A 105,400-nucleotide genomic window follows, 5' to 3' on the forward strand; every position below is an offset into this window, starting at 1 on the left:
GTGAATGACAGAAGAATGTCCTTCCCAGTCCCCCCAGGTCTCCAAGGGCTTGCTGCGTCCCTGACACAGAGTAAGGTGCTCAGTAGGAATTTGTGAAGTGGCTGTCCCCGGGGCTGGATTTGGGCTCAGAAATTGTTTTCTGTTCACTCTTCACTGTGGCTAAGCTGGACGCTGAGTTAGGGAATGTGTCTATACAGACCCCAGGGCTGCCATCCTGTCCTTGGTCCCCACCCCAGTAGACAGGTCTGATGCCAGACCCCAGCGGTCCTCCTCCCCCTTTCCCCCATCCCTGGTGTCTTTGTAGGAACATGGTATTTAGTGCCTTGGGTGCTAGAATGAGAAATGTGTGCTTTGGTTCTACATCCACTGTGACCACTGTCTTTGTCAGCCAGGGCTGCCATAACAAAATGCCACAGACTTGGTAGGATTTAACCAAAATCTATTTTCTCACAGTTCTGGAGACTGGGGGTTCAAGGTCAAGGTGCCACCAGGGTCAGTGTCTGGTGAGGCTCTCTCCCTGGGTTGCAGACGGCCACCTTCTCACTACATCCTCATGTGACCTTTCTTCATGCTCCCATGGAGAGAGAGACCTCTGGTGTCTCTTCCTCTTGTTATCAGGGCACTAATCCCATCTTGAGGGCCCTACCCTCATGACTTCACCTAAACCTAATCACCCCCAAAAGCCCCACTCCAAATACCATCACATTGGGGGTTAGGGCTTCAATGTATAAATTTTGGAGAGACACAGTTAAGTCCATAGCCACCATCTATGGTGTTGGTGCAGGGCATAAAGGGCGAATGAGGTGTAAAAAGTCCCTGCCCTCATGCAGCTTAAATTCTAGAGGGAAGGGGGGAAATGGGGGAAAGTTATGAGGTATAATGCGATATAATGAGTGGTTAGAAGAAAACAAACAGGCTGTGACAGAGGCAAAGTAGAATCTACTTTGAGAGGAAGATCAGGGAAGGCTCCTCTGAGGAGGTGGCCCTTCAGCTGAGATTTAAATGGCAAGGAGAAGGCAGTCATGAGAGGGTAAGGGGAGCATGTTCTAGGCCCAGAAGAGAGGAACAAGCTGAGCCAGTTGGAGGCACTAAATGAGGACTCTGGCTGCTGCAAGATTTAGAGGAAAGGAGGCCATGGTCGGAAATGAGGTTGAGAAAAATGGCAAAGCCTTATCCCAAGGGCTCTGTGGTCCCGTAAGGAGTTTGGATTTCACTCTCAGGGCAACAGGAAGCCATGTAGGGTTTCTGATAGGGAAAGACATGGTCAGATTCACGTTGCCAGAAGTTCCTTTGGGATTCTTTTGGAAGTTCCTTTGGGATGGCGTGCAAAGGTCCATTCTGCAAAGGAATGGACTTCAAGAGGGGATGAAAGAGGGGTGGTCATCAGAGGCTGGGGAAAAAACTGAGCTAATTGGTGGTCTGGGGCAAAGCAGGGGGACGCAGAAAAGGTGGTAGAAGCTACACCACCTGGTCCTAACTCTTTACCTCGTGAGGCCTTACCCTTTTGCACTTTAACTTTGCAGCACCTGTTCCTTCGTGGTGGACTTGGCACGTGAGTTGCTCCAATCAATGGGATGTCAGCAGATGTGACCGCAGCAGAGCCTAAAATAGGCCCATGCACTTGGGGGATGTTCACCCTGAGCCTCTGCCAACACTATGCACTGGGCTGGCCTGGCGGAGGATGGGAGATGTGTGCAGTTGCCCCAGGCCAAGGCCAGCCTAGATCCATGGCCAGCCAGCAACCCCCAGACACATGAGAGTCCATCCAAGATTAGAGAACTGCCCAGCCCACCCCCAGCTGATCCTGGGCACATGAACAGATGCTATCATTGGATTCCCTGAGGTCTGGAGTTGTTTGTTACGCAGCGGTAGAGGAGCCCCACTCTGATCCTTGGGGGATACATTCCAAGACCCCCAGTGGAAGCCAACCACAAGCAGTACCAAAATCTATATAGACTATGCTTCTTTTATGATAAAATTTAACTTAGAAATTAGGCACAGTCAGAGAAAATATCTGAGATGCTGACATCACTACTCTTGCACTTTGGGACCATTGTTAAGTAAAAGAAGGGCTACTTGAACACAAACACTGTGATACCAGGACAGCCGATCTGAAACCAAGACGGCTGCTAAGTGACTAACTCCGGAAGCGAATCTAGTGTGGATGTGCTGGACAAAGGGATGATTCACGTCCCAGGTGGGAGGGAGCAGGACGGCGCGAGATTTCATCACACTACTCAGAACAGTGAGCGATTTAAAACTTCTGAAGTGTTTATTTCTGGAATTTTCCACTTAAAATTTCAGACCACAGTTGACCCCAGGTAACTGAAACCAAGGAAAATGAAACCGCGGCTGGGTTGTGGGGCGGACTACGGTATTGTCTTTCTAGATAGCAGATACAGGAGGAGATAGAACCAGACCACCTTGCTGAGGTTTGTATGTGAGAGTGAGGGGTGGGGGGAGTCTGGAGGACCCCAGTTTTCTGGGTAGATGGCGTCCCCTAAATAAAGACAAGGAAGAGGGGTTTTGGAGGCTAACAAGGAAGCAGGTCTGTGGAGAGGATCAGAAGTCCCGTTCTCTTCGCTCTGAAGGACAACAGCGAGTCACTGAGGGCTCTCGAAGCAGGACAGTGACCTGGGACGGGAAGGAAGGGGGTATCCTGAACTGAATTCTCCCGTCCCCAGTGCGTTCCCCTCCACCGCCCCCCCCCCCGTGGGTCTTTCCCAGAGGTTGAACTTAAACAAATGTCTTTTGTCCATTCTGTTCCCAGAGAGAAACAGACCTTTTCTCCCCTTTTCCAGTTGCTAGGACACTAATCTGTTTGAGAAAGGCGTGGGAACATCTGGTTGGCAGGAATAGAGCTTCCGGGAATTTCCTTTGTATCTGTGATTCTGTCATCTCTCCTGGTGCTCCTGAGGGCCGGGGCTCTCCAGCCCTCCGGCTGGTCGCCTGGGCAGCAGCGAGGAGGGCGGGGCACCTTTCAGTGAGCACTGCCTGGGTGCTAGTAAGTCCAGGTGCATGGGTGCTGCTGCCCACACCAGAGGGGCCAGCACTCAGAGTAAAGGGCCCACCTTGGCTTTTTCCTGCTTTATCTTTCTTCCAAACACAGACATTAGTTTTGTGTCTGTTACTACCTGTCTCCCTCACTAAGCTCCGTGAGGCCAATGCTTTGATTTGTCACCACTGTACCCCTGGTTCATAGAAAAAGGTCTGACACGTAGTAATAATAGTACTAAACGTTTGTGGAGGGCTTACCAGCTGCATGGTGTTTTTGTGATTTCTTTAGATATACGAATCCTTTTAGACTTCAAAATGACCCTTCAAAACTTGGGTAGTGGGCTTCCCTGGTGGAGCAGTGGTTGAGAGACCGCCTGCCGAGGTAGGGGACACGGGTTCGTGCCCCGGTCCGGGAAGATCCCACATGCCGCGGAGTGGGTGGGCCCGTGAGCCATGGCCGCTGAGCCTGCGCAGCCAGAGCCTGTGCTCCACAGCGGGAGAGGCCGCAACAGTGAGAGGCCCGCATACCGCAAAAAAACCCACAGAAAACAAAAAAAAACTTGGGTAGTATTTTTTGTCTCCATTTTATAGGTGAGGAAACTGAAGCACAAAGAGATGAAACAACTTGCTCAAGGAAGTAGCAAAACTGGGAATCCCAGGCAGTCTGACCCCCAAACCTGTGTTCAGAGAGGAAAGACAATTTGTTGAATGAATCAATGACCTTTTCCCAGCTCACACAGGGGAACTGGGGTCAAGAGTCCCATCCCCTCCCTCACACACACAATAGCAGCAGGGCTCATTGCTCTCATCTTCGTGGGATGTGGGCTTCCAGGAGGGTGGGGCTGGGTTTCCCCTGCTGCTTCACCTGGCTGGGAGACCACAGGTGGGCTCTGCTCAGAACCATCAAAGGGCTAGGTCACAGGTTTCCCTCCAGGCCACCAGAACCTTGCCAAGCTCCAGGCACCTTAACCATCTCCAATGGAGTGATGAGCAGGGGCTGTGCACACGGGGTAAGTCAGATGGAACCAGACAGGTCCTTCCTGCTGCCCTCTCAGCAGTGGTCCTTACTGGTTGCCCAAGAGGACAGGCAGACCCCCTCAGCCCTGGGCCCCTTGTCTGCAGCCCCTCATGCCTCATCTTCTGCTCCTTTTCTCAATCTAGAAAACCGTTCAAAATTCTGAGGCCCAGGTCACCTGGCTTTTCATCTGTTCTTCCCAAATCTATCGATTAGAACACCAACCAGCCTGTGCACTGACTCACCCAAAAGGCCAAACTCAGGAAAATCAAAATGGCGTTTGAAACTTATCAGTCTTGGCCTTGGATTTCAAAGTTCCCAGCATTTGAAACTCAAAAGTCTTAACTTTCAAACTAGAAAGTGTTTGCTTTTGAAATTCTTGGCATTTGAATCCAAAAAGTCTAGGCTTTTAAAACTCAAAGCTTCTCCCCACTCCCCCCACCACCACCCGCCCTGCCCTCCCGCCCCTGCCGTGTTTCTGTTTATCATTCTTTTTCTGAAACAATGTCAGATGGGAGAGAGCAAAGGACTGGGGAAAGGGCGGCTCTGTGTGTGTGTGTGTGTGTGTGTGTGTGTGTGTGTTCATATGTGTGCGGAGGAACATCAGTAAATACCTGTGCATGAAGGGTTAACCAAACCCTTTCTCCTTCTCTTAAGAACAAATCCGACCTTGGGTTCACTTACTATCTCTGCTAACCCTAGAAACTGGAGAAAGGTGGCATGTCAGCTGTGTTGCCAGGCAACATTGCTTATGTTAAAAATGACTCTTGATTGGTAAATTGCATCTGGACTGGAAGGACCATGAATGAATTATAAATGCCCGATGGGGACGCCAAAACGTTAAGCTTCCCCGTGTACAAAGAGACTTATAACTGGGCATGTCCCTTGCAGGCTCCCTGGAAACTTTGCATATGGAGTTTTTGTTAAAAAAGACATTGACTCCTGAGGCATGAGTCTTTGAGATCCACACTTCTTGCCTAGTGTGGACTTCATCTCCTGGACCTAAGTTGTTACCTGAGGACCAGACACTCCTGAGCTGCTGAGCTGCTGTGGGAAGTCGCAGGGATGGGAAAGCCCTGGTGCTGCCCTCAGGCAGGCTGTTTCTTGGACTGTGTCTTGAGCAACCTATGGTCAGATATGAATTTCATTGTCTAGTTGAACCCAGAGAAGACCCCCCCTGGTGGCTTCCCCCCATTGGCTCACATCTTTATTTCAGGTCCAGCTAGGGAGGCACCTGGGATACACAACTTAGCTGGAGAAATGTCTAAGGGAGGGGAACACAATGCCCACTATGTGCCCAGGACTTCTGCATATTGTATAAGAGTTCATCTCATCTCACAACACCCCTTTCAGGTGAGGATAACCACACCCATTTTACAGATGAGCACACTGAGGCTCCCAGAGGTAAAGAGACTTGCTGAAGGTGACGCAAAAAGCTAATGGCAGAGCTGATGTCAGGAAGACACCAAGTACTGACAAATATTGGTTCAAGTACAGGTTCTGTTGGGTATGAGCCCGCAGACCTTGTGGGCTATTCTGAACCTCAGTCTCTTGCTCAAAATAAATGGATGTAATCATATTACCATACAGGAAGCCTGTAAGGCTTGAGATAGTCTACTTTGAGATGTCAGGTGCTACAGTGCAACAGAATTCAAAATCTTACCCCAGTCTCCCCACTCTGTCTGCTGCCAACCCACCCCAGGGTCTGTACTATCTGACAACAGTCTCTAGCTGCCATTGGCTGCATGGCAGATGTCCCCAGTTCTGCAGGGCAGCATTTCTGTGTCACAGATTGTCCTAGGGCACAGGTAGAACAGAGGTTCTGGCTGTGTTTACCATGCATTCCAGAATTGCCTCTGGCAAATGTGAGTAAACATAGCTGTTGTTAAAGCAGCTGGAAAGAATCCACCCATTCAATAAATATTTGATGAACACCTACTATGTGTGGGGCATTGTGAATACTATTATCTCTGAGCACACATAATCCTTGCCCTTACAGTTTCAGTCTAGTTAGGGAGACAGACATGAATCAAGTAACCCCTCAAATTAATATATAGGTTTTAAAACCCAGCAAACGTTACAAAGGCAATTGCAGGGTGCCATGAAAACTTGTAACAGGTGGTCTGTTGTAAACTACTGGAGTTAATGCCCACCCAGCCTCATGCCCTCATTTTCTCAATTTTCCTTTGGGGACCCACTTTTACTTTCTACCAGTCCATATGATTCAGGTGGTGATGGTGAGTTTAGGGTAGGCACATGACCCTGGCCAATCAGAGCATTCCATTCCCTGACCACTTCAATGGTTGGTCAGAGATATACCTGTGACCTAAATCTGGCCAATGACGTTCAACTCTGGGACTTTTGTAGGGACAGTTGGGAAAAGACAGTTCTCTTTCTGCTGGGGTTTCTAAATTGGAGGATCAAAAATCTGGCTTTTCCATAGGCGCCCCAGGCACAGCCTGCCTAAACCTGGAGTTCTCTAGAGGAAGCCTGAGAGATTTGATATCGGGCAGCTTCCTGGTGATGTCATTTGAGACTCTAAATCCAGCTATACCTGAAGCCATTACCCCCCAGGCTTTATCTGAACCAAAAATCACCCTTTTTGGCTTAAGTTAGTTTAAGTTTGTTTTTCCACCACTTGCAATTGAGAGTTTGGCCTAATACAGGACTAATGGGTCTTGGAAGACTTCCCTGAGGAGTGACATTCACTCTGATTGCTGAAGAATGGGTAAGAGTGAACTAGACAAAGAGGCCAAGTGTGAAGTCAGCAGCTTTGGCTTGAAACCCTTGAGAATTCAGGAAAGGGGAGAAGCCTTCATGCTGTGCAGGCAGAAAAAGGACAAATGAGGGGAGATCATCATGGGGAAAAGGTTAAGTCCCGAATCACACTTATACTTAAATCATTTGTTGTCTTTCATTTCAACAAACATGGAAATGCTTTTTGCTAAGACCTATATTATAATGAGTTCCCTTTGCAGACAAAAAGATACCCTTCCCTACACAGACATTCCCAGAGGACAAGGTCCATGCCTGCCTTCAAAAGCACTTCTGCTTCTGGCTTTGGAGGCAGAAAAAAAAATTTTTAAGGGAGGGGACAATTAAAACAAAAAAAGTAATAACAGACCGAAAATGAGTCCTATTTTTAAATGCAAATAACCATTTATTAATTTACAGTTTATAACCTTGTGTAATTTTGTGTTTTAGATTATCTTAAATTTTAAGTGTTTTTTTTTTCGTTATGAAAGTAATATAACCACATTTTGGGATGTGCAGAAGAGAAAAAAGATAACCCTTTATAATTCCCTCATTTCAACCCCAAATTGAAAAAGTTAGTTTTGGGTATTATTTTTCTTCTGTCTTTTTCCTTGGCTAGTTTCGTTCAGCATATAGCGCAGCGCTTTTCACCCAGGGATTTGTTAAAATGCAGATTCTGACTTAGTAGGCCTGGGGTGGGGACTTGGATTCTGCCTTACTAATAAGCTTGCGGGAGATGCACTGCCGTTCCAGACCATGCACTGAACCATGCAGAGTTGAGGTCAACTGCAGGCTGTGTGGCCTTAGGCAACCCACTCAGCATTTTTGCCCCAGTCCATGAGTCCGGGTTCTCAAGGGTCTTCTGTTGACCCCCAGACTGGATTAAAGAGCCAGACAATAGGAGGTGCCCAAGGCACCAACATGTAAGTGCTGCTAAAATGTCACTAGGAAATTGGGTGGGTTTGCATAGCCTCTGAGGTGGGGGTGAGATTCTTGAAGAGGCTGCCCTAGTGGGAGGCTCCAAGGAGTTTGGGCCCTCGTGCCTTTTAAGAAGGGTGGCCCCATAATTGCAGGGCTCTGTTTTACTGAGGCAGGGGGATGCAAGTTTGGGGCCAGAGTGGAATTGCTCAGGGTGGGGAACAGAGGTTGAACCTGCCACCCACATCTTCCTCTCCCCTTCCCATACAACATCTGCCCCTCTGCCACATGAATGCCAAACACCTATTTCATTAACCTTGGCTACTGAGGTGGGAGATAGGTAGCTTGTCCAGGGTCCCTCAGACTTTAGCCTTGACCCATGTTCACTGGGTGTGACCCAAACTGAAATCTTAGCATATTAAGCCCTTAAGATATCTGCTTGTGAGGAGGGTACTTTCTACAAGAGATGTTCAGTAAGTCTCTACAGCTCTGGTGAGGCCTGATCCACCCTCCCTTGTGCTTACCACACACAGGCATTTACCCTCTGCTCCCCTGGACTCCCACAGGAGAAAAGACCAGCCTGGTAGCCTGGCATTTGACTGTCCATGATCTGGCCCCTTCTAACATCCCTGCCTCATCTTCTTATGTCCCATACTCCAGCCATACTGAAGGACTCCCAAGTCCCACCTCCATGCCTTTGCCATGTTACTTCCTCTGCCTCAAATGCCCTTCCCTGCCTTGATCATCGAAGAACAAACTTCTATTCATCCCTCAGAACCTAGATCAGAGGCCCTCTTCTTCAGAAGCTTTCCAGACCCTTCATGCAGTGGCTGACCTCTTGCCCTGTGCCTCCTTTGTGTCTTGCACACTCCTTAGCATGACTCTTGGTAGTAGATGGCTTAAGATAAAAGATTTTTTCCTTTTACATCATTGGTTTATTTAATGGAAATGACCGTGTGGTAGAACTGCTTTGAACACAGCTGAGACAAAGGGTTAAACTGAGCCACTGAGACTCTGCTTCTAGCATCGACTGGCTCTGAGTTCCTTTTTTTTTTTTTTTGCGGTATGCGGGCCCCTCACTGTTGTGGCCTCTCCCGTTGCGGAGCACAGCCTCCGGACGCGCAGGCTCAGCAGCCATGGCTCACAGGCCCAGCCGCTCCACAGCATGTGGGATCTTCCCGGACCAGGGCATGAACCCGTGTTCCCTGCATCAGCAGGCAGACTCTCAACCATTGCACCACCAGGGAAGCTCTCTGAGTTCCTTTGTGTGGGAAGTTCAGCCCAGGGCTTGAAGTTCAGCCCAAGGCTCCTATCTCCCAGCAGCCTTGCAAAAGTCCCAGAATTGAGTCTCATTGGTCTGGCTTGGGTCATGTGCTGGTCCTTGAACCAGTCACTGTGGCCAGGGGATCGACAACTCTGATTGGCCTAGCCTGAGTCGCATGACACCCCTGGAGTCCAGGAACTAGAATGGGGAGGGGCAGCTTCTGGAGGGAAAAATCATGGTTCTGGAACCTGAGGCCAAGTGGGTACCCAGCAGCCAGAACCCACAAGTGCCTACCACAGACGCCTCTTAGAGCCCTTTTCACACTGTACAATTATTTGTTCATATGTCTGTCCGCCAGCTGGTAGGGAACAAGGGTCCTTCTCATTTATAATTCCAGAACATCATTCCAGTCCAAGGGAAGAAGAGCTTATTAAGTGGCCATTAAATTGTACGTTTTAGGCATTTCCTTGCTATGTGACCTACATAGCAAGTAAATCAGAACAGAGTCTGACAAAGATTTTTGTGACATGTATATTAAGGTAATACTTCCTGACATTTAAAACATCATAAATTGAGTGTTTTCTCAGTGTCCGTGTCCATATAGGGTGAGTCCATATGCCTCTCGTGGAATCCTCACAACACTTGGGAAAGGAGACTCTCTCCTTGACAGGTGAGAAAACTGGGGCCCAGATGACTTAAGTAGCTTATCAAGGTACCACAGCGGGCTAGTGGCATTGCTGGGAGTTAATCCCAGGCAAGCTGACTTTCCAAGAGTTTCTGATGGTTTGCTGAAGGGGTTGTTAATTCAGGGGGACAGAGGGAAGGATCTTGGGATCACCTTTGGGGCTTTTTGAAAATATTCCTCTGTCTTAGTTTGAGTTCCCTCAGAGGCGGACCCTGAGTGGAGAATTTAAGTGCATGCATTTTTCTTGGGAGGGGATCCAGGGTGCATGGCTGACAGAGCCCAAGTGAGACAGAGAGAGGAAAGCAGCCAGTGAAACTTGCTCAGATGTGGACACTGCTGGGGACAATTGGAGCGGAAAGCCATGGGGACTAGCTAAGGGTCAGGGAGGAAGTAGCTCACATTTGTCCTACCTGAGGGGTGAGGGAGCTGGCATGCTTACACCCCGACTCTCTGCAGCCATTGGTTGGGGCTGTTCCCAGGGGGCAGTGCTTTGCCAGCATGTCCGGCAGCCAGAAAAAGGCCTCAGGCCCCACCAGATGGACAAGCCAGGGGCCCTCGCAGGACACTGACAGAGGCTGCTGGGACCCTTGTCCTCCCAAGCTGGGAACTACTCTGTAGAATCACAGACCAAAATATCTGAAATTGGGGCCATCGCAGACCCTTAATGGTGGAGCAGCTCAGCCACCTGCCTCATTCCCAGAGCCCGAGGAGCCCGAGGGGTAGGTGGCCGGCAACAATAGATGCTCTTGCAATATTATTGAACATTGAATGATTTCTCTTTGCCCCCAAGAAAGTACAGGACCAGAATTGCCTGAATACCACATAGCCGGCATAAGATGGAGATTGTCAAGAGCGGGATCTGGTAGGAAAGCAGCCTCCTGGACGGCGCTCAGTGAGAACAGGGACCCCCTCTGCACCAGCGCAGCAGCCGGGACATCGTAAGTGCCAATCCATATTCACTTATTGGACAAGTGATTGGATAGTCTGAGACGTTGTCTTGAATCCCAAACTCAAGACTAAAGTGGGGCTACCCCAGAGCTGAGAGCAACGGGCTTGTCTCTGAGCAGGGGCACTTCTACAGTGTGGATGGTGCCCCTTGGGGCTGGGTAGCCACCCTGGCTTCACGCCTCCATGTCCTGGGTTCTGGACCCGAGAGAGAGGCAATGGTCCACTGACCGTGGTGCCTTGTGGAAACTGTCACAGTCAGGGAGCAGCAATTTGGGGCTTCACACATTCAGACTGTGACATTTCAGAGGGGTCACATTCTATGTTAATTTGAGGCAGTGCTTTGTACAACATTAACAAAGCCCTATTTTAAATGCAAAACTGAAGGTAATACAAATATTGCCCCCTACACACACCCACACACACCCACACACACCCACACACACACACACACACACACACACACCAGCGAGTGGAAGGAAATGCAAGTGTCAAGCATTTTCATAGCAGGCAGGCCTCCACAATTCTAAGTCATACTGCACTGCTGCCACACGGTGGCGCCACTCAAACCATAAACAAGTTGCCTCTGTCCGGTGCTTGGGGGTCTTGAATTATGAGAGTTTTGAATTATGCACGGTCTTCCGGAACACATTCCTCACACACTCCTCGTTGTGTTTTTTGCGTTGTGCTGTTTAAAATGTTCATTCTTTCATTCGAATAATTTAAAATATATTACTTTGGGTTTTTTTGTGGTACGCGGGCCTCTCACTGTTGTGGCCTCTCCCGTTGCTGAGTATAGGCTCCGGACGCGCATGCTCAGCGGCCATGGCTCACGGGCCCAGCCGCTCCGCGGCATGTGGGATCTTCGCGGACCGGGGCACAAACCCGTGTCCCCTGCATCGGCAGGCGGACTCTCAACCACTGCGCCACCAGGGAAGCCCAAAATATATTACTTTGTGACACCATTTCTTCATTGTTTAGTCTATCAGGCTGGCTTAGCGTCCTGGTCCCTGAAAGGCCCCAGAGATTTGCTTTCCTGTTGACCCTGGAAAGTCATCCATCCATCCCCTTCCCTCATCCATCCATCCCCAGAGACTTCTATGTGTATGTTCACGAAGCAAATACTCCCCAGCACCCACTCTGGGAAAGGTCTGGTGTTGGGAACTGGAGATCAGAGATGGACCACCCAGGACTCCCCAGCACCTAGAGGCTGGGGGAATCCAGGGAGGCCTCCTGGAGGAGGTGATGCCTAAGTTGAGTCTTGACATCGTTAGGTTGAAAGTGTGGACGTGAACATGAAATTATTAATTACCCACCTAAGTGTTTGTGTCATTGGCTGGATAACAAGCTCCTTGAGGGCAGGAAACACCTATTCTTCTGCCTTTCTAGTTAACATAGGAACTGGCAAGTGAATTAAGTATAATAAGTGCTTAGAGCCATGCCTGACTATGCAAGCGTAGCTGCTATGATGGTGTTGTCATGCTGTTGTTGTTGCTTTTAGCCAAATCACTGTATATGGAATAAATGAAAGAGTGCAATAAGCAAGTGGTGTGGTGGAAAGAGCCTCAGACCAGAGATCAAAGGCTTGGATTTGAATCCAGGATTTGCCTTTGACTAGCTCTGATCCTCAGGTCACCATCTATAAAATGGGGCTAATAAAATCTTTCAGGACTGGGTGTTATGATGGTGAAACGAAATTAGAGGACACACACATAAAGCATCCAGCGTACAGTAGATGTTCAATGCTAATTCTGTTCACCCTTCTCATGTTATGCTCCCCGGGTACTTAGCACCAGACTAGGCAAGCGTATGGGCTCAATAAGTATTTATTAATGGTTTGATGACTAATATTCTTATTGCTTTAAGAGTATTAATCATGGTTCATGCTCAGTGTCTCAAACAAACCCTTAGCCAGGAATGGGATATATCTGCCACATGAACCTCTGCTCCCCGCTCACTTCCCAAAGGCAGACATTACTAATCAATCATGGCATTCTGTTAGGACTCTTTTGGTTGGAAATGACAGCCCAGCTTAAGCAAAAAGGGGTTTGTTGTACAGCTACTGGAGTAGCTCAGAAAGCCAGAGAAGGAGCTGCAGGCAGCAGGGAAGCTCTGGGCCCTCCTGGGAACCTCATCAGGTCTCCGTCACCTCCTCATTTCTCGTCTAGGTGATTGGATGTTTGCTGGCATTATTTTCTCAGGCAAGGCTCTTGGTGACTGGCAGCTGGCAGCTCTGAGGTTACCTCCTTTCTGTTTCCTAACCTGGAGGAAAGGTTGAGAGCATGCCCCTCTTCCTCCAATTTGAAAATTTCAGGAAAGGTCTCAGATTGGCCAGCTGGAGTCATGTATTCAGTGGTGGGGCTGGATGTTGGTTACCAGGATTGGCAGCCCACGGAATCACAGAGTCGGGAAGGAGCCATCCTCCTGATGAAAAGAGAAAGAGAAGCTGGGCAGACACCAGTGATGAAGGTCTAAGTCCTCACTACAGAGCCTAGATGAAGCCTCAGAATCCTTCTCAACACAGTGACAAGAGTCAGCTCTCAAGGCAAAGTCAGTTTGATGTTTGGATCAAGACCACAGGGAGGTTCATGGTGTAAGAAAGAGGTGATTTTATTGGAAACTGCTCAGCCTGCCTGGGTTTGAATCTGAGTTGTCAGCCAGCAGGTAAGTTGCTTCACCTTCCTGAGCCTCAGTTTTCTCATGTGGTAAGTGAGTATAACAATGCTGACCTCAGAGGTGTCGTAAGGGTAGGTGAGATAATCTGTGTAAAAATTAGCTTAATTCCTAAACATTCGATAAATGTGAGCTCTTATCAGTTTGGGTTCCCCCAAAGCAGACTCTGAGACTTAAGATTTCCACGCGAGTAGTTTAGTTGGAGGTAATCCAGGTTGTTAGTGTAAAGGAACGGGGGTGTGAGATAGGGAAGAGGAGGTGCAATAATGTGCAGGCTGTGGGCAATGGGACTCGATGCTGCTGGGGAACTCCGAGAGATGGCTGAGGATGCAGCTCAAGAGTTGTACACTTCCCAGGGGGCAAGAGGGCTGGGGTATTGATGCACCAGCTGCCACTGGTAGTTGTTTGAGGGCTGCTTCTGGGCATTACCTCCCAGGCATTTCCAGCCTGCCTTGCGCCTGGTCCAAGTTTACTCCTGGGGCCAGAGAAGCACCTGCAGGCAGAGTCACAGGTGTTTGCAGCAAGAAGCCACAGGCAGGAGGGCAGGGACAGTGTGGGCTGCAAATGTTATCATTAGTATCTGTAAGCTATAGAGCCCTGTGTACACATAAGGGATGGTTTTAAGAAAGCATCTTTTCTAGGGGAGTTGGAATTGCGTGGCATGGTCCTCACACTCTTCAGTCCACAAATCCTGGCACCCCGTTTCCCCACTGTTTCTTGACCTCAGCTTTCATCTGCCATGCATGATTGTTTTCCCCTGGGACCCAAGTACGCCATTCCTAATCTTTGATCTGGGCAATGCCCCAGCTCTTCGGTGAACCGACACCTATGGGCAGGCTGGAGGCCGGCTCACTTCCGCCCACTGAGGCAAACCTAGGGGCAGGTTAACTTCCTGGAGCAGCCACCGCTGGGTTCTCGGTGGCTGAGTGCTGGGCATTCAACCCATGCAGACGTGGGGTATTTGTACAAAAAATAAGCTTGGTCTAAAATTCCTTATACTCTTACCTAGTTATTCATCTTTGGGCCACTCCCTTCTAACCAACTTCCTTCTCATGAACGAGGTCTTGCCTGGTTTCTTTCAGCTCCTCCCAGCAGAGCTGTTTTTTTCTTTTCTTCTCTTATATAGCATTTTTCAAGATAACACTTCACATAATATAGAATTCACCATTTTAAAGTATACATTTTAATGTTTTTTTTTAGTATATTCACTATATTGTGCAACTATCTAATTCCAGAATATTTCCATATCCCACGAAAGAAACCCCATACCCACTAGCAGTTAGTTTAAATTTCTCCCTTCCCAATTCCATGGCAACTATTAATCCACTTTCTGTCTCTGTGGATTTTCCTATTCTGTACATTAACTATAAATGGAATCACATAATATGTGACCTTTTGTGTCTGGCTTCTTCCACTTAGTGCAGTGTTTCAAGACTCACCCGTGTTGTAGCCGTACCAACATACGTTCCTTTTATGGATGATTAATATTGCATTGCATGGATAGGCCACATTTTTTTACCCATCATCTGTTGATGGGCATTTGGGTCGTCTCCACCTTTTGACTATTGTGAATAGTGCTGATATGAATCATTTGTGTACAAGTTTTTGTGTGAACATGTATCCCGTTTTCTAGAGTATAGACCTTGGAAGGGAATTGCTGGGTCATATGGTAACTCTATATTTAACCTTTTGGGGAACTGCCAAACCGCTTTCCAAAGTAGCTGCACCATTTTACATTCCCCAGAGCAGCGCATGAGGGCTCCACTTTCTCTCCACCCTTGCTGATGTGCTTTTTTCCATTAAAATTCTGATCATCCTAGTGGGTGAGAAGTGGTATCTCATTGTGGTTTTGACGTATGTTTTCCTGATAACTAATGATGTTGGGCATCTTTACACAGAGGATTGGTTTTGATTACCACACAACATGGAGGAAAATTCCTAGTCTTGGGCTTGGACCTTTAGCATCTACCAGACTCAAGCTTCTTAGCTATAAGCAGGCACCCTCAGTCTGCCCTTGAACTGAGTGAGCCCTGCCCTAATTTCTTGGGAGCATCAGATCCCTTGGTTAAGTAAATGTCTGGTGTGAGTTAAGAATCTCCTGGTGGAGAGTGTTAGAAACCCAATCTACAATGGCTTGAGCACAGAGGGATATATGGCCTCACTTATCTAATACAGCCCAGGGCCATGATAGCTTCAGGCACGGGTGGACCTAGGTGCCCTAGAGATATCATCTGGAAGCTTTCTATTGCTCGTATTCTGAGCTCTACTTTCCTCTAGGTCAGCTTTAGTCTGTGACAGACCCTCCCCTCTTGGTGGCAAGATGACTTTGAGCAGCCCCAGCCTGCTCTCTTTGCTGTTGGCAACACCAGTGAAAAGAGGACTTCCCTTTCCCAATAGTTCCAACTAAGGTCCCAGACTTGTCGCTCACTGGACTAAATGGGTCATGTACCCATCCTTAAACCAATGACTGAGCCCATGGCAATGGAATTTGCTGATTGGCTGGGCCTGGGTCACATCTTCATCTTCAGAACTAGGAGGGGGCCAGCTCCTCCCAAACCATGTAGACTTAGAGTGAGGGAATGGTGGTTCCCCACAATAAATTGGGGTGCTCTCACCAGAAGGGAGATTGGACACAGGATAGAGAGAGACCTCAGGTGTCCACTGGACCCCCTAGACCTGGCTACCAGGAGTCTGTCCCTATTCCCAATGCCCTAGCAAGACACCCACCATCTGGTCTCATCCCAGGACAATGTGATAGACCAAAGGCTGGGAACACACCTCAGGTAAGGACACTGAGAATGAAGAGCTGTCTGCCTAATGATGCAAGGGAGGAAGAAACAGAAGCCTTGGTAAAACTCACTCTGGCTTGTTTTCAAAATTGGTTGTGAGAAACAGGCTTTCACGTTGATTACTTCTGTGAAGAGAAGCCCAATTCCTTTGTGATAAAGTACCGCTCACACTAATGAGTCTCCCTAGAGCTGGTTAAGAGTCGGGGTTTGATTTGGTTGGTTGTTTCCTCCAAATTACCAGGAAGACTCTTTTTCTTCCGTTGGTGGCAGGAAGCAGCATTCCATCTGAAGACATCACCACCACCCTGCTTCCCTTCCCTGGGCGGCAGCCGGCTGACTCACTGGCTGGGCTCCACCAGGCTGGTTGGGTTCTGGCCGGGCTGTGTGAACATGAACGTGCGTGTGCTCCCACCTCTCCAAAACACAACCCCACGCGTTCGCGTTCGCGATGCCATCGGCACAAACCATGAACGCATGGTCCCTGAAGTGGGTGTGTCCCCCATGCCTGGGGCTGCCGACAGAAGCCATTCGGCAAAGGCTTGTTAATTCTTAGACAGTCGGGTGTGATTATCGTGCTGACATTTATAGCACGTCTTCTACACGCTCGGTCTCGCCCACGCAGAACCATGCACCTGCAGGAGGGAACGCGAGCATCCCATGCAGCAGATGTTCCGGGCCCTGGAAATGCTTAAATATGTACTCTCTATGGAAGGCGTAGTTACCCAAACACAGGACCCGAGGAGGGAGGAGAAGGGAGGGGTACTCTGGCTTTCGCAAGCCTTCTCTGGGTGACCTGGATAGACAGCCTGATAAATCCCAGGCTTGGATGAAAACAAAAGGCTATCCTGGCTTTATTTTTTAAAACAAGCTCGGGAAAGATATTAGAATTTATTACGTAAACATACACACACGTAAAGCAACACATGGGCTGTAGAATCAGAGAAATCTGATTTTGGGTCTCAGTCCTCTCATCTCTAGCTGGGTGACCTTGGGTCAGTCGCTTAACCTCTCTGAGCCTCCTCACCTGTAAAATGGGGATCTCAGAGGTAACTGCTTCTCAGGGTTGTGGTCAGGTTAGGTTAGTGATTCATAAGCCAGAACAGTGTTGGATATTATTTTCTTTGTTTGGACTTCTAAGTCAAGGTGTCCTGTCAGGCAACTTTGTCCTGATATTAGAGAGATTACAATTTCTAGTTGCCCTGGAGCTCAGCTGCCTGCCTCCAAGTCTGGCATTCCCAAGCATTTTGGGTCTACAGGTGGTTTCTCCTGCAGATCCAGCCCCTTCCTTGCTGTGACAGCAGCAAGTAAACCACTAATATGTTAAGTCATTGGTTCTCAAGGTGGGGGGCGGGGCATTTGGTAACATCTGAAGACGTTCTGATTGTAATGACTAAGGGTGGGGTGGAGTGGGGAGGGGTGACTGGCATCTAGTGGGGAGAAGCCAGGGGTGCTGCTAAACATCCTCCAGTTCCAGACAAGCCTGAACAGGCCCCACCACAAAGAGTTACTCAGTCCAAAAGGTCAGCAGCACTGAGGTTAAGAACCTCTGCTCTAAAATACGGGCATCTTGAAAGAAGGGACTCGTTGCTTGCCTTAAAACCCTCCAACAGCGTCTGTCACACCCAGGATAAATTCTGGACCCCTTACCTTGATCTACAAGGCCCTGCGGGACCTGGACCCTGGCCACCTCTGTGACTGCACATCCTACCTTCTCCGCCTCCTCACTTTACTCCACTCACTCTTGCCTTCCCTCTGGTCCTGTTTCAGACCCCACGGCCTTCATTCTTGATGTTCCTTAAATACCTTTCCTGCTGCTCTTCCAATTATTCGGGTAGAGTTTAAATGTCACCTGCCCAGAGATAGCTTCCCTGGTCACAGAGTCTGTATCAGATCCCCTCCCACCACCTCATGCGTCTCTGTTCTCACATCACATCACCATCATCCTTCCATGGTAATGACCGTGATTCACAATGAGCTGATGTGCTGCTTGCCGGGTGAGGGAGGGGTCTGTCTTCCCCCTGGAAGGTGAGGACACGCGGACAAGCACCATGTCCGTCTCATTTATTTCTGTACCTCCAGTGCCTTGCACAACAGCTGGCATATGTGCACGGGCCAAAAATAACTTTTTTGAATGAATGAGTGGATGAGTCATGGGTGGCAAGAGCGGAGTCTTTGCAGTCAATACCCCTGGATTGAGGGACTTCCCTGGCAGCCCCGTGGTTAAGACTCCGCTCTCCCACTGCAGGGGGCTGGGTTTGATCATCCCTGGTTGGGGAACTAGGATCCCGCATGCTGCGCAGTGCGGCCAAAAAAACCCCAAACAAACAAACCCTGAATTGAATTCTGGTTCCAACACCAGCTGTGAGTCACCTTCACTCTCCAAGCCTCTGTCCCCTTATCTGTAAAATGGGTGTGAAAATCCTTCCCCCAGCCCCCAGGCCGCTCTATGGATAAAGGGGGAGAGCATGTGCAGAACCCCTGGCACGATTCCCAGGACAGAGCAGGCTCTTGTTAGCTGTGTGTTGAGTACAGAATGCTTGAGTAAAAGCATGACAGTCGATTCCCTGTGTGAGTCGTTTTGAGGGTGAATTCTCAGGGAGGAAGAAGATGGAGTTGGGGTGCAGGGGAGGCTCTTTGGAATGAAGGGATGGAGCACGTGTGCTCCCAAACAGAGCCCTAGTCCCCCAGGCAGCCTCTGCTTCTCCCTGTCTCGATGATTCCTCCCCCACCCTCCAAGACCATGATCCTAGCTTCCTCATGCCAAAATCATGGTCCCGGCTGACGCCCGGCTTCCCTGCAGCCTGCCTCTCCCTTGCAGGATCCAGGAGGGACGCAGCCATTGTTAGAGTCCCTCTTGTGAGTTTCACAGCTCATCCGCTGAGGACGCTTCCCCTGCTCTGTCTCTGTCTGTGTCCATCTAGACCATGCCGGAAATGAAAGTGGGCAGCATGGTGTCCACAATAAATAGCTCAGGCTCCAGACTCCAGAACCCAAGAGTGCCGACAGGAAGGAATGTGGTTCGGGGCCTCTTTCTTTCAGGTACAGTCTCACACCAGACTTGGGGCCACAAAGAAACTTGGATTGTTTCCACCTCTGGATGTGTGATGGGTGAGGACTGCAGGCAGGATGCAGAGAAGGTGGCAGACTTGGCAAGAGATGGGTGCAGGCGCCCCGTCTGCTTGGAGAGGCAGGAGAGCTCCCATGGCCTCCGTCACCACCTGACCTCCCTCGGACCCCTCCACTGTAAGATGGAGATGATGATAGGCCCTGCCTGGTAAGGTTACTGTGAAAGTTAAATGAGTTAAAATACGCAAAGTGCCACTTGAGGGTGGGCTGATCCAGGTGACGTACTTCCAAAGAGCATGGATTGAGACAACTGTCTAGTGGAGAAACCTGGCAAATCCTGCATCAAGCCAGGTGATCAATGTTAATATCAGTGACGACACCTCGACCTTGGACTTCTAGCCTCCAGAACTGTGAAGCCATACGTTTCCGTTGTTTTAAGTACCCTAGTTTGGCCCTAGGAACATAACTCAGGACCAGAAGGGGGGAGCAGGGAGCAAGGGCAAAAGCAGCCTTTGTTTCTCTGCTTTTCCCCACTTCGTGGCCTTCAAGACCCTCTTGTCTCCGAACTCAGGTTCAGCTGCTCGTGGCTCAAGAATCCAATACTGAGAGACAGTGCTGGGTAAAAGGAAAGACAGCTTTATTGAGGAACCCAGCAATCCTGGGGAGAAGGTGGATTCATATCCCAAAGAACCAACCCCCAACACCCCAGGTTTAGCTCAGAGATAATGTACGGAAAAGAGGAAGGGGCTAGGTGCTGAGGAGAGGGTTGCAGGTGCGTGATCAGCTCATAGACATACTTCTGATTGGTAGGTGGTGAGATAATTGGCAGTCAACCTCATCAACCTTCTGGTTCCAACCATCCTGTGGTCTACGTGCTTGTGGGCAGCATACATTTAACTTCTTCCAGCTGGTGGGGGGTCTCTGTAAAACAGCTCAAAGGATATGGCTCAGCATGTTACCTATAGCCCTTGAGGAGGAAGAAAAGGTCCTTGACTTTGTTTAATGGCCAAAGTATTATTATTTTGTTGTGTTTGACTGTTTTCCTTTGTTTCTGCATTTTCTCACTTTTCTGATTAAATTTATTCTTTGGAACTCAGGGAAGACCTAGGAGGCTAAAGTTTTTCTACAGGCAAGAGGTAGGCAGAGTACATTGGGGGTGGGGGGTGTCTGTCCTGGGAAGGCCCTATGGTGTCCTGCTCGGTTACACTCTGAGGGATACCCCCGCCCCGGCCTTGCCAGGTCCCTGACTTGCCCTCTGTGCCCCACCCTTGCAGGGCCTCACTGGGCTTCAGGCTCCCTCTGACCCTCCCAGCTGCCTCTGTTTATGCAGTGGGCCTGGGTGGGGTTGAACATAGTGAAGCATCTTCCCCTGCTCATAATAATCTGCTCGGTTGAAGTTGGGAGACAGCACTTGGGCCCTACTTGTTGGCAGTTTTCTCAAGGCTGTAGAGTTCTTAGCACCTCTTTTTTTCAGTGATGGCTTCAAGCACCAGTTTCCCAGGCTGCAGGAAAAGCCCCACTCAGCATCCAGTTACTCCACATTTGCAAGCTCAGCTGGGCTTTCCAGGGCACCAAGTGGTCCTTGTCCGGTCCCAGCTTGCCCCATCAGGCCTCCTGGCGTTCACCTAGTGGGTCCCTTCTGACTGCAATGACCTAATGACAGGTCCCTCCTGCAGAAATATTCTGGGGCCAGCTCCTATAAAAATTTGCCCCTTCCCCAGTAAAGTTGAATGGATGAATGAATAAATGAATTAATTAATTAATGCAAAGCGAATATAGTCTCAGATCCACAGAGAGAGGACAGTGTGAGGTCCTGGCACTAGGCTGCCTGGGTTCAAATCCTGGGGCCAAGACTAGCTGTGTGACCCTGGACTAGTTACTTAACTTCTCTGTGTCTCATTTTACTCATCTGCCAAATAAAATAATAATAGCACCCACCCTTGAGGCTGTTGTGGGGATTCAATGAGATAATGCCAATAACTGATTTTGTGCCTGAGACTAATAAATGTTAGCTTCTCTGTCATCCAGGGCACGAGGCTCGGTATCTTTATACCTCATCCTATGCTCATACTTAGAACCTAAATTTCCTTAGATCCGACCTAATCTTTTTTCACACAATGGACTTGGCTAATTCATCCACTGCTGCGTAATTTATTATCAGAGACAGTGTGTTGGAGACTGAAGAAATGTTAAGACACTGCAGGCTGGACACATCTGGGAGAGACACATTTTCAGTTTGAGGAAACAGGATACGGGGTGGAGAGAAATCATTCACTTGCCAAAAGGAGCCTGGGCTGAATTAAACCTCTTGACTTAATTACCAATTAAAACATTACAATAGCAGCACAGGCTACAACTTGCAACCCTGTCGCTATGAATCTTCATGCCAGAAAATGACTGCGGGGTCCCCCTTTAAAATAAGAGCATGCCTGGGTGGCCGTGCTCACAGGGAAATAATTGCTGTGTGTTTCCAAAGGCCGCCTCTCTCCACCTTTATTTAAAGTACCTAGGAGATTTGACAGACAACTAAAGGCCAATAGGAGAGGAAAAGGAAGAAGATACTAGCTCTGCCACCCAGCCTTACCCCTGTGGGACCCAACAGGGGTAGGGGGACAAGCTGAGCTCATAGCGCTGCAAAACATGCAGCATCATAACACAGACTGTCGCCAGGCACGTGCCTTCTGTGGCGAGAAAACTGGCGCTGAGTGAACTTCTCTATTCCTCGAGAGATGCATGCATAGCACTTTTCAGCCAGAAGACCATTTCCACACTCCTCTTTATCTCAAACATCCGTGCACCCAACTGGGTGCGAGAAGTGAGGCTCAGAGGGGGCTGATGTGAGGTTCTCAAGGTAACCAGAGGGGTGCAGCTCGGCTGAGCCTGATCTCGGAGGAAATCCTGTGCTTTTCAGCAGATGAGGGTCCTGACCACCCCCTTTCTTCCAGAACAAACCCAGGTCTGTGTAGGAGACCCAGTGGACTGAGATCTGGTTTAGAGGATGACACCCCAGGAAGAGAGCATGGTGTGGTAAAGAACAGAGGGCTGTGGCCTCAATTTTCGTACCTGGTAGAGGAAGGCAATTCCAGACAGACCCAGACATTTGGAAAGTATAAAAGGAAGAGGAGAATTTGAGGAACGGAATATGTGAAAAACGGTTGATGTGCCAGGAGGGCATGCTGGCCAATCCAGGATTAAGCTTTCTGTGCTTCTCCAGACCTGGGTGTGTGCGAGGGCTGGGGGAACAGAGGAGACTCACTGGTTTGCTCCCAGTAATTTAAATGACTTGGTAGGTAACTGAAATCAGCTGGATGCCACGGGAGCCAGAACTTCGGAGGATGGTATTGGTACAAACCTGCCTAATGAACGTGGAGATGACAGCCAGGACACTGACAGGCATTATACAGAGAAAGCTAAACTCTCAAGATCTTCTGCGGCATCCATAAACAACTGAAAGTTTTTGCTTTCTAGCAGCCCAAGATCAGTACACTGACTGGCCTCATTACCAGTAGCCAACTAGGCAAGGAAACTGAAGTTCATGGTTTCCAATCTATTTATGGCTTTTCCTTCTCCCCTCTTTCTTTTATATAAATCCTCTTCTAGCCTTTATTAGATGAAGTCAATCTATATGGGTTCCCCTCTTTACAAGTAAATAGCATGCAAATAATTAACTCAATGCCTTTGAGTTATTTTTTGACCCTAGGGTCCATCACTTGGTAGCTGGCAAATGTCCTTTGCATGTCACTTAACCTCTTGGGCCTCACATTTCTCCTCGGTAACATGGTGCAAATAACTCCCACCTCTGGGATCCTTGCAAGGATTAAATGAGATAATCCGTGAAAAGAGGTACACACATATGCTATTGCTGCAATCATTATCATTTGTATCAGTTTCCTACTGCTGATGTAACACATCACTACAAACTTAGTGGTTTAAAACAACACAAATTTATTCTCTTAACGTTCTGGAGGTGGGAAGTCTGAAATGAGCCTTACAAGGCTAAAATCTCAGTGTCAGCAGTGCTACACTGGAGGCTCTAGAGGATTCATTTCCTTGTCTCTTCAGCTTCTAGAAGCTGCCTGCATTCCTCGGCAGTGGTCCCATCCTCCCTCTCCAAAGCCCACAGTGTAGCTACTTCTTATCTCTCATTGATTCTGAATTTTCTGCCTCCCTCTTATAAACACCCTTGTGATTACATTGGACCTACAGTACTTGGATAATCTCATCTCAAAATCGTTAATCACATCTGCAAATTCCCTTTTGCCATATAAGGTAACACAGTCACAGGTTCTAGGGATTAGAAGATGGACATCTTGTGTGTGTGTGTGGGGGGGCACGTGTCATTGGTCTGTCTACCGAGCTCATTTACTTCATCTAACACTAACTGAACCCCATGAAGTAAATACTATTTTATTCCCATTTGGAAACTGAAGCACTAAGTAACTTTTGCAAGGTCACACAGTCAATAAGTGGTGAAGCAGTGATTCCAGCTGAGGAACTTGGCTTCTGGAGTTCATGTTCTTACCAGCTGAAATATGTAAAGTGACACACTATACATATATAGCATTATATCAATGTTAGTTATTATTATTGTTGTTATTTTTACTAAAATTAATATAATAATCCTAATCTCATATGACTCTTGTGAGAATTTAAATAAATTAACCTTTGAGAAGCACCAAGCAGTGCTCAGCATACAGCAGGTCTTAAAACGGTATTTAGGTAGATCTTTGCAGCCCTATTAACCCATCTTTCTCTTCACTGGAAGACATTCATTTCAGTTCCCTTGCCCTTCCAAGATGGCGCCATCGCCACACACACCCGCCCCGCGCAACTGACCCACTCAAGCTGGCGTGCATTGCTCTGCAAGACGTATGCCGCCCTTCTCAAGATGGCGACAACACTAGCCCTGTTACCTTCCGCCCTCTTCAAGATGGCCTTAGCAGTTAGCTTCACTCCTGGGCACGCTGATCTGTTCAAAATGGTGAAGGACGGAGCGCGCACCACATCCTGACCTTCTCAAGATGGCGCCAGCGTCGTAAACAGCGTCGCTCTCATGAGGACACTTCCGGTTACGCCGGAAGCCTGTATAAGAGGCCTGCGGGGACCCGGTGAGGTGTTCACTTTGTGCCGGGGCGCTCTAGTGCGACCATGGACCGGAAGAAAAAGCCTTTGGACGTCACGGCGTCCTCGGTGAGTACGGGTGTAGATGATGCTGCGGGCTCCACGTCTCCTCGCTTCTGCCGGACAGGAATCTCGACCTCGTTTGTTTCTTCACTCGGGGACCCAAACTTGGCTTCCCCTCAGACAGGACCCCCGGTACCTGGCTTTTCTCCCAGAAAAAGCCAGGGCCCACTTCTTGCTTGTAGAACCCTGAACGTGACGTCTCCCCTCCGCCGTGCACCGGCACCAAGCTTGCCCCTCAGACGCGGACCAGAACCTGGTGTCTTTTCCGGGTTTGGAATGTCCCTGCCTCCCCTCCGCGACAACAGGCCAGGTCTCTTTGCCAGCCTTGTCTTCGTTACCGTCGGAGGGGGAACGCAGCCTCTGCTAGCTGTGCAGATATGTCTCCCTTTAGTTCAGGGACGGGCATGGTCCCCCCAGAACATTAGTGTGATTTGTTCCCCAGGGTCCGAGATGCCCAGAGTCCCCACCAGGAACTAAACAGTTGTTAATACACCCGTAGGCTGCGCTGCCCGGGAGCTGTAAGGTCTAACAGAATGTAAACAGCATTGTTAAGTTAGTTGCTTCTAGGAAGAGAACCTGTTCTGAGTACTTTTGTGCCAGCACTTTGTATGCACTACCTCATTGAATCTTCCTGACTGCTTTAGGAGGCAGGTGCTAGTAATATCCCCATTTTATAGGTGATGCCATTGAGGCTCCGAAAATGAAGTGGCTTTCTCCAGCTTACATACTGAGTTCTTAGTGGTAGAACTGGGCTCACTCCATCTGTTTGACTCCAAAGCTGTTGTCTTTTCCGTTATATCAGAGCAAATTGCCTAACCTTTGGTTTAATCTTGGATTTACTGCAGAATGTTAGGATGCAAGCGATATGAAGGAAAAGATGGAAGTAGCCCAATATTTGAGCTCCTTTACCCCGTCTAATACTGAAAATTGGTACTAGTTATTATGTTTGAGGATTAGGAATCAAAAAGCTGTAAAATTAAAGTTATCCTTTCCTGACGGGTTAAAATTAGCAATACTCATAATGTGAATGCCATCTGGGAATTGACACTTTTCTGAGCATCTTCATTTTAAAGTTCAAAAGTTTAATAGGAAAATGTCTGGCTAGAAAATTAATGTAGTTAAGAAGGCTTAGAGGGACTTTCCTGGCAGTCCAGTGGTTAAGACTTCGCCTTCCAATGCAGGGGACGTGGGTTCGATCCCTGGTTGGGGAGCTAAGATCCCACATGCCTCTGGGCCAAAAAACCAAAAGACAAAATAGAAGTAATATTGTAACAAATTCAATAAAGACATTAAAAATGGTCCACATCAAAAAAAAAAAAAAAGAAGGCTTAGAAGAACAGGCTTAAGTTTTTTTCCTTAAATGTACAAGTCTTTTTTTTAGTGATACATGTAACTTTATTTATTTTTAATTTTTGGCTGCGTCAGGTCCTAGTTTCAGCATGCGGGATCTTTCGTTGTGCCGCGCGGGCTTCTCTCTAATTGTGGTGTGCGGGTTTTCTCTCTCTAGTTGTGGAGCGTGGGCTCTGTAGTCTGCAGCACGTGGGCTTAGTTGCCCCGTGGCATGTGGGTATCTTAGTTCCCCGGCTAGGGATCGAACCCACGTCCCCTGCATCAGAAGGTGGATTCTTTACCACTGGACCACCAGGGAAGTCCCAAGGCTTAAGTTTAAAATTTTTTTTTTTAAGTTTAGAGTATTAGGCCCTAGAATGAACCTGCCCTTGGCATTATTAAAAACCCTGCCAAGCCTATTTTTAAATTGCTTCCTTCCAAAATAGAAATCATTGAGCTCAGTCATTTTGATTTACCTTAAAAGTCAGTTTGTGATGCTGGGCTTTATAAGTATCTGCTTTATAAATGACCATGTGTATAAGCAGCTGTACTTGGATCCTTAAAAAGGAAACTGTCATTACATCCTTTTTTGGAGTAGATAGTGGTGACTGATCCAGCTCCCCTGTACCCTTTGCTCTGGCCTTTCCTCTTCTTGAACCCTGTTGTTCAGCTAAACTTGCAGTTTCCAAAACATGCCGAAACAAAATTCGCTCAGTCCATTTTCTTTCTAGCTATTGAAATCTTGCCTATCCTTTAAGCTTCATTTCAGAGCCATCTCTGATCACTCTGGCCAGAAGGAAATACTCCTTTATCTGAACTTTTTGCTACTTAATTCCACTCTTCACGGCATTTTTTACAACGGACTGGTATTGTAAGTTACATTTCTTAGGAGATTGTAGGCTCTTTGAGGCAGCATTATGTCTAATTCATGTTGGTATCCTGCTCTTCAATGTTAAGTGCCAGACATATGCTGGTGCTCAGATTGTTGCTGAACAAAGATGTTTTCCTATAGAAATAATAAATTGTTGTGATGTTTAAGTGAAATTACTACAAGAAAAAGCCAAGGACAGTGCCAGTCAGACAGAAGGTGCTTAATAATGTTAGTTGAATCTGAATCTAAAAGATGCAGATTTCATTTACCTTGCTTTATCACTCTCCCCTTGCCCAGTGGAAAGCCTTGAAGTGTTGAAAGTTAAATACATTTACAACAGAGCTGGAATGAAATATGACTTGGTTTTATTTTGTACTAGATTCTACATTTAAACTTTTAGTTTTATATCCAGTTTTATCCATTTATAGGAGCTTGTAATCTTGTTTTGAGAACTGTAAAAACTTAGAAATCCAGTCACTCATTAGAATTAATTGTTTTTGTTTGCTTATTGGTTTTATTTTAGTTGGTAGACCTTAAGGCTGAACTCTTCCGAAAACAAGAAGAATTCAAACAAGAAAAACTTTTAAAAGATGCTGGAGTTTTGGGGAAACCAAAACCAACTACTAAGGTAAAAATAAGATCTAATTATCTCCATCAATTCCAAACATAGGGAAATTACACTGTACTTAGGTCTTTTGAAAGTGTTCATGGTGTCTGCTACATAAAAATCCCTGTCTTGTATTTGAACATCTGCATGAAATGTTTTAAATATTAAGATAGAAATTAGTAAGATTTAAAAGCGCATTATGGGCTTCCCTGGTGGCGCAGTGGTTGAGAGTCCGCCTGCCGATGCAGGGGACACAGGTTCGTGCCCCGGTCCGGGAAGATCCCACATGCCGCGGAGCGGCTGGGCCCGTGCGCCATGGCCGCTGAGCCTGCGCGTCTAGAGCCTGTGCTCTGCCACGGGAGAGGCCACAACAGTGAGAGGCCCCCCGTACCGCAAAAAAAAAAGAAAAAAGAAAAAAAAAAGCGCATTGTAATGATCTAATTCTTTAGCCACTTCTTTTGGAATAGTACATGCTGTTAGAGTGTGTTTATTTACATTTCCATGGAAGATGATCTAGTTTTACAGGTGTTATAAATCCAAACAGAGATAAACAATTAGATAATATAGAAATATAGCAGAAATATAGCTGGGTCTTTAAGAGTTGTGAATGTTTTTACAATTTTATAGCTAATGGTATCTGTTACTTGTGTTACTAAATCTCTGTTATATATGTTTTCATTAGTCTTGAATTAGGTTGTAATCATTCAGGAGATAAAAGAGAAGTAACTGCAATTGTATAAAGAAATTTTTTTTTATGTAATTAGGGCTTTTTTTTTCAGCTCCAGCTTTGCTGTGTACAGTGTATTTACAGGACATAGGCTGGCTGTCAGAAGTCTAGTTATTTCCACTGATTCATAAGATCTAATTATCTTTTTTTTCCTTCTGATGTACAAGACAAGTAGAGAGTTTTTGCGATCATTTGGAGATTCTGTCTTGTCTTTTTAAATTATTCTCCAGAAACCAAGTATCTGGAGCAGACAAAACACAGGAGTTTCAAATCGAGCTGAGAAGGATGCTGAACAGAAGATTGAGGAACAGAAGACTTTGGACAAAGCGAGGTAAAGTTTCGCTCTGATAAATGTAGCTGCTGTTGTGGCTACCCAGGCAAAGGAATGAAAGTTCAACTTTTACTCTTTTTGATTTACAATTTTAATTTTTATCATCCTTATAGCCAAATACTCTTATTACTCTGAAAATAATATAATTTGCAGACATATTTATAGTCTTATAAGAAGACAAGAGAAAGCCTCAGTTTAAAAGATGAAACAGTCCCACTTTGAGCCCCTGTTAGGCACTGAGGTTATCAACAAGTGTTTAAGAAGTGTCCCCATGGTGGTGTGGTTTGGGGCTACTAGGTGGCATGCTATTAGCATTTAGAAAGTGAATTTCCCCCTCAACTTTTTAATATGGAAAACTTCAAACCGACAGAATATTTGAAAGAAGAGTGTGATGAATATTCTAATACTTTTCACCTAGGTTGACCAATTAACATCTTTTAAAATTTACTTTCTTTTTCCCCCTCCCTCTCTCCAGTGTGTGTAGAGAAACTTCGTTAAACATCATGATACTTTACCTCTAAATATTTCAGCATATATCTTTTAAGAATAAGGACATTATCTTGCATAATCACAATACTGCTGTCATACCCAAGAAATTTGACACTGATAAAATAGTACTATCATATGGTCCATATTCAGATTTCACCATTTATCCTAAATAAAGGTTATGTCCTTTATTGTTTTTTAAAACATTTAATCCAAGAGTCAATCAAAGAGTACATATTGAATTTAATTTTCATATCTCTTTAGTCTCTCTTAATCTAAAACAGTTCCCTTGCCTTTTTGTTGTCTGTTATGCCGTTAATGTTTTTTAAAGAGTCCAGCCCAGTTGTTTCTACAGTGTCCCACAATCTGATTAGGGTCACACTAACTGTTGTTGGTAAGAATACTATTGAATATATAGGTAATGATATGTCCTCCCATTGAATCACATCGGGAGGTTCATGATGTCAGTTTAAGTCATTATTGGTGATGATAACTTTGATCACTCAGTTAAGATAGGTCTGCTAGATTTTTCCACTGTAAAGATGCTCTTCCGCATTTGTAATTAATAATAATCTAAGGAGGGAAACTGAGACTGTGAATATCCTGTTTGCCAGTATGTTTTCATGCGACGGTTTTGTCATCACTGATGGGTCAGTTATTACAGTGATGATTTCAAAGTTAGGATTTTTCTAATTCTATCCTTCCATGTTTATTATTTTTTCATTCTGTTTATTAGCTGGCATTCTTCTGTAAAGAAGAGTTCTTCCCTTATTTGCAGTATCACCCTGGACTCAGAATCCCAAGTTTTAATGTCTGTCATGACTGCCACATGTGCTTTTGGATCTATTGCATAATGAAAGTTGAAAACAGTGGTTGCTAAGGCTCCTCAGCTCTTTTGGGTCTGAGAATAAAGGGCAGAATATTAGCCCATTTGGGGGATTGTTTTTCTTAATGTTTGGCCTATCCTCAACAGACATGAGACTTGACTTAAAGGTATGTTCATTTTTGAGACATTTTTCTCACTACTGGACATTATTCTTAGAATTTTAATTTTGTTGAAAGATGCTATAACTTTTTAATGCTTTATATATGTATTTTATTAAGATATAATTGAAGTATAATGTTATATTAGTTTCAGGTGTACAACATAATAACTTGATATTTGTATATATTGTGAAATGATCACCACAATAAATCTAGTTAACATCTATCACCACACAGTTTTTTTTGTCTTGTGATGAGAACTTTTGAGATCCACTCTTTTAACAGACTTCAACTATGCAATACAGTCATTATACTGTATGTTACATCCCCATGACTTACTTATTTTGTAACTGGAAGTTTGTACATTTTGACCCCCTTCACCCATTTCACCCATTTCCTCCCCACCCTCTGGCAACCACCATCCTGTTGTCTGTATCTATGAACTTGTTAGTTTTTTTGTTTAGGGCTTTTTTGTTAGTTTGTTTGGGTTTTTGTTTTTTTAATTTCACATATAAATGAAATCATACGGTATTTGTCTTCTTTGTCTGACTTATGTCACTTAGCATAATGCCCTCAAGGTCCATCCATAGCATTGCAAATACCAAGATTTCATTGCTTTTTATGGCTGAATAGTGTTCCATTGTGTATGTATGTCGCCTTTTCTTTATCCGTTCATACATCAGTGGACACTTAGATTGTATCCTTATCTTGGCTATTGTAAATAATGCTGTAATGAACATGGGGGTGCATGTATCTTTTGAATTAGTGTTTTCATTTACTTCAGATAAATACCCAGAGGTGGAATTGCTGGATCATATGGTAGTTCTTTTTTTTTTTTTTGGCCATGCTGTGCGGTATGTGGGATCTTAGTTCCTCAACCAGAGATGGAACCCCTTCCCTCTGCATTGGAAGTGCAGAGTCTTAATCACTGAACTGACAGGGAAGTCCCCATATGGTAGTTCTATTTTTATTTTGTGAGGAATCTCCATACTCTTTTTCCATAGTGGCTATGCCAGTTTACATTCCCACCAACAGTGCATGAAAGTTTCCTTTTCTACACATCCTCACCAACCAACACTTGTTATTTCTTGTCTTTTTGATAGTAGCTGTTCTAACAGGTATGAGGTGATATCTCATTGTGGTTTTGATTTGCGTTTCCCTCATGATTAGTGATGCTGAGCAGCTTTTCATGTACCTGTTGGCCATCTGTATGTCTTTGAAAAAGTATCTATTCAGGTCCATTTTTTAAATTGGATTGTTGTTTTGCTGTTGAGATGTAAGTTCTCTGTTTATTTTGGCTATTGAGCCTTTGTCAGATAAATGATTTGTAAATATTTCCTCCCATCCAATAGGTTGCCTTTTCATTTTGTTGATGATTTCCTTTGTTCTGCAGAAGCTTTTTAGTTTGATATAGTCCCTTTTCTTTATTTTTGCTTTTATTGCCTTTGCTTTTCATGTCAAATCCAAAAAAAGTCAGTGCCACAGCGGATGTCAGGGAACTTGTGGCCTGTGTTTTCTTCTAGGATTTTTATGGTTTCAGGTCTTACATTCAAGTTTTTATTCCATTTTGAGTTAGTTTTTGTGTACAATAATGGTCTAGTTTCATTCTTTTGCCTGTGGCTGTCCAGTTTTCCCAGCACCATTTATTGAAGAGACTGTCCTTTTCCCATCGCATATTCTTGGCTCGTTTGTTATAAATTAAATGATCATGTGTGTGGGTTTATTTCTGGGCTCTCTTTCCATTCCATTGATCTATGTGGCTGTTTTTATGCCGGTACCATACTGTTTTGATTACTATGGCTTTGTAATATAGTTTGTAATCAGGGAGCGTGATGCCTCCAGCTTTGTTCTTCTTTTCCAAAATTGCTTTGGCTCTTTGGGGATCTTTTGTGGTTCCATACAAATTTTAGGGTTGTTCATTCTATTTACGCGAAAAATGCCATTGGAGTTTTAACAGGGATTGCTTTGATTTTGTAGATTGTTTTGGGTAGCATGGACATTTTAACAGTATTCTTCTAATCTGTAAATACCTTTCCACTTATGTGCATCATCTTTGGTTTCTTCATCAGTGCTGTGTAGTTTTCAGTGTATAGGTCTTTCATCTCCTTTGTTAAATTTATTTCAAAGTATTTTATGATTTTTTTTTTTTTGGCTGTGCCACATGGCATGTGGGATCTTAGTTCCCCAGCCGGGGATCAAACCTGCGCCCCCTGCAGTGGAAGCATGGAGTCTTAACCACTGGACAGCCAGGGAAGTCTCTTCTGTTCTTTTTGATGCAATTGTAAATGGGATTGTTTTCTTATTTTCTCTTTCTGATAGATCATTATTAGTGTATAGAAAAGCAACAGAGTTTTTTGTGTGTTGATTTTGTATCCTGCAACTTCACTGAGTTCATTTATTAGTGCTAACAGTTTTTTGGTGGAGTCTTTGGGATTTTCTTTTTTTTTAATTTATTTTTGGCTGCATTGGGTCTTCATTGCTGCGTGCAGGCTTTTCTCTAGTTGCAGTGAGCAGGGGCTACTCTTCGTTGCGGTGGGTGGGCTTCTCATTGCAGTGGTGTTGCGGAGCATGGACTCCAGGCACGCAGGCTCAGTAGTTGTGGCGCCCAGGCTTAGTTGCTCCATGGCATGTGGGATCTTCCCGGACCAGGGCTCAAACCCGTGTCTCCTGCATTGGCAGGTGGATTCTTAACCATTGTGCCACCAGGGAAGCCCAGGATTTTCTGTATATAATGTTATGTCATCTGCAAATAGTGATAGTTTTATTTCTTCCTTTTTGATTTGGACACCTTTTTTTTTTTTCTTGCCTAATTGTTCTGGCTAGAACTTCCAATACTACACTGAATAACAATGTTAAGGGTAGGCATCCTTGTCTTGTTTCTGACCTTAGAGTAAAAGCTTCCACCTTTTCACCATTGAGTATTAACTATGGGCATGATCTTTTTTAGTTTCCTCTGCATAACAGAGTATTCCTTGGTACTTTGCTGTGATTTTTCTATCCAGTAACTTTTTACATAATACGTTCATTGTGTTCGTGGGGAATCAAGTCTCCCCATGATCTGCAGGACTTCTGCATCTCTCCAGAGCTTACAGCAGGCCGAGGTAGGTCCATGAGGATGTAAGGCCTCAGGCAAGTTACTTTTCCATTGAGACGCTTTCCTTGTCTGTGCTGTGTGGTGGTTAATACTTAACTCATGAAGCCCTTTAAGAGATTAAAGGAGTTACATAGTGTCTGGCACATAGTGGGTTCCAGATAAGTGTCCCATACCCTTGCCCTCTGAGTTCCATCTTCACTACTTGACTGAAGAAATGTTCTTTACAGTCACCAATGACTTCTTCATATACTAAATCCAGTGGCCATTTCCCTGACATCTTCCTTGATCTCCATTACTTTTTAATTAATTAATTAATTAATGTATATTTTTTGGCTGCATTGGGTCTTCGTTGCTACACACGGGCTTTCTCTAGTTGTGGTGAGCGGGGGCTGCTCTTCGTTGTGGTACGCGAGCTTCTCATTGCGGTGGTTCTCTTGTTGCAGAGCACGGGCTCTAGGTGCGCAGGCTTTAGTAGTTGTGGCGCGCGGGCTTGGTAGTTGTGGCTTGCGGGCTCTAGAGCGCAGGCTCAGTAGCTGTGGCGCACAGGCTTAGTTACTCCACAGCATGTGGGATCTTCCTGGACCAGGGCTCGAACCCGTGTCCCCTACATTGGCAGGTGGATTCTTAACCACTGCGCCACCAGGGAAGTCCCTCCATTATTCATCTGAAGACTCTTCCTGCCATCTTAAAACTGTCTTCTTTCTGTTACACTGCATCCAAACTTCTTATCCTTTCCCTTGCACTCTTGTCCCCACCTGTCTCTGTTGTGTTTATTTTGTACCAGTCTCCCCTTTGTTCAGCACCCTCTACCACGCTGATGTCTCCTTGAACATGTCAAGTTCATTCCCTCTTCATCTTTCCTCTGCCTGACATGCTTTCTCCCTGAAGATTCCTTCCATGGTTGACTTCTTGGTATGCAAGCCTTAGGCCAAACGTCCTCTTCAGAGAGGTTTCCCCTGACTACCCTATCTTAGTGTCCTGCCCATTTTCTCTGTCCAGACAGTGTATTTTGTTTTCTAAATTTTTTGAAGTTTTATTTTTACTAAGATGAGATTCTGTAACAAGACTGCTTGTTACATTAAGTTCCATCTGAAAAAGAGCAACTTAACCTCTTAGAAGTTGATATGACTAAGCTGGTCCACAGAGCACTCCATCAATGCATGACAAAGGGCTTCTATTGGGATAACCTGCTTTTATTTCCTTCCCTTCTTCTCACTGTCTGAAATCCTCTTTTTCATTGATTTATTTATTGTCTTTCTCCTTCTCTAGAGTGTGACACCCATGAGAGCTGGAACTTTGTCTTATGCACCTAAAACAGTGCTTGGCACTTATGTAGTCAGTGCTTGCGAATGAATCTGTAAAATGAAAGAGGAATCTTTCTGACATAGACGCGAAGAGGCTGTAACTGGTGGCATGCTTTACGTGTATTATCTAATTGATTCTCATTACAACGCTAAGAGGCAGTGCTATCTTTCCTATTGTGATGTGGGAATTGAGGTGTATGAGAGGTTAAGTCACTTATTCCAGAGCACACAGCAGTGTGACCAAGGAACTTCATTGCCTTGGGACACCATTATTATTATTATTATTGTTAATACTATTTTGGCTGCGCTGCATGGTATGTGGGATTTTCGTTTCCCAACCAGGGATCGAACCCATGCCCCCTGTAGTGGAATCACAGAACCCTAACCACTGAACCACTAGGGAATTCCCTTGGGACACCATTAGAAATGAAATTTTCTATTATGATTAAGTGTGATCCTTCACAAGCAAAAACTCAGATGACTTGTTTGGGGCTCTTTACCATTATAGGTATTTCTAGAATAAAAGAATTGTCAGCTGTCTTACCCACGAAAGAATAAATGTCTCTAGAATTAACATGAGCAGGGAGACTGCTGTATTGAAATACCAGGGTTGATGTTTGTTTTTTATTAGCTATTTGTCATGAATACATTATTCATGTTCTGTATAAAATAGACACGATATATTTTTAACAGACTTCCAAGAAGTTGGTCTCTACCTCCCTTAGGCCTGATGAGCCAAGGGAGACCAGGGACCCTTGTATAAGACAAGGAGTTTGTAAAACAAATAGAATTTGTTGATCCATTTGGAAGGTTGCAAATAGAAAATGTTTTTGTTTAAACATCTCTCTTTTTTTGGTATTTAAGTTACATTTGGCATTTAAATTAAATTGGAATCTTAATTCATTCATGTATTCACTCATCAAATACTTACTGAGCATCTGCTATGCACCAGATACTGTTTTAGGCCCTGGGATACAGTCATGAATGAGAGAAACATGGGCTAGGCTTTCACGGAGCTTGCGTTTGGTTGGCAGAGCAGACCTGGATGGGCCTGAGGGTCCCCTCAGGGCGGGGTTTCAGCTGTAGTCAGGCTGGGTCCCTTGGGCAGGTTGCAGCAGTAAGGCTGGGGATGGGGCAGACTTACCAGGAGTTGCAGTGATAAAGACCATTTCTAATACTTGCTTTTTTTTTACTACTAGGGAGAAATTGGAAGAAAAAGCCAAATTATATGAAAAAATGACTAAAGGAGCCTTTATAGGTAAATATGATTATTTATGTATCTTTATTTTCTGTAATTCATATACCTCTGTGGTATTTTATTATTTGTTAAAATAATTGTAAGAATAGGGAGAAATTTAAAGAATAAAATTGATTACTTTCCGTGCCAGCACAGAGACAAGAAAATCAGCAATAGTTTTTCAGTTGCCCCGTGGGTGCTGGGCTCCATGATAGGTGCTATGAAGGGACAAGCTAGTACGGTATAAGCCAGATTCTCTGCCTCTGCCCTCAAGGGGGGGTATCATCAGTGGAGGAAAATGGCACAGAACAAAACAAATTTAGGAAGCAAGGTCTAAATAGGCCACAATTACAGTTATTGCTATGTTAAAAAAAACCTGGGAGGAATTATGGTTATATCAGGGTACTGGAGTTATGGTTCCTTTTCCCCCGTTTTTCTCTATTTTTAGTTTTTTTCTGTGATGTGCTTATAGTTGCTTTTAAGATAATAATAAAAAGATCCCCCTTTCCTCATACCTGCCCCAGAAAAATAAAACCCAACCTACAGTTCAACAGCAGTAGAAGAGATTTTACAAGGCAGTACATATCTTATTGCCTTTAAAAGGCATGTGTGGAAGTCTCTAGGGAGAAGGTGCCTCTGATGGGGGTCTTGAAGGTGTTGGAAAACTGGAGAAAGGGATTCTGCAGGGGGAGAATGGAGAGAGCAGATCGGAGGGAGGAGAGGGCCAGAGCTTGCAGAGCCGACTAGCAGGGCTGGATCAGAGGGCAGGGAGAGGGGGTAGTGGGGCAGCAGGAGGGTAGCGGGGCGGGACCCTGGTCATGGGCGGCCCAGACAGCAGAGGCCTGTTCCCTGTGTGGTGGGGAGCCCAGCCTGGGCAGGTTGGGTGCGCGCAAAGCTGAGGGCCCTGGGAGAGGCTTTGCCTTCCTCCTAAAGAAGCAGCAGGGTGTCAGTCAGCAGGAGGCCTCACTGTTACATGGTCTTACACCTCAGTTCTGGGAACGTGTATCTCTTTCCCATTTGAGTTACATGTTTTTGTGGCTTAAAAAAAAAAGTCTTTTTTCGTTTGATTCAAACTTTACTTATATTGTTAATATAGAAATCAAGTCCAAAGGAGTGTGTAGACGTGGAGATTTGGTTCTGTCCATACCGGCAGGCCCACCTCCTGATAGGCATATTGGACCAGCATGTTCGGGCTAGTCAAGTTTTGGAGCCTCAACTCTTCTCCACTGTACAGTGAGGGTAACACCAGCCCCTGGTAGTAGGGAACCTACTATCTTTTCCTTAGAGCTTAAATCTAGCAGAGTGAAACTTCATGAAACATTGCGAATACACCCACTATACTGTGTTAAATTAAAATCATGGATTGCTGTTTAACTTTCAGTGTATGTTTTAGCTCAAGTAGATCATGAAGCCTGCAGGCAGATGGCACTTTACACATCTCTGTATGCCCTGCAGATCCTGGCACCGTGCCTTACCTGAAAGTGGTGTTCTTTGGATTGAAAAGAATTCAGATGACTTCTTTTACCTGTGTTATGACCCTTCAAACATTTGCCATACTGTAGCAGTATAATTAGGGTTATGGGATATGGCCCACATGATTAGAGAGGGGTATTACTGATAGCCACAAAGACTACTGAGAAATACAGTTCTGCTTCTGTATTATGTAATTGGCTATATGAGTCTCTTGAAATCAAATGGTTTTGTTATCTTAAAGCCTTTTGTTATTGACAAGGCAGCAGAAAACATTAGGCTTTTAAAGATTTTTTTATGTGGTACATGTGTCCAGTGGTCTATTTACAGCTTCCCTGTCAGTCTCGAGGTGGCTCTGTGTCTTTGTGAGCATTTAGGGGGTGGGTGGAGACATCAACTACTGAATTGTCGGGTAATATAGCCGCCTAGTGTTGAATGTGACTGCTTCATGTCAATTCCACGTGTGGTCTTCTTCTTTGATGTCAAGAATCTGAAAATTGTTTTTTATGTCCTAGATGAAGAAGTGGAGGATATGTACCTTGTGGATTTCACACAGAAGATCATAGACAAACGCAAAGAAATGGAAGAGCTTGGTGCCAATAGAGATTATAGAAAGACAGAAAGAGATGATGATGAAGAAACCGTTTCTGAAAAAGATATCCCTCCTCCCCAGGATCCCAGTGAAGAATGGTTGGTGATATTATGCCATTTGGTCATGTTAACATTGTCAGACTTACGTTTAGTTTTTGAGAGTTATGTTGTTTGGTTGATATCAAGCCATTTCTCTCTATCCTTAAATATTTATTTACTATTTATTTATTTTCGCTGTGCTGGGTCTTAGTTGTGGCATGTGGGCTCTTTGTTGAGGCATGCGGGCTCTTTAGTTGTGGCGTGCAGACTTCTTAGTTGCAGCATGTGAACTCTTAGTTGGGGCATGCATGAGGGATTTAGTTCCCTGACCAGGGATTGAACACGGGCCCCCTGCATTGGGAGTGCTGAGTCTTACCCACTGGACCACCAGGGAAGTCCCAGTCTCTCTTTTTTTCTTTTTTTGGCTGCATTGGGTCTTCATTGCTGTGCATGGGCTTTCTCTAGTTGCAGTGAGCAGGGGCTGCTCTTCGTTGCGGTGCGCGGGCTCTAGGCATGCGGGCTTAGTAGTTGCGGCTCGCGGGCTCTAGAGCGCAGGCTCAGTAGCTGTGGCACACGGGCTTATTTGCTCCGTGGCATGTGGGATCTTCCTGGACCACGGCTCAAACCTATGCCCCCTGCATTGGCAGGTGGATTCTTAACCACTGTGCCACCAAGGGAGTCCCTTTCTCTCTGTTCTTAATCAGTTTTCTTTCTTTAGAGACTCCACTTTAAATAGGATTGGATTTATAGGTATAGAAGGAGTAGCTCCAATAAGGAAATAATTACAAATAGACTGAACTCCTGCCGTGTGCCAGGCACTGTGCCAGGTACGGAGGCATTGATAGGCCTGTTTCATTGATGTGAAAAAGTTGTTTAGGCAGAAGAATGTTCCTTTGTTACCCATGCTACCTTACCCATGTCCTTATTCGGGCATCATGGAGAGTCATCACGTAGATAGTGTTATCTCTATTTCCAGTGAAAACAGGCTGGCAGAGCTGATCCAGTGAGCCTTACTCTGGCTGTGACATTTTCTGGCAGTGTGGTCTAGGCATCATGACCTGGATCTGGACAGCAGTAGCTCTGCCTTTCACTTGTGATATGGTTGTGATCAAGTTCCTACCCTCTCTAAGCTTCAGTTTCCTCATCTGTAGAACAGGGATGGTGATGCCTAGTAGGTGAATGATGGGGAAACTAAACTAGTCTTTTCTTTACAAAGAGACCAGAATGAAAATTCCATTATGATTTTTTGTACCTAAGACATTGTTTAGAAACTTGTTCAAAAGGGCTTGAAATTGCATGGAGATGCACTGATGCTGTGTCCTGGGAGTAACCCTGCCTGTTCCCCTCCTGCTGGTGCAGAGCCCACCCCTCCCCCACTTCAAGGCTCAAATGTCCTCTTTATGGGGGCATTTGTTAGGAACTGCTTAGGATTGTTGGCAGCACTCGTTGACCTTTTGTCAGCCATTGCCCCTGTGGGCAGGAGTCATTTGTGAGTGAGGAGAGCAGTCTCACTGCTTGGGAACACAGAGAACGTGCATCTTCATGCTGTGGAGGGGTCTTCTTACCTACCTTCTAAAACACTTATATTTGGGGTGGGCTAAGTGGCCACACACTTGCTATAGCAACCAGAAGAGGAGCCTGTATGATGCCATCCCTTCTGTCATGCTTCTCTTCATCATTTCTAGTCTAAGTGGTTTCTCCCTCATCTCAACTCTGGTAGCACTTAAACATACTTTCTGCTCCTTTGGGTCTTACCTTTTATTTATATTGACACATAACTGGCCTCATTACCAGAAGAAGATTGAGGCAAACTTCTGGTACTTTTTACACCCTGCCTGCTCCTGTTAGGAGTGTTTCATGAGCGTGTGCCCTAACTTTCCCCTAGAGCCCTGTGAAGAGGGCATGACTCCGAGCCCTCCTGTGTCCCCCTTGTACCTCGAGTAATTGTTTGTCTGAGAGCTTGCTCAGTGATTGCTGATTACATGGGGCAGTTGCTGGCTGCTGTTCTGCCACTTCTTTTTGATGGGATCTGAATGTTTTGGAGGCCTTCTCCAGAGACAGAATGGCCTGTGATTGCTTTTCATAGGAGAAATCTCATCTCCTTTGAAAGGTTTAATGTCTTTTTTTTTCCCCTCATATTAATGCCTGTATGATTACAATCAATTTGTTACTGATTTGAAGAGTTTGGAGGGCAATTGAAGGTGTCACATGCCACCATATGGTGAAGGAAGATGCACTGCAAGCAGTTCTGACGCTTTTTTTGTTTTTAAATTAGGTTCCAGAATTGTAACTGCTTGTAAAATCCTTTAAGTAGTTAAGTTCCAGGTGGTGGAAAATCTTTCCACAAAAATACTGTAAATAACTACTCAGACCATCTGGCTCAATGTTTTTTGTTCTCCATTCATAGAAGAAGAAAAAAGGAAAAGAAGAAAAGGGAGAAAGAACCTGCTCTCTGCTGTTGGAGGTTTTATTTCTGTGGTCATCAGCTTTAGGACTATAGTTGTGGATTCCCAAACATTCAGTTTTTAAATCATAGGCTGACAGTTGGAATCGGCAGGTGTGAGACAAAAGAAAAGGCTAACAAAAGCAAAGCCACATGCATGGAAATCTGACCTTGAGTTGGTCCAGCAGCAGTGCTGGCCCTTCTGTGCTTTCTTCAGCCTCCTGCCAAAGGCTGTGAGGGAGTCCTTGCCCATAATTCAAAAAATTTAAAATGTTTTGCATCATAATGCAAATGAAATGTTACTCATGAAAACCTGCCCTTTTCCTGTATGGGGGAGTCTCAGTATTTCACTGGCCTTGCTGGCTGCCTGGCTCCCCTGCCTCATACCTGGACAAAGGTACTTGGGGCCAGGATGAGGAAAGAGGAACAGGGGTGAAAGATAACAGACTGGCCACTGCTGAGGTGCTTCTTTGGTATAAAATGTGTGTTGCTTGGCTTCCTCCTAGTCAAAAAGAGTCTCTCAAAATACTTATATTAAGAAATTTCTAATTCATTGGGAAGAATTGTACCAATTTGAAGAAATACAGGAAAGAATAAAAAGTCAAATTTGGGAAGACTGTAAGGAAGTGAGCAAGTTGAGAATATGGTACGGAGCAAAGTTATGATGCTGATAAAATATTTGGAATTGTTTAAACCAAATTAAAGTAAGTTCTGAGATGCTGCAGCAGGAGTCTTTGTGGCGTATTTGTCTTGAGGTCAGAGATGTACATGATCATTTTCTACAGTTTCTAAAACTAAGATTTAATAAAGGGCTTAATGAACTTACTGTGTGTCAACTTTTAACTTTGAAAAACATGTTCTTACCAATGGTAGTGGTCTCTCAGGTTGAGGGTTTTTCTTGGTGATGGGGCCTAAATTAACTTTTTACTGTGCACCAACTTCCTAACTTACGGAACCATATGTCATGTACAATTTTCCACGTCTTTTCACTTTTATTTCAGGGTGGATTATGTGGATTCTTTAGGGCGATCCCGGCGCTGTATGAGAAAGGATTTGCCACATCTGCTGGAAATGGATAAAAATCTTCAGGGGAGGCTGTAAGTGTGTGACATGCAAAGCTTTGCCCATGACATGCAGACACGGGGATTGTTTTGTGCGCAAGGCTGTTTTTAGTTTATTTTCTTTGGTGCTCTGCTGTAAGAGTATTTTTTCAATGTATAAGAATATTAGTGGAAGCACTTTTTTGGGGTTAGCATACACATACACACATAGTCCACATTCAGGGAACAACCTGAGTGGTTGATCATCCAGATTGTGTAGCTACTAAAAGGGATGAGTTAGAGCCTATCTGTTTACTTGGAAGGATGTCTGCCTACAGAGTAACAAATAGAGAATGAGCCCAGACCAAGCCAACAAACAAACCACTGCGGAGAAAGTGTTTAAGAATATACTCTTGGTTATCCCACAGCAGGTGGGGGCAGGCAGGTAGTTAGCTTAACTTTTTGTTTATACACCTTTGCATTTTGAAGTAAGGGCTTTATGGCTAGAATTTTTTCTGTGGTGCCTAAGACACACCCAAGAGGTAACTTGCTAAAACATCCCAGGGAATAAAATTCTAACCAAGGGCAGCTGTTGTGTGGAAAGTGTTGGGAGAAGGTCCACCTTGTCCACATCATCCAGGTTCAGGTAGGCCTGGGCTTGGCACAGGGAAGAAAGTGCAGAAGCCCTGAGCCACCTGACAGGACATGAGGTCCTGCATGAGAGACCTTCCACAGGAGGCCCGTAGTTCCTCCTCTCTGCCTCTCCTGCCCCCTCCATTCAGCCCAAGACCAGGGTGGGAAGGAAAGTAATTTGTCTGAGTGGTGAGGCAAGATTTCATTATGCTAATGTAACATGTTGCTTGCTTTGATTAAAGAAAGGTGAAAATAGTTTTTGCAGGTTCCCAGTGGTATTGTGGGTCAGAAGGCTCTGTAAGGAACTGTCTTCTTCATAACTAGAGTTACTCATCCATGATCGCACTCCTGAAACGAAGCATTGCTGTGTCACAACTCTTACCTAAGATGGTTTTTGCTTGATTTTCCTAGTTTCGTTAGTCCTGCAAATGAAAAAACCTTACTATCTGAAGATATGAGAAAAGAACTCCAGCGCCAGCAATGGGAGGAAGAAGAGAGGGAGTCCCTGAGAAGACCAATGGGGCCCGTACATTACGAAGACATTCGTGAAAATGGTATAGTCATCTGGCAGCTTTTTTTTTTTTTAATTTATTTATTTTTGGCTGCATTGGGTCTTTGTTGCTGTGCACGGGCTTTCTCTAGTTGCGGCGAGCGGGGCCCACTCTTCATTGCGGTGCATGGGCTTCTCATTGTGGTGGCTTCTCTTGTTGCAGAGCACGGGCTCTAGGCGTATGGGCTCAGTAGTTGTGGCACACGGGCTTAGTTGCTCCGCGGCATGTGGGATCTTCCCAGACCAGGATTCGAACCTGTGTTCCCTTCATTGGCAGGCGGATTCTTAGCACTGCGCCACCAGGGAAGCCCCCATCTGGCAGCTTTTTTAAATCATTTTTTTTATCTTGAACAAATGACAAGCATAAAAGGAAGTATTCGTGAAGCAGCAGCTCTTATGTGGAAATAAAAGATTCTGCTTTCGGAATTGAAAATACCCCTTTTTTCACTTCATAGCCTAAAAATATTCATATTGGGAGTATCTTCCTAACAGAGGGTCTGTTAATCCGAGTTTGCTCCCCAAGAGAAGTGGAGACAGCCTGTGACTAAAACGTTAATGAACATTTGTCACTTGGCAAACAGGATGGAAACAACTTCTAACTTTTGTTTTAGCTGCTTCTTAGAAAAAACAAAACAAAATGTGTGAGACATCATTGTGTTACTTTTTGCTGTGGTAGGAATTTGGTCTGAATTTAATTCACTGATCTGGGAAATCTAACCTTTTGGATAATTTTGACTTATTTCAGAGGCCCGGCAACTTGGTGTTGGATACTTTGCCTTTGCCCGAGATAAAGAGTTGAGAAACAAGCAGATGAAAACTTTAGAAATGCTGCGTGAGCAGGTACAAATTAAACTCAGTTGATGTTAAGGATTTGAGCGGTTGGGTTTCTTGTTGTACCGTACTGCAAAAAAATCTAGTAAATTAATTAGAAATTTACATTGCTATTCAGAATGCAGTTATCGGTTTCATAAAGGTAATTGCAATATTATTTTGGTATTTCAGACTTTAAGATTATAGTTGTTCAAAAGTAACTTGTATAACTTTGATGTTTTAAACTTCGTTTCAAATATGGCACTTTTGGAGCGGCCTGGGTGAGAAAATAGAAAGTTATTAGAGGGTGGTTAAGGAGTAGGACAGAATTTTCTTGAATGGTAAGCCTTCCAGGATACTCTGAACTCTTACTAAACTTCAGAAGACATCAGAGGGCTTGTGTAAGAGGACTTAATGGGTCTTCATGTTGAAGATCTCAAGGATGGCTTCTTAGAGGTGGCATGAAAATCAATTAGTCTATTTTTAGAATAAAATTAATTATTTCATCCTTTTCAACAGAAATATTGTGAATACGCTAATCATTTTCTAATTTTCTGTTCTGTTCAGACAACAGATCAGAGAACAAAACGAGAAAATATAAAGGAAAAGAGAAAGGCTATGTTAGAAGCAAGACTTGCCAAACTCCGACAAAAAAAGATGAAAACATCTAAAGAGGATGGAGCAGAGGAAGAAGTTAGAGGTATATCTTGGCTCGTGTTTCTAAACCACAAAAGGAAAAATTTTAGTTCAGTTGATGTCTCAATAATAGGACTGGCAATGTGGAAATCAGCCATCTAGTTTTATTCTCTAAGCAAGCAGTGCACCTTGGAGATATTGCCAGGAACAGTGTTTATAACCAAAGTGGCATGGAATTACACTCCAAAGAAAATTTTAGGCTGTAGACAAGGGTATTAGCAGTACATTGTGTTGTTTCATAGAACAGCATGGTTTAGTAACTGAGACTTACGAGTAAAATATCTAAGTAAAATACTTAAAAGGTATTTTAGGATAAAATTTAGTTGTGCACGTACATGTTTTAGACCTATTTTCATTTGCTATGGCTGCGGTTTTTGTTGGTTATTATAAAGTAATGTATTTTAAAGAAGACATGCATTCAGAAAGTAATAAAATAAAGGATTTACAAATATGGGTATAGACAGCTTACCAAGGGACTGTTGAAATGCTGGGAGCACCGTTCAGTACTGTGGTCAGACTTGCTCACTGTGAGAGTTATGCTAGACTGGGATAAACTCCCCAACAGAGACACTGCAGAGACTGGCTCAAACCAGGTGGACGTCTGCTTCTCTAGTTTAACACCTCAGAGGTGGTGGTGTCCAGGGCAGGTAGTAGCTCTGCCCTGTACGGTCACCTTTTCCCTGGCCTCTTCCTGTCTTAATGCTTCTGTCATTCCATAGAGGGTTCCTCTCACCTGCACGGTCGCTAGCTCCCCAGCACCTGTTCATGATCCAGCCCTGGGGAAGAAGGGGCGGGGACCCAGCTTCCATTCTAGGAATGTGAGTCAGGATCACACACAACCTACGGATTTACATCCCAATGGCCAGCATCCACGGGCCATCCCCAGCTGCAGGGGAGGCTGGGAAATGGCCTCTCTGGCGAGGTGACACATATCCAGCTGATGCTGGGGGGCACTGTAGTCCTAAAAGGAAGAAGGGGGTGTGGGTGTTAAGGGGCACATAGAAGCTTCTCCAGCTCTCCCGGAAGCCTGTGCTAAGCCACGGGCCATTTTCTAATTCTGAACACACTTCAGTTTAGCTTTGGAAGGAGATCAGAACACTTGGGAATCGGAAAATGATCCATTTAGTTTTGTATAAATGCTGTCTCCCTGTGACATGTTAAACTCTGTTTTGTTTCTCTGTTTTTGCTGTACTCCTGAACATCTGTCATTTCCACAAGATGTAAAGTGCCACCAGTGCTTTTTAAAAATCTATTTTCTTTTAAAATATGGCCAAAATAGAATAGCCTACAGCCTGTCGCCAGGCTCCAGCTCTTCATCACCCTCAGTCCCCTTGCTTAGTCGGAGACTCTTACTTTAGTTGAGTAATTGGGGGGTTTCTGGTCCTTCGATTGTTGGTCAGGGGAAGCAGGGTGGCATAGTGGCAAACAGAGACTTGGAAATCCATCCATCCTGGGTTTGAATCCTGGCCCTTGTCACTGTCCACCTGTGAAGCATTTCTGATCTTAATTTTCTTTATAAAATGGGTATAAAGTGGGAATACCAGTCCTGACTTTATTAGGGTTATTACAGGGTTAAGTGAACTATTGTATACAAAATACTTAGCCCACTGCCTGGCACATGATAGATGCTCAATAAATACCGGTTATTGTTTGTACTCTCAGGATGAGCATGTTCTATTTAATTTTTTAAAGTAGTTTTAAGCTTTATTATAATGAAGTCTTATTCCATTGTCAAAAATAGATGGAGATGTTACTGGGCCATTGCCACCAGAACCAGAGGTCATGCCAGCTCCTCATACAGCTGCCCAGAGTAGCAAAGTCGAAGTCATCGTTCAGGAGAGGAAGGATACCCGGCCTGGGGTGCCACACATCCGGGAGTGGGACAGAGGAAAAGGTAAGGGGGTCAGTTCTCCTGAACAGAGTGTGATTCTGGTGAGTCTTACTGGTCCTTGGAAGCTTAAGGAATTCTCCACATCGTTGAACTTGTTTCTTCTCAATACCCAGGAGCATTAGACAGTGTGATTATAAAAGACCAGGGTCTACAAGGCGTCATGCCTAAAGGATGAGTTTCTTTTTTTTTTTGAGAAGCACTTGGGGGAAGGTTTCTGAAATTCCCGCTGCCCCCATGTGGTCTTACAGCTTTGGGATGCTGTTTTTTTTTTTGTTTGTTTTTAATTTTTGGCTGCTTTGGGTCTTCATTGCTGCGCGGCTCTCTCAAGTTGCAGTGAGTGGGGTACTCTTCATTGCGGTGTATGGGCTTCTCATTGAAGTGGCTTCTCTTGTTGTGGAGCATGGGCTCTAGGCATGTGGGCTTCAGTAGTTGTGGCGCGTGGGCTCAGTAGTTGTGGCTTGCAGGATTTAGAGCGCAGGCTCAGTAGTTGTGGCGCATGGGCTTAGTTGCTTCGCGGCATGTGGAATCTTCCCGGACCAGGGCTCGAACCTGTGTCCCCTGCATTGGCAGGCGGATTCTTAACCACTGCGCCACCAGGGAAGCCCCTGGGATGCTGTTTTTCAGGAACCAGTTTTTAAAACCTTATGAAGGTTTGGTACTTTAATGTATTCCGTGTTTTTAGCAGTCTCTTTTATGTTCAGTTGAAAACAGTCTGTGTCCCAGTGTATTAACTCGGATTCACATGTGGTTCCATTGGGTTATGCAGAATTGTCTGTAAATTTTTTCTGTAAATACACCACGGTCCCTACAGCAGCCTCTCTTTGGGAGAAGACTCTGGTTTATGTCTTTTTGAAAAAGATCATTTCAGTGGTACATTAGCGTGAATTGTTGGAACTGATGAGATCCACGACTAAAGTAAAAGATATGCAGATGGGTGAGTGCCTTTGGTTAGTGCTACTTTTAGAAATAGAGATGGAATACCAAGATAGATCTGGACAGGTGCCTTTTGTGTCTTCTAAAACTCAATAAAAGACAAAACTTGTGTTTTGCTATGAAGTACCTGTAACATCATGTCAAGCAAATGATTTAAGGGCTTGATTTTTTATGTTTGTCTCTCATATGTAATTTTAGTACTTTTTTGGCATTGTCTCTAAAGCCTTGCCAGCCTTCTTTCTCCACAGAACCTTCCTTGAACCTTTCTCCACATGGAAGTTCTCACTCCTTTTTCTTGGCCTGGTTCCTTATCCTTTGTAGGCATCGCATATACCTTGTATTATAGTTCTGTTATTACTGCCCTTGTTCTCCAGAGAATTTAAGGAGGCTTTTAAGAAGTATATACAATAATTAAAAAGTAATAACAATAAACATTCAATGATTCAATCATCAGTTCTAATAATACTCTTTCTTATTTTTACTAGACTTTTCCTTTGGGTATTGGTTGAAGAGGCAATCAGATCTCCGGGCTGAGAGAGACCCTGAGTTTGCCCCACCATCGAATTACTTTGTGGACCAAAAAAGAACTGGTTCTCTGAGTAGCCAGGCATGGAACAGACCTGCACCTGCACAGAGTGACCCGGGGCAGCACTCTGGCCAGAGCCATGACCCCAGCTCTTCACATACATCATCCACTCCAGCCCCCAGCGGCCCACCACAAGCCCAGGCGGTCACTTTTGAAACTCTGGATGATATGATTTCATACTATAAACAAGTGACATGAACTTAAAAACACTGTAACTTGGGTCTGTACTGTTGATGGTGCCTTCCTCTCCCAGAGCAGAGAAAATAACTTAACTTTAGGGACTGAACTGTAACTTTCTCTTCCTGTCTTTTCCCTGAAGATCCAGACTTCAGGCTGTATTTGTCAGCAGGGAAGAAAGTGAATGGTACTGTGGGAACTCCGGCCACTTAGCTGTTCATTTCATTCTCATTGGTATGGAGATACCAGTTCATCTGGATTTACATGTGAGCTGAGGTAGAGTAAACATACTCTGTAATACTTGATACTAAGGTGTTTGCAATCCTGTCTGCTTCATACCCACTCCCAAGACTTATTCAGATTTAAGGGTTCCACTCCTTTCCTTTTGCCAGTACTAGCTTGTAGATGTCTTTGTTCCAAGCATTCAGCTTCCAGGTCATTTGGTGGAGCATCTGTCAGGAAGAATTTTAGCCTGTCAAATGATGGCACATGAGGGTACACTGGGAGGCAAAGTGATCTAGTCTCCAGGAGGACCCTGACACTAATGGAGAATTAAGCATATCATTTGAAATGAACAGGAAGACCAGGGAGGACTTCACAGTCCAGAAAGGTAGACATTGACGTCACTTGCTCTTACTATCACTCCTTTTTGAGTGGCGATTATTACAGCCACGCTTAGTGGGCATTCATTAAGTGTGTATTGAGTGATGGGCACATGTGGAGGTTGCTGGGCATGGTAAGAGCTGTGCTCCTTAGCCACCAGGGTTGGATTTTCGTCTCCGCCTGCCTCCCTGGTTCTCCTGCTCTGGGCCCTGATCTGTCTTGGGAGCTGAGTCATCTCAGCCTCGGTAGGATGGACTTGCGCTGGAGTGAGGGACAGCAAGGTCCTTTTGTCTTTACTAACAAGTGGGTGAGCAGAACTCCAGAAGGACTTCCTGTGCCTGAGTACGATTCCCGTCCTCTACCTACTACACCTCAATGTCCTCTTCACAGCTGCAGACAAGCAGTAGAAGTGGATCACCAGGTCCACAGGGCTATTACAGCTGCCTCCCAGGCCAGTGAGTCTTGTAAGAAGGTGTTAGAGCAGGTCCTTGAAGCACCTGCTGGAGCCTGTGGTCTCTGTTCCCGCAGCACAGTGGTGTTGATGGGAGCACCCCCGTTCTCATTATGGATTGCAAGCTGGAGCACAGAGAGGGTCCGTGACTAGTCACGTGATATCTAAGTGGCAGATTGTTTAGGTGCATGTTTGCTTCAGACTCATGTTTTCTTCAGCACTCTCTGCTCTCAGTCTTTTGCCCCAGTATTGAGCAGTAATAGGCAAAATTCCAAATTCTTGCAAACTTAACCTCTGAAGTCCAGATCAAGGGTGGAGTTGCGAGACCTATTAAATGGTCATTTTGTCAGCCTGATCAGGCAAATATCTCTCCTAACAAAAATGAAAACCAACTGACCCAGCTGCCTTTTTCTGCAGAAATTGACAAACTCATCCTAAAATTCATATGGAATTGTAAGGGACCCAGAATATCAAATATTCAAAACAATTTTGAATAAGAACAAAGTTGGGGGACTCACTTCCTGATTTCAAGACTTACTACAAAGCTACAGGGATCAAAACAATGTGGTCCTGGACTTCCCTGGTGGCACAGTGGTTAAGAATCCGCCTGCCAATGCAGGGGACATGGGTTCGAGCCCTGATCCGGGAAGATCCCACATGCCGTGGAGCAACTAAGCCTGTGTACCACAACTACTGAGTCTGCACTCTAGAGCCCGGGCCACTAGAGCCCGTGTTCTGCAACAAGAGAAGCCACCACAATGAGAAGCCTGCACACCACAACTAGAGAAAGCCTGCATGCAGCAACGAAGACCTAACACAGCCAAAAATATATAAATAAATAAATTTATAAAAAAACACTGTGGTACAGACATATTGATAAATCACTGAAACAGAGTTGAGAGTCCAGAAATAAACCCATACATCTATGGTCACTTAATTTTTTGACGGTGCCAAAATCATCCAGTAGGGAAAGAACAGTCTTCTACAGATGGTTCTGAGACAGCTGACTCGCCACATGCAAAACAATGGACTTGGACCCATACGTCTCACCACATAAAAAAAAAAAGCACCTCAAAATGGACCAAAGGCTTAAATGTAAAAGTGTAAAACCAACTGAAACAGCTTGTAGGACAAAAGGAGAGGAGACAAAAAGAAAAATTGGAATACTAAAAGGAAAAAACAATTATTAGATATCCTAGAATCATAAGGAAAAATAGAAGAAAAGAGAAGGTGAATAATAGACAAGAGAAAGATGGGAAGAGGTTGTGTTTATAAAGTAGAGCAGAAGGTCTTGAGAGGCATAGTGTAGAGAAGGGATGGGAAGACTAGGCAGGCAGCAACAAGCGCATGAGTATAGGAGGCAGTGGTCACGGAAGGGGCCCCCAAATAACCTTTTGTCCTTGCCCAGGGCACCCACGTTGGACGGCAGAGCAGTCTGTGCATGCTGGCTCAGGGTCACTGTCGACTAATAACTGTAAGTTGGATATTCTCTAGGATTTCAAAGACTGTATAAGCCTTATTCTAATCCCATTTTAACAGCATATGTTGAGTGTTTTATGAGCCCAGTTGTTTTATCCTCTTCCATTTCAGACTCAGGGTCCTTCAGCGTTAACACAATTCCAGTTTTAGTGTTTCTTGTGGGCCTGTTTTGTAGGAGTGTGTCCAGCAGATGGCACTGGAGTTCTTAGGCTGCAGACCCGTGCTCTGGTAGCACTGCCCAGTAGAAATGAGGTATAAGCTGTGTGTGTCAGTTTCAGTTTTCTAGGAACCACATTTAAAAAGTGAAATTAATTTTGTGGTATACAGTCATCCCTCTGTATGTGCCAGGACCTGCCATGGAAACCAAAATCCGTGGATGCTCAAGTTCCACAGGCGGCCCTCTGTACCCACAGTTCTGTATCTGATTTCAACCAACTGTGGATCCTGTAGTGCTGTAGTAGTATTGAAAGATACGCGCATAAGTGGACCCTCACAGTTCAAACCCATGTTGTTCAAGGGTCAACTCTATTGGATCCAGTATATCCAAAATATTTCAACATTTAATCAATATACAAAACGTTTAATGGGATATTTTGCATTTCTTTTCACACCAAGTCTTCAAAATCTGTGTATCCACTTACAGCTCATCTTAATTCAGATGCTAAATTTTCATCAGGAATACTTGATCTGTATTTAGATTTCATAAAATAAACATTTGAAAGTAGATTCACATACCCAGGTTCATCCAAACATACTGAAAACATTTAAGAGTTTGCAAATAACTGAATTATCAAGTTTTAAATTTAATAAAATGTAGTTCCTTAGTCATACTACACCACATTTCAGATGCTCAAAAGACACAAGTCTAGTGCTACTGAATGCACAGCACAACTCTAAATGATCTGTTTTTACATGTTTTGTGGTCTGACTGTACATAACTCTCCTGTTAGTAACTAAAGGATTGGCAAACACATCTCTTCCAAGCATACATTAAGCATTCACGCTACTCCTATGGCTTGTTTGACTTGGGAGCTAGCAGTGCTGAAATCTATCAGAAAGCATGACCACACCTCATTCGTGGCATTGTGGAGCTAAGCGAAATATTTTGGATCAGAAATTGCTTTGAATTATTTGTTTTCATTGTAATCTTTTCTCCATGCCTTTGTGTGTTTTGATACAGTTCGTTTGAATTGGCTAAATAAATCATTTTGTTTGCTTGCAAAATTCCCAAAGGAGAAACTTTAAATCCATATACATGAGATTCCTGCTATGTTTAGCGGTGCATTTGCTGAAGACTTGTGGGATAATTTATTTCCTCTTAAAGCCATAGTGCAGCCTGGGAGATGGCTATCAGCTGACCTTTTTGTGACACACAGACGAGGCAGTAGAATTTAGAATTTGGAATGGACGTGGGTACTGGTCTTTACAGTTAATACAACACAGAGCAGCCACGCCATATGTGTTTAATTTTTTTTCAGCCAGTGAATTGAACTAAGTCAGTTATACGTCAGGCAGTTCCTGTAAAAAACTATATGGCTAAGGCAAGTCGTGATAATTGAAAAGAAATTTGTTAACCTGCTGAAAACCATGAGAGAAAATGAAACTCCCGTGGTCCTGGCACCTGCCCTGCTGGTAGGTGGTGAGGCATTTGCTGGTGTGGACCCGGACATTGGCTTAACGTTCAGAGCATGTGTGGGGGGCAGGGCAGAGTGGGGAGAACGGTGGGATGGTGTAGATCATTGTCTAGGAAGATGGGAAAACCAGAACAATCGAAAGAATCAGGGTGTTTTAGTGAAAACCTGTCACCCAGGCTGAGTATTGATCTTCTGTTACCGTTTCTCGGTAAATCCCGGCTGTTCATGTAACCATGCCCAGTAAATGTACGTCTGTCCAGTGATGGGAGTGGTCACAAATATTACTTGTTTTCTACCCTCCATTTAAACAGCATCTTTCCCCGCTACATTTCTAACTGCCATGTTCTCTCTAACTCTAAGCTCATCTGCTAGGTGGTGGTTTTGCCCCGTTGTAAAAACCTTCCCTGGGGTACGATGGGTTCTGTTTCTATTTGGTCGTTATCAGCAAGTAAGCTTCCCTGAGCTTGAACACGGGTGTAGCTCTTGACCTCTCAGTCCCCACACCACTCCTCTCTGCACAGACAGTCTCGGTTGTTCAGGGTTGATATGGAAACCAGGAAATACAAGAATGGGCCCTGCTCCCAGCCTAGGTCTCCCAGGTCACAAGCCTGTCTGAGAACATGCTGCTTTTTTTTCAGGGGCCCTCGTTTGTTGTCTTCTTTCCTAAAGTGTCATCTTTACCTTAAAACTGAAAGACTTTGTATCTCTGCTTCCAATTATGATCAGCATAGGTGTTTATGGGATGTGTAATCAATGTAGACCTACCATTTGTGTGGTTTTTTTTTAATTTAACATTTCTCAAAACTGAGCGCAAGTTATTTTTTTGCTGCCTAATACTTCATATTAATCTGCATCGTTGTCAAACAGTTCCTCAGTTGTTGGCTGGCTACGTTATTTCACTGTTAGGAATGAAGTGGCTATAAGCATCTTTTTGTTTGGTTTGACCACATTTGAAGAACTATCTTCCCTCCTCCTTTTAAAACTGTTCCCTTGGGCATTACTTTCAGAACTAAAATCACTGGGTCAAAGCGTTGATCATTTTTTTGTCTCTCGATGGGTCTTGCCGGGAGACTCATCTTAATGGCCCTTTGGTGCCACAGTGGATCCCCCTGGTGGAGGATGCAGGTGGTTTGCAAGTGGATTCAACTCGAGGAAGAGCGGTGACTGAGGTTGCAGTCTCGAGAGCAAACCTTGCTGGGCAGCAGGCAGTTAAGCTTGATTGTATGCACATGACCCCCCCTCTCCTTCCTCTCAGATCCACTCCTCTCCATAGCTCAGCCCTTCTTCCTCTCATCTGCTAGAGAATTCAAGCATCTGTCCAGAACGTTCTTTATATATTGAATGGAGAGGACAGCGTCTATTAGTTTTTCTAATTCCATTTCCATGTCTTTCGTGCATCAGGTGCGGGCTTGTTCTCTTGCCTGTCCCAGCCTGAAGCTGCACTTACTCACAGATGGCAGTCACATGGTTACATCTGGCCTGCTCACTGTCCTTACCAAAAGCGTTCTGGTTAAAACCAGAGAGAGCCGGAGACTAGAGAAAATAGCAAAGAAAATCAGGACCAGATTACTTGAGGGAGCACAGTTTAATTTTGGTTTTAAATATACAGCTGGATACAACTTCTACCCAAAAATGGATTCTTGAATCAGTGCCAGTACGAGAAGGAAGCATGCCCTTTTCTCTTTTTCAAAGCCATGCCTGAATTTCCCCCTCAGCTTCCTTCTTCGTTGGGTGCCCTTGATTTTCCCAAAGCCTGTTTAGAACTTTCCCACTTTTCACCCTTGTTCGGCTTGCGCCCCACGGTGTACCCCTGGGAGTTTGCTGGGTCTGTGCCTTTTGAAGTACTCTTTCAGGTGCATGGGCTGGAAATTGCTTTTTTACTGTAGGCAGAAATTGGGGTGCTGTGGGTACAGCTCTCCTCCTTGGCTAATCCCACTGCAGTCTTATTTCTCACGCTCCTTCCCACCACACTGCTGGCCCGTGGGAGGAGCGCCCTACAATATAGATGCCACCTCTGCTAGCAGTCCTGTGGTTTCCCATCTGCAAGATGAAGTCAGGGTTCAGCGGTTTACACCAGCTCCTCTCAGCAGGCTGCTGCCCACCCCTCCCACACATCCCCCCGCCCCCCCAAGTAACATGTAGCATCCTCAAGTTACTTGCAGTTCCCCAAACGTGCCAGGCAATTTAGAGCCTCCAACCTGAGCAAGCACTGTTCTCATCACCTGGAGTGTTCTTCCTGTCCTTGTTCACTAGTCACCTACTTCTGAACCAGTTTCTGTCATTTCCATTGCACAGCCTTCTTCAACCACTTCAAATGATTATCTTTTTCTGCTTAGCATTCATTGAGCACTTACCTCTTTTAGGCATTGTGCCAATCCTTAACACATATGCCCTCATTTAGTCCTTACAGTCCTGGGAGGCAGGGCCTAGTGTCCACTAGTGCGAGGCTCGAGGTCACATGGCCTGAGTTCTTAGCCGCCTGGTGACACTGCCTTTTCTGGATTTCCCTCTGCCTGGCAGAGAGCACTCAGACTTGGCATAGTAGCCTGTGTGCGTGTGCACTCCTCCCCTCGTCTCTGTCCTGCCCCCAAGAGGAGACAGCCCGCAAAACTTTGAAGATGTTGGAATGAGAGTCGTCATTTTTCATATCCTTTATAAACTTCTTCCACGCTCTTTTTATTTCTTTGTGGGAATTGTTAATTGAAACTTTGTTTATAGCCATCTACATGGGCCTTTTGGGCTATCTGTCGGATTTTCATGCTATAAGTATTTTTCACTTTCTGGCATGTGGCAGCTTACTTGGTGTCTTAGTGTCGTGGAGGCTGTAAAAGGGGGAGAAGACGTGATGCTTGCCCTCTGTTTGCAGAGACCACATGAGATGCAACTAGCAATTAAAGATGATACATTGAGTACTTTCACTGAGTATATGATTACATAGCATGCAAATTCTTTGGCATGGCATGCAAGGCCCTTCACGATTTGATTCTAGACACTTTTCCAGCTTTGTCTGCTACTTTCCCATAGAGCCCCAAGGCCCCAACCATACTGATGTGTTTTGTGGTTCCCTGAACCTGCCATGCTTTAAATGTCTCTGTTCCTTTGCACATACTCTTCTTTTTACCAAGAATGCCTTCTCCCTCCTACCTGCCTGGTGACTTCTTATTCATCTTCTATGACAGCCTTCAGTGCAGCTTCCTTTAGACTTTTGGCTTTGGGTTTTCATGGCCTTTGTACATTTTTTTGGCAGTGTGACCTTTATATCAATTTTGTAAGTCTGTTTTGCCTGTTGAACATTGAGCTACTTGAGGGCAAGGCCTGTGTCTCAGTGATGGAAAAATGGACGAGTGACAATGAAAATTAGGTATATGGAAAGGAGGGAGTGATGCTGTTCCCACACGGCTGGTTGTCTGTCAGGAATCACATTTGGCTGCAGGAACAGAGATCTGAATAAAGGGACTTAAAGAGATGAGGGGTTCGTTCTCTCAGGTGAAACAAATTTGGAGGCAGGTGGTTAAGTGCCGGTGTGTGGGTGCCACAATGTCAGCAGGAGTCCAGGCTCTGTGCCTCTGCTCTGCCACCTTTCATGCATGGCTTCCCTCCTCAAGGTAACCTCATGGCTCCATATGGCTGCCAGAGTTACAGCCATCTCATCTATTCCAGACAAGAAGAAAGAGAAGGGCAGTGAGTAAAGAAAAAGTGTTCTCTCCATGCAGACAGACTTCTTGAAAAGATATCCAGGATCCCACCCAACAGCTCCACCTGCATCTCATAGGCCAGAATGGAGTCACGTGGTCACCTCTAGCTGAGTTTTGCAGAGATAAATACATGGTAATAAATAGAGGTTATTTGTGCGTTTAATTTAAAATGACATTTCTTTTCAAAAAAAAAACAGTTGTTCAATCTGAAAAGACTTTTCTCCAAAGAAGATATAAAAGTGGAAAAGTGGCCAATAAACACGTGAAAAGGTGCTCAACATCATTAGTCGTTAGGGAAGTGCAAATCAAAAACACAATGAAGTATCACTTCACACCCTCTAGGATGGCACTAAAATCAAAAAGACATAATAACAAGTGTTGACAAGGACATGGAGAAATTTAAAACCTCATACATTACAGGTTTTGTAAAAAGAACTGTAGAATGGTGCAGCTACTTTGGAAACCAGCCTGGTAGTTCCCGAAAATGTTAAACATTGAGTTATCATACGACCCAGCAATTCTATTCCTGGGTATCAACCCAAGAGAATGAAAGCATCCATTCACAGAAAAACTTGTACCTGAATGTTCCATCGTAATAGCCAAAAAGTGGAAACAACCGAAGTGTCCAAACAATACTGAATGGATCAACAAATGGTGGTCTTTCCATATAATGAAGTATATGAGTGAAGTACTGATACATGCTGTAACTTGGATGAACCTCAAAAACATGATGGTAAAAGAAGCCAGTCACAAAAGACCACATAGTGTGTGATTCCATTTATATGAAATGTCCAGAACAGGCAGATATATAGAGGCACACAGCAGATTAGTCGTTGCCTGGGGGGAGGAGGAATGGAGAGTGAGTACTAATGGGTTTTTTGGGGGGGGTGATAAAAATGTTCTAAAATTAGTGGTGATGGTTGCACAACTGTGACTATACTAAAAACCATTGTACACTTTAAAAAGGGTGAATTGTATGGTATGTGAATTACATCTCAATAAAGCTGTTTTAAAACCCAGCTTTTATCTGTTTGTAAGGCATATCTTCAAAATTAACCTCACAAGAAAGGAACTGGTAGGGGGTGGGGTGGGGTTCCTCAAACCAGTTAACATTTAAAGGATTGTATTCGTCTTCTCTTCATTTGAATCCTGGCTTTAAAACAGATCTGCCCTGCATGGTCAGGGTCAGATCCCTCTGGCTGGTTGCCCAGATGACCAAGATTCTGAGTGGTCTCTTTGTTCTGTAGACTTATCATTTCAAAAACGAACCTATTTTTCTGAGTCTCCAAAGCTGAGGAATAGAGATGCCAGGGAGTTAGCAAATAGATGTAGAAAGCCAGTTTATCTGCAAACCAGCAGAATGTCTGAAGGGGTTGCTCTGTGGGACTCTTGTTCCTAGGAGATTTTTTTGCTGGTGGATGGGCAGTTCAGTTGGAAGCCCGTGAGGAAGTCGTGTTGTCTTTGGAAAGGTCTCTATGCCAAGAGTCTGCAGGCAGGCAACTGGTGACCAAGAGCTCTGTCTCTATAAGCCTTCGATTCCTCATCAGTGAAACCAGAAAGATAATAGCCTTTTCACACCAGGGCAGCCGCACTGTAAATGCTGAGGGTGTGCACCAGGGGTGCAGTTCTGGAGTGGCAAATTTGGGGTGGCTCCAGAGGACACAGTTTGAAGAGTGAAAGAATGAGGATTGTCTGGCAGGAGAAGAGGGCCATGGACGTCATGGGGAGTGGTTGTCAGGATGGTTGTCATGGGGAGTGGTTGTCAGGTAGAACTGATGACTGGAAGGCTGCGGTAGCAGGAGTTGTGAGAAGTTCTAGATTTGAGGAGATGTGGTAAACGATATTAGTCGTTGGACTAAAAAAATTCATCATCCTCCTTTCCCATTCGCCCTTGGATGTACATGTTGAATCCAGGCCCATCCTTGTGTTGCAACCAGGAGCTTCCATCCACATCACCTTCCCCCAGAAGGAACCAATGAAACATCTTTTTGTTTTTGCAGGTTTTTATTGAGAGACCACAAGCAGATCTTCCACCCTCAGATCTCTGACTACAAAAGGTGCGATGGAACATTTTTCCCTTCCCCATCCTTTTCCTTACTCCAGCCCAGGGTCTGTTTGGGGAACCTGCTCATCCCCAGGCCCCTCCCAAAGTGACTCACTAACGTGGTCTCTGACGCATCCCCAGGAAGGGAAGTGGGGTGACGGGGGGGCATCCCTTTGTGGGAGAGAGTGACCAATTATTTATCCTCCCGCATAGGATGCCCTGGCTTAATGACCTGTAAGGGCCATTTCAGCACTTCCATTCCATCTGTCCCCAAGGCCTCACCTTAGGTGAGAACTTTGGCTCTCATTCAGCTCTCAGGGTGTCTGCCTCCTCACAGCTGAAGGTCCTTCTTGTCTGAGATGGACAGTATTACCTAGTAGTATGCGTGCTCTAGGACCATGAATGACATCAAAACTAACCGAGAACTATACCAGCAATACACCGCCATGGACCCCAAGGTGCTGGCCCGCATCTCCAGGCTGCTCATCGTCTGCCAGGGTGCAGGCATTTCTGTACCCAAGGGCATCAGAAACATCTTTGAGTTTACCTGGGAGGAGCTGATCACTGACCCCATGATCCCTACCCCTTCTGAGATCCTGGGCCTGGAGATCAGCATTGGAGCCCCGCCCGTGGTGCTTATGGAACCGGCCCCTGTGCAGGCCCCTGTCCAGAACAAGCCACCTCCGCCAGTGCTACCACTGCCGATGCTGCCCGCTTCCACTGGGCCGGCCAAATTCTCCACACACTCTCCTACCCACGGCCAACGGGGCCATCCAGCCAGGAGACCCTGCACAGGTTCCAGAGGCAGTCTATCCACCTATTGACCGAGCTCCTCACCCTGAAGATGAAGGCCACGCTGGAGTCCATGTCCAGTAAGTCAGCGAAGTCTGGCTCACCGGATCCTGGCTCCTTTTTCTAGGCCAGGAAGGGTCTGGCCTGGGCATGTGTGTATGTATCCACTGCACCCACCCCAGACAGGTCTACAAGAATGCGCCGTGAAAAGGTGGCAGCCAAGGGTCAGCTTTGCAACTCAGCTCCTTCCTGAGACCACCCCCAAGAATCATCCTTTCACCCCTCTCCGTTCTCCATTTTGTCCTCCCATCCCTCCAGCTTTGCTGAGCCCAGGTTGAGACGTTGGCCATGAGAACAGTGTGAGGTGTTGAAAGAGGGAGTTTGTGGAAATGATGCCAAGGTAGAGAGAGGCAGCACCCAGGAGGAGGGGGTAAATCGGGAGGGCCAGTTGGTGGGTAGCAAGACAGAGCCAAGCAGAGCCAGAACCAGGAGAGTCGTGAGAACTGGGAGAACACCGTAGAAGAGAACTTTAAAGATTTCTCTTAATTACTCTGAGCCTTCTCCAGCATTAAAAAATCTTTTTCTTCCAGAAATTGGTTGTTTTGTAACAACAGGGCACTTTAGAATATCTGGTCTACCATACAACTAGGACAAAAACTTCATTATTATACTTTTGGTTAAAAAAATTAAAATAAAAAAATTGAAAGCAAAATCCCATCTGTTCCACTCCAGATTCTTCCACAAACATCCCAGCCATGGGAGTGAACTCACCTTACCAGCTTGTCTACGAGTCCTCTACTGGCTGTCTGAGCTTTTCCCTCTCAACCGGAAGGGAAGTCAAGAAAAAACAGGTAACAGTGATTCCCAGCAAGACCTTTTGACCTACCTTTGGTGGTGGGGGTGGGATGGGGAGGGGGATAGAAGATTTCCTGTGTAGGTTGATGAGATGATTTGATTTGGTTTTCTGATAGGAAGGATATATAGCTGCCCTGGCCGGAGACCCAGCAGCTATTGACAGATTCTGTCCCATAAAAGGTGACATATCTCAACCAAGTCACTCTACTTTGCAGTCTCATCGTTTGAATGTTTACAAGTGCTCCATTTCTGTTAATGTGGTTCCTCTCACCTGGGGCAACACCCCTAGCAAACCCACATCTTCCACCTCCTATGTTATCCCATACTCACCCCCTCTTCTCAGAGAGAGACCTATGTTACCCATACTCACCCAGCAAGTGGGGGAACCAGTACCTGAACGGACGTATTTGGATACCAAGCCTAACCGTGTGTCCCCAGCTGGGTCAGTTTATGTGGGCAGAAAACAGACATAGAGGCCATTTCCATTCTATTGCAGAAAACACAGAGCAGAAGGAAAGGCTTAAAGGAAAGAACTGGTGGCAGGTGAGACCAAACAGGGTAGCAGTGACTGTGCAGCCAGAGCTTGGAGGAGAGATGAGTTGGGGCTGGAGAGGGCAGAGAAGGAACTTTCTCTCGTGGAACTTCCAGGGCCCCCAAGGCTGTGGTGGTAGAGTGGTGGGGTAGGGGAGGGACTGTATTCGCAAAGTGGTGGTGGGAGGATCCACAGAAGTTTGGGATGCTCAAAGACTGTCCAGTGATTCCCACAGACACTGGAGGTAAGGCTAGAAGTTGAGAAGCTTGGATTTTATTCCTGAGCCCACCTCGGGTTGCTATGAGATTTGCCTTCTTCCAGGCCTCACTCTCCGTATCAAGTTGATCCTGTAGCCTTTCAGTCAGTGAACAAATGTTTATTGAACAATTGCTAGTTGTCAGTCACTGTTCTTTTTTTTGGTACACGGGCCTCTCACTGTTGTGGCCTCTCCCGTTGCGGAGCACAGGCTCCGGACGCACAGGCTCAGCGGCCATGGCTCATGGGCCCAGCCGCTCCGCGGCATGTGGGATCTTCCTGGACCGGGGCACGAACCCGTGTCCCCTGCATCGGCAGGCGGACTCTCAACCACTGCACCACCAGGGAAGCCCCAGTCACTGTTCTGAATGCTGTGGGTACATGTGTGGATTTTAAGACAAGGAACACCTTCCCTGATGGAGGTGACATCCTCAGACTCTTGTTTCCCCTGTTCCTTTACCTCTCATGACACATTTTCTGTCACTGTGAGCATCACTTCCAGCATCCCTCTTTATATGCTCCTGGTTTATCATATCTCCTCCTGAGCTGGCCCTAAATCAATGCAGTCACTTTGAGGGGAAACAAAGTATCCTCAGGACACCCAGTGATTTCATGATTTTTCTTCCTAATGACCTCAGGGGTGATGCCTTGAGTAAGGTTGTTCCAAAACAAAAGTTACATGTCTGTTGGTCTCTTTGTCTATGTGGCTGTTTTCCTCTGCCACCCAAGGATGTGATTACCCCATGATGTTGCATCATTCTCACTAGGATGTTCAACGCTGCTGCATTTCTTATAGGTTCCTGATACTGTTTAGAAATTATTCTCACACATGTGTGCTAGGATGGGTGGTTAACCTTCCCTAATAGTTTATAAGTAACCGTGTGTCCTAGCTTGCCCAGGAAAGTCCCAGTTTATGCTGTTGTCCTGGCATAACTATTAATTATACCCACTTTCACTCCAAAGTACCCTAGCTTAAAGAACATATTGTAGAGTCGTTGTGGTTTTAAGTCACTTTGGGTTTGGGACCTCTGCTATCTGTTCCATGTACACGTGCTGTCACACCTTGCCAGCTGGCCCCCTTTGCAGTTCTAGGGTCATGCAGACTTGGAGCAGACAGGCTCCAGGAGTTGGACCTACTCCCTGAGCAGACAACAGCTATTTCTGGAGCACAGCCCAACTTTACAGGCAGAGAATTGAGAGAAATCTGTCAACAGTGGTTCCTGGTTGTCATACTTGGGGACCCAAAGCAACTAGAGGCAGGCCAGAAATGGATGCTCAAGCCAGCAGATGTTCCAGGAGGTCAGCCAGCAGGTAGGTGGGCCTCAGGGTCAAGTCTCTGGTCTCATGGCTGGAGGAGTCAGGAAAGGGACCAGGAACCACTGAAGGTGACAGATATCAGACATGGTACCCAAGCAGCAACCAGAAACCTCGAGGCTTGGCTGACAGTGAGAAAGTCTCCATTCTGAGGCCTTCAGGGCTCAGTTGGAGCCTAAGCAATGCCCCTGGCCTGAAGACTCATTTTATTTTTGAGTCCAAGGTGAAGATGAGCCTACATATATCAAGGAAGAGCATGTGGCTCCAGCTGAGTAGGCAGCAGAGGCTCAGAAGCAGGCAGGACCTGAATAGATGCTTCTGGAAATTCAGCCATGGATGATCACCTCCACAATTTTATGTCATCATATCCTCATACCACCTAAGACTTGCCATGGGGGATAACTGTGAAAATAATGGAAATAAGCACAAAACATTGACACCACAGATTTGAGCAGGCAGAAGAAAGAATCAGCTCGAAGACAGGACAATGGAAATTATTGAGTCTGAAGAACAGAAAGAAAAGAGATTGAAGAAAAATGCACAGAGCCTAAGGGAACTGTGGGACACCATCAAGTGGCATATGCATGTGGGAGTCCCAGAAGAGGAAGAGAGATCAAAAGAGGCAGAGAGAATATTTAAGAAATAATGGCTGAAATTTTCCCAAATTTGATGCAAGACATGAATATAAACGTCAGAGAAACTCAGCAGGCTCCCAGAAAGATGAACTCAGAGAAACCCACACCAAGACACATTAATCGTCAAACTTTCAAAAGACAAAGACGAAAAGAGAATCTTGAAAGCAGTAAGAGAGAAGTGAATCCTCACATACAATGAATTTCAATAAGATCATTAGCAGGTTTCTCATCAGAATTTGGAGGATACAAGGTACAGGGCAAATACATTCAAAATGCTTAAAGAAAAAACCTGTCAGCTAAGAATCAATCCTGAATTCAGGAAAACTGTGCTTCAAAACTGAGCAAGAAATTAAGACATACAAAACCTGAGGCAGTTCATGACAACTAAATCTGTGCTGCAGGAAGTGCTGAAGGGAGTCCTGCAAGGTGAAATGAAAGGACACTAGAGAGAACCACAAAGCTATATGGAGAAATAAAGACCTCAATAAAGGTAATACATAGGAAAGAATAAAAGCTAGTATTATTGTAACAGCAGTTTGTAACTGCACTTTTTGTTTTTCTACATGATTTAAGAGACTAATATATTTAAAGAAAAAAATTAGTGTAAAAGCCAGTATTACTGTTAACTTTGGTTTGTAGCTCCAAATCTTAGTTTCTACATAATTTGAAAGATTTAAAAGAAATGTTAATTTATGTTTTGGGACATACGATATAAAAAGATGTAATTTTTAGGACATTAACAACTGACAGTGATGGGGATGATGCTGTAAAGGAGGAGAGTTTTTGTACGTTATTGAAGTTTTGTACGTTATTGAAGTTGTAATCCCCATGGTAACCACAAAGAAAATAACTACAATATACAGAAAAGGAAATGAGAAATTTTAAAATTTCACTACAAAAAATTAAAACAAATTAAGACAATAATGCAGGATATGAAGAACAAAAACTCTAATAAGGCATATAGAAAATAAAAAACACAGTAACAGAAGCAAGTCCCTCCTTATCAGTAATTCCTTTAAATGTAAATTGGCTAAATTTTGTAATCAAAAGACTGAGATTGGGAGAATGAATAGCAACTCATGATCCAACTATACGCTATAAGAGACTCACTTGAGATCCAGAGACACAATTGGGTTTGAATGTGAAAATATGGAAAAAGATATTCCATGCAAATAGTAACCAAAGGAGAGCAGGGGTGACTATACTAATATCAGATAAAATAGACTTTAAATTTAAAAAGATTACAAGAGACAAAGAAGGACATTCTATAATAATAAAATTTCAATACAGTAAGAAGATACAACAGTTATAAACATTTATGCACCTAATGACAGGCTGTCAAAATATATGAAGCAAAACCTGACCAGTTGAAGACAAGTAGTTCTACAGTAATAGTGGGAGACATCAATAACCCACTCACAATAATGGATAGAATAACAGACAGAAGTAAGAAAATAAAAAACAACACAATAAATCAACTAGATCTAACAGACACATGCAGAACACAAACAAAACAACAAAAACAGTGCACATTCTTTTCAAGTGTACATGGGACATTTCTAGGATAGATCATATGTTAGGCCACAAATTAAGTCTCAGTAGATTAAAAGAAATAGATTTCACTCAAAGTATCTTATCTTACCACAATGGGATGAAGTTAGAAATCAGTAACAGAAGGAAAACTGGAACGTTTACAAAATTGTGGAAATTAAATAACACACACCTAATCAATGGATCAAAGAAGAAATTACAAGGAAAACTATAAAATACTAGAGACAAATGAAAATGAAAACAGCAGGCTTCCCTGGTGGCACAGTGGTTGAGAGTCCACCTGCCGATGCAGGGGACACAGGTTCGTGCCCCGGTCTGGGAAGATCCCACATGTTGTGGAGTGGCTAGGCCCGTGAGCCATGGCCGCTGAGCCTGCGTGTCCAGAGCCTGTGCTCCGCAACGGGAGAGGCCACAACAGGGAGAGGCCCATGTACTGCAAAAAAAAAAAAAAAAAAAAGAAAATGAAAACAGCATACCAAAACTTATGGGGTACAATGAAAGCAATGCTAAGGGGAAAATTTATAGCTATTAATGCTTACATTAAAAGGCAAGAAAGATCTCAAGTAAACAACCTAACTTTACAACTTAAGGAACTTTAAACTAAACCCAAAGCTAGAGAAGGAAGGAAATAAAGGTTAGAGCAGAGATAAACTAAATAGACAATATAAAAACAACAGAAAATCAATGAAACCAAAAGTTGATGCTTCAGAAAGATCAACACAATTGACAAATCTTTAGCTAGATGGACTAAGAAAAAAAGAAAGGAGACTCAAATTCCTAAAATCAGAATTGAAAATGGGACACAACTACTGATTCTACAGAAATAAAAGGGATTATCAGAGAGTACTATGAACAACTAACTGTATGCCAACAAATTGGATAACCTACATGAAGTGGACAGGTTCCTAAAACACAAAACCTACTTAGTCTAAATCATGAAGAAATAGAAAATTTGAACTAGACCTATAAATAGTAAGAGATTGAATCAGTTATCAAAAATCTCCCAACAAAGAAAATCCCTGGACCTGATAACTTCAGTGATGAATTCTCCCAAACATTTAAAGAAGAATTAATGCCAACTGTTCTAAAAATTTTTCCCCAAAATTGAAGAGGGAACACTTCCCAACTCATTCTGTGAGGCCAGTATTGCCCTGATATTGGAGCCAAAGACACTAGAAGAAGACTACAGACTAATATACCTGATGAACATTGATGCAAAATTCCTTAGCAAAATATTAGCAAACAGAATTCGGCAGCATAATAAAAGGATTATACAACATGACACTAAACAGGATTTATTCCTGGAATGCAAGCATGGTTCAACATATAAAACTCAATCATTGGAACTTCTCTGGTGGTCCAGTGGTTGACTCCATGCTGCCAATGCAGGGGGCCCTGGTTCGAACCCTGTTCAGGGAACTAGATCCCACGTGCCTCAACTAAAAGATCCCGCATGCTGCAATGAAGATCCCGAGTGCCACAACCAAGACCTGGCACAACCAAATAAATAAATATTTTAAAAAATTGAAAAGAAAGATTTGGTCTATACCTATAATGGAATATTATGTAGCCTTAAAAAGGAAGGGAATTCTGCAATATGTTATAACATGGGTGAAACATGAGGACATTATGCTACATGAAACAAACCAGTCACAAAAAAGACAAATACTGTATGATTCCACTTATAGGAGGTACTTAGAGTAGTCAAAATCATAAAGATAGAAAGTAGATTGGCAGTTGCCAGGGGCTGGGGGTAGGGGAGAATGGGGGGGTGTTGTTACAGAGTTTCAATTTTATAAGATAAAAAGAGTTACGGGAATAGATGGTGATAACGGTTGCACAACACTGTGAATGTATTTAATACCACTGAACTTGCCTCTTAAAATTTAAGTCGGTAAATTTTTGTTATACGTATTTTACCACAAGCACACACAAAAGCCCGCAAAACATCACAGTCTTGAGTCTCAGTTGATATACTCTGCCCTCTGCCGAAGGCCGAGGTAAGCCAGCATCAGAGAAGTGTTGAAGCCCTTGAGCCATTGAGCCATTGAGATGGAGCTGGGACTTTTTGTCTTAAGTCAGAAGTGTCACAAGGGAATCCCTTCTGCATCCACCACAGCCATGTGTGTGCTCTCTCTACCCAGGACCAGGCCGCCCTTGGGGAAATGTGGCTGGATTCACCACTCTGCATGAGTGTTCCTGACACACACTCGGTTGACTCACAGAGCACCGCCTCTGTTTCATAAGTGACCTGCTGGGGATTCTTATCCCTGGAAGCATAATGATTCCCACAGTTATTTTGATTCTCAAGGGATGCAGCTGTCCTGCTCTCCCCGCCCCCTCACCCCAGGTGAACATGACGTCTTGAGAAACCATTTTCTAAAACCCTCCCTAACCTGTTCATCTCCAGCTACAGGCAAACCCCCAAATTTGGAAGAAGTCGTCTTGACATCCCCACAACGAGGAGCGGGAACCTCTGCCTCTGAGGTTATCGAGTTCAGCGACCCCTGCCCTGACGCCCGGGAGAAGCTGCAGGAGATGTGTCGCCTTGTGTGAGCACCTTAGTGGTTGGGGGTGTATGGGAGAGGAGGGCACAGCCTGTGTGTGCGTGGAGGGGGATCACGGACATGTTGGCTACCCAGTGCCCCCAGCCACAGTGACAGGGTGATAGTTGTCCCTCACACACAGATCCCTAGTCCTTCCACAATCACAGTCATTTTCAGTCCTACTATGACCTTATGAGGAAGGCAGGTTTATTCCTGTTTTACAGATGAGGAAACTGAGGTACCCCAAGCACATGGTAAGGCATTGTCTGAGGTCCCACAGCTCAATGGGCCTGTCCCAGGGCAATGTTCTTTGCCTCCTCACCAGTGAGACCCCTTTGCATGGCTTCTTAAAGTTTACACACCCTTACAGTTAAGAATGTTTATTTCTTGACATAATTTGTCAGATGTTCTCTTAGAAAAAAAGGAACAGCTTTCAAAACAAAAAACACTGACATGGGTGATTAATGGTATTTATGATTTTGTGTGTCCCACAAGTCCTAGCAAGTGAATCTGCGTTCCTCCAAAGGCCTGGACCATGGGCCATAAAGGATTTCAAACCTAGTTACATCTAAGCATATATGTGTCCTGGGGCTCACAGGACACTGTCACTGCAGCAGTAGAATATGCGTAGAGGGCAGCCACCCAGTTTGCTCCTTACTGTGACATTCCAGAAGGAAGCTGTCTTCCTTTGTAAGCTCAGGATTGAGAGGTGATCAAAGCCTCCAGCTCTGCCACCCCATTCCACACGCAGCTCCACTCCATGGGTCCCCACTCCTGTGCAAAAGGTGGAAATCAGGCCAGGGCCAGTCTCAAAGGGGTATGGGGACCTTCCCAGTTCTTCCTAAAAACATTACCTGTAAGGATGAGGGGTTGGGGTAGGGATAGATACTTTGGGGACAGGGAAATGGAATGGGAGTCTGGGGAGCTGGGGAGGGGCTGTAGAGAGCCTGGTGAGTGAGAGGCAAGTGGCTAGAAAATATGTTGGTCTCCTTCCCTGCAGAGAAGCCGAAAGGGTCTCGTGGAAAGGGAGGAATATCTTCTACCCATGATCTTACGCAACTACAGGGCAAAGATGCCCCCTCATCTAATGTCTACCCCCAAAGGGGATGCTCAGATCCCAAGCTCCCACCATCCGCACCCTCCAGGTGCTCAGACTTCCACTCCCACCCCTCACCAACCTCCTGCCCATCATCTTCACTTGGACCGGCATTCTCAGGAATGGAAGGCACCCAAGAAGGCCATCAAGTTGCATTACACCTTCTATGATGGGTCGTTCTTCGTTTAGTATCCTTTTATTTGGTGCTTCCCTTTCTCCCCAGCAGCTCAGCCCAGAGAACTCCAGCCTTTGGCAAAGCCAGAGTGTTTCCTTTGGCTTTTCATTTGGTCAGAGAAGTCTGGTGACGGGTCCTCTGGGATATTAAGAGTTTGTTCAGGTCAGAGAAGAAGTACCAAGAGTCAAGCCTCAAATTCAGTCCTGATCAACCAGTACGTACTGAACCCAACTATCTGTGATTACGTGTCAGTGCGGGCTGGGGGTGCAGCAGCAGTCCCTGCCTTCGAGGCTCTCCCAGGTGGGAAGAGATTGGAGACACAGAACAATTCATCTCTAGCCGAGAGAAGGTGATAGGAGACCCTCCATCCTGGGGGGGGGGGGGTCTTTGTCCTTCTGTCCCAGGCTCAATGGGTAAGTACTGTGGTTCTTGCATACTTTGCCCCCAAGATCCATGTATTTGGAGTCTAACCCGCACTGCACATACCCCACCTGGCACATGTGCGGGTTGATCTGCAGCTGAGGTCTGGCGGTATTCATGAGAATGTGGGCAGCTGGGTCCCAACCTTGGGGTGTGTGAGTGGCACAAGGGGACACATTTTCTCGTTGAGAATCTGGTGAAAGCTATAGACCCTCTTCCCAGAAATATGAACTGATACACATGCATGTAAAACATTTCCTGTGATTGCAGGGGGTCTGCAGACCTTCAAAGCTTGTCCATGCACCAAGAACCCTAGACTGAGGAAAACTAAGATTTCTAACATGCAGGGTAAAGGCTGAGAGTTATGCATATTTTAGCATGAATGGAGTCAGGTTGCTTTCTTCATTCACAGATGTTTATCGAGTGTTATATGCAATGATTAATGGAATGGAGTGAATGTACCACTTTACCTTAGAGGGAGGTGGCTCTCTGAGCCGTCTCAACAGGCGGCTCGGCAGGCCTTTCTGGCCATGGCCCCCCTCGCTTCCTTTGGCCTCCTCTCCACTGAACTGGGAATTCAGAATTGCAGTGCCTGTCAAAGGAGTCCTATGGTTTCTCTGACCATAAATGAGTGCATTCATTACCCTCTGCTCAGCCCTGCTTCCAGGGCACCTTGTGCATTGAACTCAGCACACACCTTCCCAGGCAGCTGCTGCTCACAGGGGTCATGGGGCTCCCTCTCCCCCCTTTTCTTCCTCAACACTGCATTGAATGGGACCATCACCCTGAACTCGTGAAGCTGTGTCCGTGAATTAGGTTGCTATTGGCAGGACCAGAGAGGGGTGGACAAGTGTAGATCAGGGGATCAAGGTACTGCAGACCAGCCTGCTGGGATCCATGTTCCCTTCCCTGCCACAGAATCCCAAGGACCCCCTGCTGGGACCACCCGAGACCTCAGGCCATCGATGCTGGTGCGCTTGACTCAGACCCCAGTGATCTTGGTCATTAATGTATTTCTGCTGTGGGAGTCCCAAGAGGCCTGGATTCTAGGCCCAGTTCTTCTTGGTGACCCTGCATAAGCCATTCCATCTCTCTGGGCCTCACTTCTCTCCATTATAAGGTGAGAAAGTTGGACCCAGTGAGCTTGAAGGACAGCATCTGCGTTACTGTGATCAAATGGCCAAAACACACGTGCAGGTGTTGGATCCCTCTGGATTAGAGAAAATGTTTGGGAGACACTTCCCTCCCTCATGGGTTCCACAGAACCCTGGACTTGGCAGCTAATTCTGTCTTCACGGAGACTGCTGGGCAAAACTTTCAGGTAGAAGTGATGTGTCTGCCCTTGGATTGCCAAAAAGCTCCAAGCCCCAGTGGGTTTGCACTGGTCAGTGTCAGACCCCAGAACCATCCCCGGCATCGCTTTCATTTGGGCTGTCAGCATCTCCTTGGACCTCTCTCCTCAATGGCTGAGTCTCCTGTCAAACTTCCCTCAAGTCCTTTTTTCATACAAAGATACAACTCACCACATTAAAAACAAACCGTAATCACCATGTGCCCAGTACTGTGCTAAGTGCTGTTCCTTTAGGGATTTGTTGAGCACTCAGAACTGCTGTGTGAGGTGCACATTTTTTTTAATATGTAAAATGCACATAACATTTACCATTTTAAGCATTTTGAAGTGTACAATTCAGTGGCATTCATAGTGTTGTACAACCATCACGACTATCTAGTTTCCAGCACTTTTTCATCACCTCAGAAGGAAACCCTGTACCTAATAAGCAGTCACTCCCCATTTCCCCTCCCCCACAGTCCCTGGCAACTGCTCATCTCCTTTCTGTCTCTATGCATTTCCCTATTCCAGACACTGCATATAAATGGAGTCACACAGTATGCGGTCTTTTTATCCGGCTTCTTTCACTTAGCATAATGTTTTCGAGGTTCTTCCATGTTGTAGTATGCATCAGTTCTCCCAGTTCCCCGACCAGGGATTGAACCCCAGCCCTTGGCAGTGGAAGCACAGAGTCCTAACCACTGGACCTCCAGGGAATTCCCTCCTTTTGTTTTTTTGATTGGGGTGAAATTCACATGACATAAAATCAGTCCTTTTAATGTGTACAATTTAGTGGCATTTAGCACATTCACAGTGTTGTGCAACCAACTCCTCTATTGAGTTCACCCCAAAAGAAAATCCTATACCCATTAATTGGTCACTCCTCATTTCTGCCTACCCCCAGGGGCAACCACCAATCTGTTTTTTTGTCTCTATGGATTTGCCTATTCTGCACATCTCATATAAATGGAATCTTACAGTATGTGGCCTTTTATGCCTGGCTTCCTTCACTTAATGTTTTCAAGATTCATACATGTTGTAGCATGTGTCAGAATTTCCTTCCTTTTCGTGGCTGACTAATATTCTATTGAATGGATATACCACTTTTTAAAATCCATTCTTTCATTTATGGACATTAGATTGCTCCCACCATTTGGCTAGTATGAATAATGCTGCTATGAACATTCTTGGAGAAGTTTTTATTTGCACACTGTTTTCATTTCTTTTCGGTCTATACCTAGGAGTGGAATTACTGGGTCATATGATAATTCTATATTTAACTTATTAACTTATTATGAAAACATTCAGAATGTTTTCCAAAGTGGCTGCACCATTTTACATTCCTACAGCAATGTGTGAGGGTTTCAATTTCTCCACATCCTTGACTATACTTGATATTTTCCAATTTTTAATTTCCAGCCATTCTAGTGGGTGTGAAGTGATACCTTGTCATGGTTTTGACTTGCATTTCCCTAATAACTAATGATTAGGAGCATTTTCATGTGCCTTCTTTGTATAATCTTCTTTGTAGAAATGTGTATTCAAGTCCTTTGCCAATTTTTTGATTAAGTTGTGAGTTCTTTTTATATTGTGGATACTAGACCCTTATCAGATATATAATTTACATATATTTTTCCTGTACTGTGAGGTGTCTTTTCATACTCTTGATAGCATCCTTTGATATACAAAAGATTTAAATTTTGATGAAGTCCAGTTTTTCTATATTTTTGGATTTTATATCTAAGAAACTATTCCTTATTCCTCTGTTTTCTTCTAAGAGCTTTATAGTTATAGCTCTTAGGTCTAGATCTCTGGTCCATTTTTCAGTTGATCTTTGCATATAGTATGAGTAAGGGTCCAACTTCATTCTTTTGCATGTGGTTCCCAAGTGTCCTAGCACTATTTGTTGAAGAGACTATTCTTTCCCTCATTGAATGGTCTTGTCGCCCTTGTTGAAAATCAATTGACCATAGATATATGGGCTTATTTTTGGGCTCTTAATTCTGTTCTGTTGATATATATGTCTATTATGCCAGTACCACACTGTTTTATTATCACTTTGTAGTAAGTGTTGAAATCAATAAGTGTGGGTCCTTCATCTTTATTCTTTTCTTCAAGATTATTTTGGTTATTTGGGTACCCTTGCAATTTTGTACGAGTTTTAGGATCAAGTTTTCCATTGCTGCAAAAAAGATTGATGGGATTGTTAGGGATTGCATTGTATTGGGTTGGCCAAAAAGACCCTAAGATGTTACAGAAAAACCCAAACAAACTTTTTGTCCAACCCAATATCTGTAGATCACTGTGGGGAGCATTGCCATTAACAATATTAATTCTTCCAATCCATGAACACCGGGAACAAATGATCTGAAATGCTATATGAGCAACAACTACAATAGAAAAGTAATAAACAAAAGGAAATGATACCGTTTACAATAACATCAAAAAGGATAAAATACTTTGGAATAAATTTAACCAAGGAGGTGTAAAACTCGTACACTGAAAACTACAAAATATTGCTGAAGTAGAGAGGACTGAAATGAATGGAAAGACATCCCATGTTCATGAAGGACAACTTATTTCTATGTGTTGGTGTTGTATCCTGCAACTTTGCTTTGCATGTTTCTAGAAATTGGTCCTTTTCAACTAGGTTACCTAACTGGTAGAGGTACAGATCTTCATATAATTCTCTTATGATCTTTTTTCATTTCTGTAAGGTCAGTAGTAATGTCTCCACTTTCATTTCTGATTTTAGGAATTTGAGTCTTCCTTTTTTTTTCCCCCTCAGTCAGTGTAGCTAAAGTTTTGTTAATTTTACAGATCGTTTCAAAGAACCAGTTTCGGGTTTTGCCAGTTCTCTCTATTGTTTTTTCTGTTCTCTGTTTTGTTTTTCTTTTCTCTAATCTTTATTATTTCCTTCCTCTGCTAGCTTTAGTTTTACTTTACTGTTCTTTTTATAGTTCATTATGGTAGAAGGTTGGGTTATTGAATTGAGATCTTTCTTCTCCTTTAATATGAATATTTAAAAAATTTTATTAGTGTGTAGTTGATTTACAATGTTGTTAGTTTCTGCTGTACAGCAAAGTGAATCACTTATACATATATCCACTCATAGTTTTTTAAATTTTTAATCTTTTTATCTTTTTTTAAATTGAAGTATCGTTGATTTACTATATCCACTCTTTTTCAGATTCTTTTCCCATACAGGTCATTACAGAGTATTGAGAAGAATTCCCTGTGCTATACAGTAGGTTCTTATTAGTTATCTATTTTTTATATAGTAGTGTGTATAGGTCAATCCCAATCTCCCAGTTTGTCCCTAGTAACATAAGTTTGTTTTCTACATCTGTGACTCTATTTCTATTCTGTAAATAAGTTCATTTGTACCATTTTTTTAGATTCCACATATAAGTGATATCATAAGATATTTGTCTTTCTCTGACTGACTTACTTCACTCACTATGACAATCTCTAGACTGTATAAACAAATGAAATAATGCCATTTGCAGCAACATGGATTGGGCCTAGAGACTGTCATAATGTGAATATTTATAGCTGTAAATTTCTCTCTGAGTACTGCTTTCACCTGATCCCATAAGTTTTGGTATTTTGTGTTTTTGTTTTCATTTATCTTAAAGTATTTTCTGATTTCCCTTGTGATTTATTCTCTGTCCATTAGTTGTTTAAAAGTGTGTGCTTAATTTCCACTGTCTGTGAATTTTCTAAATTTCCTTCTGCCAGTGATTTCTAGTTTCATTCTGTTGTCAGAGAATATACTCTTTATGGTTCCAGTTTTTTGAAATTTATTGAGACTTGTTTTGTGGCCTAACATACTGTGTAAACCAGAGAACAGTCCTTGTGAACTTGAGAAGAACGTGTATTCTCCTGTTGTCAAGTGGAATGTTCTGTATATGCCTGGTAGCTCTAGTTGGTTTATACTATTGTTCAAGTCCTCTGATTTTCTGTCTAGTTTTTCTAGCCATTGTTGAAAGTAAGGTAGTGAAGTCTCTTTTATTGTAGAACTATTTCTTCCTCTAATTCTGTGCATTTTTGCTTTATATATTTTAGGGCTCTGTTGTTAGGTGTTTATATGTCTATAGTTGTTATATCTTCTTGAGGTATTGGCCCTTTTCTCAATACATAATGTCTTTCTTTGTCTCTTGTAAAAATTTTTACTAAAGTCTATTTTGTCTGATATCAATACAGCCACCTTTCTTTTGGTTACTATTTGCATGGAATATCCTTTTCCATCATTTCACTTTCAACCTAGTTGTGTCTTAGCATCTAAAGTGAGTCTCTTGTAGATAGCATATAGTTGAGTAATATATTTTGTTTTGTTTTTATCCATTTGGCAGATCTCTGCCTTTGGAGAGTTTAATCCATTTATATTTAAAGTAATTGATGATATGGGAGGACTGAATTCTGCCATTTTGCTGTTTGTTTTCTTTCTTTTTCATGGAAAGGCATTTTATTTTTATGTATGTATGTATGTATGGGGGCTGCATTGGGTCTTTGTTGCTGTGCACGGGCTTTCTCTAGTTGTGGCAAGTGGGGGCTACTCTTTGTTGTGGTGCATGGGCTTCTTATTATGGTGGCTTCTCTTATTGTGGAGCACAGGCTCTACGCACAAGGGCTTCAGTAGTTGTGGCCCATGGGCTCAGTAGTTGTGGCTCGCGGGTTCTCGAGCACAGGCTCAGCAGTTGTGGCACATGGGCTTAGTTGCTCCGTGGTGTGTGGGATCTTCCCGGACCAGGGATCAAACCTGTGTCCACTGCATTGGCAGGTGGATTCTTAACCACTGCGCCACCAGGGTAGTCCCAAGGCATTTTATTTTAAATACAGCAGTGTGTACATGTCAATCCCAAACTCCCAATCTATCCCTCCTCCCACCCTTCTCCCCAGTAACCATAAGTTCCTTCTCTAAGTCTGTGAGTCTATTTCTGTTTTGTAAATAAGTTCATTTCTTTCATTTTTTCTTCTTGGATGCAGCATATAAGTGATATCATATGATATTTGTCTTTCCCTGTCCTACTTATTTCACTTGGTATGATAATCTCTAGGTCCATCCATGTTGCTGCAAATGACATCATTTCATTCTTTTTAATGGCTGAGTAATATTCCATTGTATATATGTACCACATCTTTATCCATTCATCTGTCAGTGGACATTTAGGTCACTTCCATGTCTTGGCTATTGTAAACAGTGCTGCAATGAACAATTGGGGTGTGTTTATCCTTTCGAACCATGTTTTTCTCTGGGTATATGTTGAAGAGTGGGATTGCTGGATTATATGGTAGCTCTCTGATTTCCTTTTCTCCACACTTTCTAGTTATTTTCTTATTGGTTTCCCTGGTATAATGGGTTGAATAATGTCTAACAAAAATTTATGTTTACCTGGAACCTCAGGATATGACCATATTTAGAAATAGGGTCTTTGCAGATATAATTATTAAGATGCAGTTATATTGGATTAGAATGAGCCCTAATCCACTGATGTCCTTATAAGAAGAGAAAACAGACACACAGAGAGGGAAGAACACCACGTGATGACTGAGATAGACGTTAGAATGATACATCTATAAACCAAGGAATGCTAAAGATTCTTGGTAACCACTAGAAAAATAGGAAGAGGCAAGGAAGTGTTCTTCCCCAGAGCCTCCAAGAATATGGCCCTATCAGCACCTTGATTTCAGACTTCTAGACTCCAGACTGTGAGAGAATAAATTTCTGCTGTTCAAGTCACCCAGTTTGTGGTACTTAGTTACAGCAGCCTGAAGAAACTAATTACATTTGACAACGTATTAGTTTGAGTTAAGACCAACTTAGCCTCAGTAGCATGTAAGACTCTGCTCCTATACAGCTCCATTCCTCATCCTTTATTTTGTTGTTAACAGAAATTAACTCTTTATACATACATTGCCATTAATATAGATTTACAAGTATTGTTTTATGCATTTGTTTTCTCAAATCATATAGGAAAAAAGGAATTATAAACAAAATAATAATACTGAATTTTATATTTACTTATGTAGTTACCTTTACTGGTGTTCTTTTTTCCTTTGTTTGTCTTTGAGTTACTGTCAAGTGTTTTTTCATTTCAACTTTAAGGAATCCTTTTAGCATTTTTTGTAGGGCAGGTGTACTAGTGGTGAACTGTCTCAGCTTTAGTTTATCTGGAAAAATCTTAATTTCTCCTTCATTTTTGAAGAATAGTTTTATTCAATATAGAAGCCTTGGTTGATAGCTTTTTTTTTTCAGCTTTTTAAATATTTCATGCCAGTGCCTCTGGCCTTCTTGGTTTCTGATGAGAACTTGGCCACTAATCTTATTAAGGATCCCTTGTACATGACAAGTCTCTTCTTTTGCTGCTTTCAAGATTCTTTCTTTGTCTTTTTGCAGTTCGATAATAACGTGGCTGTCTTTTTTTTTTTTTTTTTTTTTTTTTTCTTCTTTTCGTGGCTGTCTTTGAATTTATCCTACTTGCAGTTTGTTGATCTTCTTGAATGTATAGAGTCATATCTTTTATAAAAATCGGGAAGTTTTCAACCATTATTTCTTTCTGTCCCCTCACTTCTTCTGGGACTCCTGTTATGCATATATTGGTCTACTTGGTGGTGTCCCACAGGTCTCCTAGGTTCTGTTCATTTTTCTTCATTCTTTTTTCTTTTTGCTCCTCAGGCTGGATAATTTCAGTTGTTCTGTCTTCAAGTTCACTGATTTTTTTCTTCTCCTGCTCCAGCATAGTGCTAAATCCATCTAATGAATTTTATTTATTTTTTGGTTTAATAATTAATTTATTTGTTTATTTTTAAATTTAATAAATTAAAGTATAGTTGATTTACAATGTTGTGTTAGTTTTAGGTATACAGCACAGTGATTCAGTTATATGTGTATATGTATATTATTTTTCAGATTCTTTTCCATTATAGGTTATTACAAATTATTGAACGTAGTTCCCTGTGCTATACAGTAGGTCCTTGTTGGTTATCTATTTTATGTATAGGAGTGTGTATATATTAATCCCAAACTCCTAATTTATCCCTCCCCTCACTTTTCTCCTTTGGTAACCATAAGTTTGTTTTCTATGTCTGTGGGTCTATTCCTGTTTTGTAAATGAGTTCATTTTTTTAGGGTTCCACATATAAGCAATATCATATGATATTTGTCTTTGTCTCTGACTTACTTAGTATGTTAATCTCTAGGTCCTATATGTTGCTGCAAATGTCATTATCTCATTCTTTTTTATGGCTGAGTAATATTCCATTGTGTGTGTGTGTGTGTGTGTGTGTGTGTGTGTGTGTATAACACATTTTCTTTATCCATTCATCTGTTGCTGGACATGTTGGTTGCTTCCATGTCTTGGCTATCGTAAATAGTGCTGCAGTGAACATTGGGGTGCATGTATCTTTTTGAATTATAGTTTTCTCTGGATATATGCCCAGGAGTGGGATTGTAGGATCACTGAAATTCTTCCTGTCTGGGGCACTTCTGAAATTCTGGCAAAAAGGATAGTAGCTGCCCACACCATATCTGTTTTAGTCAGGACCAGTGCTCCTTGCGGCCTCCTAAGTAGGAAATGAACAGGGAGACATTGTCTACTCTTCTAGATTGGTAAGAAGGGGAAGCAGCCTAACAGCATTAGAAATATCCTGGCCTCAGAGTTCAGATACTGGCTCTGCCACTTCCTGTGATGTGATGTAAGGCAGATCACTTCTCTGCACCTTGGATTCCTCATCTGTTGGGTGAATAACTTACCCTGGTTTGTCTGGGACTTTCCTGGTTTTATCACTGAAAGTAATGCATCTCAGGAAACCCCTTACATGCAGGGAAACCCTACTCATCTGTGAGATGAAGGTAATAGTACCTACCACAGGGTGGTTGTGAGGAGTAGAAAGAGGATACAGGGAAGCACCCAGGGCATGGTTGGTTCCATAGTCATTTAGTTGTTACTTATGCAAAGTGCAGAAGACTGGGAATGATGTACCAAACAGCTAAAACACTGACATGTAGACTTGCTTTCCATGAGGCACCTAAGAGCAGAATTCTGAGAGTTTTCTGTTAGTTCTACTTAACAATTTCTGCGAGCTATCCCTCTGGACACATCGCCGTGTGTCAGATCCCCATGTGCTGCAGAGGGAGAGCCATCACCTGCCTCTTTAATGACACACCCAGCTTCTCCTTCCTGGCCGTGTTCAATGCTGAAGGCCAGGGCTGCATTCACTACAACCTGAAGGCCTGGTGAGTCAGTTGGGGGAATCTTGGCCCCATGGAAGTATCTCTGAGGGTGACAAAGTGGGGCACCGAGGTGCAAAGTAGGAGCCCCTGGGAAAAAGATGGACCAGGCAGTGTCCAGAGATCTAGGAAGACAGTGTGGCAGGGCCAAAGCAGTGCCTGTAGGGACATAGGTGCTTTGAGGCCCTTACTTGCTGGATTCATGTCATAGCCAATGAGAAGGGAAATTCCCCAAGTCCTACTCCACTTGTTCCCGCCAGAGCACTGAGATCTTCACTGTTAGCTAGATTCATGGAAGAATTCTTTAGGGAAGAGAAGTGTTTTATACTAGGAAGCAGTGTAGGAGAGGCCATGGGTAGCACATATTCTTGGTAGCCAAATGTTGATTTTGTCTGATTTTCCTAAGGAACTGTTCTAGGAGGGATTGACTTACTTTCATGTGACGGTTGTTCCGTTTCCCATTTTGGTGCCTGAGATCTTATATGCTCAGGCTCCTGGGCTACGGGCACACGTTCCATTTCTCTCCCCCTTGGGTTAGGCCTGAGCCTCCACCATCTCCTTCAGATCTGACCTTCCCAGCAGACTCCCCAGTAGCATCAAGAGGTGTGAGGGGACATCAGACCATGTTAGGTTGGGTAAGTAGGGCCACCTGCAAGAGTCCACAGTTCCTCCACCTGGGGCAGAGTCTCAGAGCCCTGCCTGCCTATAGCCTGTAGTGATGGGGGCTTCCTTCCAGGTCCTGGAGGAAGCTCCTCATTTATGTATCTCTCCTAGCTGCCCATACGTCTTGGTGTTGGATGAAGAAGGTGGGACCGCCAACGACTACAATGGCTATGTAGTCCACAAGTGGAGCTGGACCTCCAAGACAGAGACTTTGCTCTCTCTGGAATACAAGGTAGGGGTGGGCAGCAGAGGTGGGGCTTGCCACTGGGCTGTCCAGCATTAAGAGCCAGAGGGCTACCTGTATGACAGGAGCCCTAGCCTCAAGGAGCTTGTAATATCAGAGGTTCCCACGTTGATGGGCAGTGGTCCAGGGCTGACTGAAGTGAACTTTTCACCAGCCTACAGCAACTGTTGGCTGCTGTACTGACCTTTCTTGGTAATATGCTTCCTGTTTTATTTTTATTATTAATGATATTATATTTTATAGTTAAAATGTCCTTTATTTTAGGAAGTAACTGTTACAGTAGTTGATAGTTTTATTTTTAATGCCTATGTGTGGCAGTAAGAAAAGTAATTCTATGTTGATCTCCCCAGTTTTTGTTTTTATAGTTTTACTATCTGTGAAACAAAAAAATCTGAGAGGTAAAGGAAGCTGATAGACACAAATCCTTTTTTCATTCATTTGGTTGTTCAGCTATTCATCAAAGAGTTATTAAATAATAAATGTTTAATTACTAATATTAAATAATAACTTAATACATTTAATATACTAATAAAGCAATTAAGTGTGCTTGTCACTTTACCTATGGCAGAGTTTCTCATCCCTGGAACTACTGACTTTTTGAGATGGATAATCCTTTTAATAACTGTGCATTGTAGGATATTTACCGGTATCTCCCTAGATGCCAGGAGTACCCCCTCTCCTAGTTGTGGCAACCAAAAATATCTCCAGACAGTGCCAAATGTTTTTGGGGGGCAAAAATCACCTGTTGTTGAAAATCACCAATCTAGGGGATAGAAAGATAGACAATACCCCTCAAGGAACTCAGAAATCTAGGGGAATAATAAGAATATGTGGTAGAAAAGTATAAGGGCTGTGAGAGAAGGACAAGCTCATAGGATTGGGATTCAGAGAAAGATCACAGAACATAGAATCCACCCTAGGTAAGAGTTACAGACAGAAGCACTGTTAGAGTTCATGGTAGGGCTCAAGCATCCTGTCTCATGCCCTTCCTGTTCATCCTCTATGTTGACCACTGGATTCTCATTCTTATATCTCGATTCCTGTAGACCATACCACTGCTCAGAAACATTCAATTCCTTGAACGTGTATCGCCCTTCCTACCCCAGTGTCCTGAAATATAATACATCTTCTCTCTCTGCCAATCCAAATTTTCCCTCCTTCAAAGCCCTACTCAGACTTCCTGTTCTCATGGCACTCCAGTCCACACCCATTTCTCTCTTCTCCCAGTGCCCACTGTCTGGATTAAAAAGTAATCCGGACTGAAATGACAAATTTCAGTCATTGTACAATTAGTCATGTAATGAAGAGGTTCTCAGTTGTGGCTGCATATCAGAATCACCCATGGGACTTTAACAAAAATATAGATCCCAGGCACAGCCCTAGAGAGATTGTGATTCAGTTGGTCTGTCATGGGTTCTGGAGTTTGTAGTTTTCACAAGTCTTTCTATTGCTTGACCAGGTCCAAGATCTCCAGTCCAGGAGTGTATTGAGTTATTGCCTTACTATTTAACTTTTTGTAGTTATATAAAAGTTTACAATCCAAAAAGATTATAAATTGGTTGCAGGCAGACACCATATGTTATATGTCAGTATGGCCAAGTGGACAGAGAACTCTGGGATGAGGGTCTGAGGAGCCACGTACTAGTGTCAGCTTTGCCAAACCCTGGGTGTGCAGCTTTCTGAAAACCACTCAGCTTCTCTGAGTCTTGGTGGCTCATCAATACAAGGTGGGTCACAAGAGCCTCCCTCTTGCCTCACACTGCTTTTGTGAGAACTAAATGAAACAGTGGTGGGGAAGGTGCTTTGACACACTAAAGTGTTTCAGCAGTGTGTCTTAGTTCATTATTCTGTTCCCTAGAGCTGCATACAGAAATGCACAACAGGGGCTGGTACAGTCAGGAGTGGCCTGGAACACAAGTGGCCTTGAGTTGTAACATGAGTGTGTGTGCATATTATTCTCATAGATACAGATAAGAAGGAGGGAGAGCATTCTGGATAGAGGAATATCATCTGTAAAGGCTTGGAGTTGGGACTCAGGGTGGCATCGTTAAAAGTTCACAAGTGCTTCTCATGAAAGAAAAGTAGGGAAGAGCTGTATGTGTCAGGGGGGTGGAGGTGAGAGGCACTGGATGTCATGCTGAGGAGTTTGCATGCTGTCTTGGAGGCTGCAGTGGCAAGTTTGTTTCTGCCCAGATATTTATCGTTCCCAGCATTTTCATTCCTCTCTGAAAATCCAGTTTCCCTCCAGTATCATTTCTCTTCATCCTGAAAAACTTCCTTTAGCATTTCTTGAAATGGAGATCTTCTGGCAACAAATTCTGTTTTCTTTCATGTGAAAAATGTCTTTATGAAAGAATATTTTTGCCAGATATGGAATTCTGGTTGATGTTTTTTTCTATCAGCATTTTAAAGATGTTCCACTGTCTCTGTCCTCCATAGTTTCTGATGAGAAGTTTGTAGTTATTCAAATCATTGTTCATTTTCTCTCATTCCTTTCAAGATTTTCTCTTTTAGTTTTCTAAGTTTGACTATGATGTGTCTGCATGTGGTTGTCTTCATATAAATTCTGTTTGGGGTTTACTGAGCTACTTTAATCTGTAAATTCACATCCTTCAACAAATTTTGGGGAGTCTTCTGCTGTTGTTTTAGGGGAAGAATGCACTCCAGTCTCCTTCCTTTTCTTCTGAGACTCCAATTACATGTATTTCCGACCTTTTATGTTGTCCCAAAGGTCCCTGAGTCTCTGTTCTTTTTGTTGTTGTTCAATATTTTTCTGTTTACTTTTCAGATTGGATAATTTACATGGATCTATCTCCAAATTCACTGACTTTATTCTGTCATTTCCATTCTGCTGTTATGCTAATCCTGTGATGTTTAAAAATTCCAGATATTTATTTTCAACTCTATGATTTCTGTTTAGTTGTTTTTTATATTTTTTGTTTCTCTGCTGAGATTTCCTAATTTTTCTTTCATTACAAATATATTTTCCTTTGCCTCATTGAGCATAGTTAAGTTAGCTGCTATAAAGCCTTGTCTGGTAATTTCAACATCTGGGACATATCAGACAGGATTGGTTATTTGTTGCCTTGAGAACAGCTCACACTTCACTGGCTCTTCACATGTTGAGTTATTTTGGATTGCTGACATTGTGGATGTTATGTTTTAGAGTCTCTGAGTTCTGATGTATTTCTCTGAAGAGTGTTGATTTTTTTTGTTTTAACAGGCAATGGGCTTGTTTAGACTCATAATGCAAACTTTGTCTCACCCGCAGTGGGCAGCAGCTCAAATCTCAGTTCAGTTTTCTGTTTCCCTGGAAGTAAACTGCCTTGAGTTTTCACTGCTCACACATGGTTCAGGGATCAGCCAAAGCTGTGGACTGTTTAATCATAGCATTTGGGACTCTACTTCTCTGTCCCTTCTGTAATTCTCTCCTTACTTTTCTGTGACTGTAGTTGACCCCAGGTTTTGTCCTTTGGTTCTTTGGGCCAGAAAGAACTCATCCCATGTTGATCCTTTTAAGTTTTGACTCTTCGAAATCTGCCTGCTTTTGCTTATTCTTCTGAGCCTTTGAGTAGTTGTTTTTTGTATTTTTTCCAAGTTCTGTGGGAGGATCAGCCTGTTAGGACCTGACTCAGCTATAGTGGGAGTATAACCAGCTGGTTAGTTTTTAAGCTGAGGGCTGCTATGCTCCATCCAGCATTTATGTGGAAGGTTGACTGGAGAGGGAAAGATCAGCAGATGGGGCTAGTAGAAAGACTAGTTAAGGAGTTACTAGCCAGACTTGACATGATGGAGGGTATTAGTAGTATTTTTTAAAGGGGCCATTTCAGTAAAATAAATCAGTGGCATTCAGAAATGGGCTGTAGGGGATAAATGAGAGGAGGAGGGAATTATAGATGACTCCACATGGAGTGTGTGTGTCTGGGTGGAAACAAAGCAGTTTCTGAGAGGCTCAGAGACCCATATGGTTTTTGATGTGCTAATTGGGCTCAGTGGACATCTCTCTCTGGACAGGATCCTCACCTAGAACGAGAGATTGGGGATGATATGCACGTCATATACATGTGGCTCACGAACTCCCAGGAAGATGAGCAGTGGCTGAGTTCACAGAGCACCATCGTTGGGACATTGGGAAGAGGAAGAGAAACCACCCAGGGGCCAAGATAATTAAAAACAGCTCTACCAAGCTAAGCCCTTTGCTTATTTTATCTGTGAAATCTGCTTAGTGCCCCAGAGAAAGATTCTGTTATTGTCCCCCGGCTCAGAGAAGCTAAGCAACCTGCCTCAAGTGTCCAACCACAGTGCTTGAGCTCCCAGCCACAGCTCACAGCTCTGTTCTACAGTCTCTAGAAGGAGAACTGGAGCAGGTAGTGTCTCTCTTAAGTGAGAGTGATCTACAAGTTTGAAGATGTCACACACTTGGCAGGAAGATGGTCATGGATCAGATGTTTTCAGAGTGTGGAAGGGGACTAGCATCCAGGCTGCAGAGAATGAGGAAGGGGCTGGATGGTGAGGAAATTGAGTGTGGACCTTTGGACCAGCAAGTGGAATCCTAGAAGGAAATGGGAGGAGTGAAGATGGAGAGCACTTTCTTAGTTCCGAGGAGTTCTGGGGCACGTGTAGGTCAGGGGCTGTAGAGCTACAGATGCCCAGGCCCTGGTGGGGCCACTGTGCATAAATAACTCTCTGCACACCTGAACCATCCAGGGCCTTACGTGCACGTTGCTCTGCCACATCCTGACAATATCTGCTCGTCTTTGGTGTGGGCCTTTGTGATTTAGAAAGCCACTTCCATAATCTTTATCTTATTTGAACCTAACACGAGCATTTTGACTCTGATATTGAAGATTGGGAGCTTCAGGGAGGCCCAGTGGCTTGCTAACCAGAGGCAGACCTGGGACTCACTCCAGGCCACAGAGTTCTTAGTAAGGAGTGAGTTGCTATAAGGGCAACTCACCCTCCCTGTGTTCTTCTCTGGGACTGCTACCTAGGAAATCCCACCATTTTGGAAGTGATGAAAAAGGGTGGCCCCTCCTCAGGGGAGGAGTGGTGACACATTTGGTGACTGCAGGAGAGGGAAATGAGCATGTGTGGCACGGCCCTGGCTAGGTTCCCTTTTGCCATCTGCCCACCCACCTGCAGAGGGGTGAGGTCTGGTCCCCCTGCCAAGGTAGCTCTGCGTGCTTTCCTAGTCAGACCTGGTGCCTGGGTGGACCCAGCATCAGATTCAGGGACAGTGTTGACTTCTGACTCCTATCCAACTCTACCAGAGCCAAAGCTGACTCGCCTGTTGGATCCCTGTGTCTCCTTCACAGTTGGTTACAGGTTTGGGTTGGAAAGGGAAAGGGCAGGGGTAAAGAACCATCATTATTTTTTCTGCTTATCCCTCAAAGAAAAATTGGAATTCTTATGTGTTCTCCCTGAAAACAGGATTCTAGCATAATAACCAGAAAGATCTTACAGCTCTCTTAGGCCCAAGCCAAGAGGGGTTTTGTGTTTTGTGGTTTTCTGTTGTCCCCCCTACCCGGTCAGGAACGGGTAGGTGGGACAACAGAAGCAGGGATCCACTGAGTCCTGGTTTTTTTATCCACAGGTGAATGAGCAAATGAAGCTGATGGTGCTAGGACAGGATTCTATCATGGCCACCTTTACCTCCCTGAATGAGACAGTAACACTCCCCATATCGGCCAACAGCTGTCCACATGTGACATCGCACAATAAACGGGTAAGGCACACAGACCAGTCACCCAGGCCTGACCCCAGAGTGTTTTAACATGGATTGTCACGTTGGAATGCCTTTGTTCTTCCTGCCTCCCCTACCCATACAAGGCCCCACCTCTTTACCTGTCTAATGGACTTGTACTCATCGTTCACTGTCTGACTTTAGTACCACCTTCTCTGTGAAACTTCTATCAAGAGTCTTTCAGGGGCTTCCCTGGTGGCGCAGTGGTTGAGAGTCTGCCTGCCAATGCAGGGGACACGGGTTCGTGCCGCGGTCTGGGAAGATCCCACATGCCGCGGAGCAGCTGGGCCCGTGAGCCATGGCCGCTGAGCCTGCGCGTCCGGAGCCTGTGCTCTGCAATGGGAGAGGCCACAACAGTGAGAGGCCCACGTACCGCAAAAAAAAAAGAAATTGTATTGGCTCAATAAACTGAAAAGTCAGTCTGTAGATAGGCAGCATCAGGCATAGCTGGATCCAGGCCCTCAAAGGATTTCATCAGATCTTCCCATCTCTTGGCTCTGCCTTCCTCTTCGTTGGCTCTGTTTCCAAGGAGTTTCTCTTATTATGGTGACAAGATGGTCATGAGCCTCTCCAGGCTTATTGTTCTACCAGCTTTGGTCTCCCCAGGAAAAAGAGGAGTTCTCTTTGCTAAGCACTTCAGTAGAGGTGCCAACACCAACATCATTGGCTCCATCTACTTCCTGTACCTGAAATGTTCTCTGTGGTGAGGTATGTGTGTTGCTCTTACTAGCCAGGCTCGAGTAGTCATGTCCATCCCAGGAGCCGAGGGGTGTGATCAGCCCCAGGTATACCACTCGGGCAAATGATTAGGCAGGAGTGTGTTCCATAAAGGAAAATCACGGTGCTGTTACCAGAAAAGGGAGATATGATGCCGGATAGAGTAACTGCCCATGTATTGATGACCCTCTCCACCACCCCCTTTCCCATCCCAGGTAGAGTCTGCCTGTCCCCTTGCTCAGCCCTCCCAGCAGTGACTCACCTCCATTCCAACACTGCTTTATTTACAAGCCAGCCTTCTCTACCAAAGTGGGAATTCCCTGTGATTCCTACAGGTACTGTTGCCCTGAAGCACAGGGACTGCTTCAAATGAAGCACTTGCTAAGGGGGTAGGTGAGCCAATGTTGGAGTCTGGAAACTCAGTTCTTCATTCACTGGGTCTTTGTGGATCCTACTGTGTGCCTGGTCCAGAGTCAACATTGTGGAAAGAGATGGAGAGGATGAGGGGACAAAGTCCCTGATCCCTGAGGAGTTTATAGTCTGGAAGAGAATAGTTGACATTCACCATGAGACTGGGGTGGCCATGGGCTCCTTGGTGGCACTGACCGCTGGCATTACACACAGGGGATTGGCTCACTCAAGAAGCCTCCTTGGAGTGGGAGCCGGGGGGACCACACCTCCCAGTCTTCCCGGGGCCAGTCCCGGTTTACGCCTATCAGCCCAGGAGTTATTAGTAGCATCCCTCTTAGAAGTGTCCCAGTTTGGCTGATAAATTATAGTCACTCTGAAGGAGGCGTTTGCACTGTGAGGGCATTTGCCACCACATGCCAACAGGCTCGCAGGGCTGACAGAGCCCATAGGAGCAGCCAGCCCCACGTCTCCCCTTTACATGGGGACACGCGAGGCTGGCATTTGTTGGAGACCCATGTTATCTAAACAAGACACAGAGAACACCTGTGTTTTTCCTGGAGGGAAGCGTTGCACCTGTTTTTTTCACTGCTCTTACATTTCAGCAGCATTTCAACTTCATTAGTTCATTAGCTAATTCAATAAACATGTATTAGCGGGCTTCCCTGGTGGCGCAGTGGTCGAGAGTCCGTCCGCCTGCCGATGCAGGGGACACGGGTTCGTGCCCCGGTCCAGGAAGATCCCACATGCAGCGGAGCAGCTGGGCCCGTGAGCCATGGCCGCTGAGGCTGCGCGTCCAGAGCCTGGGCTCTGGAACGGGAGAGGCCACAACAGCGAGAGGCCCGCGTACCGCAAAAAAAAAAACCCAAAAACATGTATTAGCACCTGTCGTGTGCCGGATTGGCTGCTGGGGATGTCGAAGTGAAAGAAGCCTCACTCCCTCTAGTCTCTGAAATACTTTCACTCTAATGGAAGGGGCAAAAGCATCAACACAGGTTTGTGATCCAGCTTGACTGGTGTGGTGTGTGGGAGAGAGGGGCGCTGAGGGAGCTGGTGGGTTCGTTAAAGGGATCTCATTGAGCACCCAGGAAACTCAGATGCCAGTGACTTCAGCCTACATTCCTCATGCCAAAGAGCAAAACAACGCCAGGATTTTGAGTCCATCAGGGCTGAGATGACTGCTGATTGATGAGTCCATTCCGTCAATTTGTATGACAATGAATCCATTCTGTCAATTTGTATTTTAAAAAATGTGCATTTACTTATCAAAGGCAATAGATAATAGAAAAATTTTTGTTCACATAAAATTTCAGTAATGCTTTGTTTTTCTGGCAACCTCTTGTCTGGTAATCTCTGAAATTTGGAACATGGCTAAGAACCAGGACGTAAGCAGTTGAAGGCCCCCATGAACAGCTGAGAGAAATCACTCTAAGTTCCATGTACCGAACATGTCCTCTTGGCCTAGGAAAGCCCCTCAGTCATTAACATCTTATGTTTTCTTAGCTAAATGCAGCCTTAGAGAGCTAGAATCAGAGGTCCAGAGCTGTGCAGTCCAATATGGTAGCCAGGAGTCACAAATGGCTCTTGAGCACTTGAAATGTGACAATTCCAGGCTGAGATGGGCTGGAAGTGAAAGCACACGCTGCACTTCAAAGACTTAGTGTGAAAAGAGAATGTAGCATTTCTTATTGATCATTTATTTTGATTACATGTTGCAATAATCATATTTTTGATGTATTGGGTTGGATAAATGTTATTAGAATTAATTTCATCTTCTGAGAATGTTTTTATCTATTTATTTATTTTTGGCTGCATTGGGGCTTTGTTGCTGCGCTCAGGCTTTCTCTAGTTGTGGTGAGCGGGGGCTACACTTTGTTGCAGTGCACGAGCTTCTCATTGCAGTGGCTTCCCTTGCTGTGGAGCACTGGCTCTAGGCGCGCGGGCTTCAGTAGCTGTGGCTCACGGACTCTAGAGTGCAGGCTCAGTAGTTGTGGCTCACGGGCTCTAGAGTGCAGGCTCAGTAGTTTCTGTGCGCGGGCTTAGTTGTTCCACGACATGTGGGATCTTCCCAGACCAGGGCTCAAACCCGTGTCCCCTACATTGACAGGCGGATTCTTAACCACTGCGCCACCAGGGAAGTTCCCTGAGAATGTTTTTTTGTTTGTTTGTTTGTTTCTTTTTTTGCGGTACGTGGGCCTCTCACTGTTGTGGCCTCTCCCGTTGCGGAGCACAGGCTCCGGACGCACAGGCTCAGCAGCCGTGGCTCACGGGCCCAGCCGCTCCGCGGCATGTGGGATCTTCCCGGACTGGGGCATGAACCCATGTCCCCTGCATCGGCAGGCGGACTCTGAACCGCTGCGCCACCACAGAAGCCTGAGAATGTTTTTAATGTGGCTTCAGGAATGTTCAAAGCCACACATGCAGTTCGCATTATATTTTTAGTGAACAGTGGGGATCTAAAGGTGGAATCCTCATTAAGGGAAGCTTGCAGAGGCTGACAGTGCGGAAGGAGGCTGGAAGTTATCTATTAAAAAGAACATTGTAACTCAAAAAGCATAACCATCTTGGAGACATCTAGCGTAGGGATAAACAGACAAATACATTAAAACAGCTTCTGAAAACCACCGCATTCTAGAGGATAGTTGTTGATGTTGACCAAGGAGACTGACTTGCCCCAGAGCATCCTCGTCTTAACCTCTTCTGTTTGAGAGAGCAGGGTGGTGTACTGTATATTACAACCTTCTGACTAGATAAACAACAACAAATGAAGACTTATTGTGGGTAACAGGATTTCCAAATGTTGACCCTAGCTTCCAGGTTAAACATCTTGGAATATTTTTATGTGAAATCTCGAGGCTGGCAGAGAGCCTCAGCTAGGAGGTGGCCTCAGGCCTTCCCTTTCCTTGCTGGGCCTCAGTTTCCCAATTTGTATAGTGATGTGTAAAGGCCCACCCAGCTATCCCACACTTCTCTCCTGGGACTTTAAAAATCCATTCAACTGCAATCGTGTGTGTGTGTGTGTGTGTGTGTGTGTGTGTGTGTGTGTGTGTGTTTGGAGCTGGCTGTCACCCACTCATCAGCAAACCTGTGGCCATCTAGGAAAGCTGAGGGGTGGGAGTAGGGTGGTTTCTTCCCTCACACTCCCTGTCAGTGGAAAACTTGTTAAACCCATCACCCTGGAAGGAACCACCCATCAGAGCGATAGGCAGAATGGCAGTCCCAGCTTTTATAGCCCTGCGGCCAGGCTCCTCACTAAATTTTCTATCAAGACAGCGCTTTGGAAGCAAGGAAATGCCTCAATTTAAATGCTTTATTAGCCCAGTGCCGCCTCAGATCCTTTTGGGAAGCAAGACTGGGTATAAATTATAAATAAATAAATAAAATTAGCCCAGAGGCAGAGGTTGGGGCCAACAAACAGAAGGATGGTTGAGGCTTTGCTATTAATTGGAGCATCGTTTACAGAAGCCCTGCCTACAGGACAAAGAGGGATACGTGGCTGACTTTATCGCTCTTCAGAAAGTCTGTCCACCTGAGGCTCTCTCCACCTGAGGCTTCAATTCTGCAGAGGAAAAATTATTTCACACCTCCTCTGTGTGAAGTGGGAGATATAGACTGCATGGACCCTGCCTTCAGGGCTGACGAAGTTTAGGGATAAAGAAAGTAAAAAGTGACCAGAACCCAGGGCAAGAAGGACAGGAATGAGCAGATGTGCAAGCTCAATGTGGGGAGTGATTGCTGGTAGCTTAGCAAGTCTGTAACGCCTTCCTGAAGAAAAAGTCACACCCTGATTGCCATTAACTTCAGAATCTGAACCTAGTTCCGCCCCGGCAGAGGCAGAGTTGAACTGCAGGGCGGCCTCACTGTCCCATAGGAGCTCCGGAGCCAGTGTGGCCCTTCGGAGTAATCCTGAACTGAGGCCGGAGGCCTGGGCCTTGGTGCCCATGGGAACCAGTCAATCTGTGTAACCCTGGCCTAGGGCAGTCTCTCAGCAGAGAGTGGCCAGCAGGGTGAAGAGGGTTCTGTGGGTCGTGCGATAGAGGGAGACAGGCAGCAAACGTCCAGAGAGGCGTTTGTCCATCCAGTTATTCATAGCGCAACAAGCATTAATTGAGTGCCTTCTGTGTGATGGGCACTTGGACACAAAGGAGACCAAAACCCGATCCTTGTCCTCTAGGAGCTCAGAGTCTGGCTGGGGAGACAGGCTCCCACGCAACTGATCACTTCACAAAGGGCTAACCTCTGTCTTCAGGCTGCATAGAGAAAGTGGTGAGTGTCCAAGGCAAGGAACAGTTCTGCCCAGTGCAACCAACCTCCCTGGGGGGGGACGTTTGAGGTGGGTTGGGTCAGTGTGTGGGGATTCACTGGGCTGAAGGGAGAGAGGTGGGTCCCAGGCAGGAGCGGCACATCCTCTAAGCCAGGGCTTAGCCTTGTGGTCACTGGGCTGGGCAGACGGCTCCTGGCGGGGCAGGTGACAATGCCCTTCCCCTCGGCCTTTCCCCAGATGACCCGCAGAATCAGCAGCATGGATGAAAAGATGTCTAAGATGAGTCGGGCCCTGGCAGAGATCAAGAGGCGGTTTCAGAAGACAGCGTCCCAGTTCATGAACTCCGTCCTGCTGGCGGCAGGTAAGGAGACTATATAGTACGATTATAAATCTTACTACCTAGCGTTATAAATATTTCTTTGTTTTCCCATCCCCGCTCCCCACTCCTGCTTGGAGTTCCCAGAGGCAGGGAACTCCTGTATGGGGTCATCTTTATGACCAGTGCCCAACATTTAGTAGATGTTTGGTAAGTGAATGAAGAAATGAGAGGCCCTTGGCCAGTCTAGCAGAGAAAGCAAAAGAAAAATAAAACAAAGAACATAGATGGAAATGACTTAAGTCTGGAGGCACAGGGAACAACATGGATGCATAGTGTACCCAGCCTCTACATTGAGTGCATAGTGTACCCAGCCTCTACATTGAGTGCTATAAAGGACACAAAGCTGAATGAAACACAGGCCCGTGGGGGAGGATGGATCAAAGCTGGGTCTTGACAGATGGCCAGAACTGAGATTGATTTGTTCTTCCATTCAGCTAGCACTTACTGATCCACTAGCTGCACTAGGGTGGGAGCACTGGGCCAGACAACGGGAGGCAGCAGACTGCGAGAGTAATGGCCTGGAGGGGGAGCTGTGCAGTCTCACAGCAGGGCATGGCGGCCAGGCCACGCCGGGGAGTGACACCAGTGTCTTCTGTTCAGAGGCTTGTTCACCGTAGAATATCCGGTAAAGGAAGAGGCAGAAATCACTCGGACCAGATTAAGGTCCGGGCCCTATCCTGAGCACGCCACCAAGCTGAGTTTATACTCAGGAGAAATCCTTTTATTACGATCTCAGTCAGCCCAACCCGAATCCTCAATTGGAGAGTCTTCGAAGGAGGAGCCTGTGTTGGCTCCTGTGAGCACCACTCGGAAGAAACCCATCAAGGTCCAGGCCAAGGCCACGGTCACACCCAGGTCGGCTTGGGCCTTCACTTCTTCCAGCTTCTGTGTGTCAGATGCTGAGATGGGTAGTAAACACGTGATGGTGAACAAAACAGATGAGGCCCCTCCCTCTTGGAGTTGAAATTTTAGGGGTGGGGAAAGATAGAAGATAAACATGTGAAGAGCTGAACTATTTTCGTTAGGGATAAGGCTGGGAAGAAAGCAGACCGGGGACACGGGTTAGAGCCGAGGCTGGCAAACTGTGGTCAGGGGCCAAATCTGGCCCCACTGCCTGCCTTTTTTATGCGTGAGCTAAAAGTCGTTTTTATGTTTTTATTTTTTAAAATAAATTTATTTATTTATTTTTGGCTGCATTGGGTCTTCATTGCTGTGCGTGGGCTTTCTCTGGTTGCTGCGAGCGGGGGCTACTCTTCATTGTGGTGAGCGGGCTTCTCATTGTGGTGGCTTCTCTTGTTGCGGAGCATGGGCTCTAGGCACGCAGGCTTCATTAGTTGTGGCACGTGGGCTCAGTAGTCGTGGTTCACGGGCTTTAGAGCGCAGGCTCAGTAGTTGTGGCTCACGGGCTTTAGAGCACAGGCTCAGTAGTTGTGGCTTGCGGGCTCTAGAACGCAGGCTCAGTAGTTGTGTCGCATGGGCTTAGTTGCTCCGTGGCATGCGGGATCTTCCCGGACCAGGGCTCGGACCTGTGTCCGCTGCATTGGCAGGCAGATTCTTAACCACTGCACCACCAGGGAAGCCCATTTTTACATGTTTAAATGCTTGGGAGGAAGAAAATCAAAAGACAGGTTTTTCGTGACATGTGAAATGATATGAAATTCAAATTCAGGATCCATAAGTAATGTTTCAATGGGGCACAACCATGCCCACTCATTTACATGTTGTCTGTAGCTGCTTTCCTGCTAAGATGGAAATTTTGAGTCATTGTGACCAAGACCACCTGGCCTGCAAAGACTAGAGTTTTTACTGTCTGGCCCTTTGTAGAAAATGCTGACTGACCCCAGGCATGGAGAGTGACTGGAAAGTGGGGTGGGATGTGGTACACTCGGTAGACAGTCGGGGAAGCAGTTCTGAAGAGATATTTTAATGGAGGGCTGAAGGATTAGAAATAGGCACAAAGAAGGATCAGGAAGGATCATCAGGCAGAGGACAGAACAAGTACAAATACCTTGAGATAAGAACAAGTTTGGTATGTGTGAGGAAAAGTGAGAAGACCAGTGTGGAGCATTGTGAGGAAGGGGGAAGAGGGATGCAAATTGAGGACAGAAAGGTAGGCAGGAGCTGGATCAGGTAGCCTTGTGAGTGTTATAGAGGAAGCCGTTCTGTACCTGCAAGGCAGGAAGTGACATCATGTGATTCATGAGGTTTTTAGAAAACTGAAAAAAATGATAAGATATATATCTCTTGTGTTTTAACTTAAAAATTTTATAAAATATAGAAAATGAACAAATCCTAAGTTTATATAGCTCAATGTGTATCACAAATTGAACATACCCTATAGGCCCCAAGAAACAGAGCATTATCTGCTCCTTAGACATTCTCTTTTGTCCCCTCCCTATCAATAATCCCACCCTCCTTCCCAACAGGATGATTTCTCACATCATAGATTTATATATTTTTAAACTATTTAAATAGAACTATTCAGTATGTATTCTTTGATGTCTGGCCTCTCTTGCTCAAGGTTACAATGTGAGATTTATCCATGTTGCTGCGTGTGGCGGAACCACTGCTCATTTTCACTGCTATGTAATAAACTATTGTAAGACTAAACTAAAAATTTTTTGCATTCTAATGTTGATGGATATTTGGGTTGGTTACAATTTTGGTAATGACAAATTGTGCTGGTTTTTGTATATGTCCTTATTTCTGGTTGGGATATGCCTGGATGTGAAATTGCTGTCATAGAGTATGTGTATGTTATGCTAGATCCTGTAGTTCTGGTGAGACTCCGTTTTCCAAATGGTGGTTTCAAGTTCCACTCCCACCAGCAGTGTATGAGCATTCCAGTTGCTCCACATCCTCACAGTGCTTGATATTGTCCATCGTTTTAATTACAGCCATTCTATAATGATGAAATGTTTTTTAATTTGCATTGCCCTGGTGACTACAGAGGTTGAGCACCTTTTCGATTGTTCATTGACGTTTTTGGATGTTCTCTTTTGCGAAGTGCCTGTTGAGTCCTCTTGTCCATTTTTCTACAGGTTGTTTGTCTTTTCTTGATTTATATTTTGGAGTTCTTTATTGTGGATACAAGACTTTTGTCAGTTATACATGTTGCAAATGATTCTCCCACTCTACTCTGGCAGTGGTGTCTATTGATGCACAGAAGTTGCTAAGTTTAATGTCCAGTTTTCAGTCTTTTTGTTTGTAATTAGTTATTTGTAACCTATTTAAGAACTTTCTGTACTCAGACAACATGATGGTATTCTCCAAAGTTGCCTTCTGTTAGTTTTTTCTTTTAACTTTTGCATTTATATCCATCCTCCACCTGCAAATGATTTCTGTGTATGACATGACGTAGGGGCCAAGTTTTATTTTCCCCCATGTATATACTGAACTGATCCAGCATCACCTATTGAGATGATTGTAATTTTCCCTCAAGTCTTTGGTGCAAACTCTGCCATGAATCAAGGGGCTCTATATGTTTAAATCAAGGGTCGTTTTTCTGGAGTCCCTATTTTGTTCCCTATTTGTTAAAACTTTTACCAACACCTAACAGTCTAGTTGTTATAGCTTTTTTTTTTTTTTTTTTTTTTTTTGTGGTATGCGGGCCTCTCACTGTTGTGGCCTCTCCCGTTGCGGAGCACAGGCTCTGGACATGCAGGCTCAGCAGCCATGGCTCACAGGCCCAGCCACTCCGCGGCATGTGGGATCTTCCCGGACCGGGGCACGAACCTGTGTCCCCTGCATCAGCAGGTGGACTCTCAACCACTGCGCCACCAGGGAAGCCCTGTTATAGCTTTTTTAAAAAAAACTTTTTAAAATATTTATTTATTTATTTAGGCTGCACAAGGTCTTAGTTGCAGCATGCAGGATCTTTAATTGTGGCATGCAGACTTTCTTAGTTCCAGCATGTGGACTCTTAGTTGTGGCATGTGGACTGTTAGTTGCAGCATGCATGCGAGATCTAGTTCCCCGGGCCCCCTGCATTGGGAATGTGGAGTCTTACCACTAGACCACCAGGAAAGACCTAGTTATTATAGCTTTATAATGAATATTGACATACAGCAGAGTAAGTACTCAGTCTTTGTGTGCTAAGCTGTTTTGCTATTCTTAGCCCTTTACATTTCCATATAATTTTAGAATCATCCTGTAGATTTAAAACATTGTCCTGGGATTTCAATTTGATTGTTAATGTCTTTGTAATATTGGAGTATTTCAATCCATGAATATGGTATATCTGTTTGTTTATGTTTTCTCTAATCTCTCCATAATATTTTGTGATTTTCAGCATAGAGGTCTTATATGTCTTTCATTAGATTTATTCTATGATATTTTATAGTTTTGGTGCTCTTATAAATTATATTTTAATTTAATTTTTCTATTTGTTGCTAGTTATAGAAAGGCAATTGATTTTGTTTCAGTTGAATTTATTTTTAAATTAATTACAGTAAACATTACTCTTTTTTGTGTAAAAGTCTATGAGTTTTGACAAATGCATAGAGTGGTGTAACCTCCACTGTAGCCAAGATACGGAACAGTTTCCCCACCGACCGAAAAAAAAAAAGAAAGAAAAAAAGAAATTCCCTCATGCTACCCCTTTGTAGTCAAACTCTTCCCTCACCTGTAATTTCTACCAACCACTGATCTGTTTTCTGTAGCTATGGTTTTGCATTTTGCAGAATGTCACATAAATGAGATTATATTGTATATAGCCTTTTGAGTTTAGCTACTTTCACATGGCATAAGACATGTGAGATTCATCCATGTTGTTGCATGTATCAATAGTTTCTTTTTTTAGTTAGTTAATTAATTAATTTTGGCTGCGTTGGGTCTTTGTTGCTGCATGCAGGCTTTCCCTAGCTGCAGTGAGCGAGGGCTACTCTTCATTGCAGTGCGAGGACTTCTCATTGTGGTGGCTGTCTTGTTGCAGAGCATGGGCTCTAGGTACACGGGCTTCAGTAGCTGTGGCACGTGGGCTCTAGAGTGCAGGCTCAGTAGTTGTGGCTCGTGGGCTTAGCTGCTCCGCGGCATGTGGGATCTTCCCGTACCAGGGATTGAACCCATGTCCCCTGCACTGGCAGGTGGATTCTCAACCACTGCGCCACCAGGGAAGCCCCTCAATGGTTTCTTTTTATTGCTGAATAGTATTCTGTTTCAGGGAGCCCCAACACCACCCCCACATTTAGAGACCTATTGATACTAGTACGCATGGGATTCAGCATATAGTTGTCTCATGGATAAGGTTTATTACAGTGAAAGGATACACGATAGGATGAGCAAGGGTAAAAGACACAGGTAGAATCTGGATAAATCCATATACAGACTCTCCCATGCGCTCTCCCTCCTGTAACGGGACACACCAAGCGTGCTTCATTCTCTAGCAGTGAAAACTTGCAGTAACATGTGCGATGTTTCTCTCCAGGGGTGCGCATTAGCAACTCAGAGCCCAAGGTTTTAATTGGGTAGCAGTCATGTAGATACTCTCTGCCTAACAAATATCAAAGTTGCAGACTGCCAGAAGGAAAGCAAGTGTTTAGCATAAATCACATTATTTATATAAACAGTGCAGGCATAGTGTAGGAAATGGTTCAAGTGCCAAGTTCCCAGACACCAGCCAGGGGCCAACCTTGTAGGCAGGTCCTTCTAAAAACAGCAGCTTCAGGCCTCCTATATTAACTCTCTTCTGTATATATTATGTGACATAGGTGGGCAAAAATTTATTTATCCATTTACCCATTGAAAGACATTTAAATTGTCTTCAGTTTTTAGTGATTATCAATATAACTGCTACAAATACTCAAGAACAGGTTTTTATGTGAGCACAGGTTTTCATTTCACTTAGGTGAATTCTTAAGAGTTGGATTGCTCGGTTGCATGTAAATGGTGTGCTTAACTTCATAAGAAACTTCCAAACTGTCTTCCCAAGTCGTTGTACCATTATACATTCCCATCAGTAATGTGTCAGGGTTCCAGTTGCTCCAAATATTTGTCAGTACTTGATATTGTCAGCTTTTTTTTCCCCTTAAATTTTAGCTGTTTTAATATATGTGTAGTAATATTTCAATATCATTTTAATTTGAATTTGTCTAATTACTAATTATGTTGAACATCTTTTCATGGGCTTATTTACTATTCATATATTTGCTTTGCTGAAGTATCTGTTCAAATCTTTTCATATATTTAAATTGGGTTATTTGTATTCTTATTGTTGAGTTTTGAGAGTTCCTTACTCTGGATCTAAGTACTTTATCAGAAATGGGACTTTGAAATATTTTTTCCCAGTCTGTGGCTGCACTTTTCATTCTCTTAGTAGTGCTTTTGTGGAGAAAAGTTTATTTTGATGCTGTCCAGTTTATCATATTTTTTTTCTTCTCTGTATTGTGCTTTTGATGTCATGTCTAAAAACTCTTTGCCTAACCCAGTGGTTCTCAACAGAGATGATTTTGACCCCCAAGAGACATTTGAAAATGTTTGGAGACATTTTTAACTGTTAAGACTGGGGAGGGGATGCTACTGCTATCTAGTGGGTAGAGGTCAGAGATGCTGCTAAACATCCTGCAATGAACAAAATGATCCCCCCAGCACACACACACACAGGAAAGAATTATAGGGTCCAAAATGTCAGTAGTACTAGTTGAGAAACTCTGGCCTAACCCAATGTCACAGAAGTTTTCTTCTAAAAGTTTTATATTTTTATGTTTTACATTTATGTCTGTAATCCATTCTGAGTTAATTTTTGTATAAGGTACAAAGTATGGGTTGAAGTTTATTTATTTATTTATTTTGCATATGGATGTCCAATTGTTCCAGCAGCATTTGGGGAAAAGATATCCTTTTCTCTCTTAAGTGCCTTTGCACCTTTATAAAAAGTCAATTGCCCATATTTGTGTAGGTCTCTTTCTGGACTCTCTATTTTGTCAATATGGTGAATTACATTGATTTCAAATGTTGAACCAGCCTTGCATTCCTGGAATGAACTCCTCTTGGTCATATGTATTATTCTTTTTCTCTGTTGCTAGATCCAGTTTACTAATATCTTGTTGAGATTTTTTACATCCTTAGTCATGAGGGTTATTGGTCTATAGTGTTTTTTCTTGCAATGTCCTTGTCTGGTTTATTAGCGTAATGTTGGCCTTAAAAATTTCTTGGGAAGTAGTCCCTCCTCTTCTACTTGTTTTGAATTGATATTATTTTTTTCCTTTAATGTTTAGTAAAATTCACCAGTGAAATGGTCTTGCCTGGAGTTTCCTTTGGTGGAAAGCTTTTTAAAATCAAACTTAATTACTTTAATAAATACAGGACTGTTCAGGTCATCTATTTTTCTTGAGTGAATTTTGATAGTTTGTGTTTTTAAAGGAATTGACCTATTTCATCTAAATTATTGAATTTATGTGCACAGAATTGCCTATAGTATTCCCTTATCATCTTTTTAATGTCTGTAGCGTCTTTTTTTTTTTGCGTCTTTTTTTTTTAAACTTACCAACTTCACTATATTTAAGTGTACAGTTCAGTGGCATTAAGTACATTCACATTGTTTGTGCAACCATCACCACCATCCACCTCCAAAACGTTTTTCTTTTCTTTTTTTTTTCACGCACACACACTGTATTTTATTTTTACAGGAGATAGCTAAACTGACACCAAGCATTGTAAATGGATGACCACAACAAAAGCAACAATGATTGCAATTACCAAACATGAAACATACTCATACTATGTCATAATATTGATATTCAGTCCAGTAATCCTCCACTGTAACAGCTCTTTTACTTTGCAGTGAAAATTGATTTGTATATTTCTTGCCTCTGAGTCCTTGTGGGATTTTTTTTTATTCAAACAGAAAGTCACAAAAATTATAATCATCCTCATCAGTTCACTCAGTCCCATGTAATTAATTTTCTTTTTCATCTTGATCTTTTGTTAACACTTTTATGAATTCATCAGTTTTCCATTAGAGTTCTGAAAATGCTTCTTCATTCAGTTCAGCAGTATGGTCAGTTACCAGAAACCTGTACTTGTCAGAGTCTTTTCCATGAATTCCTTGAAGATGAAACCCTTTTATAGGAACATTTTTGCATAAGCATCAGAGTACACCCAGAACTGTCTGTAAATGACAAAAGACTTAAAAATGACCACGGTTAAAGATTTGATGAAAGTTCATAATAATGCAGTTGACAAGGAAATTTAGTTATTTCTGAGATACACATTTTAAAGTAATAACTAGAATTATGACTTATAACATTATACCAGAATATATAAGAGTTTTAGAAATTTCATGTAACGTCTGAAACATTTATATTAACATATTTCCATACAAATAATCCAAAGAAAGTTTAATGTTAGTTGTTTTTTGTTTGTTTGTTTGTTTGTTTATACTGCATGTTCTTATTAGTCATCAATTTTATACACATCAGTGTATACATGTCAGTCCCAATCGCCCAATTCGGCACACCACCATCCCCACCCCACCACGGTTTTCCCCCCTTGGTGTCCATACGTTTGTTCTCTACATTTGTGTCTGAACTTCTGCCCTGCAAACCGGTTCATCTGTACCATTTTTCTACATTCCACATACATGCATTAATATACGATATTTGTTTTTCTCTTTCTGACTTACTTCACTCTGTATGACAGTCTCTGGATCCATCCACGTCTCAACAAATGACTCAATTTCATTCCTTTTATGGCTGAGTAATATTCCATTGTACATATGTACCACAACTTCTTTATCTATTCGTCTGTCGATGGGCATTTAGGTTGCTTCCATGACCCGGCTATTGTAAATAGTGCTGCAATGAACATTGGGGTGCATGTGTCTTTTTGAATTATGGTTTTCTCTGTGTATATGCCCAGTAGTGGGATTGCTGGGTCATATGGTAATTCTATTTTTCGTTTTTTAAGGAACCTCCATACTGTTCTCCATAGTGGCTGTATCAATTTACATTCCCACCAACAGTGCAAGAGGGTTTCTTTTCTCCACACCCTCTCCAGCATTTGTTGTTTGTAGATTTTCTGATGATGCCCATTCTAACTGGTGTGAGGTGATATCTCATTGTAGTTTTGATTTGCATTTCTCTAATAATTATTGATGTTGAGCAGCTTTATATGTGCTTCTTGGCCATCTGTATGTCTTCTTTGGAGAAATGTCTATTTAGGTCTTCTGCCCATTTTTTGATTGGGTTGTTTGTTTCTTTAATATTGAGCTGTGTGAGCTGTTTATATATTTTGGAGATTAATCCTTAGTCTGTTGATTCATTTGCGAATATTTTCTCCCATTCTGAGGGTTGTCTTTTCGTCTTGTTTATGGTTTCCTTTGCTGTGCAAAAGCTTTGAAGTTTCATTAGGTCCCATTTGTTTATTTTTGTTTTTATTTCCATTATGCTAGGAGGTGGATCAAAAAAGATCTTGCTGTGATTTATGTCAAAGAGTGTTCTTCCAGTGTTTTCCTCTAAGAGTTTTATAGTGTCTGGTCTTACATTTAGGTCTCAAATCCATTTTGAGTTTATTTTTGTGTATGGTGTTAGGGAGTGTTCTAATTTCATTCTTTTACATATAGCTGCGCAGTTTTCCCAGCACCACTTATTGAAGAGAATGTCTTTTCTTCATTGTATATCTTTGCCTACTTTGTCATAGATTAGTTGACCATAGGTGCATGGGTTTATCTCTGGACTTTCTATCTTGTTCCATTGATCTGTGTTTCTGTTTTTGTGCCAGTACCATATTGTCTTGATTACTGTAGCTTTGTAGTGTAGTCTGAAGTCAGAGAGTCTGATTCCTCCAGCTCCGTTTTTTTCCTTCAAGACTGCTTTGGCTATTCGGGGTCTTTTGTGTCTCCATACAAATTTTAAGATGATTTGTTCTAGTTCCCTAAAAAATGCCATTGGTAATTTGATAGGGATTACATTGAATCTGTAGATTGCTTTGGGTAGTATAGTCATTTTCACAATATTGATTCTTCCAATCCAAGAACATGGTATATCTCTCCATCTGTTGGTATCATCTTTAATTTCTTACATCAGTGTCTTATAGTTTTCTGCATAGAGGTCTTTTGTCTCCCTAGGTAGGTTTATTCCTAGGTATTTTATTCTTTTAGTTGCAATGGTAAATAGGACTGTTTCCATAATTTCTCTTTCAGATTTTTCATCATTAGTGTACAGGAATGCAAGAGATTTCTGTGCATTAATTTTGTATCCTGCAACTTTACCAAATTCATTGATTAGCTCTAGTAGTTTTCTGGTGGCATTTTTAGGATTGTCTATGTATAGTATCATATCTTCTGCAAACAGTGACAGTTTTACTTCTTCTTTTCCAATTTGTATTCCTTTTATTTCTTTTTCTTCTCTGACTGCCATGGCTAGGACTTCCAAAACTATGTTGAATAATAGTGGTGAGAGTGGACATCCTTGTCTCGTTCCTGATCTTAGTGGAAATGCTTTCAGTTTTTCACCACTGAGAATGATGTTTGCTGTGGGTTTGTCATATGGCCTTTATTATATTGAGGTAGGTTCCCTCTATGCCCACTTTCTGGAGAGTTTTTATCATAAATGGATGTTGAATTTTGTCAAAAACTTTTTCTGCATCTATTGAGATGATCGTGTGGTTTTTCTTCTTCTATTTGTTCATATGGTGTATCACGTTGATTGATTTGCATATATTGAAGAATCCTTGCATCCCTAGGATAAATCCCACTTGATCATGGTGTATGATCCTTTTAATGTGTTGTTGGATTCTGTTTGCTAGTATTTTGTTGAGGATTTTTGCATCTGTATTCATCAGTGATATTGGTCTGTAATTTTCTTTTTTTGTAGTATCTTTGTCTGGTTTTGGTATCAGGGTGATGGTGGTCTCATAGAATGAGTTTGGGAGTGTTCCTTCCTCTGCAATTTTTTGGAAGAGTTTGAGAAGGATGGTGTTAGCTCTTCTCTAAATGTTTGATAGAATTCCCCTGTGAAGCCATCTGGTCCTGGACTTTCGTTTGTTGGAAGATTTTTAATCACAGTTTCAATTTCATTACTTGTGATTGGTCTGTTCATATTTTCTATTTTTTCCTGGTTCAGTCTTGGAAGGTTATACCTTTCTAAGAATTTGTCCATTTCTTCCAGGTTATCCATTTTATTGGCATAGAGTTGCTTGTAGTAGTCTCTTAGGATGCTTTGTATTTCTGCAGTGTCTGTTGTAACTTCTCCTTTTTCATTTCTAATTTTATTGATTTGAGTCCTCTCCCTTTTTTTCTTGATGAGTTTGGCTAATGGTTTATAAATATTGTTTATCTTCTCAAAGAACCAGCATTTAGTTTTATTGATCTTTGCTATTGTTTTCTTTGTTTTTATTTCATTTATTTCTGCTCTGATCTTTATGATTTGTTTCCTTCTGCTAACTTTGGGTTTTGTTTGTTGTTCTTTCTCTAGTTCCTTTAGGTGTAAGGTTAGATTGTTTACCTGAGATTTTTCTTGTTTCTTGAAGTAGGCTTGTATAGCTATAAACTTCCCTCTTAGAACTGCTTTTGCTGCATCCCATAAGTTTTGGATCATCGTGTTTTCATTGTCATTTGTCTCTAGCTATTTTTTGATTTCCTCTTTGATTTCTTCAGTGATCTCTTGGTTATTTAGAAATGTATTGTTTAGCCTTCATGTGTTTGTGTTTTTTACATTTTTTTCCCTGTAATTCATTTCTAATCTCATAGCGTTGTGGTCAGAAAAGATGCTTGATATGATTTCAATTTTCTTAAATTTACTGATGCTTTATTTGTGACCCAAGATGTGATCTATCCTGGAGAATGTTCTGTGCACACTTGAGAAGAAAGTGTAATCTGCTGTTTTTGGATGGAATGTCCTATAAATATCAATTAAATCTATCTTGTCTGTTGTGTCATTTAAAACTTGTGTTTCCTTATTAATTTTCTGTTTGGATGATCTGTCCATTGGTGTAAGTGAGGTGTTAAAGTCCCCCACTATTATTGTGTTACTGTCAATTTCCTCTTTTATAGTTGTTAGCAGTTGCCTTATGTATTGAGGTGCTCCTATGTTGGGTGCATATGTATTTATAATTGTTATATCTTCTTCTTGGATTGATCCCTTGATCATTATGTAGTGTCCTTCCTTGTCTCTTGTAATATTCTTTATTTTAAAGTCTATTTTATCTGATATGAGTATAGCTACTCCAGCTTTCTTTTGATTTCCATTTGCATGGAATATCTTTTTCCATCCCCTAATTTTCAGTCTGTATGTGTCCCTAGGTCTGAAGTGGGTCTTTTGTAGACAGCATATATATGGGTCTTGTTTTTGTATCCATTCAGCAAGCCTGTGTATTTTGGTTGGAGCATTTAATCCATTCATATTTAAGGTTATTATTGATATGTATGTTCCTATTACCATTTTCTTAATTGTTATGGGTTTGTTTTTGTAGGTCCTTTTCTTCTCTTGTGTTTCCCACTTAGAGAAGTTCCTTTAGCATTTGTTGTAAAGCTGGTTTGGTGGTGCTGAATTCTCTTAGCTTTTGCTTGTCTGTAAAGCTTTTGATTTCTCCCTCAATCTGAATGAGATCCTTGTTTCGTAGAGTAATCTTGGTTGTAGGTTCTTCCCTTTCATCACTTTAAGTATATCATGCCACTCCCTTCTGGCTTATAGAGTTTCTGCTGAGAAATCAGCTGTTACGCTTATGGGAGTTCCCTTGTATGTCATTTGTCGCTTTTCCCTTGCTGCTTTCAATAATTTTTCTTTGTCTTTAATTTTTGCCAGTTTGATTACTGTGTGTCTCAGCGTGTTTCTCCTTGGGTTTATTTTCTATGGGACTCGCTACGCTTCCTGGACTTGGGTGGCTATTTCCTTTCCCATGTTAGGGAAGTTTATGACTATAATCTCTTCAAATACTTTCTCTGGTCCTTTCTCTCTGTCTTCTCCTGGGACCCCTGTAATGTGAATGTTGTTACATTTAGTGTTGTCCCAGAGGTCTCTTAGGCTGTCTTCATTTCTTTTCATTCTATTTTCTTTATTCTGTTCCACAGCAGTGAATTCCACCATTCTGTCTTCCAGGTCACTTCTCCGTTCTGCCTGAGTTATTCTGCTATTGCTTACTTCTAGTGTAGTTTTCATTTCAGTTATTGTATTCATCTCTGTTTGTTTGTTCTTTCATCCTTCTAGGTCTTTGTCAAACATTTCTTGCATCTTCTCCATCTTTGCCTCCATTCTTTTTCTGAGGTCCTGGATCATCTTCACTATCACTCTTCTGAATTCTTTTTCTGAAAGGTTGCCTATCTCCAGTTCACTTAGTTGTTTTTCTGGGGTTTTATCTTGTTCCTTCATCTGGTACATAGCCCTCTACCTTTTCATCTTGTCTATCTTTCTGTGAATGTGGGGGTTTTTTTCCACAGGCTGCAGGATTGTAGTTCTTCTTGCTTCTGCTGTCTGTCCTCTGGTGGATGAGGCTATCTAAGAGTCTTGATGGTAGGGACTGGTGGTGGGTAGAGCTGAGTGTTTCTCTGGTGGGCAGAGCTCAGTAAAACTTTAATCTACTTGATTGCTGATGGGTGGGGCTGGGTTCCCTCCCTGTTGGTTTTTTGGCCTGAGGCAACCCAATACTGGAGCCTACCTGGGCTCTTTGCTGGGGCTAATGGCAGACTCTGGGAGGGCTCACACCAAGGAGTACTTCCCAGAACTCCTGCTGCCAGTGTCCTTGTCCCCACGGTGAGCCACAGCCACCCCCCGCCTCTGCAGGAGACCCTCAAACACTAGCAAGTAGGTCTGTTTCAGTCTCCCCTGGGGTCACTGCTCCTTCCCTTGGGTCCCGATGCGCACACTACTTTGTGTGTGCCCTCCAGGAGTGGAGTCTCTGTTTCCCCCAGTCCTGTCAAATCAATTCCCACTAGGCTTCAAAGTCTGATTCTCTAGGAATTCCTCCTCCCATTGCCGGACCCCCAGCTTGGGAAGCCTGACGTGGGGCTCAGAACCTTCACTCCCGTGGGTGGACTTCTGTGGTATAAGTGTTCTCCAGTCTGTGAGTCACCCACCCACCAGTTATGGGATTTGATTTTACTGTGATTGCGCCCCTCCTACCATCTTATTGTGGCTTCTCCTTTGTCTTTGGATGTGGGGTATCTTTTTTGGTGAGTTCCAGTGTCTTCCTGTTGATTGTCCAGCAGCTAATTGTGATTCTGATGTGCTCACAAGAGGGAGTGAGAGCATGTCCTTCTACTCCGCTGTCTTGATTCCTCCCCTCCTTCTTTTTTTTTAAAGATTTATTATTTATTTATTTATTTAATTTATTTTTGGCTGCGTCGGATCTTAGTTGCGGCACACAGGATCTTCTTTGAGGCATGTGAGATCTTTCATGTGGCTTCTCTCTAGTGGGGTGTGTGGGTTTTCTCTTCTCTAGTTGTGGCGTGCAAGCTCCAGGGTGCGTGGGCTCTGTAGTTTGCGGCACGCTGCCTCTAGTTGAGGCATGCGAGCTCAGTAGTTTTGGCACTTGGGTTTAGTTGCCCCACGGAATGTGGGATCTTAGTTCCCTGACCAGGGATCGAACCCATGCCCCCTGCATTGGAAGGCAGATTCTTTACCACTGGACCACCAGGGAAGTCCCTGTCCATAGGGTCTTTAGTGATATTCCCTATTTTATTTATGATATTGGTAATTTATGTCTTCTCATTTTTATCTTGGTCAGTCTGGTTACAGTTTTATCAACTTTATTGATCTTTTCAAAGAATCACTTTTTGGTTTCATTGATTTTTCTCTATTGTTTTTCTATTTTCAATTCCACTGATTTCTGCTCTTTATCTTCCTTCTGCTTGTTTTGTGTTTAATTTGCTCTTTTTCTAGTTCCTTAAGTTGTGACTTAGATTATTGGTTTGAGGCCTTATATTTTTAACGCATAAGTATTTAATTTTGTAAATGTCTCTCTAAGGACTGCTTTGCCTACACCCCACAAATTTTGGTATGTTGGATTTTCGTTTTTATTCAGTTTAAAATATTTTCTAATTTCCCTGTGTTTCACCTTTGACCCAGGTTGTTTGGAAGTCTGGTATTTAATTTCCAAATATTTGAGGATTTTCCAGATGTCTTTCTGTTATCGATTTTTGGTTTATTTCTGGTATAGTCTGAGAATGTAGTTTGTTTGCTTTCCATTGTTTTAAATTTATTAAAGTTTGCTTTATGACCCCAAATATAATCTGTTTTGGTGAATGCTGTTTGTGCACTTGAAAAGAATATATGTCTGTATTCATGGTCTTGATGGGTGGAGTCTTCAACAAATGTCAGTGAAGTCAAATTGGTTGATATTGTCGTGAAAGTCTTATATATCCTTGTTGATCTTCTGTCTTGTTCTGTTGAGTAGTAGGAATGGAATGTTGATGTCTCCAAATACAATTATGGATTTGTCTATTTTACCTTAATTCTATATCAATTTTTTGCTTCATACATCTCGGAGCTATGTTGTTGGGTACAGCACATTTAACTCTTTTGTCATTATGTAACATCTCTCTTGATACCTGATAATTATGTTCTGAAGTCTAATTTCTCTAATGATAATATACCCAATTCAGCTTTCTTTTGATTAGTGTTTGCTTGATACAACTATTCCATTATTTTACTTTTTTTTTTTGATGTGGACCATTTTTAAACTCCTTATTGAATTTGTTACAATATTGCTTCTTTTTTTTTTATGTTTTTGGTTTTTTGGCCACAAGGCATGTGGGACCTTAGCTCCCCGATCAGGGATCGAACCCACACTCCCTGAATTAGAAGGGAAACTCTTAACCACAGGACTGTCAAGGAAGTCCCCATTATTTTATTTTTAATCATCTATATCATTATATTTAAAGTGGGTTTCTGGTAAACAGCATATAGTTAGGTCTTGGTTTTTTGTTTAGTCTGACACTGTCTTTTTTTTTTTTTTTTTTTAATCTTTTGGCTGTGCTGTGTGGCATGTGGAATCTTAGTTCCCTGACCAGGGATCGAACCCACACCCCTTGCATTGGAAGTGCAGTGTCTTAACCACTGGACTGCCAGGGAGGTCCCTGACACTGTCTTTTTTTTTTTCTGTGTGTGGTACGTGGGCCTCTCACTGTTGTAGCCTCTCCCATTGCGGAGCACAGGCTCCGGACGTGCAGGCTCAGTGGACATGGCTCACGGGCCCAGCTGCTCCGCAGCATGTGGGATCTTCCCGGACCGGGGCACAAACCCGCATCCCCTGCATTGGCAGGCAGATTCTTAACTACTGCGCCACCAGGG

The 105,400-nt window shown here is 43.8% G+C and overlaps 2 protein-coding genes across 3 annotated transcripts; both read left to right on the forward strand.

Annotated features, from left to right (window-relative positions):
* The first annotated feature begins 24,180 nt into the window (after window positions 1-24,180).
* CCDC174 (coiled-coil domain containing 174) lies at window positions 24,181-57,006 on the forward strand. Of its 2 annotated transcripts, none has more exons than XM_060161090.1 (12): window positions 24,181-24,296; window positions 27,014-27,118; window positions 28,055-28,155; window positions 35,223-35,281; window positions 37,246-37,420; window positions 40,805-40,900; window positions 41,888-42,030; window positions 42,772-42,866; window positions 43,404-43,536; window positions 45,274-45,426; window positions 46,842-47,395; window positions 56,982-57,006. In XM_060161090.1, exons 1-11 carry the CDS (start codon window positions 24,255-24,257, stop codon window positions 47,138-47,140), a joined length of 1,401 nt encoding a protein of 466 aa, XP_060017073.1. In that variant the 5' UTR covers window positions 24,181-24,254; the 3' UTR covers window positions 47,141-47,395; window positions 56,982-57,006. The 2 variants fall into 2 exon arrangements, with proteins under 2 accessions (XP_060017073.1, XP_060017072.1); XM_060161089.1 differs by lacking the exon at window positions 56,982-57,006 and adding an exon at window positions 48,312-50,878 and having other exon boundaries at window positions 46,842-48,277.
* A 417-nt stretch (window positions 57,007-57,423) lies between these two features.
* C10H3orf20 (chromosome 10 C3orf20 homolog) lies at window positions 57,424-90,141 on the forward strand. The gene is given in 13 exon segments (XM_060163587.1): window positions 57,424-57,790; window positions 57,793-57,897; window positions 58,550-58,668; window positions 60,036-60,045; window positions 60,833-60,844; window positions 65,397-65,511; window positions 66,506-66,549; window positions 66,552-66,789; window positions 76,613-76,765; window positions 77,534-77,654; window positions 83,260-83,391; window positions 89,036-89,159; window positions 89,780-90,141. Coding segments are annotated over 13 exon segments (1,902 nt in total).
* The last annotated feature ends 15,259 nt before the right edge of the window (window positions 90,142-105,400 follow it).

Source organism: Lagenorhynchus albirostris, chromosome 10 (assembly GCF_949774975.1).
Source record: "Lagenorhynchus albirostris chromosome 10, mLagAlb1.1, whole genome shotgun sequence".
NCBI classification, from domain to species: Eukaryota; Metazoa; Chordata; class Mammalia; order Artiodactyla; family Delphinidae; genus Lagenorhynchus; species Lagenorhynchus albirostris.

Bases quoted from the DNA above. Each gene is read 5' to 3' on its own strand.
- CCDC174 (XM_060161090.1), top strand. From the start codon at position 24,255: ATGGACCGGAAGAAAAAGCCTTTGGACGTCACGGCGTCCTCG. The intron at 37,421-40,804 runs GTTGGTGATATT...CTTTTATTTCAG, and splicing joins CAGGATCCCAGTGAAGAATG to GGTGGATTATGTGGATTCTT. The intron at 40,901-41,887 runs GTAAGTGTGTGA...TGATTTTCCTAG, and splicing joins AAAAATCTTCAGGGGAGGCT to TTTCGTTAGTCCTGCAAATG.